Source organism: Solanum dulcamara, chromosome 5 (assembly GCF_947179165.1).
Source record: "Solanum dulcamara chromosome 5, daSolDulc1.2, whole genome shotgun sequence".
In the NCBI taxonomy this organism is placed as follows: Eukaryota; Viridiplantae; Streptophyta; class Magnoliopsida; order Solanales; family Solanaceae; genus Solanum; species Solanum dulcamara.
In genome coordinates, this window is record NC_077241.1 from 78252843 (window position 1) to 78397021 (window position 144179).

A 144179-nucleotide genomic window follows, 5' to 3' on the forward strand; every position below is an offset into this window, starting at 1 on the left:
TGTGATATCGGAGTAATAAGATATAGACGTTTTAAATCTGACAGGCCAAACTAAATAGTGAATTCGGCCCAACCCAATTCTAATTCGGGTCAGGCCCAATACCCACAAAATTAAATCTGATTTTTTGTAACTATTCCTTCATACAAAGATCAACATAATTCTGGAAATTTCCAAAGAGAGAGAGAAAGGGAGTTCTTGAGAAAAATCCCAAATCCGACCAAAATTAAGTCCCGAAATCCGAAGCTCATGAAGAGAAAATTGTTGTACGTCGTGTTGGCTTCAATTTGAGCTAGAAATCAACCAATAAGGAGAAGATTTTATGTGGTGCTGCAAATTCAAGGTAATATTAAAGTCTCCTTTTCATTGTTAACAAGTTTAGTTAGAGTTTTAACGGATTAGAACGGAGAAAATAGTGTTATAAACTAGTTTGGTGATTTGTTGAGATTTATGGGTTAAAGGGTTGTTTTAGGTAGATTAAATGGATGAAATTAGGTTAGTGATGATGTATAATAATGGTTGATATTGTTTTGATGTTGTTGATGAGTTGTTGTTCTTGAATTTGGAGGAAAAAGGTGTATGAAGATTTTGAATGTTCAAACCCGTTTTTGGAATTGAGTAGCTGGTAGTAATTCTGGAATATCTCATTGTGTAGACCTTCGAATTTAGATATTAAACATGTTTTGGAAAGCTAATACACGTACCTACAACTCTTATGTTTATGTCTTAGTCTATATCTGCTGTTATGATGTCGAAAACTGAGCATGAATCTTAAGACAAATTCTGTCCAGATTCTGGATTGAAAATTCCTTCATGTATAGCTGTTTGTATTTTGATGATATCTCTTTGTAGAAAATGAATTTTGAGTTGATTTCTTTTGCATTGGAAACTTAAGACATAGATCTAAATGTTTCATGAAGGTTATAAAGTCCAGTTTTGCCGTTTTCATTTTCAAAATTTAGATACAACGTGAGGTACTTGACTTTCCGAATTTACTGCTTTGGTAACATGAATAATAAATCTTATTTTGTGTCAATATTTTGGATTGTTGATGTTGGTTGATGATTATATGGCTGGTTTGAAAGTGGGAAAAGTGAGCGGTATAGGGGAGGTGCTGTCCAATTTTTTTTAGAAATAACCTACTAACGATAGACTACGTTTTATTTTTGTCCATAGCTTAATCATAGTGCTTAACGTTTTAATATAGGTTGAGACAATATTGGACAACATATACGTATAAACGCTAAAGGTATGTAAAGTTAACATTTTCTTCTTTTGGCATGATCCATATGAACGAACGAATGACGTATGCTTAAATTCCAAAGAAACTCGTATTCGTAGATATACTCGGATGGCTACCGTTCTTGATTTTCAAAATTTATATTGTTATGTCTTGACTCATGTGTATGATTCCAGCCATCCTAGTTGGTATAACTCATGTTGTGGTATAATTCATATTTTAGTATAATCCATAATTGGTGTGATTCATAATGACTATTGTCTTGGTTTTCAAATGATGGACTATTTTGCTTATTCTATTAAGTCTCCGATAATGATCAAATTTCGCAAGGTTGCTAATGATACCTTATTCGTGCATATTGTTATGGTATTATTCACCGAGTCCTACGATAGGCCGGGTATGTTATCATGTATGGATTCCACTACATTATTCACCGAGTCCCTTACTAGAGGGCCGGGTACGTGATATGATAATATGATATTATGATGATATGACGATATGATTATGGCACCGAGTCCCATAATGGGCCGGGTACGGTATCAGTGTACACTACTCTATTCACCGAGTCCCTTGCTAGAGGGCCGGGTATGGTATATATATACATATGACGATATATTGATATAATTGTGACACCGAGTCTCATAACGGGCCAGGTACGATATATGATGATGATATGCATGTCTTCATTTTATAAGACATAGGTACAGTGATTTATTGATTATAATACTTGACTCCTGAATCTTTATTTCAGATGTGATCTCCTTTACGGTATTTTATGCTTTATATACTCAGTACATAGTTCGTACTGACCCCCTTTTGTTCGGGGGGCTGCATTTCATGCCTGCAGGTACAAATACTCATTTTGGAGAGCCGCCAACTTAGGATTCTACTCAACGGGTTTGAAGTGCTCCATTGTCTCGGAGCCCAAACTTTGGGTACTAATCCTTATAATGTATATATTTGTGTATTTAGGGGTACGACGGGGCCTTGTCCCGTCATATGCTATTGTTAATTCTCTTAGAGGTCTGTAGACATATGAGTGGGTTGTATATAGATGTTGTCCGATGTACTAGTATGACTTATGTTTTTGGACGTTTACATTCAGAATGGAAGCCTTGTCGGCTTACATATTATGTTATCTTATTTTTGACAATTAAGACTCCCCAAGAAATAGGTGATTTTAGTATATATATAAGTAACAGTTTGAGACAACGTGCTACCCATATAAATTCTATATCGTGTTTAATTGTCGATTGACAAAAGATAATATGTGTGTATACGAGTGTCCAATTCGGACACTAGTCACGGCCTACGGGGCTAGGTCGTGACATCAGGGATCACAAACATGCATCAAAATAATGCCACATAATTCATGCAATCAGAAATATAATCTATGCAATCAGAAACACAATTTATCTAGTCAAGGACTCAACTCATGCAATCAACGACATTTATCATTTCAGAGCCTCTAAAAAGAGGAGCTGGTACCTCTACTTTCTATTCATTATATAGCAGGCTCGAGAATAGTAGTTTGACTACTTTCAGACTCTTAATGTTCAGGAGTGACTACAAGTCACGAGTTACAATCAGAGCTCATAAATGGAATTACCTCTAACCCATATCATATATCATTTCACTTAAAAGTTAAGTCGTCCTAAAGGAAAGAAGAAATAGGCCTTATATGTACTAGTTTCCATCACATAGAAGACTTAAAGGCAATGACTCAGCTATTACAGGAATTCTAATATCAAGAAGTAAACAAGAGTCTCGACTCATATTCAGGCATTTACGAATGGATTAAATCCCAAATATCGTATACATATCATTCATAACTTATATCTAAGACATGCCAAAAGAAAAGAAGAATAGTTCTACATATCTATTCCAAAAACACGCCAAAGGAAAGCTTCACATACCTTGTATGGACTTCTCTTAATCACGTCCACATCGTTGTCCTCGAAACCTATTTAACATGGAAGTAATGTAAGTATTAACAACCTTGGACTTTTCAGCAACTTAGACTACCCACGAGTATTCATAACATTCATCCCTTCGCTCGCCTTCTCGGCTAGTTCCTTAACTAGTTAGGATGTTAACGAAAATCGGGCAGCACCTCCCCTATAATGTGCCCTATCCGAATTCCCAACCATGTCCTTAGCACCTGCAGCCAACCAACAATGCAACCACCAACCCATACATATACATATTACGACCAAAATTACACAATATAAACCCCTGACAATTAACTCGAAACTAAGATACCAAAACTAGAGTCTTTAATCTTTCTTTCGCGAATTCTTTAATTGCAAAGCGTAGGGTCATGTAGCTGCAACACCTCATTTAGATAACTTTTAGACCCTGCAACACGCCACAACACAACCAGAAGCAGCCCCTACGCGTACAACACCTTATTTCGACAACAACTTAACTATAGCGATTCCAAATTCGTTTATTCCGAACGCTGAGCTTTTCAAACCTTTTCCCCAAATTACAGCAGCTCCTAAGGTGTGTAATACACCCTAATTTAACCTCATAAAATTCAAATTAGAGGGGAAGAACTTACCTTTCCCGAAATTGACTAAAACTTGCCGAAATCGCGCCTCGGAATTTTATTTACGTGCTGAATCGTTGTGGCAGCTTGCTGTCTGAATTTTGCTGCACAAAATCCTAATTTTATACTACTAATACTTTCATATCATCGTAGTATACGCTAATTAATTAATTTATGGAACGAAAACGGGACTTACCTATTTTTCTCCCCAAGCCGTCGCAATTTTCTCTTCTTAGCTTTAGGGTTTTTTTGTTCACGTTGCTGCTGGAAATGTTGATGAACAAGCTGAAGTTTGAGATACATATCACATATATGGGTGGTCCCAAGGGGTGACACGTGTCAGCCCCTGAGGATGACACGTGTCAAGCCATGATTGGCCACTGTGTCATGCTGCCAATTAGGGGCTGCCACGTGGCAGCGGGGGTCCACCTCTCCCAAGCAGCTGCATCACCTACTTGACCCTAAGTAGGTGCATCACCTGCTTGCTTGAGATGCTTCCACGTGTCGCTCCTCCATTGGCTTCCACGCGTCGTCTTTTTCCCTTCCTCGCGGGTTCGTAATCTCGTCTTACTTTAAGAGCTCATGTAATCCGAACTACGTAAGCTTGGTATATCCTTAAGAAACTTAAGTGTATAAGACTCTTAACTTAGTGTCTTACGTAGGTAAATCGAGTCCTACGACTCATTTCTTAGCCTCCAACTCTTTCTTGATTCTTATGACTCTATCTCCAACCTTCCTTCTCGTGAGGTATCACAATCTTCTTTCCTTAGAGTTGTTTGATAGTGTCGTAGCTTATCCGACTCACATGATAGTGTCTAAGGAACTCAAGAAGACGTTCCGAGCTCAAGAGTGCGGGGTGTAACAAATATTGGGAGATCTAAAGTCTCCAAATTCAAGATCTCCTTCACAAATCCATAGATTGATTTCTCAACTTCAAGCTACAAGGTTCCAAAATCAACACTTTTATCCAATAACTCCTAAGATTTAGGTATGTAAGGCTAACACAATGTTAGATTGAGTTTGTCCACGCGCCCCTTCATCTTTATTGATTCAAGTTTAGTTGAGCTGAGTTGGAGTTTTCGAGTTCCTTGAATTGAATTCTTGAGTTATCTATTGTCTTTTGGGTTCCTTGTACATATTTAAAATACGTATTGATGTTGTTCATGTGTTGAGTATTTGATTTGGATGCATGCTCATGTTTTCATTCACATGAATCCTAATTGAAGATTATATTTGATTTTGAGCATTAATTGTACAAGAGTTTGAGTTTTCACATAAGTTGATTTTTTCATTATTTTGAACATGGATATCTTGAGCATAAATGATGGTTTTGAGACAAAATTTTAATGAGTTGTGATTGATTTTCAAAAATATATTTCAGAAAGAACTTGATGATTTGAGCATGAGTCGAGCCCGAGTTGAATTGAAAGAGTCTTTAAGAATTTTAACCGTTTTGATTGTGATTTCGCTATGCATTATTTTGAGTTGAAATTGCATGTTTTAAAGAGATATAAAAGAATTGAATATTTAATATCAATGAGTGGATTTGATTGAGTTGATTTGAAAGAGCATAATGATTGAGATGAGATTGAGTTTCGATGGGAGTCCAATGAGATTAGTCAAATGTTTTGATTGAACCGATTTGTTTAAGTTGCATGAGCATTTTGAGTTTTGGGAGTAGATCAAGCACCGAATTGAGCGAGAGTAAAATTCAATAACTACATAGCCAGCGTAGGAGAGTATTGGACTGTTAAAGTCGGATGTTTTCCTATTTCATTGTCCTAAAAAGATAGGACTTGATTGATTGATACATCTAGATTGGTAGATTTGTCCTTTACCTTGGCAAGTATTGGACGAACGTGGCAATGACGTCGGTTCGTTATACATCACGTACTTATAGGTGGTGGGATTGTTGTCGATTAAGAGAGACTCCCAGATTGTGCATGAAAGTATATGACATATTTTGAACAAGTTGTATATTACTGAGTCCTTCTTAAAGCATTGTTATATTTTATAATTGCATATCATACTTTCATTCTATCTTGAGTAACTTTGATGTATTGTTATTTCATTCTGCCATATTACATACTCGTACATTCCACGTACTGACGTTCATTTGGGCCTGCATCGTTTTATAATGCATGGACAGGTGTTAGAGATCATCAATAAGCGCTTCGTTGAAGATCTATTTTTTTCCTAATAGTGGTGAGACCTCCTTGCCTTCGGAGGGATCATATTCATTCTTTCCATTGCTTATGAGTAATTTTTTTTAGGTGACCATTAACTTGTCATTGACACCATTTAGGTAGTAGAGATAGAGGCTTCATAGACTAGATAGTGATGAATTTATTTTGATATCTTTAACTCTTGAGTAGTTTTCTTTCAAACTATGTTTTTGATTTGAATGATGGAGATTGATGATCGAGTTAGCCACTAAGATTTGTTTTTCTCTTAAACTAAGTCTTTCGCTGAATCAATGAATGTGTGATCAGGCCAAGTGGTTCGCTTGGGAGCCAGCAATGGCTTCTGACTGCCGCCCACGCCTAGGGTACCCTATCGGAGCGTGACATCAAGATTCCTACTTTAAAAAAACGAATTCAAAATTCAGAGTAACTTATGATTTGGCCGCACTATATTATGCACATAGACAAACTCATATGATTTTATTTAGTTCATTTACATGTATATACATAAGACTGAGTAAAAAGAACCCGCGATAAAAGGCAAATAAGTCAGCATTACCACTGTTTCATTGATATGTGATATGAATTCTAAGGTTCTTTTCACCGACTTATAATTTTTCTACACACAAGCTCAAGTCAAATATGTGACACTTGAAAAAAGGGTGAGTGAGGTAGAAATTGTTCAAAAATTAAGGACTATTTATGTTTTCATTGTCAAGTTTTGCGGTGCCATGCTGTAAAATAATTAGCTGTTGAAATTAAAATTAAAATAAGGGGCGTTCAATCTTGTTTATATCAATTTTGATGTGCTCTATTACTCTTTCCATATCAATTAAAGTGTTTTTTTTTAAAACAATGGTTCTATCCATATCTAGAAACTATTCAATTTCCAACTTTTCACAAAAATTATTATATTTGGCTTTGAACTTCTCCCTCCCCCCTCCTTACAGAGAACCAATTATCCTCCATATTTGAAATATTAGGGCACTTTAATTTTAGTTACATCCCTAATAATCGTCGATATTTAACGTGGCAGAAGGGTCTTACATTAGAAATTACCTTACAAATTGAGAATTATTTTATTTTGAAAAAAGAAAAGAAAAGAAAAGCATTTTCCTTTAATAGCTCAAAAAATCCCACTTTTTAGATTATTCATCTTATCCTACAAGAAAGTATAGTTATCTCTTTCCTGAAAATTCTGTAGGGTATATAGTAGTCACCTCTTTAATATATAAAAATTCTAGTCATGGCAAACTCACGGCAAGTTGTTTGATTTATATGACTAAACTAATATCACCACATGAGTATGTGGTGGGATAAATATATAAAATTAAGAGGCAAAGTCAGGATTTAAAATTTATAAATTTTAAAATTTAAATTTATTGATTTTAAACTGATGACAATGTGAACATATCAAATTAATTTCTTATAAATTTTAAAATTTTAAATTTATTGATTTTAAACTGATGACAATTTGAACATATCAAATTAATTTCTTAAAATAAATGTAAAATTTATATCAAATTTACTAAGTTTGAACAAATTCGAAACTCTATATTTGCCTTCGGTAGAATTTCTTTATCCTTAATCAATTGAGGCTTTAAATTCGAATTCTGAAATTAAAAAAAATCTGATAGAGAGTATCCCTTTTTAATAGGCATTAGGTAGCGTGAATAAAAATTATTCAAAACCCATACGAGTATTAAACATTGTGAGAAACTAAAAAGATAAAAATAATTTAAAACGCAAGTTGTGCGTAAAATATTGAATATGTACTACCGACTGATGTGAAGTTTTCTCATAAGGAAGAAAAAACACGGTTTCTTTTCATCTAGTTGCTTTGATAATTCAGCCCTCAACTCCATAAAAATGAGCTTTCAAATCTTTTCAATTTTTATTCTTTTTACCCCCACTATCCTCCATAGTCCACCCCACCCTACAAACCTAAATACATATATATTATATATAGCGATAGAGCTGTTAGCCCGTTCAAGTTCGATTAAATCTAATAAATTTTATTTATTAAATATGTACAAAAATTAAATTTTAAACTCAATTATATTACTTAAAATCATTATTATAAGATTCAGAATTCATTAAGTTGAAATCTTACCTTTGACTATGATTATATACATATACAAAAATAATTCACCTATTTATGTGATGAAATTATAGGATTACTAATAGGTGTATGTAGAAAATACTGAATAATTTAGGCATGGTACCCCCCCATAAATATTGGTCCATTTTATTAAAAAAGAAAAAAAAATTGTAGGGGTGGAAGATTCATTTTTAATTTGTTTTTATTCAAAGTTCCCTCTAGTTCACGCAATATAGTTTTGCTAAATAATTATTTTTATACATAATTCAAGTTGCTCGCGTGCTACTATTTTCTTTGTTTTATTTCGTCCTCATGGGTCATGCTTACGTTGATAATAATAGAGTCATGTATAAATATCTAAGGGTATGTTTTGGTATACATTTTTCAATTTTTTATGTTTGATTATATAAAATTTAATTTTTGAAAATATTTATTTTAAGAAAACTTTTTTTTTAAAATGAGAAAAAAACTTTCGTAGTGGGACAAGTTTCACAGGTAATATTTCATATTGTTTGTGTCCACAACACACCTCATCTTCACCCTCACCCAATAGCCCCATCCCCACCATCCACACCCTTACACCTCCACCCTCATCCCACCTTCCATAATATTTATCTATATTATACATAAATATTTTAAAAATAATATTTTAATATTTTTTATTTACATACCAAATACAAAAATAATAATAAGAAACTCACTTATTTTGAGGAAAATATTTTCTCTCCACGGACACAACGTACCCTAAATGTGGACTTTTGGGAACCAATTCCATTTTATGTTTCAATATTATATTTAATTCTTCTCAGAATATAATTTAACAAGTAGACTGACTATAATAATTGGAAAAAAGAACCTTATTTGATGCATGTTAGGTTAGTTGTCTTTTTCTTATTAACTAAAAAAATCAAATACTTAAGGTTGCGAATCCCCCCCCCCCCCCAACATGAAATGACATGCAAGAACATTAATCTAAATTAATTATCATGATTCATGAGAAAAAGATTTTTGAATGACAGACGAACCATAAATCAGTTTAGTACAAGTATATATGGGACATATTTCTTTATTATTGTCCTTTTAGGATAGCTTTTAAAAAAAGACGCTCACTCATTATTATTTTTTTCACCTGATGCTTGAAGTTTGTATTAATGTTGGACTAAATTTTCATTCATACTCACACTTATACATGCATGAAATTTTAATTCATATTAACACATGTACATGCATGAATAAATAAATCTATGAGAATAGATAAAATTTTAATTTTTTTAAATTGGAATATTGTATATCATTGATTATATATTAGAATGAGTTTGCTTCTCAAACCATATTAAAAAAATGAATTCTTGGAATTAGATAATTAACTCCAACTCAAAAACTAGATCATAATATAAAAATTATCCATGATCATGATATAATAAGGAGACAACAAAGACTCAAACATTATTGTTTCTAACTTCCACCTGACTCATAAGTGGAAAGTTTCCACTGCCCTTGGCTCTGGGGGTGGGTCTTTCCTTTCTCAATTATGACGTACTCTAAATTTGCCAAATGGGGCTATAAAACCAGAATTAAAAACGCCAAAAAAAAAACAAGTTGGCTAATTCTTTAAATACTTAAATTTTATTTGATATGTAATGTAAGTATAAACTAATCATATATTATGTCATTAGCTGTATATACAACCCTTAATTTAATGAAAAGCCAAACTAAATTATACTTCTTCTTTTAAAAAAAAATTGCTGACAAAATCAATTTTAGTACGTAGGATATTTGATCACTTTAGTCAACAAATGAGAACTTATAAGCCAAAAATTAAGACAAACGCGTGTATTTTTTACAGTAATTAGCTTCCGCTGTCGTTACCGTTTGACTTTATAATAAAGTCAACTTGATAAATCCATCATAAAATAAATAAATAAAATATCTTGTGTGTAAATAGGAAAAAAAACTGCTCATTTTAATAATATTTTCAGTCCTTAAATAGCCCTCAAACTTCGTATTTTTAGCTATCAAAAAGTCAGCGCCATTATTACTATTACAATTTTTTTCCCTCTCTTCTTTTTGGTTTTAGCTTATGATGATAATGGATTGGGGTCTTCAAGCTGTTGTTATTGGATCATCAACTTCATGTAGTGATCATCATTTCCATGGAGCAAATAATAATATTGATTTTTCTCCTAATTTGGGATTTCAAGAAAGTGATCAATATTTATCTTTTTCTCATGAGATGAAAAAAGAGTTTTTTAGTGATGAATTAGAAGAACTTTACAAGCCATTTTATCATGTTGGTGGACAAAATATGTTGATGGGATCTTCAATTTCACTAATTCCCAAAGAAATTGAAGAAGAGAAGAGAGAAGAAGAGCAGAGACATGAACAACAAGTGGTGGCTGCTCCTTGTACATATGTACCCAAGTACAAAAAAAGGTGAGGAAAATTAATGGTGTGTACATGTTCCTTAATTTTTTCTTATAACTGTTATATTTGAGTCAGTTTGCATGTAACATGATCAAGTAACTCTGACAAATGGAAAAAAATTATCTGCCACGATATTTTTGGCTTGATCTTGCTAATATTTGGACTTAAAATCCTATGATTTTCATCTTACTTTATGTGATTTTGGTTAAATATATGTGTGATGTTTGACATGGAGTCTTTTTTGATTTTTTTTTACAGGAAAAATGAACAAAAGAGAGTGGTGCTTCAATTAAAAGCAGATGATCTTTCTTCTGATAAATGGGCTTGGAGAAAATATGGTCAAAAACCCATTAAAGGCTCTCCTTATCCAAGGTATAATACTAGTTATTTTTCTCTCCAAATATCTTTTATTGAAATAGATATTAAGAAAATAGTCTTAACTCACTTAAAAATTAATTCAAAAGGTGAATATTTAATCTAAATCATATAATTTAAGATGATCAATTTTTTCTCCCACAATTGATATGAGAATTCAATACCTCCTCGCATGCTCACCATCTCGATTGTAGACAATATAATATTGGAGCTCATCAATATAGGGTAAATAAAAAATTGAAAAGAGTCTAACTTAGGTACAGTATAGAAAATAAATTTCGGATCTAATTATTTAACCCCAAAAATTAGCTTAAGAGTAAAATTATTCATGATCATATAAAATGACCAATATGAATAGTCATGATTTATACACATTTGATTTCTTTAGTTTTCTAATGTGGAATTTATAAAGTAGCAAGATTATTCATGATCATATAAAGAGACCAATATGGATAGTCATGATTTACACACATTTGATTTCTTTAGTTTTCTGATGTGGAATTTATAAAGTAGCACCACATTGACACAACAAATAAACACATATCACATGAGGTAAAATCAATTTTGACATTTCAATCATTGTGTTTTCTGATCAGCATTTTACCATGTTTAATTAATGTGACAAACAATAGTTTTTGTGTTTTTATTGTTATAGTGGGTAAAATTCACTTATTTTCAATGTGACAAAAGTGATTTTTATAAGTTTAGCATAAAATTACAATAATAACAATAACAACATAGTTAGTGTAATTCCATACGTAGAGTTTGGAGAGAATATAATATATTACACTGATCTTACTTTTACCTTGTAAATGTAGAGAAACTGTTCAATTCTAATAGATCCTAAGCTCAAATAACGCATTTCAAAGTCAAACTCTCATTTTTTTCTTCTTTTTAATAACAGGAGCTATTATAGGTGCAGCAGCTCAAAGGGATGTTTAGCAAGAAAACAAGTAGAACAAAGTTGTACTGAAAATGGAATATTTATTGTGACATACACAGCTGAACATAATCATAGTCAGCCAACACGTAGAAATTCTCTAGCTGGTACTGTCAAAAGCAAATTTCCAAATTCAAAAAACTCTATTAATAGTCCTAAAAAAATTGTGAAAGAAGAAAAAAATTCAAGTCCACATGGTTCAACATCAAATGCAGTGGACGCATACATTCTATCAGACGAATTTCCAGAAATAGAAATAAATCAAGAGAACGATGAAGGGATCAGAAATATGTTTGAAGGAAGTGATGAGAATGAATGTGTTTCAATTCAAGAAATGTTTGATGGAGATTTCTTTGCTGGTCTTGAAGATATTCATGATGGATTTAATAACTATTCTACATTTCCCTTTTCTTGTTGATCATGTAATATATGTATTGGAATCTTCTCTCTCTCTCTCTCTCTTTTTTTTTTTTTTTTTTTTTTGTAGAGAATCCATTAGGAAAAAACTAGATAAGAGATTAATTAGCAATATATATGGACTTTTTTTTTTCATTATTCCTAAATTTCTCTTTTGCCAAGAAGTGTCCACCCAAGATCCAAAATACAGTATTTTCTTTTGCTATATATTTAATTTTAATTTGTAAATATATAGTATGTGGGGAAATCTTCTCTATACAAGTTCTAGGACTATAATTTTGGATAGAACCTTGATAGGTAGAGATGTAAGCACATCAAGTTGTGAAGTGGTCTTGTACTAATTAAATAAAAATAACTACTTATATTTTACATAACAAAAAAAATACCTTTTGGTTCATCTAATGAACTTCATCATATGTGTCGTTGTTTCCTTATTAGTTTGTTAAATAGGAATAACTCCTTTATTTGTTTTCAAACAATTTAATTAAAATACCTTTGGTTGATCTAATGAACTTCATCATATGTGTCATTGTTTCTTATTAGTTTGTTAAAAAGGAATAACTCCTTTAATTTATTTGTTTTCAAACAATTTAATTTAAATTTTGCATTTTATCTTTAATGACATATTTCTATCACCATAAAATTGGATGTTTCAATTTTATCAGAGTGCTTGCATATAGGCAATTTGAGGCACCTTGTTCGAGTGTTTTGATGATTCTATTGAATTTGGAATATCATTTCGAAGCCAATAGTATATTTAGTTTGTGTTCGGAAGGTTTTTTATGAGTTTCAAATATTCATGTGCATGTACTTTTAGTTATGCATTCTTTTATTTTCAATGCAAAATTGCTTTGCTTAGAGGGCCGAAAAGTTAGACCAAACACTGCAAATATATATTAGGATTCAAATACAAATAAGTAACTAAAAGGGATAATTACAACCCAATATGTTTTCGGGTGAACTAGTTTACAAAATATATATAAAGTGTATATGTTATATATATTTCTATCATATTAATAAACTAGTTGGCTGAACGATATATATCTGTAACTTTTCCTAACTAAAACCTTCTCCAACGTAACTCAAATGTAGGTGAACAGTTCTCACCTTCACATATATTAGTAAAATAAAGAGAGAAAATGATGAAATTCGGTTAGAGTGGAATCTTGGTGACAAGTATCAGTACAAGAAGAACTTTATATGAGTTTTAAAAAAAAATTAAAACAAAATTCCCAGTAGCAATCACCAGAAGAATTAGCCTCATGTAGGTTACGAGTAGTTGGCAGGATTAATATGGTCTGAGAATGTCACACTCCAAACCCATGAGATGTATTGTCCATTTTGCCCCAAAGACTTTAGATATTTATCTTTTTGATTATGTTATTATTGAGATTAAATACACATTTATAATATGAATTTGTCTTATTCCTTATAAAATTTAAGCTTTCTCCCATTCCAATATGAAATATTCGGTTAAAATGTCATTTGCGCCTAGAAGTAGAGTTAGCATATTAATAACTATTTCGATCAGATTTAATAGCTATGATTCAAATTTTATATTATATTTAAAAATTTATTAAATATGTTATAAGTTGCTTCGTCTCTACATACATCTTTTTTTTCTGAAGTTTGTCAGGCCAAAAACCTGTCAATCCTTCTCGAATTTAGAAATTACATCAACTCTTTCAATTAATTAGGTGTTGTCACACACACATATATATATATAAATTATCAAGTACGCGTGGATGTTGAACACTATGCACGTACCTGTTATTTTCATTGTTCACGTCTTTTACTACTACTAACATAGTTTCGGTCAACATTTTGGGCCACAACTCTTATGGAGTAACTTTCTAGTACCCGCTTATTTTTTGTTTGGTTATTAATTATTAGATAAATTATATAAGAATTAGTAATAAGTATGGTCAGGAATAAGTTATTTCTGACAGAAAGTGGAATAATAGTAGCGAAATAAAATAATAAAAATGATAAAAATATTCATCCTTTTTTCTACTAAATAAGGTAGAGAGTATTTTTGTAAGAAAATAACTTCTTCTTAGAAATTATGTGATACATGTTATTTTAATATTATAAACGAAACAATCAATAAATAAAATTCTAGGATAATGAATCTCAAAATACCTACTCTCATCATAACTCAACTTATATCCAAACCAAACAGGCTCTTATTCCCTCTCTTTCTTTTTTTACTTGGCCCCACTTGGCATTCATCTTGAAGAAACTATATATTAGGAGTTATTCAATTAAATTATCTTTATTGATTATTTTTGAAATTTTAAGTTTGATTATTAGTACTTTATGTAGCTTTTTAATAATATGAGTAATATTGGGAAAAAAATCTCTTGATTTATTAAAATGGATAAGTAAAAAGAAAAATATAATTATTACATAAGGAACAAGTAAAAAAGAAAGGAGAAAGTAGTATTTCTTGTAAAGGAAAAACAGTAAAACATAGTTTGAGACATTTCTGATATTCAATATGGGGAAACTTACATAGATATTAGCATAAGAAAATATTTATCATTTATAGCAAGAATATTTTTTTTCACTTGACATTTATAATAGTTTATAATACAATTTTAATATATATTATTGAAAATAATTTATAAAACACATATAATACATGTTTTATCATATATATGTACAGATATTTATTTATAATTGCAGCTAGCATTCAATTCTTTACTGTGAAATGTTCTTCGTGCTAATTTAGTTATCACCTAAAAGTGGTTTGTTAAATTGTGAATTTATTTCCTCATAGTGTTCTCCTTCTTTGTTTTGATCAATCAAAGCGGCCACGGATCCTATAAAAGCTGCATTCATGTAAGTCGTGGGTTCAGAATGAGAGTAATCTGATCTCGAATCAACGAATTGGTCCCCAGAATTGGGCCCACCGACAATCGCACCGACATGTATATTTGGATTTGGATTGTTAGAATTGTACCATGAGCTATAGCCATCGTTGCAGCCCACCCTGGCTGGATAGTTATAAATTGAAGGGATTGATGAGGCTCTATGGTGGAGTTGTGTTGGGTATTTGTTGCCAAATCCCACCATATATGACATTTTAAGTGGATTGTCTCCAAGTATGTAGTCTATCTGAAAAAAAATTAATGAGTTTAAGTTTTATTTGCTGATAATATAAAAAAATATTGACATAATTAGATAATTTAAAAGGTAAGTTTTAATATCAAAAGTATTAATTGGTAACATAGAAAATGATTATGAACTTGTTATAACATGTTAAAGAAAATCAAATGAAAACATTTGTTATGTTAATTATTGGTGTATACAACTTAAATCCAAAACTAAAGACCTAAGTTTTTGACACTTTCTTAAGAGCTTGTACATGTGAATAATACATGGAACATTATTTTTGACATTTTGGGAGATCATTTTTTTTAATTATTTAAAAAATATACTTATTCTAGAGAGTTGAGATGTATAACCATGCTTTTAGGAAAAACATAAGTATTTTTAATAGTAAAAATTATTTTTCGAAGCTAAAAAAATAAATTACGCCTGTCCATAAGAACTTTTTGAAAGCTTGGATAAGCACAAATTGTTGATTTACTATTGACAAAAAGGATTTTCAAATTGAATCGCCAAACAGAATTGTTATTTCTTTAAAATATTTTTTTCGAAAAGTAATTTTCAAAATAAATCGATTCTAAAAGATCGGCCAAACATGCTATTAAATGGACCAAGGCTAGACTCTAATGGATGTACAGAGCAATTTTAATAGTACTATTAATAATTGGAGAAAATTATACAATAAATGTGCACTTGACCTGTGATTTTGCAAAGGCTTTAATCTTGGAGGTGGAAAAATTAACAGATCCACATGTAACTCCCCCTATTCCAGTTGCCTCAAGGACTTTAGAGTACATAAAAAGTACCATGGTGGCACCAGTCACATATTGCAAATTGCTACTATCTCTAACATACAAAAGTCCACCTGCAAATTATAACTATAGTTGAAGAAAGTATAGACTATATAAACAAAATAATTCAAATATCAAGTTTCTTTGAGAAGCAGAGTAATGATTCTAAAATTTGAAAAATTACCTGGGGTTGTCTTAATTTGTATAGAGCTACTTCCAGGCATTAATGCACAAATAAATGAATCAGCATCTTTCTTGAACTTTTCCAGATTGCTCTTTCCATTAAGGAACTCCTGATCATAAAAATGTTACTAGTAATTTGTACTAAATTTATCAATTAGTTAACAGGTTAGTTATCAATAATGTTTATCATAAAGATTTGTTGTATTCGCTAACTTGATTATATAAATATATTTTATACTGTCAAATGTATAGGACTTAAACCTTTTAATTGTATCACCACAGAATACTCTTAAAACTCTGCACGGTTTTCCCTAAAAGGCTTAAAAAATCCTACATCTTATATGTAACTTCCCAATATTTTCACCAACTAATGTAAGACTTTGTTCGCACACCCAACAATCTCCATCGCGAACTAAGTTCTACATGGCCCATCACCACGACCCACATTCTAAAACAAAAATAACTTTTACCGCTAACAAATATCCACATTAACAAAGAGAGCTAAAGTCTTTACCAGCATTAGTTAATTGTCATTGGATCCAATGTCTTTATAGGCTTTACAGACATTAAAATAGTGCTAATTGACTCTAAAAAATATATTTAGCTGCAATTAAGTTATTGCTATTAATTAATTACCGCTAAAGATCATTTTTAACGTATTGACATGTCAATTTCCAAGATTCACTTGTTAGACTATATCAACCCAAAGATACTTTTAACAATGTATGATATTATCCGTTTTGAGTCAATTTCACACGATTTCCCCAAAAGACCTCATCTTTTAAAAAATCCTACACCTTATAGATAGAACTTTATTCGCACACTCATTACTACTGGATATAATGTTGAATTCATATAAAGGATTGACCTTAGCTAGTAAAGTTTGGGCTCCAGCAAACTTGTTATCCCAACCGAATTCAGAGACATCTTGACTCCAGACTTGGTGATTTGAAGCATAACTTAAATAATCGTTTCCTCCACCTGCCTTGTATAGCCAAGCAGCAGCCCACAATAATTCATCCTATAAAAAAAATATATTTAAAAACACTAATTAAGTTATGATTTAAAAATAAATAAATAATAACAATAAGAATATGACAAGTTATTGAGTTATTGCCTAATTATTGAAATTATTTACTACCTTATAACCTGAGAAAGAGCAGTAGAATGGACAAGAAGCCTGGAAAGATCCTCTATACTGGTCCGCAAACGCAAATAACTAAGTGCTCAGGAAAAAGGAATCGTGAATCGGTTAATAGTCTGTTTGATCAAACTTTTAAAATTTACGAATTTTTTTTTTTGTCTAGAAGTTGTATGCTTACTGATTTTGCTCTTCTTAACAACTTGGTAGAATAGTTGGAATCAATATTTTTGAAAACAATAGATGCAGCAGCAAAAGCAGCTGCCACATCAGCTGCCACCTCAGATCCTGGAGAATTTGATGTGATTTTATATAGTGTTCGAGGAGTATCCATGTCTTCAGGTCTCTCCCAACACTGGTGATCTGTATTTCCATCTCCAACCTGTCCACATAATGTATTTGTTAATATTACATAACTTGTGTCAGGGTTAATTAATTCGAATTCGCATAAAAAAGTTCTATTTTAAAAGGTAAAACGATTTCTATTAAAGATGACTTCATTCTCAGAATTAGTGCACGCCAACATGTTAAAAATTAGCTTTTGAACTTGTCTTTAGGCCATGGGTGTGAGGAGTCGATATATCAATTGATTAAGCCCATACTTAAGGGCTTAGATAAACACTTATATAATAACCGGTCATTAATTGATAAAATTAAGGAGATTTTGGTTAGATATTTTACATTTGAAAGCTGATATTAATTAATAGACATTGAAGAAAGGGTAGCATTTGACTTCTTGCTCATGATTCCTAGTTAAGAATGGAGGAGTACTGGTTAATACTCTACCACATATTAATCTTTGGTGGTTATAGTTTTAGATATAATAAAGATATAATTCTTGCAAACTTAAAATAAATAAAAATATGGTTCTCATTCTAATACTTAGTTTAAACTTTTAGATAATATAGTACACATATTTAATTCAATATATCTATCATAGAAGAACCTTGTCTTATTTCAAGCGATTTCTTTATCCCCCACACTGTCATAAGTTCCTAAAGCCTTTAGCGACATTTATATAGTCTTGATTATAAATACTCTTTTATTATTGTTGCTAAATATGTCGCTAAATTCTTTTTTTGTCATTGTGACAATACAAGAATGGATTTATTTTGTTTTAAACATGTTTAGCCTAAGAAAAAGAGTCAAACATGGTCCATACCTAAAAATATAATTTAAATTTTTAGATAAGACGATATTCACCTGAGTATAAAGAGTGGTACTTGAAGTATGGGCTCGAATTAAGAAATTTGTGCCCCAACGAATTGCCCGTTGGAGGTGGACAAGTTGGTTTGTTGAAGAGATTTGTGTTTGGTATTCAACAGCAGCCCAACTCAACAAGGTTAAAGAAAAAGCCATGGGCCATCCAAATTTCACATTATCACCAGCATCATAGTAGCCTCCAATCAAGTTCACCTAATATATGAATTTTAACACTTGGTATATACATCAGAACAAAATGCACATAATATAACCCTATTACTTGCAAAATTAATACTCTATTAATAAAATGAAGTTACCGACGTAGTTTGAAAAACATGTAATACTTTAATCATAAATATGTCATTCTTTTTGAGACAGATACATACCTGATCAATTTTGCCATCGACGAGTGCAGAATCTCCTCTCCATTTGACTCTTTGAGAAACTGGGAGTCTCCCAGAACGTTGTCCTTCAAAGAATAAAATTGCTTTGCCAAGTGAATCTTTGTAATCCTGAGCAATAATAGGACCAGCCAAAATGCACAAGAAGAATATAACAACCCAAGTATTCTTTGAACAAGCCATTATTATTACATAACATATGGCTTACGCCTATTTAATATTATGTCTATCTTAGAAAGTTTGATATAATGTTTTGGTGGTATTTATAGGACATTTTTTGACAGTTACAAGGAAGCGTAAAATCTGGGAAACGCCCATTATGTAATGTTTGGGATAAGTTAGAAAACTATGCTACGTGAGATATATTATATAGTGGCGTAGCAATATGTAGGGCAGGGTGGCCAGTTGAACACCCTTCGTATATTGTATATATAGAAAATTATATGAAGTATGTCAAAATTCATGTTACATTTTCATATGTATACATTAAATTTTGAAAGCTCTTAACAAATTTCCTGGCTTCGCCGAGAATGATTCGTGTGCGTTAAGGGACTGGTATACAACAACAACCCAGTGAAATCCCACAACATGGGGTCTGGGGAGGGTAGAATGTACGCAGACCTTACTCCTACCAAGGTAGGACGGCTGTTTCCTGGAGACCCTCGGCTCAGTAAAAGCATAAATGCATAAAAAAAATGTTAGATAAGAATAGGAAATTAAAAGCTTTATGAGAAAAACAACAAACAAATAACGAATAGATAACAAATAAATACAAATAAATAAATACAAATAACAAATAACGATTAAGGGACTGATATATAACTTAAAATTAATTTACATTAAATATTCATGAGTTCAGTTGTTATACACATTAAAAAAAATTACACTGTTTTAATAAGTGGAATTAATAATATGAAAAGAAAATGAGGCTTATAACATGTTACGATCAACAAGTTATAATAGGCACAACTCAATGCCAAATAAACATGTTAGACAAGTCATATTTTAAATTAATAAAGAATTAACTTAAATAACTGACAATCGATCAAATAAAAAGTAGTTGATGGTTGTATAATATATGTATAATCAGTATATAATATATACTATGCATATATTGATTAAACAAAGTAAACAATGAATATCTAGCCAATGGTTTTGTAAAGATCCCAGATTAAATTGTATTGTCTTAATTTATATAATACATTTTTCTTTTTAGTCCGTCTCAAAAAGAATGACATATTTTCTTATTTGAAATTTTTGTAATGACACTATCAACATTCTACTCATATGAGATCCACTTATTTGGCAAAATGTACATAAATGTGTACTATTTTTAAAGGTAGTTAGTGGAACATTATAAAGTCTTTTCATATTTTTTAATTTGCATGTTCAGTCAAACCGTATCACTTAAATTGAGACGAATGAAGTATTTTTTATAAAATACAAAGGTCCTGAGGGAATGTAATTTCCATTTTCTGCCTTATTAAGTAACTTTCTTACAACGTCACTCGTGAGGAAGTTGAAAGGAAAATCATTACTTTGGAAGTTACAAAGTTTGAAAAATTTGGCAATGTAAGAATATAATGAGATTTTTCTTCTTCTTCTTCTTCTTTTTTTTGTGGATTGGCTAAAGATTCACGATTCATTTATGTATAAAAATTCAATATAGATTACGCAAGAGCTATATAAGGGGATATGCTGAACCCATTCCTTAGCGTCACAATTCTCACCGTTACAAATTCAAATCTCATACGTGTAAAAATTAAAAATGTTAAAAAACATATAACATCAAATCTCCCAAAACTTCACTTTCTTTTGTATAAAACATTAAATTATTCGCATGAACTTAAAGTAGCGAAACTCTATCCACTGCGACAATAATTGTATGTCAATTTCGCCCATCATTATTTTTTCTAAAATTACTATCGGATTTATAGGCTGAATGCCCTTTCATCTAATTGTAGAATTCTCAGCAACTATGGAGAGAATCAAGGTTTTGTATTGATGATAATAAATGAGTACAAGTCTTCTTTATATAGGAGTGAGTTGTAGAGTCCTAAGCTAACTAAACTTAGAGTTATACTACAATACAAATACAATGAAATTAATTACAAATTAACCACTATACATTCAGCAGCAGCCTAGTCATAATCTGACTCTAACTTATCCAACAATGATTCCTATATAACTTAACTCTTTTAGTAGGTCTTTGAAAGTCGTTAGGACTCCTATAAGTTGGACCATGTCGTTCCACCTGTTCCTTAGATGTATCTTCAACACTTCCCCTCAAGCTAGTGAGTGGTGGAACAGTTACTCCTAGCTTGCTTCGAAAACCATCAAAAACTTGCTTTGTCAATGCTTTGTATAAATGTCAGCTAGTTGATCCTTAGACCTCACAAACTGAGTAAGAAGTTGACCCCTGAACACTTTTTCTTGAAAAAAGTGATAGTCCATCTCAACATGTTTGGTTCTTGCATGCATAACTGGATTGTCTGTCATGTACAAGGCACTCACGTTATCACAGCATAGTGTAGGAACAGACTTGAGATACACCCCAAATCATGAAGTAAATATGTGATCCATGTCATCTCTGCTGCAGTGGAGGCTAGTGTTCTATACTCATCTTCAACACTTGATCTTTCTACTGTAGTCTATTTCTTGGAAGTTCAAGAAATACAATTTGTACCTAGGTAGATGCTATAGCCTGTAGTTGATCTCCTAGTAGTGGTGCAACCTCCCCAATCAGCATCTGAATATCCTTACAACCTACAAAGTGATTGTGAAATAATTCTAGGTCCAAAGTGTAAAGTGCCTTTGATGTATCTTATAATCCTTTTGACTCCTTGAAGATGTTCACTATTGGGACTTTGCATAAACTGACTTTCTAGATTCACTGCATAAGTGATATCAGGCCGTGTGAGTGTCAAATATCGAAGACTTTGTACTATCATTGTGTATAAAGAGGCATTTACAAAACTTCCCACAACTTCATGTAAACCATATTTTTGAGCCAAAAGAGTAGCAACAGCCTTTGCCAAAGTCATATCAGGCTTATCCAGTAACTCAGCAACATACTTACTCTGACTCAAGTGAATTTCTCCTGCAAAATACTTGACCTCTACTCCTAGAAAGAAGTATAAAGGATCAAGATCTTTCATAGCAAATTAATTTCCAAGTTGTAGAACCAACTCTGAGACATATAATGGATTACTTCATGTTATAATAATGCCATCTACATATAACAAGAGGAAAATGATACCTTTGGGAGTTTGTAAAGTAAATAAGGTAGGATTTGTCTTATTACAAAGGAACCCACGATGTAATAGATGCATGTTAAACCTGTTAAACCAGGCTCTTGGTTCTTGTTTAAGATCATACAGTTCCTTCTTCAATAAACAAACATGTTGAGGATACCTCGAATCAATAAAATCAGGAGGTTGACTCATGTATACCTCCTCTTGCAAGAAACCATGTAGAAATGCATTTTTGACATTAAACTGCCTAATCCTCCACTTAGAGCTAACAACAATGAATAGAACCACCCTAATAATTGTCTCCTTAACCACATGGCTAAATGTTTCTTCAAAATCTATCCCTTCAAGTTGTGAAAAACCTCTGACAATAAACCTGGTTTTGTATTTGTCTACAGTTTCATTTGCCTTTAACTTAGTCTTAACACCTATTTAGAACCAACTAAGTTTATACCAGTAGATTTGGACACTAATATCTATGTCTTGTTATGCAAAACACTAATTTCCTCTTACATAGTTGCACGCCAATATAGGGACTTGAGTGCTTCTTTAGTAGTCTTTGGTTCCCTCAAAATATCTTCTTTGTTGTTAGCAACAAGTGATAGATGATGTTTCTTTTCCTTGTTTCTGGTGATCATATGACGCCCTTGTGGTGCAAATAGTGCAGGAGGTGTAGTCATATTCCACTTTGAAAGATCAACTTCTAGATGTATGCCTGGTCCAGGTGGACTGGTCACAAGTACAGGTTCATAAAATGGTGAACCAACACTTTCAACCTGTTCCATACTATCATCATCTAATCCTGCATTACCATCATCAAATTCGGAATCTGAGAAGTTAGTAGCACTAGCAGCAGCATCAGATATAAATGCTACAATGTGATCAGTAACACCATCATCAGCAGTATGTGAATCAGAATCAATATTGTCAACTTATTCCATACCATCATCATTAAAAGTTATAGATGTTATAATGTGAACAGCAGCCTGTGTAGTTAGATCAACCTGTACTTCTCCTGAAGTAGGAGCAGTTGGTGCCTATACTTTAGAAAAAAATTCAACAAAAGTAGCTAAATGAGGTGAGACATCAATGTTAGTCTGGGATTGTTTTGGAGACACAAAGGGTTATGTGTTCTCATCAAAAATGACATATTTGGAAACATACATCCTCCTTGTTGAAGGATGATAACATTTATAACCTTTGTGCAGACTATTGTATCTTATAAACACATACGGATAAGTCTTTGGACTAAACTTGTTACTGCCCTTGATATGTGGAAAACACCTACAACCAAACACTTTTAAGTTGTTATAATCAAGTTGCTCACCATGTACTTGACAAATAGAGTCACCATATTTAAGACTGAGGAAGGTAGTTTATTGATGAGGAACACTGCAATGAGAAAAGCCTCAACCCATAGAAACAAAAGAAGATTAGCATGGAGTAAAATAGTCAAATCAGTCTCAATGATATGCCTATATTTTTTTTCCTGAAATTCCATTTTATTCAGGTGTGTTGGTACATGAATATGTCTGACAATACCACAATTTTCTAAATATTTAATGAAATCTTCTTTGAGGAATTCACCACCTCCATCACACTGGAATATCTTAATCTCTTTAGAAAACTATTTTCCACCAGTTTTTGAAATTTTACAAACACTTCAAAAAATTCAAACAGAATACCTGAATTATTTGTCATATGAATAGTGGCTCTTAAGTCCACATACAAGGTATCATCAATGGCAGATGTATTCTGCAAATTGATACTAGCCAATGCTTGTGGTAGTTCATCAACGGATTGGTACAAGTAGCCTCACCTGTAAAAACATTTAAGAGCAGTATGGTTATTCCTACCACAAATTTGACAAGACTCAACGTTATTCCTTTCCTTGTTCGAAGAATCTATTCCATTCTGGTGGTTTTGAGAACATGTTCCTTGTCTAGCAGGCTTGAAGCCTCTTTCTCTATAGTAGTTTCCTCTTCCCCTGCCCATTTGGGCAGAGAATGCCATGTTATGATTCTGTGATGGCACTTCTTCTTCATCCCCCCTCATATCAAAATCCTGAGAGCATTAATAAATTGATTAAGAGTGGGATATAGTGTCTTACCTAGTATAACAGTCCTGAAGGTCTTGCACTTAAGACCTAAACTTCTAGCAAAGTTAATTATTTTTCTATCTTCATCCACAGGTTTATGAATGGCTGCAAGACCATCACATATACCCTTGAATTCCTTAAGGTATTCATCAATCTTTTTAGTTCCTAGCTTAATACTTTGCAGTTTTTATTGGAGCTGAAACTCCTTATCTTTTGCTGTTTGAAGATATGCTTCTTCTAAGCATTTCCATATCTCCTTGGCAGTTGAGCAGCCCATAATCAGGTATATGTTTTCTTCTATCAAGGTGCCTGAGATCCAACTCCTTAGCAGCACATCTTTCTCATCCAGTCGTCAATGCTATCACTATCTTCTGCATCATTCTCAACAGCTACAGCTTTCTCAGCAGTCTTTCCAATGGAACAGGTGCTCTGAGTTGGTTCAGTTGCTATGATGATATAGATTAGTCTCATCACCTGAATTAACTACATCATTTGTGTCCTCCATATAAGATAATTTGTTGGCTTAAGTTTAATGGAACAGGGTGCAATGAGGTGATTAAGGGAGGAGGTGGATAGTGTATTGGTGGATAGAGCCATTGTAATTTGGACGTGAGATTTTGATTTTGATTCAATACTTTAAATAGCGGAAGAGCTATAATGCTATAATACCATGAAGAATTCTCAGCAACTATTGAGAGAATCAAGGTTTTGTATTGATGATAATAAATAAGTACAAGTCTCCTTTATATAGGAGTGAGTTGTAGAATCCTAAGCTAAATAAACTTAGAGTTATACTACAACACAAATGCAATGAAATTAATTACAAATTAACCACCACATGTTCATAGCAGCAACATAGTCATAATCTGACTCTAACTTATCCAACAAGACTCCTATCAGTTGGGCCATGTCATTTAACTTGTTCCTTAGATATATTTTCAACACTAATGGACTAGTCAAAGGTTGGACTCTCTTATTCAATATATAACAATTGATAAGAACGCATGTCAATCAATGTTTGAGATCAGTGACGGAGCCAAAAATTTAAATAATTGAGAGTTCAAAAAAAATTCTTATACCAAAGAAATTCAACAACGTATATATATATGCTTTGTCTATTGGACAATTTTAGCAAAGCATGCCCGTACGTATAATCTCTTTATATTTGAGTGAAAGGTGAGAAAACTTAAGTATGAAAATCAAATAATTATAGTTAAGATGTGTTTTGATAAATAATTAGTGATAGTTATAAAAAAAACTCGCACATAATAGTACTTCATGTATTAAACTCAAAAAACAAGAATAATTTAAATATGTTTTTGATCTATTAACTCTCTTTTTTTCCTTTTCAAAATAAGATTTAGTCTTTACTAGTCCAACAATATTACCTACCTGATAATAGAGGATCCCATTTGGAGAGGCAAAGTGAAATGATGAAATTATTAAGGGTGAAAGCATGGAACATTACCAAGGAAAAGATAAAAAGATGTAAGATAAATCGAATAATATAATATTATTGTAGAACTATAATATACATATTTCGCCTTAAAACCAAAATAATTATGTTTATAACCATATCTAAACTAAATTATGTGTGGCTTCCTGAACCAAAGCACATGAAAATTTATTTTGATTAAAAGCAAACATAATAGGACTCGAATCCATAATTTCAAGCACGTGAAAATTCTGTTTTTGATAACCGCAGGAGGAAGAACACTATAAGTCGAACAAATTAAATTTCCGTGTAACTTCCGTTGTTTGTTTGATTCATCTTCCTTTGGCTTTTTGGTGAATTATCCACTTGCCAATATTATATTCCAATTACTGCATCCAAATAAGATTTGTTTTATGTGGAAAATAATAATATGAGAATATTATGCAGTGAATAATACAAGGACAATTATGCATATAATTAATTGCTTATAACTTTTAGACTTTCTTTTGCTTAGTCTTATACATGATTTCATGTATTGCCAATTTATGTATTCTTATTTCACAATCTAACAAGAATAAAACAATACACTTTTGATCACTCACAACTTATGTGAATATTATTGACACACTATAGTGTCTATGCAACAAAAGGATGAATCGATCGCTTGATGATGATGGTGAGATAGATAGGATTTTATTATTTTTTAATAATCAGATGCCTCGAGTTTGATTCTTGCATATATATATATAAAAAAAATTTGATATAAGTGCTTTCACCTTTAATGGTTCTTATGCGGTGCTATTTTGAATTAGTCAGATCCCCAATACAAATATTGAATACCAATGAAAAACCAAATTTTAAAAAAATGTATCTCTTTTAAGTGGATAATCATTGCAAGATAGCATTTTATCTATCAAATCTCTTTGGAACACGCCCTTTTGTTTTGTATGGACGTAGAGGAACCCTTTATATTATGACTCTCTTGGTCAACTTTATTACATCAATAGAAAGCTTTTGTCTTTTTCTTTTTCTTTTTGTTGAAAATTATTATACATATGTATATGTAAAAGAAATGATCATTTTAATAATCTATTGATTTTTAAAAAGCAGTACAATTGACTAGGTAAAGTCTGGCAGAAATAGTGAAGGGTAACACTAATTAGGCGAAGGTAGTTTGCATGCCTTGACTATAGTAAGGATATTGGGATTTTTTTTATTTTTTTTCATTTTAATCCCTCAATAATAAGTCATGCTCTTCTTGGTCCAAAAGAATTTTTTTAGTGAGCACATAAAACCATCAAGTTGGTTCATCTAACTGTTGGAGTGCCACTTAGTTTGTAGGATGCATGGAAACATGGACTCGTTTTGGAAAATCCTCCCTTCATATATCATTAACTAACTTTTGAGATTGAGTTAGGTCAAAATTCATTTTATCGATAATATCATAGTCGGGGCTCATACCAATTCATTGTTTACGATGTTGGGTCTCTCATCTTATACTATCCACACTCCAAATATCCAGTCTTGGGCGTGCAGGGCTAATTGTTGGAGCTGTCCGGCCACATCGTTTTGTGGACTTGGATTCTTTACATAGTCTTGGGTAATTCTTTCATCATGAGCTAGTTTTGGGGTTGAGTTAGACCCAAAATCTATTACTATAGTGTCAGAGCTCATAATTATAATTCTAATTACAATATTTCACCAAGTTAATTAACAATATAATTCCACATATAACTTCTTGTGATAGGAAAAGTTGAATGTTTTTTCTTGTTACAAGAAATAGTCTTAGTGATTTTTATTATACTTAGATAAAGTTGAATGATTTTTTCGTTACAAAAAATCTTTAGTAGATTTAATGCAATAAAATGAAAGTACTTGAGTTTACTATATAGTATGAAACTAACTCTTGTATTAACCATCCAAATTAAACTACAATGAGATACAATTTGGACATACAAGTTTTAAACATTCCACAACGTTTTCATTCACCTCTTAAGTTTCCTGCCTAAACCATGCATTTACGCTTTATACTTAAACAAGTTAAAACACACCACAATAATAATAATGATAATAATTTGTTATAATTACACGACGTGTTATGGTGGTAATAACATGTTTTTGGGGCACGTACGTCTACCATTTCTAATAAGGCAGTTGAACAGATTTTATTAGGTAAAATGTAGTTGGCTTTTATCAAAGGGTACAAGCCAATTAATTTCTCACTGTATTCTCCTTACCCTAAAAAAAATAAAAATACCCCATCTATCACAACATATATATAAAACTGTCCAACAGCTATCACCTAACTTCATCTATAAATTTCAAACATAATTTATTTGTAACATTCTTGCAAAACTTGATCGACCCCATCATTTTCTTTTAATTTATCTCATCGAATGCATTATAACTCAACATTATTGTCGATGGACGCCGGCGAGGAGCTGCCACCACCACCACTGCCACCTCCGCCTCTTCCGCCACCACCGATGTTACTATCCAACGACCTATCTCCGACCAACTTCTTCATGCAACAACCTAATGATCAATTGCCAATGCAAAATAATTGTAATTCTAGTCAAGTTGGATTTATTTGTGATAATATTGATTGGGCTGGGCTTTTATCATCGGGCCCTTCGATTAATAACAATAATGAGTCGATTGCAACAACGTCAAATGTGTCGATAAATCCTAGGAATAGGAATATGAATATGATGGAAGGTGGTGAACAACATCAACAACAATTACAAATACAAGAACATAATTTATGTAGAAGAGAGAAAGGGAAGAAGAGGAAATATGTACCACCTAGGATTGCATTTCATACAAGGAGCACTGAGGATATTCTTGATGATGGATTTAAGTGGAGAAAATATGGTCAAAAAGCTGTCAAAAATAGCACACATCCAAGGTAAGTATATATTATATACCCATATTGATTGAGTTCATTTTTTTCGAAGAAACACAATAAATATCATGGTACCATATTTTTGCCTTCTTTTGTATTTTATTTGTGTGTGTATATAGATATAGAACTATCAATGTATAAATACTGAGTTAATTGCTCAAATGATCACTTAAAATTAATGTAGTTATTATTTCAGAAAGTCATTTATCTGTTGAGGAAAATTAAAATCAAGAAAAAATATGACTTTATGAGATAATAACTATAAATTGAGTGACCATCTGATAAGTTAATTAAAATCATTATAAATAGTTGAATTATGATAAAACATCTGAATATTGAAGAGTGAAGAAATGATACAATTGATTTATATAGCCAAACTGAACTAGCTAGTTTGGAAATTGAAGTGTAACGTTAATAATTAAGTGGTATTAACTTATATCATGATGAATAATTACATCTTAAATAGGGTGAAAATATCAAAGACATGCATAAAAGGTGAAAAAGAAAAAAAATTAGATGAAATAGTAAAGTAAAGAACTTATAAGTCTCTTTTTCTTATATGTGAAATATTTTCTTGCAAAGTTGCTTGTACATTATATTTCAAGTCTTTGTGCACAAGGGTATTTGGAGCTTCTTCTTTTTTTTTTTGGCCCAGCTAAAAAGAACAAAATGATTTATATACTATTTTTCTCACTTCTTACTTAGCTATTTATCCTCGAAATCTAAATATAATTGGCCAAATAATAATAGCCTGTTTTTTATTATTGGTGTAAAAATATATATACACAATTAAATTATTTATGTATTAGATAATATCAATAAATATCTTGATGAGCGCATCAATTAATTGGTATCTGATAAAAATTGTAACATGCTATCATAAGTGAAAATTCACAATGATATAAAAACGCCTTTAATTTGTACATGCATATAACTTAAGTAAATTAGGTCATAGTTTAAACATTTTAGGAATATTGATAATTTAGAACATGTTAGCTTATATATGAGGTAATCAATTTAAATTTGATGTCATCTCTAATTTATTTATTCTGCTATGCATGCATGTTTTTTTTACTTGTTGACGTGAAATACTTTGCACGTACACTAAAACTTGTAGTAGTAGTAAATATAACTCGTTATTCCTATGATGCAACATTCTTCCATCTTTCAAACATCTAAGATCAAATTGATCAACACTTCTACATCCTTTCATCTTGCATTGATCGTAGTTCTAGAATTAAATTTGATTCATGAGAATATACTACAACAACATACCCAATGTAATCTGAATCCCATAAATGGACTCTGAAGAGGGTGGTGTATGTACGCAATCTTATCCCCATGTGAAAAGTAGAGAGGTTCTTAATTTCTGATAAACTGTCGATCGGCTCAAGTAAAACATATTAAAATCAATAATAAATTTTTTTAAAAAAAATATAATGATGAAGAAACCATATAAAAAATAATGGAGAAAAAAACAATAGTAACAACGAATAACAATAACCGAAGCAGGTAAAACAACATGCAATAATAAAATCAAAAAATAAAATAATAGAAAAGTACTAATAATTATATTGTCATTTCCTCGTAGTTTACTATATGCATAACAATTTCTCTCTGTGGCTGTGTGCGCGCGTTGTTTATTTTGATGAGTATTAAAGTTTAGGTTGTTCACCTTCTCATGAGAATGAGCATATAATATAAATTGTCACAACTTTGGCCAATTGTTAATATTGATCATGTGTCATATTTACTAACTTAAAAGCTTAAGATATAATTAATTCTCATACTTTGAATTCAATAGCATTCCCAATATTTTATTTTAGTAAAAAATTTCTCTGCTCTTTTCTTTTTTCTACATTTTATTTTTTGCGTAACAGGAGTTACTATCGATGTACACATCATACATGCAATGTGAAAAAACAAATCCAAAGGCTTTCAAAGGATACAAGCATTGTGGTGACAACTTATGAAGGCATTCACAATCACCCTTGTGAGAAGCTAATGGAGACGTTGAGTCCAATTCTAAAGCAACTTCAATTTCTCTCTAGGTTCTAAATAAATATGTATTACTCCTATTAATTATACTAAATGTGATATAATCTAAATGTCTCAAACTGAAAAAGTAACGTAACATATATATGTTGGTGTCTATATGAACCAACATATAAAATTCTGTATAGAAATGTAAATTAAGATATCATACAGTCGAGAAGAAGCTAGCGATCGTTTCCAATGTTACCACGTTATGTATTTATATGAACCAACAAAGTTCATTCTTCAAAAAAATCATGTGAATTTTCATGTGTTTAATTCGACTATTTGTTCCTTTTTATCGAAATTCTAATTTATTTATTTATTTCGATGACTTAGGGAATTGTAGTTTGTCCTTTTTAAAATTGTTTGTATCATTGGAATTCTACCTCGGAACATTGACATCATCATTTCATTAACCTTTTTTATTAACCTCAACTAATTCCACAAGCACTTGTTAGTTGTTACCTTCCACAACAGTTAATGAATCGGTTAATCTGTCCACCAAGGTGAGGACAAATGAGAAGAAATCACCTAAAAAAAATCAGTTACTCTTTCTCGTGCATACATTAAAACTCTGTCATGCATCTTAAAACTATGAAGCAACAGAATGGAAAATGTTTTTTTGTTCACAAATTTGATACCTATTCAAGCAACTGTTCTAGCAGAAATCATAAATAAACAAAGGGCACAAATGAGATTGCATATGTTAAGAACAATAATCCTCAGATAATTGAACTAGGTCTCCAAATTGTAGATCTCGTTTTATTTCGTGTAGATATGTGCTCCAAAATTGTCACCGTTATTTGCGTTATTCGTTATTTGTTTTCTCATATCGCTTTGAACTTTTTAACCTTATCTGACCTCTTTTTATGCTTTTTTTAGCCGAGGGTCTCTCGGAAACAACCGTCCTACCTTGGTAGGAGTTAGGTCTGCGTACACTTTATCCTCCCCAGATCTGACATTGTGGGATTTCACTGGGTTATTGTTGTTGTACGTGCTCGAAGAAAGCTCATCAAGCACCAATGAAGATCAAATCAATCGAAATATACAAAAACTATGACTTCGGTGCTATTGATTTACATTTGTACGAACTGTACTAATAATCCGGTAAGTAATTCCACCACATCTTCGAAATCAGTTACTTGTACAAGACATGAACCATCCCCAAGAACCAAAACAGAAGACGAAAGTGGACGAAGCACGGACAAAATTGTCTCTGATGAAAAATCAACATGCATATCATTAGAGGTTCTAATTACCACCTCTACTGACCAAATGTACTCTGTTTATGCACACATCTGACTGTTCTGGCTGCGTTGTACAGAATTTCCTCTCTGCGTAAATGCAGTTCAAAAAGTTTGAAATTATTGTAGAGATGGTGAAACATCAACTCGAGAACTAGGCATATGAGTGGCTCAAGTTAACAACCAATGATAACCACAGTAAAGATGAATTACTTCTCCCATTGAAAGCCAAAACTACCATAGGAAACTGAAGACTTGGAACTTTACCTACTCAAGGAGTTGACTTTTAGTATAGCGCAGGGCTCTCATAGCTGGAAATTGCCCAAATCACGGCCATGGTGTGTGAGTTTTATTTTTCTGTGACCAACCCATTCTATTCTATAAGAAAGATCAATATTATGAAGCAGCTGTTTAAATCTGTCCATTTCATTCGACACATTGGTGTTCTCCTGCATGGAAGATTATCAAGAAATAAGGCAGGATAATGGATTAGCAAATATATTTTTGAATTTGACAAATTGCATGAGTCATCATTGGAGTCGTAAGAATCCATATGTTACAAGCATCACAACACTTATTCAATATTAGAATTGTTAAAAGAATTGCATCAGGGCTGCATACCTGTGAATTAGCATCTCCATCTTTAGAGAATACACTTTCCATTATGCTTGACCTATTAGCATTAGGCGAGAATCCCTCCCAAGGTGGGACAAAAATCAGTTTCATGCACTGAACAGGAACTAGGTTCTTGTTAAGTTTCTCCCACCACACAGATCCCACGGAGTACGACCACCATCTTATCATCAACCCAGTCTCAGAAAAAGCAACTAGCCCCTACAAGTAAAACAACATTATATGAAACTTTGTATAGACAGTGCACACAATATCTCAAAGAAGGCGGTAAAGCATCATTGTGCCCAATCAAGTGGATAACAAACCCATGCATGCAACAAAACCTGCACAATAACATTGGGATTTTTCCATTGACGAACTTAAAGAGGAAGATCATGTGAAACAGTTCATCCTGCATGGTACCTCTCCATCCGGTGAAAAGCTGAGAGCTGATATTACAGTAGTCACATTCATTGCTGAAGCTCCGCCAAGCAAACTGGGAAATCCTGGAGGTCCACTTGCATCTAAGACTTTTATTTTTGTGATGCTGCATTAGAGTTTAAAGCAGAATCAAATTACAAGCATTTAGATGAATAACAGGTCTCACATTACCAAGGTTCTCTCAATCATATTAATCAGGTCCCCAAACATGGATCCTGACACTCAGAAGTGGACAAGGAAAGGACTTTACTCCAGTTCATGTTAAAACCTATATATTTTTTTGAACAGAGAAATCTCCAATGGTCAGTGCCGCCACAGTTCAAAACTCAGTGGATAATGGGCCCGCCGCACCCTATCCTTCCCATTTAAATGCCAGGTTTTTTGTCTGCATCAAAGTTTAAACCCGTGGCGTGCCCTAACCCACGCCTCACATGCTTTGTTAGAGAGAAACCCAAGTAAAATCTTTGAATTGGGATTGAACATAGCAAGCCCTTTAAGGTCTTAACAAGAAAATAGCCATAAAGTATTATCTATAAAAGGACATCGATTAATCACAAAGTTAGAGCTACTTATCTCAAAAAAGGGCGGTCCACAAAGCTATCGTTCATGAGAAAAGAACCTCTATCAAACTAAATACTATGCTTAATATTGACAACCAAGGAGTATTCGAAAGGAAAAAAGAAATATAAATAATGTAGTTAATACCACAAACTGGTACTTAATGAGGTTTTGTGTTTCGGCATGTTTGATACTAAATATTACTAGAACAAAGAGGGAAGAAGCTCCTCATATGGCTAACAGAATATTCGGTAGTACTGTTCACTAACCTTTGCATATCATACACCCGAATGCTTGCACTGTTAATCTCTCCAATAGCATCTCCAATAGCTAATCGTGTCACTGGATCACTTAGTGCCACCATAGGGAATATGCGTGCAATTTCCTTCAATGCCGCCATTGAACTTTGCAAGCAAGTTTTTCGCATGGCTAAGTTTCCAGGATCTATTGTTTGTAAAATGAAAGTAACCACCTGCAGATCTATCTAGGTGTTAGACATGCTAAATTTGAGAAATGCTTCAGATCTAGAAGCACATTTGTCTTGTTATTACATTTCACTAATCAACAGAAGAGGGAGAAAAATCGTTATAACATATGTCTGCAACCCCTTTTCTGTTTACTACTTCCAATGTGCACATAGCTAAGTGCCTAAGTCTTCAAGAGTCTCTATTAACAAGTTCTAACAGCTGAGTAAACTTGAATTTTATGACTCACCACTTGGAAAATGGGTAGGGGGGAGGAGCAGCTTAAAAAAAGATCTATAATTAACTTTGAGTTTTAATTGAGTAAACCTTTTCCCTGTGGACATCCAAAACAGGACACAGAATGGAACTGAAAAAGAACAGAACTCTTTGCCAAACAAGTTCAGAAAACTCAGTGATCTTGATATCGAAAGTTGTTATAGCAAAGTAGGAAGACATATAACTCAGAAGGGGAAAATGACGAAGTTGAATGCAGTAGCCACTGATACAGGAACTCAAGGGCTTCTCTTTTCCCCATACCGTATGATTCAGAGGGATGTGGGTTATATGTCACTTCTGAAGTGAAAAATCATCTAACCTGGTATAACCAATATTAAGGGCTAAATCAATGAGGAAGTGTTATTTGCAGTATTTTGTAGTTCCGGCAGGGTTAAACCTAGAAATTGGACACATACTACAGTGTGACATCATCTTCTGTGTAGCCAGGTAGTTTTCATTAGGTCTACAGCTAGATATGTGTATACCCTCTTTCCCCATAACTTAGTGGCATGTCCCTATGGCAGTAACCTAGGGAACGAATGCCTCAATTTCATGTTGTATTAGTGTCAAGCATATGCCTATGTTTATATTATTTATCCACATTTGGATACTTATTCATTTGAGACAGTTTTGTGCCTCCACCAGACACCAACGTGACACCAGTTCCTGATTTCGGCCTTTCTTTGGGGAAGAGCAGGGGCCAAAGCAGAATCTTCAAAAGATTAATGGAAACTTTTCATAAGGAATGAAACCTACTAGAAGACACGATAACTGATCACTATGCTCAATCAAGTCCTTAATCGAAAGAGAGAATAGGAAACTTCTCAGCTTGTCCAGTTTTGGTTCTACAAATTCAAAGATGGTCATGTAATCTAGAAAGTTTGTGTAGGAGGAAGATTGTTCCTCCCGGTTAACACAATCAGCAACACCATAACTTCACCAAGTTACTCAATTGTCGCTTAAAGTAGAAAACTAAGAAGGGGCGACAACGTGAAACAGAGATGGTTGCAAGACAACTATTGATTGTGAAGCAACAACTGAGTATGCAAACAACAGTCATCCTTTTACTAGTTACTAATCTCTTTTGGCACATAATGCAGATAAACAAGTAATTATGATTTATGTGTCCTATTCATGCTGCGTTTGCTAATTTTAAGATTTTCCCCTCCTCATTTTTTACCTTGTGTTCAGCATGAGCTAGTGCCTATGTTAGTGTTTCACGTTGGAGGCTGAGGAATGGTGGTCAACAAGACAGTCTGCAATATAATGTCAACTTTTTTCAGTTTCTTATCAGCTATGGGGCATCAGGTTCTAACAGACACTTTAAAAGCTAGAAACACCAATTATTGTATTTCTCCAATATCCAATAACTGTTGGGGCTTATCAAGTATCATAAGCTAATTATGAAATCCCGTGTGTATCATTTGGAGACAAGGGGTACAGTAGAAAAGCAGATATATAACGTAAAACTGCAACAAAAGCACCACACTATAAGATAGTACAGCAGTATCAAGTAACATCAAGTTAGTACTTCATCTCAAAATCCACTCAATTTAACAAATAAAGAAGTGTATCTTAACAAACCTTATCAAGATACTGAACTAAGTTTCTTGGAGAACCACGTGCAACCCTAACTATAGTCATGAGGGATACTACATGAACAGGCGAATCAGAGGCAGTTGACCAGATCTGGTGTTCTATGACATTCAGAAAGCCCAATACATCGGCCATTGCTAAACTTGGGAGAAGAATTCCAACCAAAGTATCACGAATCCTAACAGATGTATATGGATTCTTGGTAGGGGTATTAGCGGATGCACCAGTGACACACTCAATTTGGAAGAATATGTCCCCAATCAGGCGGGGTATTTCAGAACCAATGCATGCCTTCCATGTGCTTTCCATGCCTTCAGCCAGAATTTCTGCGGCAGTGGAACTGTATTTCTCATTCATCGCCATAACCAACTTCACCAATGGATTAACAGCCAAGCCAAAAAGACTTGGTTTCACAAGGCTGGGATACCAAACAGCCAATGCAGCAGCAACAATGACATGAGATGTCATTGCATCTTGGCTCATGCCCCCAACACAAGAAATCCAATCTTGCATTTCAAATGATTCTAGCCATGATCTTATTTCAGATTCTTCATCCTCAGAGTTCCCTTCAGTAACAATTTGTCTGTCATCCCTCAAGCAGTTGGTGGGTTCTTCCGCTGGGACTGAATCATAGTTCCCACTTGGTGATACTTCATTCTCATTATCTCTTGGATTATCCCGGCGTAGTGGAGGTGGAATGGCTCGTGAAGCAGCACAATGAAATAAGGAACGTGCTGCCATCTTAACATGCTCAGCCTCATCTTGCCAAAAGCTCACCAAAAGCTTCAAAACAGAGATTTCAAACCATTAAGAAATATTTTACCGAAATCATTTCTTTAAACAACATCCCAAAGAACCAATGCTCCAACTGTTGCAACAAGTAGAGACAAGAACACCGCCAGTAAGCTTTACCTTATAAAAAAAGAGAGAGAAAAGAACGCCATCCCTGTGGAATTAGTTTTGGTTAAAATGTACTTGAAGTTCCCAAACTAGTAACCAAGGCACAAAAGCAATCACCTCACCCAGTCATGTAATCTAGGCAAGAAACCTTTATTTTCTTTTTCCTATTGTGTTTTTTGTGGGGGCTAACTGGAATAGTTTCGGAGGGTTTAGCACTAGTATGCAATATCACATCCAAGTCATAAAACCGACTCACAGCACTGATTTACTGATGTGTGATATCATAGCATATGTAGGAGTACTTACATTGCTGAAGGAGGAGTTGCTTACAACCAAAAATATATTTTGTATCAGTCCTCAGACTAGAATTAAGAACCTTGCAATTACAAAACCAAAGCAGAGACAAGCTTTCCTATATTTTTGCTTTCTATTACTGGGGAAAATTCAAAGGAACTTGAATCTTAACTCAGGCAGATCTTTAGATGGATTTCATTGACACTGTGATGATGGGTTGCTCACAGAATGAACAATAATCGAAATCGAATACAGAAATGAGCGGTCCAGAAGAAAGCATTATAAAAAAGGAGTCTGAAGGTGTCTCTCTTCCTTCTCATGGAAGGGGACCAGCTATCTGAATTACTGATTAGATAACGGCAAAGTAGTTATGCAAAAACAAGACTGTAACATCAAGGTAATTATTTGTGTTCCTTCACATGGTCCTCAAGAAGGAAAAAAGAATCTTGATTATATTTTGATTGTAAAAAAGAATTTGATTATGAGCCCGTTTGGATGGGCTTAAAAAAAGTAACTTTTATGTATGAAGTGCTTTTAGAACTTTGAAGTGCTGAAAGTTATTTTTATAAATAAGCAGTTGAGTGTTTGGATAAAAGTGCTTAAATGAGGAAAATGATGTGAATTTTAGTGTTAAAAGAATAAAAAGGGTAGTTTGGGGATTTAGTTAAAATATAAGGGATATAAAAGTAATTTCTATGGTCAAAGAAAATGACTTTAAGCACTTAGAAAAAAAAAGTTAGGAATCCTAACTTTTCATTTTTGACTGACTTTAAGAACTTTATGGCTTAAAGTTAGCATTAGGCAAACACGTCCAAAAGCTAAAAAGGGGCTTTAAGTTGATTTTGACCAACTTAAAGCCCATCCAAACGGGCTCTATATCCACATCCAAAAAAGAGTTCAGCAGGAATTTTAACCCTCCATCCCTACCCCCAAAAAAGGAAAGAAAGAGCTATTCAGATGATTTGTTACCTGAAGCAGGGGAGGCTTTATATCAGAAACTTTCTCGGCAAAGCTCCGCATGTAAAATGCTGACAAAGAACTGGAAAAGACAAATATCACTACGACAGTAGTGTTATAAGAGTTCGGTGGCACGAGGCTTCTACAATGAAATGCCAGATGATACTACATCTATGTAATGCAGAAAAAGACAGTGGGTCGAGTTTGACACGACATTTCTCTAAAAGATGTTGTTCAAACCCTACTGGACACAAGAAAAAGTAAGAAAAGCTGCAGATGTGAGTGTCTTTTACATTTTCATGATTGAAGTCATGACATATAGAATCCAGAAAGAATTCCACAACAATCTCATACCTGCTGGCTGCCTGAAAGGAATGTGACAAGCTAATCATATGTTGGGAAAGGGACACCATCGTTAGAGATCTCATTGCACAGTACTCTGATGATGATTTCCAAAGCTGTATGTCAATTTTAATTCCTTAGAGGCAAAGAAGTGAGGAAAAGTGTTTTTTTCTTTCATATGGGATAGGGGAAAGTGAAATTGGTGTCAATCTAAATCTAGCAAAACACTCAAAGTACCTCCAGAGTTGAAGTGTCATCAGGAAATGTCAAAGTCAACGACCCCCGATCCCCCAAGAGACCAGAAGCTACGAGAAGATTCTGTGGTCTTTTTAGCTTCATTTCAGTCACTAGCAATTTATCAAGTTCAGCATCCACATTCCACATGTGCAAAATAGACAAGCTGAACTGAAGCAGGCATTTTTCAAGCAAGAACATCCATTCAGAATCTCTTGCAGCTTCAATGGAGGTACCACCAGATTTATCATTGATGCTTTGATCACTGGAACTAGGGATGCCAGTTTCCTGACCCTTGAAATTAGTCCTCTTATTGGGAGACTCAACCCTTATTTCTTTCACTTGATTTTTGTTCGGATCAGAACTATCTGTTTTATAGGACTCATCTCCTTGACAAAGAGACATCAAAGAGGTGAGATCAAAAGATAGAGCAGCAACTCCAGGAAAAGGACAAGAACCTTTAACAGGCTGTTTTCTGATTTGAGGCAATGCAGATCGATTAGATCCTGTAGTACTTCCAGACACGCTTGTACTAACAGGTATATTTGATGAAGAAATTCCCTTTCCCACAGTTTGTGACTGAGGTGGTGGAGACTTGGTTTCATCAGTAGCAGGAAAAAGCAATGAGGAAGCCGAAGTATTTCCACTTATCATACTGCCACTAGGGAGATCTCTGTCAATTCCTGTGCAGAAATGATCAAACATTGAGACAGCAGCAGCTCCACGAAGCACCCGCTCACGAGCACCTGATTTTACGTCCCAAATGTACAAAACATCTGCATCAGTTGTTCCTGTTTGGTTTGGGCACAGACATGCTATGTAGCCTCTTCTACTATCCCACACAACTTTTGCAGGATAAAATGGGTGTCCAGGGAACATTCGCTCTACACGCATGGTATCCAGTGAAGAAAGGACAACAGATGAGTCTTCCCCAACAGAGAGGAAGCAATTACTCCACGGGCGTTCTGTTTGAGATGGTGGAAGAATTATTTGGCGAACTGGAGCAACATGTTGGTGCATTACAACCATGGGACTGCTGGAGTCAAGATCCCACACACGAATAGTACAGTCCATACTTCCAGAGATTAGAACATAATTGTTGCTACCTCCTTGGCATCTAATCAGCACTCGTTGTGCAGCCAAACACAGTACAGCTCCTGTATGCCCCAAGAGATAATGTTGAGTGGCATGTGCTTTTGACACGGGATATGAATTTTGACCAAGAAAATCTAATTCTTCAAAGAACATATCAAATCGAACAACTTTTATATCACCGTTATATAACCCATATACAATAGCCAATGGCACATACTCTTCAGAAATAACCATTGAAGAAGACACTAGTTCTTTTCTTTCATAAGTTCCATTTTTGTGGATATTTAAAACCCTTTCATCAATAGCTTTGAAAAAAGTAGCAGCATCCTGCGAGGAAGTTAATTTGTCCTTCCCACCTGCGGTGTCTATTTTAACAACCTGCCTAGGAATCTCATTTTCAGGGGCATTCTGGTTAGGAGTCCAATCATCAAATATTCTACCTTCACCAGAAAGTCTGCATTCTTGACAATTTATCTCGTTTTTGTCACGCAGCTTAGGCAGTACCCAACATGTCAGACGAGGTTTCCAAATCAATAATTCATTGATAGGAAAAGAAATTGATTCAACACGGAAAAGACAGTTGCTCACTTGCACGAAAGAGATAGATATGCTCATGATAGACTCCTGAGAAATGACTGGGATAGCAGCAAAAGGTTCATATATGAAGATATTACTTGAGTAACATATCCTGTACACTATGGCAGCTCCTTTACCATTCCATACAACAAATTTTTCAATGAATGTGGCTTCTGAATCTTCAGAATCAAGCAGATTGTTATCATCTCCAACAAACATGCCACCAATGGCGTGTGACTTCCCTTCAATAGAGAGCAGATCATCTGAGAAAGATATCTCTCCCACGGAACTTCCATCCTCTAATAGACTAAATATGCAGCATGTACCATATACAAAAGCTAAAACCGGCCCACGATTTGCAAAGGCCACCAGAAGTCCCCTGTCCTTTGACCCATTTACCCAATCCATTTTGCCTGCATCAGACAAGTTAGTCTTGGCTGTCATGTTTTGTGTGCTTGAATCACACTCCTTTAATATTGGTATACATTGTGATTTACCAAAAGAATCAACCATCATCACTGACTCGGTCAACACATCCCCAAAGGATGAAATTACAGCCACAGATTTCAAAGGCCCAATTGATAAGCTCCCATGAAAAACTGTTTGGACGATAGCAAGTGTATACGTATCAACAATAACAACTGTGCACTTTACTGGTTTTGCATGTTGTGAGTCTTTATCTGCAAATGTTTCACCCTTCTCAGCAGTGCTAGGTGAGTGATGATCGGATAAATGAACATGATCAAAGGAACAACAAGCTATACATACATATCTGCGATTTTCAGGAAATGGTCGAATTAAGTATGGCGTCCCCACCCAGGGAGGCATTTTCCTTCTACGTCTGCATTGTCCACTGGCTCTGCTCCAAATGCACAACACACCATCAGTGCATGCACTTAATAATGCACCACAGTTAGATGAGTTAGAAGTTGATACCACATTATTTGAATCATCTAATTTCTCATCTCCCAAAACTGTAGTAGGAACACATATTCCAAGATCTGCTATCGGAGCAACATGACCACAAAGCATGGCAACAGGTGTGATTTCCTGAGCCAGGAAAAAAGGAGAGCTCATAAACTTAAACCTTAACAAATACCACAACTAAGAAAAGATCCAACGTTACTTTACCATGCCTTTTTCAAAAAAGAAAAAGGATCCAATTTCACACAAATTATCATAATGATTTACTCCATCCATCCAAACTTGCTCATCTCTTTTCACTTATGAGCTCACCTAGACATAGATTGCTTCATCTTTTTAATAATTAAGTTATCATTAGTTGCAAGAAACATACTATATCCTACAATGTCCAAAAAGAATGGTGTAAAATCAAAAGTTATCTTGGTTTATCTCAAGGACACAAACTACAAAAACCATCTTGAGATAGAAGTATACTCTTTTCACTTATGAGCTAAATCAGACCCCGACTAATCCATTTTGTTATAAAATAAATAGAAGTATTGGAAAAGTACTATAAGTTGCAACACTCAGAAAAAATATGTTAAAATCAGAAAGCTAAGTCGGACCTAGATTAATTCATTTTGTAATAAAACATATGAGGATAACAGTATAGGCTATGGATTTGACCTAACCCAGTAGCTTTGGCTCAAGACTTGTATATATGTTAAGAAATCTAGTAAACATGTATAACTATTAAATTTCGGAACTAAGTAATTAAATTTTTCAATGGTCTCAGTGGCATCCCAAACAATAAAGTTCAAATCCTGGATCTGCCTATGACAAATCAAATACTGTAAGTTGCATTGTTCAGAAAGAATATGCTAAAATATCAATTAAAGATCTCTTCTTTTAACTTACGGAAGCAAAATGACACGGCTATATTGAGATATAAGTGATAACTAACACCAATTGTAGCGTAGAGGAGATCACAATTAGCTAATCAACAAATTACTGCTTCGCCATTGAACAGAAATGTGATATCACTCAGTAAAGCGCAAAGAGATCGCGATTAGCTAAGAACATGTACGACGTCGTAACTGAACTGAAACCGTTTAAACAATGCTAGATTTCAGCCATTTAAAGGAGAAGAAAGTGATTTACCGAGGAGGAGAGATTCCACCAGATGATGGAGCCATCGGAACCGCCGGTATAGAGAGTCAGAGGATTGTTGAGTGCGGCGACGGCGGTGACTTTGTGAGCCGGCGGTGAACCTGACCATATACAGGCTATGGATTTACACTTCATCGACTATACGAGACGGATCAAGCCTATAATTTCCAATTAAACTGGAGAAAACTTGGGATTATTTTGGGTTTTAAAGGTGAAGTTTGCATAAAATATTATTGTCGTTTGTGAGTGCAATTGTTTAAATTGGAAACCATATGGTGGCATTCAGAATTACGTGTGGGTGTTTTTGTTCTAAAATTTCTCTCAAATGTTTGACACATTAATTTTAGTTGCATCAAATGGATCAATAAATGGAATGAAAAAAATATTATTGGTTATTGTTATTGAGTTAATGGAGATTTAATGATTTTATAAAAAAAATATTGAAATGTTGATTTAATATTGATTTTTAATATTAGGTTATTGATAACCCATCTAATTTACTATCAAACATTTATAACTATCACGGTCCATTATTATTGAAACAACAATTAATCACTATCACTATTCACAATCAACCATCACTAAATTATAAATGGTGACCATCAATAGGCACCAATAACTATGTTAAGATTGATTGTATCATTAACTGTTGTTAAAAAAGAAAGTCAATGTTTATTGTTTACTATTCTTTCCGTTATGTTAAGATCGATTGTATCATAAGTGTTGTTACAGTTTTTTCTCAATTCCCCATCTTCATGTGAAAAATAACCAAGTTAGGCAACTCTCTTATTGAATCAATTTTAAATGACGTTAAAAACATTTCATTTTTTTCAGTTCTTTATCTCTTTATGATTGCCTCAATCCTAGATCCTCCTATGACGTTTACTTCCATTCCAGAGTTATTGCTCAAGGGGATTCAACACAGAGGCATCAAAAGGATCTTGATGTTGTTATGGGGAAAGATAGTGCAGTTTTGATCCTTGATGACACTGAAGCAGTAAACAAGTTACCAACATCTTAGAAACATTACATCCATGTCATTTGATGGATTGTATTATTCTTGCTTGCATGTTTGCTCACACTTTTGGTCTGCAACATTTGAGGAGTGCATGTTTTTATACTCTGCCCTCCCTACACCACACCCGTGGTATATTCCCGGGTATGTTGTTATTGTTGCAGTGCTTCTTTTTTTCTTGTCCGAGTATTCGGGTTATTCCTTGTCCAGTTTCAATGGTTAATGTTCTCCGTACCATAAATATAACTCAAACAACAATTGCACCTCAATCCAAAGCAAGTTATGGTTCGCTATATAAATCTTCACGCTCACATCCTCGAGTATAACTGTTTGACAAAATGGCAGGTGCTCAAAACAGTTCGTAAGGAAGTCTTGGCGGATTGTAAGATAGTATTTAGCCGGGTTTTTCCTAGTAACTTCCATGCCGAAAAACATCGTCGGTGGAAAATGGTGGAACAATTAGGAGCAAAATGTTCCAAAGAGCATGACTTGTCTGCAGACAAGTTGTCTCTGGTTGCTGGAACAGAAAAATCGCTCTGGGCAGTGAAAGAGAGCAAATTCCTGGTCAATCCAGGTTGGATTGAAGCTACCAACTATCGATGGCGAACACCACTTGAAGAAGACTTCCCCGTAGTATGTAGTGTTAGTAAACTGTATTGTAAATATTAAAACAGTAACAATAACTACTGAAAGTAATAAAAGACAAAATCTGGATTGAAACTGAAAATAATAACAGTATCTGAAAAAATTAATGTCAGAACAAAAATCGAGCCCTCTGAATATACTGTGTCCTTAAGAAAATTATTCTCCTCAATGTACCTGAGATTTTGGAGTCTTTCCTCCCAGGATAGAACGATTTACTCACCAAAATAGAGGTACTGCAAATTCTGGTGTCTGCGAACCACTGGAAGGCATTATATCACACGAGTTTTTAAGAAGTGCAGAAAAGAAGAAAAAGAAGATTTCTATCAGAATTTTCGTATGGAGCATTCTGAGGATTAACAGATATATATAGCCTGTTTGCATCTTTTAAGAAAAAGCACCTGTTGGGAAAAGGTTTGTCCGTTGAGAAAAGGTTTGCAACTTTTCGGACAAGGTTGCAACCTTTCAAAAAATCTGTTGGAAAAACGGAGGAAAATATTTTTAAATTAATCCGGGAAAAAAACGGGGTCGGGACACGGGTCAAGATTTTTCACTTAATTAATTAAATAAATACATAATATTAATTAATTAAAAATTTAAAGGAAATTTGGTCCAAAAAGATTATCAATCAATTGACCAAATCCGTAGCAGTAGCCGAGCGACGACGACGACGGCGCGAGGGGAGACCCTCTTCTTGACCTTTAGCAACATGAAGGAGTTCTTCTACTTTTAAGTAGGAGACTTTTTCTTTCCACCACCTATGAGGGACTAATGCTTATTTCATAAAGCAAGAGAGAACAAATCATTTTTCACTCCACTTCTGATTCAACCTATCAATTAAACCCAACATGTAGTTATCAACTTTTTGAACATAATCATAGGTAGGAGCTTATATATGGGCAGTCTAAATGAAAATTTGAAATATGTAGAACAAGTCTTAACATTTTACAGCCAGAAACTTACATATTACTACTATCTTACAGTCCTAAAACTGCTAACTACCCAAAAGCTTCTTGCAATTTACAAACTTTCAAACTGTAAGCTAGGTAAAGTACAATTATGTTTAATTGCCATCCTCACTTACAAATACTCAGATCATCCAAAGTGCTGAATTCACCTAAAAGAGATCCAAAGTTGTCGATGATTGGTAAGCCCAATTTTAGTGAAAATTTGACTGCCCTATTACCTGGAAGTTGCACCCATTCCCCCATCCGTAAATCTTCATTATCCTCTTGACCTTCTTGCTTCTCCCTGGCACTAGAATCAGTTGGCATCTCTCTTTGCAGCTCGACCTCCTTTGAGATCTGAAGATCAAATCTCTTAGACTGATAAGCACGGAAAGCTTCTTCAGCAGTGCCTATTTCGTGAGAATCAATCCTTTGCTCAGTTCCGCCATTTGATGAATTCGAGATTGGAACATCAATTTCTGATCCACCAGCTGATTTGAGTTCACAATTTACATTGTCATGCCCTGACTTGACCTTGACTAATTTCTCTGATTTCTCATCTTGCGTAGAATGAGTTTGTTCATTACCACATTGTCGCTTTGCATCGACTAGTCTCTGAAACTCTAGCTTCTTAGACTGATAAGCCCGGGAAGCCTCTTCAGCAGTGCCAAAAGTCCCCAACCAAACTCTTTTCTTACTGATGGGGTTTCTAATCTCAGATGTATATTTACCTGAACTCTTTCTCTTGTGAACCCTAAAGAAATGTGTTATTTTCTGAGAATCGATTATTTTAGTTCTTCTACTCACTTGAGCAGTGTTTAAGGATTGATCATGATTAGCCACAGACAAGGATGCCACAAGAGGAGATTCAGACTGCTGAACTTGATCACAATTTTTCCTTGGTTTATTCTCCTTATTACTCTGCTGTCCTAATTTCTTAAGCTCAGACTTCTTGGACAAATAAGCTTGTGAAGCCTCTTCAACAGTGTCAAAAGTTCCCAACCATACTGTCTTATGCTTAATTCGATCTTTAATCACAGCACCATACCTTCCATTCTTTTGCCTTCGGATTCCAATTAAGCTTATCTTGGCTTTAGGATCACAACTTGTAGTAGTATTACACTCATCACATGATTCTGTGCCATAGACATTATCCATTAGACGTGTGGTTCCTTTAGAAGACTCGAGTTCTTTCCCTGACATCTTGTTCTTGTGAACCCCAACAATATGTGTTGCTGCTTTGTGAGAATCGATTCTTTTATTTCTTCTACCAACACTAGCAGCATTAAAGGTTTGGTCATTAGCCACAGACAAGGATGCCACAACAGGTGCTTCAGGCTGCTGAATTTGATCACAGTTCTCCTTATTACCCTGCTGGTTTAATTTCTCAATATCAAGCTCAGACTTCTTGGAGAAATAAGCTTGTGAAGCCTGTTCAACAGTGTCAAAAGTGCCCAACCATACTTGATTATGCCTAGTTGTGTCTCTAATCACAGCACCATACCTCCCGTTCTTTTGCCTTCGGATTCCAGGCAAGCTTCTGTTGGCTTTAGGATTGCCGACATTAGTAGTATTACACTCATTAGAAGATTCTGTGCCATGAATATTAGCCATTAGACATGAGGTTTCTTTAGAAGACTCGGGTTCTTTCTCTGACGTCTTGCTCTTATGAACCCCAACGATATGTGTTGTTCTGTGAAAATCGATTCTTTCATTTCTCATACCCACACTAGCAGTATCTAAGGTTTGAACATCAGCCACAGACAAGGATGCCAGTACAACAGGTGATTCAGGCTGCTGAATTTGATCACAATTCTTCTTTGGTGTATTCTCCTCATTACGCTGCTGGTTTAATTTTGCATTCTCAAGCTCAGACTTCTTGGAAAAATAAGCTTGTGAAGCCTCTTCAACAGTGTCAAAAGTGCCCAACCATACTTGCTTATGCCTAGTGGTATCTGTAATCACAGCACCATACCTCCCATTCTTTTGCCTTCGCACACCAAGCAAGCTTATCTTGGCTTTAGGATTGCTTGCACTAGCATTACATTCATCAGATGATTCTGTGCCATGTACATTAGCCATTAGACATATGGTTTCTTTAGAAGATTCGGGTTCTTTCCCTGACCAGTTGTTCCTGTGAACCTCAATGATATGTGTTGTTGTTTCGTGAGAATTGATTCTACTCACACTAGCAGTATCCAAGGTTTGATCATTTCCCACAGACAAGGATGTCACAATAGATGATTCAAGCAGCTGAATTTGATGAAGATTCTCCTTTGGTTCATTGTCCTTATTACCCTGCTGGCTTAATTTCTCAAACTCAGACTTCTTGGACAAATAAGCTTGTGAAGCCTCTTCAACAGTGTTAAAAGTTCCCAACCATACTTGCTTATGCCTAATTTTGTCTGTAATCACAGCACCATACCTCCCATTCTTTTGCCTTCGCACGCCAATTAAGCTTATCTTGGCTTTATTACATTCATCAGATGATTCTGTGCCACCATGGACATTAGATTTTAAACATGATGTTTCTTTAGAATAAGATTCTATACAAACTAAGGGTTCTTTTCCTCGGAATTTGTGCATGTTAGAGTTCAAGCCTTTAGATTCATCAGTACCCAAAAATGCCTCTTTCTTCTCCATGTTTTGCCATTCATTTACAAATAAGGGTCTTTTCTCATGAAATGTACTTAAGGGCATTTTACCATCAGTTTCTTCTTTGCTTCTTTCAGTAGCAACACTTGTACTTTGTGCTTTGTGCTTTGTGCTTTGTGTGTTATAAAGGAATAGTAAACTTTACCTTGTCAATAAAAATCTCTGGCTGCTCAATTTGGGTTATCTTCTGTTTCTTGCTGCTGATTTCATCTTCTTCTTTTTCATCTGCAAGTAGTCCTCTTTGATCAGTTTCCATGTGGATTATGTTAAAAACACAACAATTTACATTGAAGTGATGGATTTCTGGATGAGATGAAAGAGGGAAAGTTTTTTTTTTCCTTTTTGGAATTCTTGATTGAGCTTATTTGTGACGGTATTTTACCACGGAGTTCTTCCTAGCTTCATCTCTACAGTGCCAACTTACTCACAAAAATAGTTATTTTATTTTACTTGTCCATTTTAATTAATCAAGAGAGTTTAATTGTTTTCTCATATACTATTTTTAGTATTAAATAGTAACTACATAAAATAATACTCCCCTTGTTCCACTTTATATTACCTTTTTTCTTTTTTAGTCAGTCTCAAAAAAATCTCATTTGTATAATTAATATTAATTTAACTTTAAATGTTCATATTATTCTTAATGAAGTGATTTATAGTCACATAAATATTTATGACTTATTTAAAAATACAAGTTTTAAAATTTTATTTTTCTTTATTAAATTTTGTGTCCAATCAAATTATATCATATAAATTAAAACGAAATAAATAATAGTCAAATTTAGAATTTTAAAATATTATAACGTAATAAAATACATCTTTAATTAAATTATATCAGACAACAAGCGCCAAATAATACAAAAAAGGGAGTACCACAGTAAATTTTCCACTTGACACCCTTGTTATATTCTCTTATTTTAGTCAAAAAGGACTCTTCTTTCGATATTGTTATCTCATTATTTAAAGTGCAAATGAGATTGTAGTAGTAATACTTGTCTTTAAAGTGCCTTTGTGATGCTAAGGGCATGTTTGGACATATGAACCTTTCAGAGCATGGTTTAAAGATCATTTTATGAGGAAAATGAAAATTTTATAATAAAATGAAATGTTAAACCACCATGTAAAATCTCATAAGTAATTCGTAAACGTTAGACGACAATTCAATATTCTATTTATAAAATTGAATAATATATGAGCAACTATTTAATTCGAGTGGAATGTTATTTAAAAGAGTAACTTTTGAGAACGATATTTATATAATTTTAAAAATTTGAACGAAAATGTCTTGTTGTCTTATTGTCTTATGGAGCCTAAAAGAAGGTAAACTCTTCTGCCCGGAGGACCAAACCTGGCTGCTGGGACAAGCTTGGTATACCACTTCTATTATTTTCTGTATAAGGTAAAGTTGCGAGACATATTCAAGAAGCAAATGAAGATGATTTAAATTGAAAATAACTCAAACTAGTAGAGTATAAATTTGTCTTAAAAATATGAAAAGGGTAGAAAAACATGCAAAGGGGGATTTATGTCACCTCACCACAATAAGGAATAATAGAAATAGAAAATGCTTCATCAGGGAAAAAATAAAATAAAAGCAAGATAGGATAATAAGATCCCCACAAATACGATTGTGTAACACTAAATCTACGAGATCCTATAACTTATATATAGCTTCCCGATAATTTCAGTTATCAATATAGGACTTTATTTGCACACTCAACAACAGACTTTCAAGTCAGTACACGTTACTCCCTTCATTCCATATTAAGTAAATTTTGAGAAATTTTTCATTGTTCAAAATAATTGAATTGTTCAAAGTTCAAGATAAACGTTTGAAATATTTTTCATATTTGTCCTTTCATTTATTGAAGTTTTATATTTTTTAGAAAATAAATTATACTACTTGCAAAGTTATATTTAATAGTGAAAAGTATGGTTCAAATTATGCTCTTAAATATTTTTCTTAATATGTGTGCATTGCGTCGTAAATTCAATTAATATGTAATGGAGGGAGTATCATTTTTCAAACATTCTATAGTTGAAAGGAAATAGATATTAACTACTATCTACTGATCAATCCTAAAACTTGAAAATACCAAAAATCTTACTGCAATTTTCAAAGATTCATCAAGCTAGGGAAATCGCACCATTGTTGTCTTTAGTTTAATTAATACTAAGATCATCCAAACTGCTGAATTCACCTAAAAGATATCCATAGTTATCGATGATCGGTAAGCCCAGTTTCAGTGAAAACATGACTGCCCTATCATCACCTGGAAGTTGCACCCATTCCCCCATCCATAAATCTTCATCATCCTCTTGACCTTCTTGTTTCTCCCCTGTACTAGAATTTGTTGGCATGTCGCTTTGCATCTTGACCTCTTTTGAGCTCTGAGAATCAAATTTCGTAGTAAAATAAGCATGGAAAGCTTTTTCAGCAACACCTATTTCGGGAGAATTAATCCGTTGGTCAGTTCCTCCTCTAGATGAATTTGAGATTGGAACAATGATTTCTGATCCACCAGCTGATTTGAGTTAACAATTTACATTTTCATGTTCATGCTAGACATTGACTAATTTCTCTGATTTCCCGTCTTGCTTAGAATGAGTTTGCTTATTAGTACATTGCTGCTGCTTCGCCTTGACTAGTTTCTGAAACTCGAGCTTCTTAGATTGATAAGCCCGTGAAGCCTCTTCAGCAGTGGCTAAAGTTCCCAACCAAATTCTTTTCTTACTGATGGGATTTCTAATTTCAGATGCATATTTCCCTGATATCTTTCTCTTGTGAGCCCCAACGATATGTGTTGTTTTGTGAGAATCCTTTCTTTTCTTTCTTCTACTACCCAGATTAGCAGTACCTAAGGTTTGATCACTAGCCACAGACAAGGATGTCGCGACAGGTGGTGATTCAGACTGCTGAATTTGATCACAGTTCTTCTTTGGTTTATTCTCCTTTTTCCCTGCTGGCTTAATTTCTCAAACTCGGACTTCTTGGAGAAATACACTCGTGAAGCCTCTTCAACAGTGTCAAAAGTGCCCAACCAGACTCTCTTATGCCTAATTCGGTCTGTAATCCTAGCAGCATACCTCCCGCTTTTTCGCCTTCTGATTCCAGTTAAGCTTATCTTGACTTTAGGATCGCACCGCGTAGTAATATTACACTCATCAGATGACTCAGCGCCATGGACATTAGTCAGTAAGCATGAGGTTGCTTTAGAAGAACCGGGTTCTTTCCCTTGAGAATAGATTCTTTTATTTCTTCGACCCATACTAACAGTATTTAAGGTTTCCACAACAGGTGATTCAGGCCGAGTTTGATCAAAATTCTTCATTGGATTATTGTCCTTGTTTTCCTGTTCGCTTAATTTCTCAAAGTCAGAATTCTTGGAGAAATATGCTTGTGAAGCCTCTTCAACAGTGTCAAAAGTGCCCAACCAGACTCTCTTATGCCTAATTCGGTCTGCAATCCTAGCAGCATACCTCCCGCTCTTTCGCCTTCTGATTCCAATTAAGTTTCTCTTGACTTTAGGATCACAACCCGTTGTAGTATTACCCTTATCAGATGATGTTTCTTTAGAAGAACCAGGTTCTTTCCCTTGAGAATCAATTCTTTTTTTCTTTGACCCATACTAGTAGTATTTTAGGGTGATTCGTGCTGAATTTGATCAGACTTCTTCTTTGGTTTATTCTCCTTGTTTCCTAATTCGCTTAATTTCTCAAACTCAGACTTTTTGGAGAAATACGCTCGTGAAGCCTCTCCAACAGTGTCAAAAGTGCCCAACCATACTCTCTTATGCCTAATTCGGTCTGTAATCCTAGCAGCATACCTCCCTCTCTTTCGCCTTCTGATTCCTATTAAGTTACTCTCGACTTTAGGATCGCAACATGTAGTGGTATTACAGTCATTAGATGATTCTTCGCCATAAACATTAGCTATTAAACCCGAGTTAAACACTCTGGATCCCTCTTCAACAGTGCCTATTTCGTGAGAATCAATCCCTTGCTCAGCTCCGCCATTTGATGAATTTGAGGTTGGAGCATCAATTTCTGAGCCACCAGCTGATTCGAGTTCACAATATACATTTTCATGTCCTGACTTCTCATCTTGCGTAGTACATTGCCGCTTTGCATGGACTAGTTTCTGAAACTCGAGCTTCTTAGATTGATAAGCCCGTGAAGCCTCTTCAGCAGTTCCTAAAGCTCCCAACCAAATTATTTTCTTACTGATGGGATTTCTAATTTCAGATGCATATTTCCCTGAATCCTTTCTCTTTCAAACCCCAATGACATGTGTTGTTTTGTGAGAATCACAATTTTTCTTTGATCTATACTCCTTATTTCTTCCCTGGCTTAATTTCTCATTCTCAAACTCAATTTTCTTGGAGAAATAAGCTTGGGAAGTCTCTTCGGCAATGTCAAAAGTTCCCAACCAGACTCTCTTATGCCTAATTCGATCTGAAATCCTAGCAGCATACCTCCCGCTCTTTCGCCTTCGGATTCCAATTAAGCTTAGCTTGGCTTTAGGATTGCTTCTTGTACTACAATATTCGGGTTCTTTCCGTTGCTTAAGCTTTTCACCATTGCCTTTTTTGCTTCTTTCAGCAGCAACAACACTTGTACTATTATTCGGATATGAGCTCTCTGCCGTATGCAAACTCGTAATAGCTTTACTTCTACTCTCCATGTGTCGAAAATGTGTAGTGGACTTTACCTTGTCAACAAAAAATTCGGTTATCTTGCAGCTGTCTTCTTCTTCTGTAAGTAGTCCTCGTTGATCAATTTTCATGGCGATTATTAAATTAAAATGACAATTACAATGGCCGGCTATGGCATTGAATAGAGATGAAAAGGGGAATTAGGAGTTGTTGAATGTCAGAATGAGCAGAGAGTACTATGGCGCAATCGATCTCCACAGTGCACACACAGAACTATTGTAAATTCCACTTGAAGGCTGACGCGTGTTACTTGCGTATTCGTTTCCATGTAATAACAAAGTCTGCCGCGATTCAGATTTAGTCAGAGCTCTAATGAAAAATTCGGACATCTATGAGAAACCAAAAAAATAAAAATAAAAATAAAAAAAATGTCACTTCGTTAGAAAGGAAAAATGGTCAAAATTATTTATCCAGTATGGAAAAATGCTACATTTGCTACAACTACTGCTTTCTATGCTGAGTTGCAAGCTCCAAACTCAAGGAATTGCATTAGCTCTGGAGCATAATTAACAACCCCTGGAAATCAATATTGATGCTCATGAAATAGTTATGCTATTACCACCACTTCTAACATACGAAACTCTTCTGTTTAGGATGACCGTAGGTGCCTCCTTTGGAGGCTGAGTAATCCAGAAAAAACAGTTCAAAAGAACAGAGAAAAGCTACACATTTACTAATATGCAGACCAACAATTGTAAGAAGGCTTACATATTACTACTGTCTAGTATCTACAAAATCCTAAAACTTGAAAGTACCAGAAATCTTCTTGCAATTTTCAAACATTCAATAAGCTAGGGAAATCACCGAATTGTAGTCTTTAGTTTTAACTAATACTAAGATCATCCAAACTGCTGAATTCGCCTAAAAGAGATCCATAGTTATCGATGATTGGTAAGCCCAGTTTCAGTGAAAACATGACTGCCCTATCATCACCTGGAAGTTGCACCCATTCCCCCATCCATAAATATTTGTCATCCTCTTGACCATCTTGCTTCTCCCCTGCACTAGAATCAGTTGCCATATTGCTTTGCAGCTCGACCTTCTTTGAGCTCTGAAGATCGAATTTCTTAGACTGATAAGCATGGAAAGCTTCTTCAGCCGTGCCTATTTTGTCAGAATCAATACTTTGAACAGCTCCTCCGTTAAATGAATTTGAGAATGAAACATCAATTTCTGGTGATTTACCAGAAGATTTGAGTTCACAATTTACATTTTCATGTCCTTGCTTGACATGGACTAATTTCTCTGATTTCCTTTGCTTATTAGTACATTGTTGGTGCTTCGCTTCGACTAATTTCTGAAACTCAAGCTTCTTAGATTGATAAGCGTGGGAAGCCTCTTCAGCAGTGACAAAAGTCCCCAACCAAATTTTCCTTTTAGTGATGGGATTTATAATTTCAGACGTATATCTCCCTGTTGTCTTGCTCTTGTGAACCCCAATAAGACGTGTTGTTGTTTTGTGAGAATCAATTCTTTTAGCTCTTCCACTTTCACTAGCAGTAGTATCTAAGGATGCCACAATAGACAATGATTCACGCTGCTGAATTTGATCACAATTCTTCTTCAGTTTATTGTCCTTATTTCCCTGCTGTCTTAGTTTCTCAAACTCAGACTTCTTGGACAAATAAGCATGTGAAGCCTCCTCAACAGTGTCAAAAGTGCCCAAGCTTACTTCCTTATGCTTAATTGGGTCTGTAATCACAGCTGCATATCTCCCGCTCTTTCGCCTTCTGATTCCAGTTAAGCTTCCCCTGGCTTTAGGATCATAGCTTGTAGTAATATTACACTTATCAGATGATTCAGCGCTATGAACATTAACCATTAAACTTGAGGTTGCTTTACAAGATCCAGGTTCTTCCCCTTGAGAATCGATTCTTTTAGCTCTTCCACTTTCACTAGCAGTAGCATCTAAGGATGCCACAACAGACGATGATTCAGGCTGCTGAATTTGATCACAATTCTTCTTCGATTTATTCTCCTTATTTCCCTGATGTCTTAATTTCTCAAACTCAGACTTCTTGGACAAGTAAGCATGTGAAGCCTCCTCAACAGTGTCAAAAGTGCCCAAGCTTACTTCCTTATGCTTAATTGGGTCTGTAATCACAGCTGCATATCTCCCACTCTTTCGCTTTCTGACTCCAATTAAGCTTATCTTGACTTTAGGATCGCAATAAGTAGTAGTATTACACTCATCAGATGATTTTGTGCCACAGACATTAGCCATTAAACCCGAGTTAAACGCTCTGGATCCCTCTTTAGCAATACGGAAAGCTTCTTCAACAGTGCCTATTTCGTGAGAATCAATCCTTTGCTCAGTTCCTCCATTACATGAATTTGAGATTGGAACATCAATTTCTGATCCACCAGCTGATTCAGTCTGAAATATTTCACAATTTACATTTTCATTTCCTTGCTTGACATTGACTAATTCCTCTGATTTCACAGAATTATATATAAGTGTCAGTTTGCGGATTCTTTTACTCTTCTTCTTTCCCTCCTGCCTTAATCTCCCATTCTCAAACTCAGATTTCTTAGAGAAATACGCTTGTGAAGCCTCTTCAACAGTGTCAAAAGTGCCTAACCATACTTTCTTATGCCTAATTCGATCTGTAATCACAGCTGCATATCTCCCGTTCTTTTGTCTTCGGATTCCAATTAAGCTTATCTTCGCTTTAGGATTGCAGCTTGTACTAGTATTACACTCATCAGCTTCGATTTTTTTGCTTTGCTTAACATTGACTACTAATTTCTTAGAGTTAAATTCCTCCTTAATGTCCATGTAATTGTGTTGAAAAAGGAGTAAATAGGCTTTTTACCTTATCAGAAAAACAATCTCAGGAACTCCGTTCACCGGCCGGTCAACTGATGACGATGATCCGTTCAGGGAGCAATATCCGGGTCGGACTCTACCACTTGGGAAATTGAGGTATGTTGGAATTCGTAACGAACGAGAGTACTTTCTGACTGATCTCACTTACTACTCGCCTCGATAGTGCAGGCAACGTACTATCCCTCTTTCACGTACTACTCCCTCGTCCGCTCATGTTTATGTGACATTTTATAAATTTTGAGATTTAAAGAAGTATTTTTAATTGTTAATTTTTTATATATTTTTAAAATATTTTTAATTATTAATTATTGTGATTTATAATATTTTTTATGTAGTTTATAAATATAAAAATTTCTATTTAAAAATTTTGAAGATTTCATGCATAAATTCTCGATCAAACTTAAATTGTTTGACACTAGAAAAATGAAAAGATTCACATAAATTGAGACAGAGGAAATAATATTTTTCATTTTTTTCTAGATTTAAACTATGTAATTTTAGATTAATATTTAAGTTTTTTAAAAAGATTTTTTTTGATCAAGTGTTTTTAAAAAGATAATACTGATACGGGACTAACTACAATATAAAAATTTCTATTTAAAAATTTTAAAGATTTCATGCATAAATTCTCGATCAAACTTAAACTGTTTGACACTAGAAAAATGAAAAAATTCACATAAATTGAGACAGAGGAAATAATATTTTTCATTTTTTTCTAGATTTAAACTATGTAATTTTAGATTAATATTTAAGTTTTTTAAAAAGTTTTTTTTGATCAAGTGTTTTTTAAAAAGATAATACTGATACGGGACTAACTACAATTCATAATTCATAATATCTCTTGTATGGTGTTTGGATACTCAAATTTAAAATATAAAATTACTTCAAATATTAATCAAACTGATCCTAAAAAATATCACATAAATTGAATCGAAAAAATTGATATTTTGGATCTCCATTCACGCTTCGTGACAAGCAACTTGATGCATTGCTCAGCATTACTCTACTTCTCAATAAATATTTACTCGGATGCTTACATTAAATCAATTTTAACTTAACATAAGTAATTTAATGAATTGGAGTAAGGATATACATTACACAAAATATGTGCAAAATATAGTCTTATAGTCTTTCGATATTATTGTCTCATATCTATTTTATTGTAGTTGATTGGGCACTATAAATGACCTAAAAAACCAATTCTCTCTGCCTTATATGCATTTGTTTATTTGAAACATGCAAGGGTGTAAATTACTGATCATTGGATTATAATACTTGTTTAGATATTATCATAATGTGTTTTTAGATATTAGTATGATCTGGAATCGTTGACGACATTGGGGATGTAGCTCAGATGGAGCGCTCGCTTAGCTAGCATGCAAGAGGTACGGGAATCGATACCCTGCATCTCTATTGATCTTATGTTTTTGCTTTTTTACAGATATTTTTTTAGGAAAAATTTCATAAATAGCTTAGATGAAAATTTTCATAAATAGCTTAGATGTGAAATTTAATAGACCTTCCTTAGTTAGAGTTTGTCTATATTACAAATTACAACTACATTTTAATAGCTAATTGATTATTTTTTGTATAATACGTTTTTTTTATGCATTATACAAATTGACAGTTTGATGTATTTAAACTTATTAAATGATTTTCTGAATTTAAAAAAGGAAACGTCCCCTAATTGATGATTATTAAGATTGATTAGAATTTTTTAACAAAACTGACTTCTTCTTCTTCCATAAACGCATATTCTTCATTCAGCTATAGAAATTTCTCCAGAATTAATAATCAAAAAACAAATATAAATTGTGCAGACCAATAATATAAGTTATATTAAAAAATCTTATACAAATAATGTATATAATACCAAATAAAATGATGTATACAAAATAACAATTAAAATTATTTATATATATACAAATAATAAAAAAAATAAAAAGATAGAAATGCCCTGTTATCTCCACCTCCATATTCCTCACTTATGGCATCATCATCTTCACCATATATTTGAGAGTCATTTTTTTGGAAGATGATTCTTTTACTTTCTTTTTTTTTTGTTGGAAACCAATTGCTCAGATTCCAAATCCTTTTTTTTCTTCGAAACTTTTAATTTGATTTTTGAACGATATCTTCAATAATTTTGGGGTCATGGCGAAACTTACACCTAATCCACTTTTAAACATGGCTTTAGCTTTAGCAATAAGCCTTGCAATCACCCCGAACTCTTGAGTTAGACCCAAAGAAAATAATGGATGCTGAACGGAATTTGGTACATGCAAATGTATACCTTTAGTAATCCTCACTGAAGGAAATTGTTCATCCCATGTTTTGGGATGAAAAACACAGATTTTATTGATATATTGAAAAATTGTAAGTGGTAAAATATGAGAGAACGGAAAGAAATCGAAAAAAATATAGAAAATCCAAAAATAAAAAGGATTGAGATTTACCTGTAATGGATTCTACAATATTAGGAGGGATGCACGAAAAATCAAAATTTGAATCTTGATATAGTTGAGTGTTTTACGGGAAGACAAAGGGTTTAATGACTAGAATAGAGGGTTTGAGTGGAGAGAGAAAGTGATATGATTTGTATAAAAAATAATTGAAAGAATAAGTGACATTTAGTTTGATACAAAATCAGACGTGGACCTCTTAATAGCCAAAATCTATAACTGTAACCCATATTTGTAATTACTTTAAAGAGTAGTTAAATAGCATAATTAACCCTTATAAATTAGCTTAGTTGTGTAATTTTTCCTATTTTTTACTGGGACAAGATGAAATTGGATGGGGAGGACCAACATATGAAGCCCAAAAAGGATAATGAGGACCAACATTTTTCTTTCTTCGTGTACTAATTTTCCATCCAATTATTGTCTACTAGTCTTGGCTTTTGTTTAATCAGAAAGGAGAAGGAGGGGAAGTAAGTTTTAACATACTGTGATGCATACTTCTTACTGGGATAAAATTTGGTGAAATGGTACATTTATAGTTTAAGGTCATCACTTTATTTTACCGGATCAATGGGAGGCCTATCCATATAAATAGTTTGGGAAGATGAGATATGCGCAAAATATACTTTTACTTTAGGTAAGGTTTCAGGTTCTTTTCGATAAGACCCTCAATTTACAACAACAACAACAACCCAGTGAAATCCCACATTGTGGGGTCTGGGGAGGGTAGAGTGTACGCAGACCTGACTCCTACCAATGTAGGACGGCTGTTTCCGAAAGACCCTCGGCTCAATAAAAACATAAAAACATATAAAAACATAAAAACATAGAAAAAGGTCAGACATGATTATTAGAGTAAATAAGTAAATAAGTAAATAAGTAGATGACGAAAATGGTCCAAACAATAGTATAATCAAAGCACAAAAAAAAAACAGTAGATATTATTATTAGATAATAACATAAATACCATAAATAACATACATCAGAGTACAAGGAATCATAGTGCATTAATACGCTTACGAATAAGGGTGAATAAAACCATTATGTACTAGCCTTCTACCCTAATGTGTGTCCTCCACACCCTCCTATCTAGGGTCATGTCCTCGGTAAGTCGTAAATGCGCCATGTCCTGTCTGATCACCTCTCCCCAATATTTCTTCGGCCTACCCCTACCTCTTCTGAAACCATCCATGGCCAACCTCTCACATCTCCGCACTGGTGCATCTGGGACTCTCCTCTTCACATGTCCAAACCATCTCAGTCGCGTTTCCCGCATCTTGTCTTCCACCGCGGCCACTCCTACCTTTTCTCGAATAGCCTCATTTCTAATCCTGTCACTCCTGGTATGCCCACACATCCATCTCAACATTCTCATCTCGGCAACCTTCATCTTTTGCACGTGTGAGACCTTAACTGGCCAACACTCCGCCCCATATAACATAGCTGGTCTAACGACCACTTTGTAGAACTTGCCCTTAAGTTGTGGTGGCACCTTCTTGTCACATAACACCCCGGAGGCGAGCCTCCATTTCATCCATCCTGCCCCAATACGGTGTGTGACATCCTCGTCGATCTCTCCGTTGTCTTGCATAATAGAACCAAGGTACTTAAAACTACTTCTCTTTTGGATGGCTTGGTCCCCGAGCCTAACTTCCGCGCCAACCTCTTGAGGTGTCTCACTGAACTTGCACTCTAGGTACTCTGTCTTGGTCCTACTCAGCTTAAACCCCTTAGACTCCAAGGTGCGTCTCCAATCTTCCAGCTTAGCGTTAACTCCGCTACAAGTCTCATCGATGAGGACTATGTCGTCCGCAAAAAGCATACACCATGGCACCTCACCTTGAATTTGTCACGTCAATCCATCCATCACCAAGGCAAATAGGAACGGGCTAAGAGCTGATCCTTGATGCAACCCCATCATAACTGGGAAGTGTTCTGAGTCCCCTCCTACTGTCCTTACCCTGGTTTTGGCACCCTCGTACATGTCCTTGATCACCCTTATGTACGCTACAGGTACACCTTTAGCCTCCAAACATCTCCATAGTATCTCTCGTGGGACTTTATCGTAAGCCTTTTCCAAGTCGATGAATACCATATGCAAGTCTCTCTTCCTCTCCCTATATTGCTCCATTAGTCTCCTCATAAGGTGGATGGCTTCTGTAGTTGAGCGTCCCGGCATAAATCCGAATTGGTTTTCTGAAATAGACACGCCTCTCCTCACCCTCATCTCTACCACTCTTTCCCACACTTTCATAGTATGGCTTAGAAGCTTAATACCTCTATAGTTGTCACAGCTCTGGCTATCCCCTTTGTTTTTGTAAAGCGGGATCATGATGCTCGATCTCCATTCTACGGGCATCGTTGCCGTCGTAAAGATGACATTAAATAACCTAGTCAGCCATTCCAAACCTACCGGGCCCGCACTCTTCCAAAATTCTCCAGGGATCTCGTCAGGTCCGGTCGCTCTTCCCCGGCGCATCCTACGAACAGCATCCTTAACCTCCTCGACCGTAATACTCCTACAACCCCCAAAATCGTGACTACTTCCTGTATGTTCCAAATCTCCCAACACAATTTCTCTGTCCCCTTTGTCATTCAAAAGTTTATGGAAGTATGACTGCCATCTTTGTTTGATAAGGGTCTCCTCTACCAATACTTTTCCGTCTTCGTCTTTAATGCACTTCACTTGATCCACATCGCGTGCCCTTCTCTCCCGGGCCCTGGCTAGCCTGAATAATTTTCTGTCCCCACCTTTCTCTTCCAGTTCAGCATAAAGACGTTCAAAAGCTGCCATTTTTGCTGTTGCAACCGCCGACTTCGCCTCCTTCCTCGCTATCTTATACAGTTCTCCATTCGTCCACTTCTCCACCTCATCCTTGCTCTCCATTAGCTTAGCATATGCCACCTTCTTTGCTTCCACTTTCCCTTGCACTTCTCCATTCCACCACCAGTCCCCTCGATGCCGACTACGACTACCTGTCGAGACTCCTAGCACTTCCCTTGCTACAGCCCTAATATAACTAGCTGTCCTAACCCACATATCGTTCGCATCCCCACTACTATCCCAGGCCCCCATATCCTTCAATTTCTCTCCCATCTCAAAGGCACTAACCGTTGTCAAACTCCCCCATCTGATCCTAGGTCGTTCTTCCCCGACCCTCCTCGTCCTCGTCATCTTTATCCCTAAATCCATCACTAAGAGCTTATGTCGGGTTGTAAGGTTGTCGATCGGGATGACCTTACAGTCTTTGCACAAACCTTTATCATCCTTCCTAAGGAGTAAAAAATCTATCTGAGTTTTAGCCACTGAACTACGGAAGGTTACCAAGTGGTCCTCCTTCTTTGGGAAACTCGAGTTGGCTATCACCAAGCCGAAAGCTCTTGCGAAATCCAACAGTGCGGTTCCTCCTCCATTTCTGTCCCCGAAGCCAAAGCCCCCATGCACATCATCATACCCTACCGAAATAGATCCGATATGCCCATTGAAATCTCCTCCCACGACAAGCTTCTCAGTAGGTGGTATGCCTCCCACTAACTCGTCCAACTCCTCCCAAAAGCGCCTCTTATCCTCCTCGCATAAGCCTGCTTGCGGCGCATAAGCACTAATAACGTTCAACGTGATCCCTTCAACGACCATTTTAATCGACATCATCCTATCATTGACTCTCCTAACCTCCACCACCTGATCCCTTAAATCACTGTCTATTAAAATGCCTACCCCATTTCTGTACTTCGATTTACCAGAAAACCAAAGCTTATACCCGTCTATCTCCTTAGCTTTAGAGCCGACCCATTTTGTCTCCTGGACACAAGCTATATTAATCTTCCTCTTCTTTAGAATCTTAACCAGTTCTATAGATTTACCCGTTAACGTCCCAATGTTCCAAGAACCTATTCTCAGTCTACACGCTCCTTTAACCCACTTACCTTTCCTTACCCTCGTCCCCGTCAATGAGCCAGAACATGACCCTAGTCTACCATCACTAACCAAATCCACGAAAATGCGTATGAACTAATAAATTATTCGGGGGTTTAAAATCGGCAAAATGTAACTACAAGTATATGAACAAAGGATAGAATATAAAGATATAAAAACCGGAGGTACCAACTCCGGTAGAAATGAACCTGGTTGCCGCCGGAAAATACTGCTCACGTCGGGGTACTGTTCACGTCGGCGTACTTAGTTGTGTTGCAGTTGTTTTTCGTCACCGGAAATACAGATCTGTACACCTGAAAAAAAAAAAAAAAAAAAAAAAAAAAAAAAAAAAAAAAAACTTTGCCGGAAAAACTAGAGCTTCGCCGGAAAAACTGGAACTTTGCCGGAAAAACTTGAGATGTAATTGAAAGGAAAAAAAAATAGAAACGATATGCCTTAACTAAGACGCAAATTTCCTAACAATGCAATCGAATAATGCAATCGAATAGTGAAGATAACAGATCTAGTTAACCCAAAAACAAAAAAGAAAGACAGATCTGTTGTTAAAAGAAGGAGGGGAGCTGCGACAGTGTGGTGCAGATCTAAACCTTTATCTGGATGAACTGTGTTTCAACAAATGGAATCCAAAACTTTCGCAAAAAAAGAAAGAAAAACCCAGCTAGATATCTATCAGACAACAAATTAGAAAAAGTTCAAAAATTCAAAAATAGTTGCAGATCTATGTATGACCTGACCCTCAATTTGAAAAACATATTTTCAAAACAGGTTTAAGAAATACAAGAGTGAAAAGTTAAGCAGAAAAATAACAAAGGAAGAGTAAGAATTGACAACAAAAAATAGTAGACATAGACAAAATAATCAAAAATAATAAAATAGAGGAATACGATAATATTAACACAATAGTAGTGAAACTGATGAGGAAAATCAGATAAAGTGTTCTACTCACCCACAAAATAAAAAAGAAAAAACAACGTTCGAACTATCCACAAATCTTGCTAGTTGGAATTAAAATCGTCATTTGGTAGCTAGTGAAGAGGTAACTTATCTATGTATTAATTTATGTATAAGTTATACATGCAGTCGATATCTAGTAAGTTAGTCATGTATAAAACTCACCTAAGTAATCCATTTATAAGTTATGAAGAAAGTTGATGTATTATATTATACGAGGTAGAAGATAGAATAACTAATACATGCATAGTTAATACCTGCATAATTTAATCTGACTGCCAAACGAGTTGCATTGATTGAATATATTCTGCCGTAGTCTGAAACTCAAAAGGGGATGTAGCTCAGATGGTAGAGCGCTCGCTTAGCATGCGAGAGGTACGGGGATCGATACCCCGCATCTCCACTTTTTCCTGCCAACTTTTTTACTTCTATTGGGCCCAAGTGAAAATTGGTCCAATTGACACAGTACATAGCAGAAGCCCATCGAACTAAGCCTGGACCAACAGAAACCAAAAAAAGATACTAATTTAAACCTAATGTGTAATCAATAAATAATAGTAATAAAAAAAGGTAATTTGATTACAGAACTCAATTTCATATCCTTTTAGTAACAATTAAATCATTGTTTTGATAGATCTTTTTTACTACTACTTCTTCTTCTTCTTTTGGCTTGGAAGTGTGTCAATAACTCTTATAAATGGCGGAACTAAGATTTTCATTAAGAAATATCAAAATACACAAAAATAAACACACTAAAAAGCTAAAAAAAATCAACATACAATATATACGAAAAATAATTTTTTTCCTATTTTCCTTTAGTTACAAACTTGAAAGTTGTATCAATAGGCGGATCCATAATTTATATTGTTTTCCGAAACAAAGTTGTGGTGTCATTGTAAATGGATTTTGTAGATTCCCCTATGAGATTAACTGCAGCATTTACTTCTTCTACGACTCTCTGCTAATTAGTACTTAAATCACTCTACTAATTTGGATAAAGAATACGAAAAAAATAATTAATTGAAATCAGAATTTGACTAGTTAAATTTCCATATTTTATCTTTTTTAGATTTTTCAATTCAGACACCGTCCTTGAATTTATCTTTCTGAGCAAAAGGAGAACATATATACAATATGAAACTAGACAACTTTAATTTGATCTCTCTGTACACATTGAACTTTGGAAAATATATTCACACGTTAACGCTGGTTCACACATAAATTTTGAAGTTAAAATTTTGAAAAAATTGATTTTTTGAAATTGTAATTATTAAAATTTAAAATTATATTTAAACATGCATTTTAAACATATGAAAGAATATACTCCTAATAACATCTTAGTTTTTAATCAAAATATAGGACACCCAACACTCGTCTGTGTTTAAATGGGATTGCCCAAAATTATATAAATAGACATAATCATTTTCTCAATAAACGTGGGGCATTTAACACTGCATAACATTTATCGGAGCTAAATCCATTACTTGAGGGACCATCTTTAATTTGCTCGTTGGCAAAACGCCTTGACGCGTGCGTCTAGTTAATTTGTTTGGACATCTAAAACTTGAACTACTTTAACATGAAGATTCAACATTTGGTAAATGAAGAATATGGTGAAGTTTACTTTAATAAAATAATGAACTTTAGCTTGATCCTAATTCAATCATAAAAGATACCTCATATATCAGATGATCACGATATATTATCGAAAATCATATAATAAAGAGATCAACATCACATTTCCTTCAAATGTGAGTACATTAAATTAATTAACATATATTGAAACAACTTAGGAAAACATTTGGTCTAACAACAACACCATAGCCATGGCAAAACCAGAATCAAATCCTGGCATTACAACTAATACAAAAACTTCTAATCCAAAAGTAACACCACCAGTTACTGCTTGTTTCTTCCTAATTTCTGCCACAACATTTCTTGATTTTGCATCCAACACTTTACATGTTCTGTTTGCATATGACCCTTCAATAATATAAGAATATGTCTTGTCTGATGATGTTCCATGATAATAAACATGGGCAAGTACATTAATGTTACTTTGTAAAATCTTCATTGGTTTCTTTACACAAAATATAGGCTTCTTTCTTAATGATGTTGTCTTGTGATCATGATCTCCAAGTACTTCTCCTTCATATATGAACCAATTGTTGTCTACTATCCTTAGCTTCTGCTAAATCATCCAAAAAAAAAAGAGATGAAAATTAAAGACTCTTTATTCAATGACTTAGTCAGAATTTTTACTAGAAATTCAAAATATAAAAAAGTAAACACACTAGATAAAGTAATAACAATTGCTAAATAGTGCTTATCTATTTATTTTTTTTATCAAGCTCACAAATATTAGTACATGCTTTACAATTATTAGTAGTTATCTTTTAAGATGATTTAATAATTTAAATTTCTTAGCACTATGAAGTCATACCAAAAATAACTACAAATAAATATCTACTAAAAATAAGACTATAACTTAAAAAGTAAGAAAATAAGCAAGTTGATCATTATCATAGATTTTAGATCAGATTTTAAAAATTTCAAGTTCCGAATTCTAATTTCATTTTTCACTCAAGAAAACGTTAAAAAATTTCAAGTAAAATACATGTTCAAAAACTCAAATTTTTAAATTTTAACTTCAAAATCTATGACCAAACAGAAAGTAAGACTTATCAAGTCTGCAAAATACAGTAGTTGTTGTGTGCTAAGATAAAATTAGTCGACCTAATTAGTAGTTGTTGATATTTGTTACACTTGTTAAAAATAGTTCTTATCTTATGGTCAATATCTTGTAACGTCAGTCACGCATAAAGAAAATTTATGCAATTTGATTTTCGAAAAAATAAATGGACGGAGAGAGTATTAATTACCTTATGCCGACATATAGTGAGAATGGGTTTCCCAGAACCATCCATTAGAATTGTTTGGTCACGTCTACCAGAATAATTATCAACTCTGTACACTAAATTTCCATCCGACCCAATAACTGTAAATCCTTTACAGCTAAAAATGAGTGATTTTCTCCATACTGTTAAAGATATACACGATGATATTGATGACGATAATGATGATGCTGTTGCTAATTCCTTGCAGCTGCTATTATTGTTCTTGAAATCTTGTAATTGATGATCTTGATTATTCAAAGATCTGAAACTTATTGATTTTAAGAAGAGAAGCATTTTTTTTCCTTTCTCTAATTATCTCTCTAGATTTATATACTTTTTTTTGTGGGGAGAACTTTTTGGCTAACGTAAGATAGGAAGATCTTTGTAGGAGATGGGATATTTATAGATGCTAAGTTATTTTATTTTTCATTTTTTGGGTTGTAATTATTAATGTAGGTGTTTGTAAAGAGGGGAGCAAACAAATTAACATGTGGCTGTTGGACATTGGTCGAGGCAGTATATTTTTTTTTCTCGAACACAAATTCAAAAAGAAATTACGTCGTCCTTTCATTTACCTAACTCAATGTCCCATGCATTTGATGACTTTTAAAACCACTATAGTAGTTCTAATGGAACAGTGGATGGGTTATTTTCTGAGGTATTAAATTTGAATTTTGGATATAAATATTTTTTTTTTGATAAGAAGAGTGATTTATGCGGCGTGAATTCAAAATAATCAGATTTCAATACAGATATCGAACACCAAATTAAAAAAAAAAAAAGTTTTGAATTCTAATGGATAAGTTTTCTTATCGACTTAATCTTAATGTCTTACGTTAATATTTTTCTGTCTCAAAATATTAGTAATGTGTGTTTTTTATTTTACACACCTCTAAAAAACATTAATTAAGATGAATATTTAATTATTTTATCTTTATATTTTAACGCTTTATGAGTGAAATTGTAGTTTTCAACAAAAATTACTATTAAAGATAAAATAAAAAAATACAATTAATTTTATCAAATATAATTAATTTTATCGTGAAATAATACATATATTTTTAATAAAAATGACATATATTTGAAACGATGAAGTATAGATAATTATTTATGGTTAGTATAGATTTTTACTTATTAAATAAGGTAAATAACTTGTTATATTAGATTAAGTTAATTATTACTAAATGACATCTCTAAAAGATTTGCCACAATCAAAGACAGACCAAATATAGGAGATATGTTGGGAGATAATCTCTCGTCGCGGTATTATGTAATTTTTGTGTGGATATTTAACTTAAAATCCTTTTCTTATTAGCTAAAAGGTTGTTTATTACGAAAGAAAATATTTTTAATGAAAAAAAGTAATTCTTTTTTCCTTGCTTCTAATATTTGAAAAAAGTAACTTTTCTACTCATTTTTAGCGATGGGCTATGAAGGTGTATGGGAGAATATTTATGAAACTTATTAATTTTTTTTATTAAAGAATTCATTTTCTTAGTTTTTAATAAGAAAATGTTTGGTAAAAATTAGCATTATACCAAACACACATTATAGTCAAACTCTGATATGACTGTTGGAAAATGTGCCACGTGTTTGATTAAGTTAATTGAATTATGAGATTCCTTATTGTTTGTCCTCTTACTAATTGGCTTAATTTTTAAATAATCTTCTCTCTTTGTCTCCTAAATGAGAGTTAGGAACTTCGATTAACGTTATCTCTTGTTAATAAGAGACAAAATATAGAACCAGAAATTCTGGAATGTGAGTTATCAACTCTTAAGACATTGCCAGTACTGCCGCTCTTCCTTTTTTGACATTAATTTACATGACCTTTATGTGTTATAATTATTTTTACATTTTTCTCTTACAACTTGTTGCTACAATATCTTGTTCCAAATAAAATCTACCCTTTCGTTCAATATTAGTTATCATAATTTATTTTTTGAGAGTTAATCTAAATATCTTTTAGAATTAAATTAGATTTGATTAATTTAATATTTTAAAAATTATATATAAAAATATTATTCTATATATTGTAATTCTTTTCATATCACTATGATCATGAAAAAATATATTTTAAAATATTAATTAAAGTTCATATAGTTTGACTCTTAAAAAAATATGACAATTAAAATAGAAAACAAAGAATACTTAATTGCCATAAAAAAAATATTTAATAAAGCTTCCAAGGTAAAAAAATAAAAAAATAAAACTTGAAAACTTTTTAGTTTGAAATTATCAATCGGGTAATAAGATGTTTGTCATGAAAAGATGAAACATATAAGACCATAAAGTCTTTTAATTTTTCTAGAAGTTCACATAAAATGATCAATTTAGTCACTGTGTTGGAACTAGGAAGGACTCCATCCGAACCTTTTAATTTGTCACTTTATAAAAATAAAATAAAATAAAAATAGGTCCAAAATATTTGTCACTTTAAAAAATAAGAACACATTGATTTTTTTTTCAATTCTATTATTTTTTATTATTGGAGATACATTATTAAATAAATAAAAATATATTTTCTCTAATTATTTAATTTTTTTAATAAAATATCATATCTAAGCAGAGTTCCTAAGTTCGAGTTTCACCTCCATTCATTCTCAAAAAAAAAATCTATATGTTTAGCTCAGTAAACAAAATCAAGTTCACACATGAGAGATTGTGTTAAAAATATATATATTATATCTATTAAGCAATAAAATTGTGTTTCTTCTAATCACTTAAGCTTATAAATGTCATAATCACTACTCTAAATTCACTAGTACTCCAAAAAGACATAATCATTTGAGTAAGGGATTAATTATAAGAGTAATTTGATTAAATATTTTCGCTTATTTATTTTGCTGGCTACCCAGGAGATTGATCATTGATGACTATATGAAGCAAAATACGAGAAGAATTAGGACTCTAAAACTGTGTTTATTAATTGCATTTTTAATAAATTGAAGTCATGATTTTAATGCATGTGGCAGATAAGGTAGGGGGACCTTATTACACTATTTTCAGTACCAGTCACGTTATTATCCAAGAAAATATTTATGTGGGACAAAAGAATATTTATAAGTAGGTACTGCGAGTCTTTATAATAAAGTATGCAGCACGAGAAATACCTTTTTTCAATTATTTATATAACTAAGTGACAAAAACACGTAGTTAATTTCTTTTTTTCTTTCTTGAATTTTATACATGGAACTAATTAAACTGATCGAGTTTTAATATGATCATTTCTCTTTCCTGCATTTTCGATTTGATATGATTCCTTTGTTAATCAACACTCAAATCTTTGGAAAATTTTCTGGAAATAGATATTTTGTTTGCTTTTTTTGAGTGCAGAGATTTATATTATGTTACGTTAGAGATTTATATTATATTTTGTAGAAAAACTTATACAAGCAAATAGATAAAAACACACTTTTAACTTTTTGATTATATAATACCAATTTAGATTGTGGTAGAGTGGTAAGTACTCTTTCATTCTTAATTAGAAGTCTCGGGCTCGAATCCCCGACCTGAATACGGTTATACAATTATACTCCTTTTTTTATCCTTGATTTGGAGTTCGAAGGTCAAACTAACTAATGTTTGTTGTGACTTCAGACATAAATTTTTAAATTTTTTTTAAAGTAAAATTTACATATTTAGAAACTATATTAATAAAAATTAATATAACTCATAATACTTATCAATTCAAAATATTTAGAAAATATTAAAAAATATATGATTAAAGAAAATATTATTTAATTATTCACATAATAAGAAAAACAAACTGAAAAGTAAGAAGTATCTTTACATCCTTTTATCTAGATATGTAGATACGTTATACTGAACGTGAGACATTGTATAACTCAAAAATCCTCCTAATATTTGATCTTTATCTAAGAGTACTTCAGACAGAAATTAAAATGCACGATATAAAAAATACAACAGAAATTCAAGATTTTAGCTATGCACCATTATATTAAAGCAAATAATTTGTTTTGATGTGAAATTTTAAATTATACTATAAAAGATATTTCAAAGATATGGCTGTCCCCATATATATGAATTGTGATAGCCTCCTTCTAACTTTACGTAACAAAGTGCATGTCTTTTTTCTGTGGTTGCACTTTTATTCACGTCTCTTCTTTAATGCCAAGACAAAATTTAATGTCTAATATTTTCCTTCAGTTTTCTTACTGTAGAAAATTCAACAAAAGGTTCCTAATTATCTAGAATCTTAACAACAATCCATGTAATTTGTTTTACGATTTTGACAGAATTCAATAATTCTATTTGAATTATGTATGTAAATTGAGAAATCACTAAATATTTGCATATAATAATTAAGTTGCAACCCAATGGAGCGACCCACCCGCCCATTCTCTCACCTCTTGAATGGAGTCTTATATGGCGTAAATTTAAAATAGTTAGACTCCAATGCTAATATTAAATATTTAGTGAAAAAAATAATCTCCAGAACTCATAAATATTATATTTTGAAATCCACCAGAAAAGTTACTATTTTCTGTAAAAAGAGGAAGATAATAAAATTAAAGAAGAGTTTAAGTATATACACTATCGATAAAGAAAATTTTTGCATCATCAAATCATTTTTACTTATTGTGATAGATAACCTGTCTTATTTTTCAAGATTACATATATTTCTTTCGTTCAATTCTACTTGTCACATTTAGACTTGACAGACCCATTAAAAAAACAATGACGATTGATCTGACTATTTTGCCATACTAACCCTATTTATAGATGTTTTGCTTTACGTCTTAGAAAATAATTTGGAGAATAATTAATTAATGCTAAAGGGTAAAATTCATGTAAAAAATAATTATTATGTTAAAATTGACAAGTAAAAGTGAAAATCTATTTTTAGAATTGTAAACAAGTAAAAATTAACAGAGAGATAGAGGCGTATCTATTAAATTTTATATATAAATATATATTCTTATAATTTAAACTCATAAAAGAAACACATCGATCCCCTTGCATATATGTCACAAAAACTTTCCAATAGGAAATTAAAATATGTGCAAATATTAAATGAAAAAAAACTAGTAACTTTATTTTTATAGATCCCTATCACATATATATGATATTGATGGCAATATTGGCCGGTTCTCTTGTTGCTTTATAGGTAGCAACATCAACCAAGATTTGCCCTCTCCATAGGGTGATGTATGGTTTGTGAGTATTATTTTATGTGTTCTAACTTCTATGTATAATTACTCTGCATATCCTTTGAAACAATTAGACAAGAAAATTAATAAGTGTCAATCAAATTAGATTAGTGAAAAATCAAAGTCTAATTAGATTGTTCGTACAACTATACACTGTTTTATTTTTCTTACTTTGACTCATGCGAAAGAAAATACTACTTGTTTGTTCACTACTTCTTCTTTTTCCATTTTTTATTTCTTTTTGGTGTGATTCATTTAATATAGTCTTCAATATAAGTGTCAAATGAGTGAATCGTCTCTAGAGTACTTAAGTAAAATCAGGGCACTAACGAGGATTAGTATCTTTAATTAGAAATTTTGGATTCAAGTCTTTCTAGATATGGATTTGCTTTACTTTTCAAATGGAACTTTCGATGCAAATTCAAATTTAATCAGATCTTAATATAAATATCAAACATCGAATGAAAAAAAAAGAAAAGGAAAATCAAGATCTTAATATAAATATCAAACATCGAATGAAAAAAAAAAGAAAAGGAAAATCAAGGCGATCACCCAACCCGTCTGCTAAGGTCACTATGAATTGGTCAGAACTACTAGTAAAAACAATTTCTAATTAATTATAATGGTATAATTAAAACAACTTCTTTCACTAATTTTTACCTTATCTTTAGCTAGAAAATTGAGTAACTAGCTAGCTAACGCTATAATATAGTATTAGTAATTAGGTTTTAACCAGGAAATGACGCATGATGTCCTTCAAAATGTTTGGTCGTAAAAGTTTGTCACAGCTTAACAAAATATTTTTAAAAATAACTTTAACTTGAAAAAAAAATTGGAAAATTTGGGAAGGACTTTTGTTGTCCATTAAGATATAAGTTTTAGTTTTTGCCTATAAAATAGAACTTGTAGTCAATTGACAAGTTCATTATCTTAAAATATATTGCATTATAGATAAAATTAATTTATGTCCATAACTTATGCCCCGTGGATAAGGAAACCTTGGCTTGAGAATTTTCTGAAATATAGGCTATTAAACAGTGTGTTGTGAGTCAACCTATTGCTTAGTATTGCAGCCTAAATTTGTTGACTGCAGGTGGATTTGGCTCTCCATTGAAAATAATATCATAATTGACTCATCAACCCTTCAAACTTTTGATGAATTGGACATGGCTGTATAATTAACTTATAGACTATAATTGACACCTCTAGGCTCAAGTATTCTCCAATGAAAATAATAACCATTTCATTCACGTTTCTTTGCCTCTAACATCAATCATTTTTATTTGGAACGGTCTTTAATTACTAAAAAAAAAACTAAAATTAGTTATAAATTTCATTGCTAATTTGCTCGTCGCTAACACACACATATATATATATATATATATATATATATATATATATATTCATCACTAAATAACATCATCAACGAATTTTATTATCTCACTAAAATATTTGTCTGTCACTAGCAAGAGTTGATAAAGTGTTCGTAAAGCGTAAATTGTCAGTTTCATGGTCATAAAATAATGTAAAGACTATTTCTAAGATAAGAAAGGAATTAAGTAAAAGGAATAATATTTTATAGAACAAAATCTCTTATAACTAATAAAGTACAAATTGTCTCGATCCCTTGATTCATATACATCACCTAAAGTATCAATATTCATGTTGCTTTATAGGTGGCAATACCAACCAAGATTTGCTTATGTTCATGTGTTCTATTACAGTAATTTGCCCTACATCCTTGGAAATAGTTGGTGAAGATTGAAGAAAATGTAACAATTACATAATGAGATTGGTAAAAAAGAAAAAAGTCCAAGGATACATGACTAGTTTTTTTATTTTTTGTTCTTATTCAATATCCATCTTGAAATTCTGACTAATTCAGATTGTACCACATAAGGTCATGAATTAAAAGGAAAAGGGCATTTTGTAAGTATTTTTTAACTTGAGGTTTTTGATTAAAAATGGAGAAATTATATCACGTGCCACCCTTGGTCATAAAATTTTGGCAAGAGAGAACACCAGGTGGGCAATATTATTATTATTATTTGGAACCCCAAAAACCCTGCAGTCATTTTCCTTTGAGTATGCACCGGATAAATCTACTCCGGTGCAATAGCTCACGAACCATACAGACAGTAGTGGAATTAGAATTTTGATTAAAGAGTATCAAAATATAAAGAAGTTAAATGTCGTAGAAGTCAATGAGTGTTAATATAATATATATATATATATACATAAAAAAAATTGTTATGTAGCTACACAGTGTAATTTTGCGATAAAGAAGTCGACACCCCTCAAGTGTATGTGGCTCCGCCACTACACACAAATCACAGAAAATGTAAACCACACAAGACAAACTCGATGCAACGAGCTATGAATGAGAAATTAAACTACTGATGAAGAAAATCGATTCCAAATCTCCCATATAAAAAATCACTCACTCACTCAACCAACTCAACCAACCCTCGTGGGTTGGGTAATATTATTCGTTAGAAGTATTTTCAAGAATTGACTTAATACTATTGCATGGTCAATAGACAAGAAAAAAATTGATGACAAATTAACAGTAAACCAATCTACATCTTACACAATACAACCTACGATTGATTGTTAGACTAAAGACACTTACTTTTCCATTATTTAATTTAAAATATAATTTAAAGTAATATACGCATTAGCATTAGTTATTAGTATAATTTTACAAAAAAGGTATTACGTGGCAACTTTGAGACTTATTACACTTAAAATAAATATGTTATTTAGAAAGAATCTGTTGGAAAAGAAATCTTTTTCAACAATTGAGAAGATTCATATCAAAGATATTTCCAATCAAACTATAAGATATAATCGTTGGTGTTTACATTGTCATATCACTCAAAAAATATTTATAAAGCAAATCTCCTTAATTACAAAATTTATAATTTTTGTAAATAAAATGATATAATTACCTTCTACAACAAATAAATGTGATTTGAAAATAGTATAAAAGATCTTTACACTAATGACTCAAATTCACTCAATAATTAGTCAAATTAATAAATTAGTTTTAAACTTTTGTTACTCTATTAAAAGCCTTGGCTTTTGTCCAATTAACGACATGCATCAATTATACAATGACACGTATAGACCTTTTAAATTTCTTACCAAACTTTATATATCAATGCCTTTTTCTCATCTGTCACATACAAAGATTATGTTAATCCCCTTCCTTAATTAGGAAAAAAGACAACCTAAAAGTATAATATAGTATTTTTCCTGTTTGGCTTTATTTATGAGACCAAGATCGAATTGTCAGCCACGTGGTTCAATTTGTGTGATGCTGATTTGGACATTTGATTATATGTGAGGTTTTAATATGGTCAAAATTAAAGTCATTGATAATTATGTCAGATGAACCGACCTATTAATTTGAACGTGTGATGTATCAAGATTTTCAACAATTACAACTTATATTCTTTGTCGTTTTGCTTTTCCGTAACGTTGACGTTAATATCTTTATTTGGGTTCTTAATTACTGTGTTATTTTCTTAACACAAGATGTAAAATTATGCAAAAAAAAAGGGGGGGGTGGGGAGGAGAAGAAAAACGTGGCACTTTAATATCTTGTTTAACCTTTTTATTAATAATATTGGTATAAATTATACGAAAATTTTTATTATTTTAGATGAAATAGAAGATTGAAAATAATTTCGTCCCTAAAAATAACAATTTACAATGGGGACTAGACTAAGATCTCTGCAAGAAAAATAAATTTAGAGGAAGAGATAAGTCCTCAGATATCTATGCAATAAAAATTGTCTATTAAAAATATCGTTTTGATATATGGAAGTGGAATTTTAAGATATTTTTTTAAGTTCAAAAGGAAAGGGAATTGAACTTTAAGAATTGAATTAATCAAATTCCTATTGTATCAACTTGAGCGGAAAGAGCACCTTAAACTACATTTTTGAAATTCAATTTTGTCAATACTATAAATTCAGTTTAAAATGTTTGAAGTTATCTTTGGCATGCAATGTAAAATTTCAATAAAAAAATATGTGAAGTTTGACTTTTTCAAATCCCCGATTTTAATTAAAAAAATGTTTAAAGTTGGCATTGGCAATTGACAAGTCAGTCCAAACTTGAGGCAAATTATTTGATGTTCGGCTTTCATAAGGACACACTTCAGACAAATATATTCAAAATCATATGCGAATTTTAACTTTAGTCGTGTACATCTAAAGTTATTTTAAAAGTAGGTAATATGACCCTAGTTAAGTTAAGGTGTATCACTGAAATTTCGGTCATAATTTGGAGGGTGCTTATGCATTAGCCCATTAGAGTAATTAAAAACTTTGAAGTGTATATTAATATGTCCAAAATTTTGAAAAGTCTTCCCTTTCTTTTTAAATTTTAAAATGTAAATTTTTTTCCTTCATTATCTTTTTAATCTTCATTTCTTTTTCCTTATTTCTCTTTTCAGATTTCTCTCTTCCTCTATCTTCTTCTTCTTTATGGTCTTTGTTGTCATCGTCATTGCACCAATGTTCATCATTTTTTATTGCGCTCTTCATCTTTTTCTCTTTTTGGTCCTTATTTTTACATCATGTTGCAACCTATACTATAGGTTGCTTGTTGCAATAGGTTAGCAATATGTTGCAACAAGTTAACAATCTATTGCAACAAATGTCCTATTTGTTGGACATCTGTCGCAGATAGGACATATGTTGCAACAAATGGCTAACATGTTACAACAACTCCTGCAGTTGTGAGGTGAATGAGAGAATGACTATGACGGTAAAGAAGGTGTTGATGTTGGTGGTAACAACGACGATGGAGGTAGTGGTTGTTGTGGCGGCGACAAAAAGAGAAGGGATGGCGGCGACAAAAGGATAGGGTGGGAAAATAGAGGGGGGAGGGAGAGGAGGGGGATGAGAAAGATAGGATTTTTGTATAAATAAAAAAACTTGAAGATTTTAAAATTAGTATCATTACCGGGCACTAATCTTAAAATTATCACATCTATTCAATAATTAAAAGTTGAGTCACCTTTTTACCCTGAATTAAAATTTTCTAGAGAGAATATACATCAAATACTTATCAAACCCAAATATGATAAATTGAAATGCTATTATTTCTGGTTAAGAGTAAAAATTCATCACCGCCGACACCAACCACCACTCCATCACATCGGTTCAGAGATTCTTCCAGCATGCTCTTACTCTCGTAATTCATCGGAAATCTATTTTATCTACAATTTCACTTCTTCAGTTCTCACAGTAAATCCTCGAATCCTTATGATCACTACCGCCGTCACAACTATTGGCACAATCGGTATATTCACTTTTCTGAACTCGTTGTTACCGTCAAAGCCGCAATTTGTTATTCCGCACAGATTTTCTTCTGTCGTTTGTTCTCCACTCGCGACTCTCGAATTGGTGACATCAGTGACTTAGTGGTTACTCAATATGACAACCCGGAGTTTTTTATCTGTGAAAATATTAGGGCAAGTGCTGAGGAGTCGATTCTTCCAGTATGTGTCACGGCCCAATTTAGGATCATGGTTGGCGTTAAGGGGAGAATCCCCATAGTAAGCCTTAAACCAAAGTCTATAGAAAAGCGAAAGAGTTTCCTTTGTATTTAGGCCTATTCTATATTTTTTCTTGTCTAAAAAATTCACAACACAACCAATAACATCTCTAAATCAACGAAACATATCCATCAACAGTCTAATCTCCATGCAATAATATCAATTTATCTACAATTATGAAAGGAAGTTTGAAACTAGTCACACGATTACAATACAAAAGAGTACCCATGACTCTAATAAAGAAAATGACAAATGGAGCGACTCTAAGAGTTTTTAAAGAAAAACCATAACAACTAAATAAGCTTGATGCCCGCGGGAACAAGTGTGGGGCTCACCATGGATTTTCAATTCGTTAACTCTAATTAATGAAATCCTCGCCAACGTCACCTGTGCTCTTTGTAAAAACATTTAACGGAGAGTGAAATGTTAGCTCAATGAGTAATAACACTTAAATCACAACCGTTTTAATGATGGACAAGTCAGAAAATATGCTAGTATGATAATCAAAATCATGAAATAAATGCCCATTTTGAACACTATAATAATATTCATTCTTATTTGTATCATATAAGTAAAATTAATATATGCATATATATATATATATATATATATATATAAAGGAGGATCATAGACAAGGTGATGTGGCACCTCTTTATGACCTTCATTCATATTTATTTTTTTCTCCTTTTTTTGGCTTTTTACTTTCATTTCTTTCAATTATTTTATTTTATAAAATCATCTCCTTAAATCTTAATATATAAATTCTACTCTTAATTAATATTTGTAATGTCCATAACTTCTAACCTTTCATATTCATAACCCTCAAATAATTTAATATACAAATTGATGACTCCTTAAAATCACACTTATAAAAAACTATTTTGAGACTTATATGATGATTATTTTAGTTTCATTTCTCCTTATGCTTCATCTTTTATCTTTTTGGTTGGTCATTTTTTTTGTCTTCTTTGATTTGATTTAGCAGGAAAGAGATCTATAATGAAGATTGTTAGACATTCTTGCATAGTTCAATTTTATGAGGTAAAATAATTTGATATGTCTAATATAATTATCTTTTTTTCTCTATTGCAATTAAACATTTAGTATTATTATTTTTGAATTCGTACGTATCATGAATTTTTTAAAAGAAAATGATTTGATTTTTTCTCTTTGCTTCTTTTTGTAGCTTCTAGAGTTATTTTTTCCTATTTCTACTTCTCTTTGTAGTTTCTAATGATTTTGATTATTTTTGCTCCTTGTTTCTCTTTGTAGTTTTTGGACAATTGAATTATATTATGTTGATAACAGGGTCCTTATTTCCTTTTTAACTCATAATTAGACATTTTTTAAAGTTTTTATTTGATTAGATAACTTTATTTTTATATTTTTTTATTGTTGTTATAAGGTTAACTTATTATGTTTACAGACCAAGATTTTTTTTGAAAATAAAGGTAGAAAAGAAAGTCAACATATGCATGTATGCTGCTTGAGAATACATTTACTCAACTGGATCCCACCATCCCACCAAAGTGGGATGGTCCCGTTTTAGCGACGCAGTCAGAGTGAGAATGTGGCCGCCAGAGCGAAAGGACATTGGTCAGAAATTACGTCGCGATTTTCTTATTTTTCTCATTTCTTCCAAAGAGAGGTTAAAGGCGAGGGTTATTGCAAAAACCCTCCAAAGGGCTGCTCTTGACTTGAGAAGAGGAGGGGAGGGGATCTCAGCTTTTGGAAGGCTTCAACCCGTGGAATCCAATCTGGTTTTGCCCGTAGAACGTTGGAAATCAATGATTTCAGAAGCATTATCTCTCCACGGTTGATTGGCGGCCAGGTATGCTAGGCTTCTCTTTTCTGAGTAGTAAATCTATACCTATTGTGTAGTATATGAGGAATTTTAATGAGAAATCATATAATTAAGTTGTGGGTCATGGGTCACGGGCAGAAATTCGGTTGGGTTAGGTTTAATTTGAATGTGATCTGGGTAAAAAGGTGTTGTAAGGATTGGGAAAGTGTAATTGTGGTGATATTATTGCGTACAGACGGTTATCTTATAACAGACTTAGTATTGTATCTAGAGATATATAAACAAGTAGATTTTTGAAGATAAACCCTAAGGGTTTAGTAGTGCGGGTGTTGGGTTGTTTCCAGAATTGTCTTAAGGATGTAATTGTGCTACTTATTATATGCTTAAATGTGTACTGATAAGGGAAACAAGTTAGTTTTTATATAAATGATTACTTGCTCGCTTGCCTTGTGATGGACCTGTTCTATTGATATAATGTGATCTATAGTTGGTATTTTATGATTGGTTTTCATAACTGGATAGGGTGCCATGTTTTGACACATATATGGATCGGGTGTTACATTTCGATACATATTTGGATCAGATGTCATGTTCTGATACATTCTTAGATCGGGTATCACGTTCCGACCCAAATGTGACTGGATTGGGTCCCCTAAGAGGGCCAAGTATGTGTATGTATGTATGGTTCCATGAGAGGACCTGGTGATATCTTTAATTCAATGGAATATAAGGTTAGTGGCAAGTGCGCCATGGATTAGGAACCTATAAATGAACTCTTGAGTCGAAGTGTGTTAGTTATAAAGAATTGTGAGCCTGAACAAACTTATTGGTGGGTCAGAGGACGGGCTTTATTAGGTCTTGATGTGACATATGTGTTATAAACATATTCTATATATATAGGCTTAGAAGTGGAGGCTCTTGTTGACAGGAAGTTTTGTTATTGATATTTCCATGGTTAACTGTGGTAGTTGTAATGGTTACCTAAAACTGGTGGAGTGAGAAAGTGTGGTTGTGGGAGGGTCGTGCCTTAGATTGTAAGACAGTTGAACTAAGACCAGTGATGGTTGGGGGAATTCATTGAGTGATTAAGGTTGTTAGGCGGAGACTATTAGATGAATGATCGGAAGCGAGGTGGGCCTATAAACCACACGGCTTAAGTTGTAACTAGAGAGGGTAATGGAACTCTGAAGTGCAGAGTGGTGAATACCTCAAGGGTAAGAGTAAGAAGTGTAATTATTGGGTTGAAATGGATAAAGTGATAAAGTTTAATTATTATGATGTATCTTATTTTTTTTTGTTCATATATTATGCGATGAGTAGCAAATTGAACGATGATTCTTACCAGTACGAGTTGTTTGTACTGATATTACTCTTACTATGCCACTTGGCATAGTCTGGTTGAAGAGTCAATTATGTCTCTTAGATGAAGACGAAGACGATCCTCTAGCAGCTTCCATTTTTCTTCTTTATGGTGGAAGCTGGGTCATTGTTCCTTTATTTTATTACTACTCTCAAAAGCTTTTGTACCTGTTTAGTCTAGTATCCAAAGGGGGTTTAATGTTTTTTTTTTGTGTAAGTGTATTACTGCAGATTTTATAAACATCGGGTTAATTACTCAAGTTTTGACTTAAATTCCGTAATGCCTTGTTATTAAGGGTCAAATGTTCTCCTACTTAGGTCATAAAATGGGTATCCGCACAGCCTGATGGGTTGAATTATGACACTAATTGTGGTGTAAAAGTAACCCTAACAAAAAGAATCCTAAATGTGGAAACAATTAAATGACCTAAGTGGTTAAGTCCAATTTATTCGTACTCTAGTTAACAATCTAATTTTTTTCTACAAAAGACTTCTAATTTCATAGAAAGTAAGTATTCTAATAGAATTCTTACTAATTTGATAACAAAATATTTTATCTAATAACTTCATAATCTAAGTCTACAAAGGAAACACGGAATGCATTTTTTAAAAATATTAGAAAATTTATGAATATTATTTTTATATATAAAGAAAATGGTGAAGAAATGATTTTGTCAAAAGTAAAGTGTTTTAATGAAGTGCAAAAAGTTCAAACAACATTTTTAAGGACCTTCATAATTTTAATATAGTATTGATATAGATAGTAGGTTGGTTTTTTCTTTTAGAAAATATTGATTACTTTTTAATATTTTTTCCGTCTCATATTAATGTCATAGTAGCTTAAAAAAATTATCACTTTAGTAACTCAAGACTAAAGTTGATAATTATTTTCTTTTTAGTATTGTGTGATCCTTAAAAAAGACATCTAATAAATAAAAATAATTTAATAAATTAAACCTTGTATTTATTATTTTTCTTAATGGATATGAAAAAAATTAAAACAACACTTAAAGTCGGACGACGAGAGTAGAAAAGTCAAAAATATTTCAATGAGATAATTTTTTTTATTTTCCAATTGCATATATTGCTTGTAAAAGTTCCTATAATAATTGTCTTAGGGAATTTTTTTTTTTAAAATTACAATTGATAAAATCTTACTTGAAATCAACAACATCTCAAAAGAAATTGAATGAAATTAATAGATACTATTTATTTAAAAGGAACTATTAGGAGAAATAAATAATTATAACTAAAATAATTATTTATATAACTTAACCGAAAACGAAATTCTAATTACACTACCAATTTGGAGTGACCCAGTTCCAGAGTTCCAAATCTGAAAAAATTGAAATCCCTAGAATGTACGGTAACTATAAGCTCCCGAAACACTGTGATAACAACCGGAGTAAAAATTCACCGCCGCCGAGACCAACCGCCACTCTATCATGTCGGTTCAGAGATTCTTCCAGCACCGCCGTTACTCTCGTAATTCGCCGGAAATCTACTTTCTCTACAATTTCACTTCTTCAGATTCTCACAGTAAACCCTCCAACCCTTCCGATCACTATCGCCGTCACAACTATGGGCATAACCGGTATGTTCACTTTTTGAACTCGGTGTTACCATCAAAGCCACAATTTGGTATTCCGCACAGTGTTTCCTTCTGCCGTTCCTTCTCCACTCGCGACTCGCGAATTGGTGACATCAGTGACTCGGTGGTTACTCAGTATGACAACACGGCGTTGTTGATCAGCGAAAATATTAGTGCAAGTGTTGAGGAGTCGATTCTTCCATTACATGCCTTCACTTCGTTGTTGGATGGTTATCATGACCTCACTGGCTTCCCATGGTAATATACTCCATTCGTTCCAATTTTTTTGTTAAGCACCTCTAGTTATGTTTATATGATTTTCAGAAATTCTGAGCTTTTTGCTGGTATTTTAAAAATTCATGGTTTCATTGTAAAATTGAAATGTAGATCTAAAAAATGGCTTTGATAATTGATTCAGTAAGGTGAAAAGAGCCATGGTACATAACTTGAAATGCATATACAAAACTTAAGCAAACAATGCAGAAAATTCTATTTTGTGAATTGTAATATATGGTGGAAAATAACTGCTCTGTCCTTACCTCGCAAAAAAAATTGAGTCTTTCACTAATAGGAACTCAACAATTACAAGGGCTATTAATTACTCAGGGAAGGCAGATCTAGCTGCAAACAACGGGCGATGACGCTACTTGGAAGTGGTTCATAAAAATAAATGGACCCAAACGGAAATGGAGGTAAACATGATGCTGAGTTGTTGAAGGCTCAAGCCCACCTTGCTGATAAGGACCTCGGACCTCCTTGGAAGGTGTCTAGTTGGGAAGTTCTATAGTGAAGAGGATGCTCCTACTAGAAATGATGTCAGAAGATGTGTGCAACAGTCCTGGAAAGGGGCACAAGGAGTCGAGATCTATGATATGGACGGTTTTATGTTTCTCTTTGAGTTTCAGTCCAGAAAGGCAACCGATCATGTTATATGGCAGAGGGGAGGAGGCAAGGTTGTCGTCTAAAGCTCCAATGGTGGGTCATCAACTATAGGATCCTATCCAAGCTATCACGGGTTAGAGTGATTTTGGATTCGAGTTCTAGGGTTACCTCTTCATCTGTGGTCTAGCTCGATGATGAAGAAAATAGCTGAGAGATGCGGAGGATGGATTGAAACAGAGGAGGAGATCGATTTGAGTAATCATTTGCAGTGGGGAAGATTATGAGTCAAGGGTCCAGCGGAAAAGATCCCGACAACCATGGTTGTCACCGACGAAGACATCATCTTCATACTACCCGTCTAGGTTGAAGCTCCGGCAACATACTGGAAAATGGAAGTAGGGGAGGGTAATACAGTAGAAGAGAGAGAAAGGGGAGAATATCGAGGGAAAGTACATATCTTGAGGTTGAGAGATCTTCGACTGGGTGAGGTTATGATTTTTGACCTCATGGAATAAGCATTTATAACAATAGGCTCATCATTATTCCTTAAGGAGCCCAACAGACATCTGCAATGAAATTCCACCCTACTTCTAAGAGAAATTGTTTCAATTTGAAACTGGTTAGGATCTGATAAATCATCATTCACCTGTTTAATTTCGTCTTTTGGCCATTACCTGGAAATAGCTCCCTGTTCTTTGATCTTGCTTGGGTTTGGCCTCTGTTTGTTTCTTCCCTTCTGCTACAAATTCTTTGATTTTATTGCAAAGTCCCCCCATCCAACATTTTTGCTAATCCCTGGGATGACAATTATAGCTGCTGCCTTTCATTTCCACTACTATGTAAAATTCTGGAAATGCAATGCGATAAAGCTAGCTCTGATAATTTCAGCTTCTGCATAAATTACCTTTCCCTTTTGTTGCCAGTTCCATGCATTTGCATAGGCCTAGAATATTAAGCCTATCAAGTGTAACTCTATTCATTTGATTTCTTAGTCTTTTTACCACTGTCATACCAGCTGTTATTTAACTCTAGGTCTTCAAAGGATTTGTTTCCTGAAGAGAATAAGCAAACTCCACCGATGATGTCTTTATTATCATATAACATCCACATTTCTTGTCGCCGTAAAGTAGGCTTAAGTTAATGAATGAGTTAGTGGTCGTTTGGCTTGAAGACAAGTTATGATGAGATTAGTTATGTTGGTATTAGTTATGTTGGTATTAGTTATGTTGGGATTAGTTATGTTGCGATTAGTTATCCGGGTATTATTTCTTATTGACCGTTCGGTTTGTTGTATTAAAACTAATGTGCATTGCATAATTTTTAAGGAAAATTTATTAGTTTACAAAAATACCCTCCACCTTATTTAGCTTTTTTATATTAGTGATGTATAAAAAGGGTTTGGGGGGGTTTCTTTGCTATTTTAACTATTTATCCTAGGATAAGCTATCCCAGGATTATTATTCCACCCAAAGGTAGGGATAACTTATCTTAGTACTAATTATAAATCGTGGGATAAGTTGGATTAAGGTTACTAAAATTTTATCTCAGGGTTATCTCCCCTTATCCTTCATACCAAACATGTCCTTAAAGTTTAAGAATGACTTAGAGAGTACGAGGGTAAAGCATCAAATAAGAGAAAGAGAGATGACAAACAAGAACGGAATGGAGAATAGATGAAAATAAGGGAGAACTAGTAGAAATAGTTGCATGTCATTGCTAACTCGTGACAATGGATTCCAATAGCTGCCTGCATATGTCGTACTATCCTCAATCTAGCCAAATGTGGTAGTGTCTACCTTTGGGTTGGAGGAACAGGCTCATTCAAAATCCAAATGTTAGATATTTCAGAGACCATGCATATTTTCCGTGTGAATTTTATGCCTTAGGTTTTGCATTTGTGCTGAATGCCGTGTCTGTAATTCAGTGTGAACTTTGTGCTTTAGGATATGCCAGGTGTGTACTTTCTACAAAAGGTTCTATGTCATTAGCAGTGATCATCACGTTTTTGCTATTTTTGTGTTAAAAAAGAATGGTGAAGCTGCTCAATTATGTATTACACTGATACCAATTAAAAAAAAAACATTCTGTAGGTCACTGTTTTAGAATCACTCCTTCACTTTTCACTAAATTACCCACAAGGATCGTCCAGTTTTTCAACCACGGAGGAACATTTTTATTGACAAAATTCCTTCCAAAAGCCTATAGAACAGTCCGTAATGTCTTAATTTAGTATTTTCTTTTTCTAAGTTTTATCCAATGCTAGTATACGGGCACTTGGTTTTGAAATCATATACTGTACATACTTGGTTTGCAGGTGGATCATTATAGCTTCTTCAACAGTGGCTTTGAGGCTTACATTATTCCCGTTTATAATATTGCAACTCCACAAGTTGAAGAGAATTGGAGAGTTATTTCCTAAATGTGAGGCTTTGTTTTCAGCACCATTAATTTCCCTTTATCTTATGCTAATTTTGGAACTCAAAAAGTAGGATGGAGTGAGAGGGGAATGAGTGGGTAGTGCTCTTTTCCCTTTGGTTGGAATTTCAGAACAAAGATATTTAAAGCCTGTTGCCCATACAAACTATTTCATTGTCTCAACTTCAATTTGAGATGTTAATTGACCATAAATGTGTGTTTTACAATTTGGTCCATTATTTTAACTTCAACTTGAAATAGATAATTTGAAGTCAAAAAACTGGTTTGTGGAGTATCTCAAGTGAAACAATGGTTTTTACTCTCTAAACTTCAACAATGTGGGCACGCCAGGTTCGAATCCCAGCTACAATACTTGGTATGTCCCATCTGCTTCAGCTTTGATGGGCATAAATTGGGAAACCTATGCTTGTGATCCAGCCAAGTTGCCCTGTAGATCAGTTGAGGAGGTGCTCGCAAGCTAGCCCACAAACTACTGATTAAAAAAGACAAGAAAAAAAGAACTAGGATAACTTTGCGGATGCTGCTATTTTATTTGTTCTGTAAAGAATCTATCTCATAATGACATGTCCACCCTAAAAAATATAGATGAAAAAGAAAGAGTGAAAAGGCTAGTCTCAATGAGTTGTCTGAGACAGCTGACATAGTATTTTACCTCTTAATAGATGTATGCACGCCAGAAGCTATTACTTTTTAACTGATCTTTTTATGCATTTTTAAGTGCCTCCTCCATTGCCTCCGCCTCTGTCAGGAACGAGTCTTAGGGGCCAACTTAAAATCTTTTTCAAGGAGAAACGAGCGGCAGGCTGTCCTTCATTTTTTTGGTACTTCGCCTCTCTGACAGTTCAGGTGATAATCCTATATAATTTATTATATCAAGTTTATTTGCCATAGAAGACTTTCCATAAATAGTAGATAAATGACTATTTTTCATTATACATTGTAGAACACTGAGGAAATTGCTACTTTTATTTGGGAACCATGTGTAGCAAAACAAAGATTTGAAAGTCATCATGTTTTAGACTTCATTATTTGCCTATTTAGTATGAGCAGGAGTTAAGACTACAATAAGTTATATTTCTTTTTCCTCGTCTGTTTGCTTTATTCTTAGTCTTTGATGAACACTTCACCTGAAAAAGTAGATGCATTGATGTTATTTTTACTGTCACATTCAGTCGAAGCTTTTGAAATCTCTGCATGAAATTTGGTACTTTATTGATGAAAGTAGTATGTTGTAGAGTAATTTTGTCATCTTGGTCATGATCTTTATGCATTTTAGGTGCCCTGCTTTCTTCTTTGGATTACGACTTTTAGAAGAATGTCACTGCATCATCATGAAGGCTTTGATTGTGTAAGAGCACCCTTTTTTCATTTATGCAATTCCTGTGCAGGGTTGGTTTTCTTTTTGGTATTATAAGTCTTTTCTTTCTCCCTTAATTGCTTAGTTCGGTTTTTTATCATCATATTTTACAAGGCTCAATTGATACACCTAGTGAAAAGCTGACTGTATAAGCATTGTTGATGGATATAACATGCGATCCGACAACATAGTGGTGAAACTAATATGGTAATTCTCAAGTAAGTAAGGCACATAATATATGCAACACAAATAGTAAATATTTCGATTGCCTTGTTTTTTCCTCTTCTTGTTGCTTCATCCCTTTGTCGTGTCTCCTCCTGCAAACAAAGAGCACATTTTACACGCATCCACTGAGGTTTTCCGTTATTTTAGAGATAAACCAAATGTTTTTTAAATTCAAAAAGCCTCTCTTAATCATATCATGAACCATATTTTTATCGTTTGAACAGCCCTCTTTGTCCCTCATGACCATTTAATCAATCAACTATGCCCTAACCCAAACTATTAGTTTGGTTATATTCTCCATATTCATTTCAGTTTATTCAAACAATTTATTAGGAGATTTGTGACAGTTGGATTATTATTACATTAGTTGTCAACCAACTACTACCATCCTCTTTTTATCTGAATTTGATTTGAGTTATACTTTGCAACGAGAATTCTTTTAAAGTCACTCGAGATAGCTTTTTCTGATGAAGTAAACTATATTGATGATAGGGGAAACCCTAATACAAGCTCTTCCACAAAAAAACATGATTATTTGCTAAGAGCATCCAGTATTGGAATATCATTTATGGTCTAGAAGTGCACATAAAACAGAAATGTTCCACTAATCTGGACAAAGTGATCTCAGCTCCACATAACCGCCAATAGGATTATGTTTCATGCTCACGTTCACACTTCCGCATTACCTTCCAACTCACATTTAGTACACTAATTTTCAGCAGTTCTTCAAAATATTGTACAAGGCACTTCCGATTTGTGTGTATTCCTTCCCTTTAGTAGGTATTTCTTTTGGACCAACTAGCTTTTTTCAGCTGTCTCACATTGAGTTTCATACTGTATATTCCTTGTGAGATGCATCCAATGCCAATGGTAGTCTCCCAGATAAACAATAGGAAGCAAATAACTTTACAATTTAAGACCTGGCCTACTACCCGATGTTTTCAACCACAAAGTTAATTTCACATTTTTTCATATTATCCTTAACTGACACCGTTTGAAACCATAGTAACGTGCACTTGAAGTTATAGGTCTGATCCTTCTCGGTGTTTTATACACAAGCGTATCATTAAGTACAACTAATCCTCCTCGATGTTCCATAATACAAGTGTATCGTCAGAATACTTTCACCAAAACTGTCAGATGTTAAGGTCATGTAATGCTTCTTTTATAGCATTGATCACTAAAGGGAAAGGCACTATAAGACACTAAAGGGTCGTTTAGTAGATGGATAAGAAATAAGTTATCCATGTATTAATTTTCGTATAATTTATACGACGTTTGGTAGGTAGGTAGAAAATAAATTATTCATGTATAAAATAAATACGACGTGTGGTTGACATTTTAGAAACTCGCATAACTAATACATGCATAAGTTATGTGGGAATCTATGTATCATTTTATGCAGGATAAAAAGTGGAATAACTAATACATGTATGCACCTAAGGGTCTGGCTTAGTAGTCAATGAAATCGTTGAGAGTCATGAGATGTCAGGTTCAAATACTAGCAGAGCAAAAACACTAGGTGATTCTTCCCATCTGTCTTAGTCTTGGTGGGCAGAGTACCTGGTACCTGTTGCTGGTAGGAGGTAGCATGTATTCCATGGAAAGTAAGTACAAAATAAACAGTTGCTTGCCCCATAAATAGTGTCATAAGACAAGGGAACTAACAAAGTCCTAAAATTGATCAGTGCCAATTACAATAACCAACTTAGTCCAGCAAAAAAGGTTGTGTAAACAATAAGCTTTGAGAGAGTGGTTTGGAAATGAGGTTCCATCAAAGCATCTCCTGTTTTTATCATCCATATACTCTTAAAGATGACTGCAGGGACCATCAACCAAATTTTTATGATGGTTTTATCAACTCTCCAGAAGCTCCAACTCATATGTGCATCTTTCATATTTTGTGGCATGACCCACTTCAAACCAAAAATACAATAGAACATACTCCATTGATCAGTGGCAACTGGACAGTGTAAAAACAGGTGGTTGACAGTTTCTCTATTGTTCAAACAAAGATAGCATCTGCTGGCTAGCTGAAATCTTCTCTTGTTGAAGTTATCCTGAGTTATACAAGCTTCATTAAGGACAATCCAATAGAAGCAAATTTTCTCTATTGTTCAAACAAAGATAACATCTTTTGGCTAGCTGAAATCTTCTTTTGTTGAGGTTATCCTGAGTTAAACAGGCTTCATTAAGGACAATCCAATTGAAGCAAATGACTTTGGTAGGAAGCTTGGTCTTCCAAATCAGCTTCTAGGGTCAGTTGGCCATAACCAGGTTCTGTGCACTACTCTGTTTGTAGCATTCCTTTATTGTGAAAATGCCCTTATTTCCCCAGCAAATGGTGTCTGATGTGCTCTCAACAATACTGGCTTTTTCTAGCTTTGCTAGCAATTTCAGCAAACTGTCCAACTCCCAATCTTATACAGTCTTCTCAGGAGAATATCCCAGACGTTATCACTTCTGTTTTGAGCGAAAGAGGATTCCTTGTTCAAGGCAACCTGGACTAAAGCTAGGTATTCTCCATAAGTGATGTGCTATTGAGCCACCTGTCTTTCCATAAATTGATTTAGTCCCATTGCCAAGTTTGGAATGAGTATTCAGAAAGAACACATTGCTAAGCCTACAAATGAGCTTCCACGGACCAACTCCATAAGGTGCATCTGAGCATTTGGTGCTCCAACAATTCTTCTCCCCATGCTTGGCCTTTACCACTTCTTTCCATAGACTTGCTTTTCCATTGCTCTATCTCCACCACCATTTCATTAGAAGCCTTTTGTTATGTGTAGCTAGATCTCTGATGCCAAGTCCTCCATTTCGATTAGGCCTTGTGACCTTGTCCTTTTTAATCAAATGGAATTTGTGAGGGCCGCTGTTGCTTTCCACCCATTGAAAGATACTGAAGTTGCCAGTAGGCTGACCTCTTTTCAGTTCTTCCAAATTTATTATTCCAAACAACGCAATCATTGAATTTTGCATCCAATGGAAGTGTAAATATATGGCATTTGGGCGTAACCCAACCTCGAAAGCTAGCTCATGAGGGGAGGTTTGTACAAGTCCAGATATCCCATCCATCTATCGATATAAGACTTCTTAACAATCCCCCGCACGTCCAAACCTCAACTGGAGCGTGAACACTTATAAATGGGGCCCAACATCGGTGAACAATAAATTGGGATGAGTCTGACTTTGATACCATGTAAAGATATGGCACTTGGGTTTGAGTTAGGCCCAAGTTTCATATTTTTACATGGTATCAGAGTCAGGCCTATCCCAATTTGTTGTGCACCGATGTTGGGCCCCCATTTATAAGTGTTCACATTCCAGTTGAGGTCTAGAGGATCTGTAACGGAGCATGGTGTGAAAGAATTTGAAGAGGTAAGATAGTAAAGGGATTCATGTCCTATTCCAATCATCTGTCTCATACTGCAGTCCTACATAAGGAAAAAACATCAAAAAATGTTATGCCACAGTGTAGGGCATACGTCAAACGACTAACAGATGCTAGTTTAAAAGGAGAACTAGGGACATAAAGAACATAGTCTAGAGTGACAGAAGATGGGGTTTGGCTTGTCTAACCCCTTTTGGTTTTATTTGGATTTCATTGGCTAAAGTAATAACAGGGGGAGATTGTGAATGAACAATATTGGACAGAAGTGATTTGTTACCAGAAATATGTTCAGAAGCGCCTGAGTCCATGACCTATGATCTAGGAGTACTAGACAGTAAAACACAAGAAAAAAAATTACCACCAACAGAAACATCAGGCTGAGCAACCGTGGCTACTTGTGGAGACGTCTGCTTGCTCGATACTGAAGGAACTCATCATATTTTGTCCGCTCAATATGAGCATTATTCGATAATTGATTAGGCTGAGCAACTCAGGCGACTTGTGGAGACGTCTGTTTACTCGCGATTCTGAAGAAACTCATTATGTTCTTTTAGAATAATAGGATCATAGCTAGGTGGTGGACCATGCAAAATATAACATATGTCACGAGTTTGTCCAAACTTATGGCAATAACTACATTTGGATCGAGGTTTCCCAAAATGACCTCTTGCTCGTTGATTCTCTATAGACTGATATGTTCGTTTTTCTATAGTTTGAGATGTGAGAATAGAGGATTCTAACGGTGGATGATGAAAAGACTTTATGACTCGGAAGCGCGGTAAGACGAAGTTGACGAGAAAATAACTCATCATTTGTAGGAACCGTAGCTAAAATCTGATCACGTACCGAATCATGGTCAGTAGGAAGTCCAGCAAGTGTAAGAACTAGAAATAGCGTCTGTCTGTGCTCTTGTTGTTTTTCCACATTCGTAGTGACGGGCATTAACGTTTCAAATTCCTCCACGACTGCTTGTACTTGTCCCAAGTAGGTAGACATATTGGATTCTTGTTTCTTTAAGTTGGTTATTCGAGATATCACATCATAGAAACGAGATATGTCATTAGTGTATAAAGCACGAGCCTTTGCCCAAATTGAATTACATGTCTAGAATGGGCGAAAAAAGGGGATCAACTTGGAATCAATAGAGCGCCACAAGAGACTATATAATTGAGTATCAACCTTCTCCCATTGAGCTTTGGCTGTTGCATCTTCCGCGGTAGACTTTGCCTTTTCATCTACCACACTAGCTTTGTTCGTTAAGTGATCTTGGACACCTTGGCCTTTGCACCACAACTCAATCGAGAAGCCCAAGCTAGGTAATTTGGACTTCCCATTAATGGTTCGGAAGTGAAGTGATCATAGCACTCGAACTTCCAATTCTCATATTTTTATGCCAAAAGTGTCAACCCCAAAAGACATCTTGTGAAATCAGAATTTCTCACAAAAAATTGGAAATAGGTTGTCGGAATCTGGAAAACAAAGGTCCAGTCGCCGGAAATACGATCTGGTTGCTGAAAACTGCTCGGAATCAACAAATAACTATATGGTCAGCCTCGGAATGGTGAGCCGACCTCATTGGCGAAAAAATTGCCAAAAACTGTCCTGAAACCGTGGCGTGGTGGCGCAGATCTGGGATTTCTGGTGGCGCGTGAAGCACCAGAATTCAGACGAGCTCACTGGGGTTTGCTTGCCTGTGTGTTTCTCACCTCGTGGTAGTGCTGGTTTTCGCACAAAACGTACAAAACAAAAGGGGATGTAAACCAGTCTTGACAGTCACAGGGGGGGGGGGACTGTAAACCTGCAACCCAGAATTCTTGAAAGCTCCTCAATGGTGGCCACAAGATTGACTAGGAATTATGCTTTTCAGAGCATTGACATGTAGACCTGAAAGGGCTTCATATAGGAGGGGAGTTAGGCTCAAGTACCTAACTTGTGAGACTTCAGCCTCACAGAAGATAAGGATATCATCAGCATGTAATAAGTGAGATATGATGACAGGGTCCTTGTATTTGTGCCAACCCTGACACCCTAGATCTCTTTTCATTGCTCTTTCCAGCATTTTGCTTTGACCCTCCTTGGCTAGGATGAACAAAAACGGGGGGAGTTGATCTCCCTGTCTAATCCCATATGAGGAGTGAAAAACCCCACTGCCTCTCTATTGACTAGCACAGAGTATCTGACAGTTGTGACACTTGTGATGCAGAACTTGATCCATCTAACCCATTTGATCCCAGACTCTCCTGATTTCAATCTCCAGCCAAGAGCCTCATTGGCTACTAGGATGTCTAGACCTAATAAATGCTTACACCAAGATCTCAAGTGTTGATTTGGTCTTGACTCCTAACTTTGGACCTAGTAAATCCGATACCTGTCTGAGGGAAGTCAACTAGTTGGTGATAGTAATAAAATTTAAGATCCTTCCCTTGCCTCAGAATATGTCTTATGTCCCACACTTTCCTCAGGGAACCTTGTCTTATTGAAATTCCTTTTATAACCCATGTTACTTCCTATCCCAAGACTAGTCTATCATTGTCCCAACTCTCTATTTTGGACTCTCACTTTCTAGCCCATGAAATCCCACAAAACTCCACTCAGTTATACCATGAATTCTCCAGATCTGCCTCTAGCAGAAATCATTTCTTTTCAAATCCACCTCCCTCTCTACAAGCTCCTAACTGCTGTCTTCACTTTTTCTTCTATGAATAGTAGTTGATAGAGAAGTTCAAATTTTTTGTTAAGGACTTTAATAGCCAAGTATATAGTTTTTTCTTACCAAATTGCTTGGACTTCAATAGAAAAAGTCTATAGTTTTTACTTACCAAATTGCTTCAGTTACTCCCTCCGTCCCAGTTTATGTGGCACCATTTGACTTGGCACAAAGTTTTAAAAATGGAAGACCTTTGAAACTCGTGGTTTAAAACAAACCTTAGATATTTGTGTGACTATAAATCATTTAATTAAAAGTAAAAGGGGAATTTTAATCTGAATTGTTTCTAATTATAGAAATGTGACATTCTTTTTGGGACAAGAGTAAAAAGGAAAAACTACATAAATTGGGACAAAGGGAGTAGTAGTTTAATTCCTGTATCTATATGATAAATTTTAAAGCTTTGAAACTCTTTTGAGTTTAAATATTCTGTCCACTTGATGATACTTATTTCCATTTCATTTCACTGTAGGGGGGCACTCTTTGGTTCCAGAACCTGACTGAGTTCCCTGGTGGTGTTCTAGGGCCAGTCTTTCCTTTACTGATTGCTGGATTGCATTATATCAACGTACAGGTATCTTGCTTTTATCAACCTGAGATTAACTGCCTTTCTGTTTTGTTGTTGTCTTTCTTGTGGTAACTGGTAAGTGGTAACAGAGTTTCATTATGGGATTAAGAGGCTTGTGCCTTGTTCTTGGCCTTGGTATTAGAAACATTTCATATATAATTTCTTTTTCCTTTTCTGTTTTGAGGGTGCGCTGTTATCCAATATTACTTATGTTTAGGTATTTGATCGTCAACATGATCAATTTCTTGCTGGTTAACCATCACTTTATGTTCAGACATGTTATCTTGGTGCCCACCCTGCAATGGTTGGTGGGTCTTGGATACTGTTTAATGTTTGGGACAGGCCTGAAGCAAGTAGGAAAAGGGAAAGAATGTTTCATTTCTTTAGGTATTGAGATATCTGCATACCGGCATCGATTTTGTTTCTTAATATGTTTTTTCTCCAAAGCTTGTATATGGTTGATATTTCTTGCATACCGGCATCAATTTTGTTTCTTAATATGTTTTTTCTCCAAAGCTAGTATATGGTTGATATTTCTTCCTTGCCCCTTCATAGTTTTGGGCTTTTTGATTTACTGTTGCAAGGAATAATAATCTATTCTTGCATGTTTTTTAACACTTGAAACCCTTCTCCCAAACAATGATGCCGCAAAACATTGAGTTTTGTAATCTCAGACTCCATCTCAGACTCCCTCTGGGTGCTCAAAACTCCTGAGAACCGAAGATTTAACTGACAGGTGGATCTTCCTGCCATCTGTATCAGTTAACTTATAAGATCTTTTCCGTAAAATTTGGCCTTCCCAAATGTGGTGTAGAATGTTAGAAAAGGGAAGATTTCATCTTGGTTTGGATGATTAATGAGCAAAGACTTAAACTGTCTGGAGGTCTTGAGTTCAGCAGTTAGCCAGATGGGTTAGGAAGTAAAGAATACTTGTGGAATTGCCTCACCTTATTATATTGTGCTTTCTGCTGCTGCTTCTTTTTTTTTCTTTTCTAAATAGTCTCTTGCCCTGTCTCTCCATTTTCCCCAGAAAGCATCTTCAAAAAAGGGGGTCCTGGAAGTTTCACCCACAAAAAGGTACCACCGAAAGAAAAAGAAGGTGACCCAATTTAGGCATCACTGGTACCCTTTGAATTTTGTGCGTGAGTGCAGGGAGGGTGTAAATTCTATCTTTGTGGTGTTGGGTTTAGGTCTGATGCTGAAACCTGCACAGTGTACAGTCCTATACACAACAACAACAACAACTACAACCCAGTGAAATTCCACAACGTGGGGTCTGAGGAGGGTAAAGTGTACGCAGACCTTACTCCTATCAAGGTAGGACGACTGTTTTCGAAATACCCTCAGCTCAATAAAAGCATAAAAAGAGGTCAGATAAGGCTAAGAAATTCAAAGAGATATGTGAAAGCAAATAACGAAAGCGACACAGATAAAATAGAATAATCAAAGTACAGACAGTAATAGATAATAACAGAAATCAGAGCACAAGAAATTGTAAGGCGCTTACTAATAAAGAAGAATAACGAGACTATGTACTAACCTTCTACCTTAATGTGGGTCTTCCACACCCTCGTATCTAAGGTCATGTTCTTGGTAAGCTATAACTGCGCTATGTCACGTCTAATCATCTCTCCCCAATATTTCTTCGGCCTACCCCTACCTCTTCTGAAACCATCTATGGCCAACCTCTCACACCTCCGCACTGGGGCATTTGTGTCTCTCCACTTCACATGCCCAAACCATCTCAGTCGCATTTTTCACATCTTGTCTTCCACCGAGGCCACTCCCACCTTGTCCCGAATAGCCTCATTTCTAATTCTGTCGCTCGTGGTGTGCCCACACATTCATCTCAATATTCTCATCTCAGCAACTTTCATCTTTTGAACGTGAGAGATTTTAACTGGCCAACACTCCGCCCCATACAACATAGCCAGTCTAACGACCACTTTGTAGAACTTGTCCTTAAGTTGTGGTGGCACCTTTTTGTCACATAGCTCTCCGGAAGCGAGCTTCCATTTCATTCACCTTGCCCCCTAATACGATGTGTGACATCATCGTCAATCTCTCCGCTGCCTTGTATGATAGACCCAAAATACTTGAAACTACTTTTCTTTTAGATGGCCTGAGCACCAAGCCTAACTTCCACGCCAACCTCCTGAGGTGTCTCACTGAAATTGCACTCTAAGTACTCTGTCTTGGTCCTACTCAGCTTAAACCCTTTAGACTCCAAGGTACGTCTTCAATCCTCCAACTTAGCAGTAACTCCGCTACGAGTCTCATCGATCAGGACTATGTCGTCCGCGAAAAGCATACACCATGGCACCTCACCTTGAATTTGTCGCGTCAATCCATCCATCACCAAGGCAAATAAAAACGGACTAAGAGCTGATCCTTGATGCAACCCCATCACAACTGGGAATTGCTATGAGTCCCCTCCTACTGTCCTTACGCTGGTTTTGGCTCCCTCATACATGTCCTTGATCACCCTAATGTACGCCCCAGGTACACTGGTCACGTTGTAAACCACTGTTCACGTCGGAATTACTGTACACACTAGTTTAGTAATTCTTCAGGTTCTTGGTCAGCTTAAGAAAGGTTTTAGTTTCAGTACTGTCTTCAGGATTACTTTTAGATTTTTACTCTAAAATGACTAGTTGGAGCAGTTAAAATAAGATCAGGAAGTGGCAGTTGTGTTTTCTTAATGTTTGCTTTGGATGGTCTTATTTTAGGTCTATTTAATTAACTTTGAGTGCCCGACAAGATATTTAGCTGAAGTGCTGAACTAGCTTTTGCAATTGTTGTTGAAAAAGGTGGATTCTTGAACCAATTGTAAAGGCTGTGTGGTAGAGACTAAAGAGTATTCTTATATTTTTCTTGAAATTCAATTTGTTTTTCCTTCTAATTTTCATTTGGCAGAATACTTCTTTGGCTCCGCAATGAATTTGTTACATTTTTTCAAATAAAATAAAATAATAACAACAATTATGTTTCGGTTCCAAACAAGTTGGGTTTGAATATTTCAATCATCAATGACCATGTTCCTAATTAAACTTTTAGTAAATAAAATGTATTCCTAGATCTTTCATTTCCATCTGCAAATCCCAAATCATGCCCTCCAATTCAGTCAGATTTTTTCACGGACAGGGAAGACTAAAGAATGTTCTAACACTAGGTGATTTCTTCCCATTTGCCTAATTCTTGGTCGACATAGTTACCCGGTGTTCCGTCTAAAAAGAAAGAGAAAATAGTCTAAAACCCCCCTAATCTATACCCGAAATTCCAACTACACACTCCAATTACATGGGGGTCCTATCACCCCCCTAAACTATTTATAATCGTAATGGAGTGTGATAGGACACCCGTGTAATTGGAGTGTGTAATTGGGATTTCGGGTATAGATTAGGGGGGTTTTAGACTATTTTCTCAAAAAGAAAATAGTGACCCGGTATCAGTGTTGGTGGGAGGTAGCAAGTACTGTGTGGAATAGTCGAGGTATGTGCAAGTTGCTTGGACACCATCACTACTCGTAATAAAAAATATAAAAAAATAAGAATGAAAAACAACAAGGAGTTAAATTTCTTTTTTTTCAATAAACATCTAGGGGTTACATTTAAAAGAATTTTTTTCCTAAAATTCCCCCTACCCTTATGCACCAAACTACTTTTACAAACTTTTGTCTTGTAAATGTGAAGGCAATATAGAGGGGGGGGGGGCACAAGTTTCCAGAAACACTTTCTGGAAATTGATTATTTTGAGAATGCCACACAGTGTATTTGAATATATAGTGAGCTTGGTTTAGTTTCTTGTGCAAGTGATATTCAAGGTATTTTTTCTCCATGCTTTTTGATAGAGATGATCTCTCTCTTTCTATTACTTCAGGTATCCTTTCCGAAATCTTCAGTTGGAAAAATGACTGGATTCGTGGGATCAATAGCCAAGGTTAGTAATCTGTCAGAAATTTATGTGATATATCCTCATACATTGATCTAGAAGTAATTTTCGTCAGTTTGCTGCGTAACAAAGGGACTGAACCAATCTCTATTCAAACTCCATTTGTAGAGCTACATCTTTAACTTATCAATTATCTTATTGAGAAAATATAAAAGATTCTACCCTCCTTTCCAAAAAGAATGCTAGTTTCGCAGTACTAGTATGAAATCATAGAATTTGTGAAGTGCATTCAGATATCAATTTCTCAATCCTTTGAAATATATTTTAAGTATTTAGAGGTATAAAATTATTTTTTGATAATGTTAATGTATTATTCATCCGCTTAAAGGTATTGCTGGCCACTCTAGAACAGAAAGTAAAAGGCCTATATATATCACAAGGCTTCCAAAAAATCTGGTATGAGTCGGCCTCCTCTATACAAAATTCTTGACACCCAAAATACAACAAGCAAGCCCAGTATTATCCCACCATGTGGGTTCTGGGGAGGGTAGAGTGTACGCAGACCTAACCCCACCTAGAAAGGGAGGGCGACTGTTTCCGAAAGACCATCGGCTTAAGAGAGTAGAACAAGAGAGGAAAAACAAGGAAACAAGACAAAGGTCAGATAGAACTAAGCACATCGAAAACAATATAAAAATATGAATAATAAGAGCGAGAAAGTTAGGGTAGGACAAACCGGAAAGAGAGGAGCATTAACTACTATAGATAAATAGGATACCAAAGTATACCAGACCAACAAATGTAAGCAGTAATCAAATGCAAATGCAGAAATCAAATGTTAATAAACAAATGAGCAAAACTACGACTACTATGGTGAAAAGATAAGCCACCTAGCCTACTATCTTAATCTGAGTCCTTCACAGCCTTCTATTTAAGGTCATGTCCTCAGTGAGCTGTAACTGTGCCATATCATATCTAATCACCTCTTCCCAATACTTTTTTGGCCTCCCTTTGCCCCTTTGCCCCTCCTGAAACCGTCCATAGCCAACCTCTCGCACCTCCCGTACTGGAGCATCTGTGTCTCTCCTCTTCACATGCCCAAACCATCTCAGTCTCGCTTCCCGCATTTTGTCCTCCACCGATGCCACTCCCACCTTGTCTCGGATATCTTCATTCCGAATTCTATCCATCCTAGTATGCCCACACATCCATCGCAGCAGCATTCACATTTCCACGACTTTCATCTTCTGAACATAAAGTTTCTTGATTGGCCAACACTCCGCCCTGTACAATAAAGTCTGTCTAACCACCACTTTGTAGAACTTGCCTTTGAGTTTTGGTGGCACTTTCTTGTCACACAACACTCAAAATACAAGTTCAAAATACAATATATCTTAACTTTTGGGATTGAATTGCTCTTAACTTCAAAGCATCTGCTATTCCTTTACCTCCAAATGGTCCACCAAATACACAAACTGGAATATCTCTCCACCATTTCTTCTGCTTTAGAGATTATATAAAATAATTATAAATTACATTTCTGATAAGTGTAATTGTGAAGAGGTGACACCAAACAATTGATATTTCACTTTATCATATTTTTTTTTCAATTTCTTTGTCCATATATTTGTTATCCATGTTTATAATTATTAGTCTTGGACTACACATACACATCTCTACTTTTTCTCCATTTGTGTCTTTTTGCATTAAAGCCCACTCTTTATTTATGCTTGCCCCCAACAGACCTTAGAGCTTTTTTGCGCCTTTTGCCTTTGATAACACTGATTTGGAGTTTGAGTTTCCACGTTATTATCCTTGCGTTCTTTAATCAGTTCGCACCATTTTATAGACCCGATTTAGTCACTTCATTTTCCATCTTTACTGCAAGGTTTTCATTGATATTTGAAGTAATTTTTAAGTATCCAACATTCCCCTGAAGACAAATTTAAAAATAGTGTGAAAGAGAAAAGAAAGAAGAAATATAGGGAAAACGACTTAATAAGCACTATGGCCACAAGCAAATTGGTACTGAAAGTTGCAAAATAAAAATAAATATCAATAGTTTCTAGATAATTAACAAAAAAATATTAAATTGTTTGTGATCATTACCTAGAAGCTACATTTTTTTATCGAGATAATGATTACAAACAATTTAATATTTTTTTTTGTGAATTATTAAGGCTTCAATATGATTGATGATAAATTTTGAAGATTAAAGCAATTTTTGCAAAAGCAAAGAGAAACTTGAGGCTTGAAGTGAGAGATGAGAAGCAAAGGGTACAATTCTTTTAAGTAAACTGCACAAATACCATTATCTACATAGAAGTAGAGTAATGATAACATAAAAATCGCAATAAACATTATATTTTAAAATGTATACTATACACTAATGGGACATTAGAGGAGATGACTCAACATACAACAACAACATCAATATACCCTTCTACAATTTGAATAGAAGAAAATGACCATGAAAAGATCTTATATGTTTTACTCTTAGATCTCTTGCATACAAAAGTAAAGGTCTCTTGGGATATTTGACATATAAAAAACCCCAATTTTTTTTAATTGGCCACAAAATCAATTTAGCTTGACATGTTAATCCCAAGAACTCATATTAAATATCTCATGATGTAATTTCAGCAATTCCTTAAAAAATTAACTTCAATCGAACATTTGAATTTCAAATTTTAATTAATTGGCCATATTTATCACTACAACCTTGAGTTTATGTATACAACAACAACAACAACCCATTTTTTGAAATTAGTAACTTTGTATATACTCTATAAAAGGGCAGCCCGGTGCACTAAAGCTCCCGCTATGCGCGGGGTCCGGGGAAGGGCCTGACCACAAGGATCTATAGTACATGGGTTGTACTGAAACCATATTTACAAATGTACTCCAAAATCCTACTATCCTATGTCTTAATTGAGTCTAAAACATCAATATAGAGATAGTATCATTTGAGTATAACTAATTACACCAAAAACATAGTCTCAAAAGACAATTCAACTTGATCTTCAGCATACTGTTTCCTATATTCTCCAAACGTCTAGAGTTTCTTTCCTTCCATATTGTCCGCCAAATGCTTGCAGGGACAATTTTCCATCTACTTATGTTTTTAGCCTGCATAGCTGCTTTCTCCCAGCTCTGAAGTGCATTTGTAATCTTTATGCACATCAGGGGCAACACACTATGTCGGTTATGATGGAAGGTGTTCAAACAGATGCTTTACTGGTGTTTATGAGCCCCACACTATATGGGAAAGGGATGATTTCTTGAATGTATTAGACGGTGTAAGGAGTTCTTGGAATGAAAGTTGGGTTATCGAAGGAGATTTTAATCTGTAGAGTTGAAAGTGAAAGATTCAATTGTGTGAGAAGATCGAGGGTCATGAAATGATTCTGACTTTATTCAAGACACGGGCTTAGTTGATTACTATTGCAAGGGGTCTTCTATACCTGGACCGGGGTGGGGTGGGGGACCTCACTACAAGCCTCTGGAATTGATATATGTTTTTTATTCTCGCTATCACTATGTACATTGGATGTGCATGCAAACTAGCAGTGGCAGAACTAACCACTTGCAGTTGGGTTTGTTGACCATGCATGTTCAATTGAGACCATATGTATACATAAATAGTCCTTGTCACACTCCAAATTTGGGGAGGCGCAACCACCACTCGGTGCCTTAGTTGAGTTTGTTGACCATGCATGTCTGATTAGGACCATATGTATAAATAAATAGTCCTTTTGTCACACTCCAAATCTAGGGACGTGCGACCGACACCTGATGCCTTATGTGACTGAGCAAACCGATTGAATTCAAATTAAATGACATATACAAGCCAACAAGGCCATGCCAAATCGAGAGAAACACAATGGAAAAACTCAAAATATCACAGAAGTACAATACAAGGCCGTTCAGGCCACAATCTGAAAACCACAACTAACATGACCAACAAGGCCACAACTGACTACAAGACCCATCGACAAACGTCTACAAGCCACTAAAATGAAAAATCGCTAACACATAGGCGAGATAAGGCCCCGACATACCTGTCAGCTACACAAAGCAAAAGAAGTCTCCAAATTCAACATCTCTGGGAAGAACAGAGCATACTAACTATCAAATTAAATTCGATCGCACGTAGAGAGGACTCCTGTCTACCTAATGACCTGCAGGCATGAAAACAGCGCCCCCAAGCAATGGGGCGTCAATACAAAATAGTTTACAGAGTATGTAAGGCTACAGAGAACTGAAACAACATAGCTTAATCGAAACAACGAACAACATGCCGTCGACAACTCGTAATCAAACCTACCTGCTTCTGACTCATCTTACTCACCACAATACCAACAAATACACTAAGTCTCGGAAATCATGTACACAATTGACAACAATAGTTCAAAGCTACACTATACAACAATATGAAATGCAATGCATAACCCTGAAGGCCAATCAATGCATGTGGTGAAGGCAAAGCACTGCTATCCACAACCCGTAGGCGAAAGTAGTATATAAATATGCATGTGGTATAGGCGAAACACCCCGATCCATAACCCAAAGACGAAATCAGTAAATTTGCACCTGCATATGTATGTAAGCAAACAATAAGAAAATCCTGCCACAACGACAATTTCAGCTAACCCAGCCGTTCATAATGGAAGTATGTTAATCACTATGGGGGCGGATAAAAACTACCATGATATCTACAAGTAAGCAAATCGTTGTGTGGGACGACAAGACCACCATGATATCTAAAATAGCAAGAAATGCATGAGTATGAGAAATAGCAACACCACGAGTAATGTAATATACGTATAAATATACTTCCCTTGATCCACAACCAACCACCAAATCGATGCCCCGCAACATCGATTCTTAACGAGAAGTAACCCAACCAAAACATTTATGAGTGCACCACAATTGTACTAGACTTGACAATCACCAGAATTCGATAATCACAATAATGTATACACCACCTCCTACTCTCCAACTTGACACGAAATCGATATCACCAGATGTGAGGTTGACAAAGAGTAACACCGACACCAATTTAGAGACATTTAACAATCGACTCTTCAAAACATGATAATACCCGAAAATCACAAAACTCGAGGAGGCGTGCCAAATAAAAAGGAATAGCCTTCACATACCTTGAATTCGAGATCAGATAACTTGATGTAGATAATCGATTTTTTTTCCATGATCAAATATAGCGTTAAACTATTCTCCTACTAAGTTCTTGTTTCAACAAATATGTAAATATGTTGGCGGTAATTTGAAGATACAATTAAACGATGATATGCATCAACTATGAATTGCCTTTATAAGGAAAAAAATTAATGAAACAAAGTGGAGTTTACTTCAAAAAAATGAAACAAAGTGGAGTTCACATATGTTTATATATTCCATGTGAAGTAACTTGCAGCCAACAAAATGGAGTTGAACTAATTGTTTGATAATTGATTTGGGATAAGTTAGAAAGAATTTGACGCCACCACATTAATTAAAGGTTTATTGTCCATTTCCTCCACTTCCACGAGTGGAGGTGGCAACACCCAAAAAATATTTTTATATCATTCCGTATACATTCGTGTATTGTTTAGTTCATAGTAAAATACATATAACTTTGTTGCGTATATTATAAATAATGGAAAATCATTTTGAACAAATGCTACCTGATGTAATAATAATTTATCTACTTAGCTAGATTTAATATCTTTGTTAAAATATGAATAAATTATAAAAATCTTACAAAATAAATACACACAAATATATCATATGACTAAAGAACTTTTTATAACTATTTAAGACATTTTTAGGTAGCAAATTTTAAAATATATTTTTTATCAAATTTTAGTTTAAATGGGATGTCCCCGAATGTGTGGGATGTTATCGAAAAACTCTCAAATTTAGGCTCCTAAACCTTCGACATAGAACGAAGGACAACTTTAAAGACACGGGGTGTACATCTTTAAAACCACTTACTCTAATTTCTAGAATCCCCTCTAGAAACTAGTGATCATTAGTATGTTATCAATAGTTTTCTGTTTTCCTGATGATAACTTTGAGATGCAAGTCTTGACACTTTTGCTTTTTTTTTTTGTTACAGTACTACAAGAAGTACTTGGAAGTCCTGACCTTACCCATTTTATTTTTTACATTCAATATGCCCCAGGTAATCAACCATTTGATTCCAAAAAAATATGTGCTATAGGATTTGTCCATTTTCAGTAAAATTTGAACTTGGCATCCCATGTTTCCTTTATTATTTTGAGCTTTGTGGTCCAATTTTAAGTTAACTTGAAGAAGGAAACTGTTTCTTGATATTTGAACTGTTTATGTTGGTTTCCCTGGAAACCTTTTGTTTTTTTCCTGTTAATTTATTGGTCTCAACGATAGCTGGAATCATTGTTTTCTTGAAAGTTGTTAATGAGGCACACATTTGACTTTTGTGTCCATTCTTTATGACCCCTTCTTATCTTAAAATTGTTTTCTCCATTTAAGGAAAAAAGGGTTTATGGTATTGTAAATAAACTGGTTTTTCTTCTTTGAATCTGAGTATCTCAGTACCTGGGCAACTCATCATGTTAGAGCTATGGATTGGAATAGCAGGGGTGTTCTTGTTTTTCTAGGTGGTTTGCATCATGTCTAGCTTGGATATGTCTACTTAAGCTTTCTGGACAGTCACTGTAGGAGATTTTTGTCATTGTAATTTGCAGCTCTATGGGCCTATCTCTTGCTTTTATAAAGTTAACAGACTCAAACCATATTATAACTGGATGGATTGCAAGTAGTATTTCATGATTTAATGTTTTTGCTTGATAGGGTTAGTTTCTCTTGCAAACTGTTCTCTTTTTTATAGCCTCAGAGATGAATTGTACTAGGTATAAGAGATGCAATTAATATAATTGATATAGTGATGAACAAGTGGCACATCTAATGGTTGTTTGAAATTGGTGAAAGCTGAGGCTTTGGAAGTTAATGAGTTGCCAAGTGAAATATGACCTGACGAGAATACCCCAAATAGTACAATATGAAATTTGACAGAAGGGGAAGCCCCTATGGATTTTGAAGTTGATGATGGGTGGAGCAACTTGATTTAGTTGTCTGTGAGGCTTATGTGAAAGAATGGTAGCAGTGGTGGATTGATCACATACAAATATATGTTAATATTGATGGCTCACTAACTTTTTCTTTAATTTTCTTAAAATTTTCGGTGTTGGGTTGGAGAGAGGATTGCAAAATAAAATAAATTGCATTGTCTTTCTGACTCATTCGCTTGCCCTTCTATCTTGATATACCTGGCAAAGGATTGTGTGCATGACATGAAGTTTTTGTTCATGTTTCTATTTTTCAGGGGAGTTTAGTCTATTGGCTTACCAATAGTTCGATAACTGTTGTTCAGGTATCTCTTCTGAAGTATTCTTCCTAAGACTCCTCATCCCAACTTTATTTCTTACTTGACTGGGTGTGCAGATAAATGCTAAAGTAATCTGTTATTGTTGGAAGCTGTTGAAACCTCTCATGTTATGCATTAGATGCCAAGAGGTCTTATTGCAAAAAATGCATTTTCAAATTTGCATGATTTACGGAGAGTGTCTGGAGCTTTTTCCTCCTCCTAACCTGAAAAAAAAGAGCATGATAGATGAACTACTAGATAATGAAGATGGAAATTTTCTTCAAACTTCCCTTGGAAAATGTCTATGGTCTCCTATTTTTCTCACTTTCGCTCCCTCTAGACAGTCTGTCTAGCAGATCGTGCATAGCTGGCGTTCTCTTTTGTAGAATTTTCCTTGTCCAATAGCGGTCATTGAAAAATGTTGCTTATTAAGGTTGCACTTTGCATGTCTTCATGAATCAATGGGTGTGGTGAATATTGGAAATATTAATTTCTTAGAACTCATTACGTTTTTATATACAGCAACTATCTCTAAACCATCCAGATGTTCGCAAGAAACTGGGGCTACCTCAGAAGGATCCTCAATTAGAAGCTGTACATCAGAAAGAGTTGGGCAATTCTGGAGAAATCAAAATAGATCCATCAAAAAATCAGAGCAAAATATCTGTACAGAACCTATCACCTCATGAATTGGTTAATGTTAGTAACTATTTCAGTTTCCTGATATTGAGACTTGAAATGTTGAATTTTTCTTGCTGCTTTCTAAATCTTTGTTTGAAACCTCATCAGCTCTCAATCAAACTCTTAGCAGGAGGACGTAAAGATGAAGCTATGTCCTTTCTACGGTAGTTCTCTCCGTCAATAAAAGCAATCCTCACCACCTCATTTCTTTTCTTTCTTCTCTGTAGCATCCACTTTTTAATATATGTGTTACAGACTTGCTATTGCGAAGGATCACGAGAATGTTCGAGCTTTGCTTATTACCGGCCAGACACTGTTGCAAGATGGTTCCTTACCAGAAGCTACTGAATACTTGGAACGTACTATTGCTAAGGTTTGAGTCTGAAGTCCCACATTTCAGTTTGAGTTTACTGATCTTCTTGATGAAGAATATCAATTTGCTTTTGTGGATTAAGAATTTCCGGAACGTTGTTATTTTCAGTTCATGGGAAGGGTGACTGAATTTGGGAAAGTCAAAATCGATTTGTCTATATTTGGGACTGTTTAAAGTTTATGTAGTATGCAGTTTACTCTGCAGAAAACTTCATTTTTCTAAGTGAACTTAACTTCGCTGCTATAATCCAGCAGATTTGATTTGTTACTGATCAAGGTCTATATCTGCAAGTTCAGCTTTTACTAAAGGAGAATCAAATGGATATTGAGGATGTAGATCTGCTGATTCTATCATCTCAATGGGCAGGTGTTGCCTGTATACAGCAGGTAATGATATTTTGAGAACTTGTCGTGATGATTGACATAAAAATACAACTACTATGCCTCGATCCCGAGCAAATTGGTATCGACTATGTGAATTCTCACTAACCACTCCATTCAAGTTCATCTCAGACACCATATTTACTTGACATAAATCAGTAAGAATTCTAGTCTCAGATATTGAGTACCTTGCATCATTTACATGATTCCATGTAACATGGCAGACTGACGGCAATAGAGAAACCATGTATGTAGGGGATTTATTTTGGTTACACTTTTAGAGGGTTGGACTATCGAAACTCTATTGTGGTATAATGTTAAATGGATTTTCAGACGAGAAGGTTTCTATACGAAATTTCCCTCTTCCTTTTCCTCTGGGGCTGTAGTTGCTAGAAGTTTCATCTTAGTTCTCTTTTTTATTCAAATGTTTTTCATGTACTCCCTCTGTTTCAATTTGCTTGTCCTCAATCACTCATCTTCCACTTTTTATGTACTCCCTCTGTTTCAATTTACTTGTCCTACTTTCCTTTTTAGTCCGTTTCAGAAAGTAACTCTTTAATTTCTACTTTCCACATGACATGTTTAAGACCACAAGAATAAAAGACATTTTAGTTTATTTGACATACTTTCTTAAACTCCTTGCCTAGGCAAAATATGACAAACAAATTGAAATGAGGGAGTATGCTTTCTTCTTATAGACCCCACATGCCCCTAAAGGCCTGCTGATTGCTGTTCTTCTATATAATGATAGTGAAGATTCAACCTGACCTCCCCCATGCCTAGCTGCTCTTCCCCCCTCTCCTCTCCATGTTCTAGACAAACTGACTACTCTTCCTCCCTTTATTTCTGCCTTGCCATTTATTGAAGGAAATCCTAGCCATTGCATGTTTTCTCTCTTTACTCTTTTTCCACTATTCCAAATTACCTATAACCTCAGTATAATAAGTATGGTGGATTGTTTCGGTTATTATGATCGGAAAAGGGCCCAAAATGCCCTTGAACTATTGAAAAAGGTACAAAAATGCCCCTCATCCATCTATTGAGCCTAAAATGCACTTGACATCCACCTTTAGGTCCAAAATTGACTTTTCCTTGGGCATTTTAGGCCCAATAGATGGATGAGGGGCATTTTTGTACCATTTGCAATAGTTCGAGGGTATTTTAGGCCCCTTTCTCTATTATGATTAATGATCAAACTACATCAGTGATTATTATCCCTGAAAACAAGCCTAACGAGGGTGGTTCGGACTTGTATGCCGCATGGCAAGCCTCATAAACAGGGGGTCTTTAATGCAAGTTACTAGCCCAGTCTTAGGGTATTTAAAACACCAATCCTTGAAGGGAGAAGGAGGTTACAAGGAAGTCCACAAGAATGGGTGGACACGCCAAGAACCTACTATAGTTCTGGAACAGAAGATATTAATGGTTTTCCCTCATTTTGATGATAAGGGTCTACAGTAGAGATGTTTAATAGTGAGTTTTCCCGATTGTGATGAGATTGCCATAAGAAATGATGTGAGAAGGTGGCCTCAACTTGCATTGAAAGGTGTCTTCTACTTACAGGTGTTTGATATGAATAAGTGGAATTGTATTATAAACTTTTATTTTGGTGTAAGGAAGCAGATGTAGAGGAAGCTGGTCAGTTGTTTTTTTAGGGTCTCTGTAATTAGTTTGTCTTAGACTACAATTTGTTCATAAGTTTTTGGAGGTCTCCAGCATTAAGAATTCTGAAGAATACTGGTTCTCAAAATCTTTTTTTAGCTAAACCTCACTCCCTTGCTTTCCTCATCCCACTTGTTGGACTCAAATTGAGATTGAACCAAACAAATTATATGAAGGAGGGTTGGTTTTCAGCTGATTTCTCAGAGCCTGGAGTTTGTGTGGATGGTGGACTAAGCTGAAAGGATGCTGACACCTCCGGAATATTGGTCAATGTAGTCTTCAATTCTTTTTATTTGTTTTTTTTATTCTTGAAATCTTCATATTAAGGAAATATGATGACTGTCTAAGTTGCTCTCTCAGTTGGACCCAACTTGTATTTTTCTTGTGGTGACATATTTTTTGGGCTTGGTCAGTGGCAGATATCTCAAGGCCTCTCTATATACTGGAAGTTGTTTTCAGTCGTATGGTGATATTGCATCTCTCTTTTTCTTTTATAGGGCAGGATGGGAGAAGGAGTTGTACACCTGGAACGAATCGCCACGTTGAAAGAGCCAGATGACCCAAAGAGCAAGGCCCATTACTATGATGGATTAGTTCTACTGTCAAGGTAAAGATACATGGTTTATATTCTCAAAGCAACTTCTCGTGTTTATTCCAATTCTACAATTGATTAAACTGGTACATCATATGATTATTTACCAGTACGTTGATTAATGTTGGCCGCAAGAATGATGCAATTAATTATCTACAAATGGCTACTGCTTATGATGAGTGTTACAGAGAATTTCTGCAACAATGTGAGAATGAAGAGGATGATATCACTAGCGACCTTGTCACTAGTAGGAGAGGAGATTACTAACTTCACTAAACTCAATTCTTTTTTTTTCCTGAGATATCATTTGTCTTTTAGGTTTTCTGGTTTTTTTTTTCCGATTTTTCAAATAAAGTATTCATACCAACATATAATTAACTTGTGCTTCAAATATTTCTTTAGTCCAACGAAAATACAGCTATCTAAGTTGTTCCTTAAAAAAACAACACAAAATATGAGACGAATGATGATACTAAAATATTCAAACAAATAATAATAATAAAATTGCAAGTTAATATATCATAATGAACATGATCATACTTTAAAAGTGCTAAATCATGTTTAAATAAGCCTAATAAGTATCAATTGCATGACTAAACATTAAAGAAAAAATAAAATTAGATTATATATTTTAATTGTCTAAACCAATGTAAACTAAACAATAAATATTCAACATTATTGTCATTCTTTAGTGTTGGATTTGTTTTGATAGCATTAATATTGATTTGATTTTGATTTGAATTTTAATTGAGTTACTATGTTAAACGATAAAAACTATTTTAAAGTATAAGAAATATAAAAAAATTATGTCAAAGTAAATATTTTTATGTATAAAATTAATTTTAAAAATTATATATATATATATATATATATATATATATATATATATATATATATATATATAATGTTGGGTTGGTTTGGTCTTAGTTTAAATTAAATCAACCAAGAGTCAGGTTTTTTTTATTAATATCAAATTAAGTCAAATCAAATCAGTAGGATTTTTTTTCTGGTTTGACACATTTTTGGTTCGGTTTTAGATCGCCCCAGCAGAGGTATATAATTGTTGAAAATGATGTACTAGAAAACCAGGCACCATCAATTTGACTTTTTTCAATTTCATCTAAACATGGTTGAACTTATTCTTTGATAAATGATCACTATGAGTCAGACTCAATAGAATTTAATCAATCCTATTTTCTGTCGTTAAGGTGGAGAACGGTGGAAGTACAAATTTTATCTTGTGATAGATACTTTTGAGATTGAAATCAAAATTTCAAAACTAAATAACTAATTTTGTAAGAAATAAAACGTGACCAAATATTCCTAAGATAACACAAAGACAATCAATTATTCAGAACACAAAAAGAAGCTTAATGAAGGAATTTTGGCAAGTTTCAGATTTTCGACAAACGAAATTGGTAAATTGGCTTGAATTGTTGGGCCCATGCGCGATCTGAATTTAATCGCGGCTTCACGGGCTTTGATCACCTGGTGAAAAACTGAAAACAAAAAGTCTTGTCTCTGTTATCTACTTGTTTCTCTCTAACATACTACTTTACAATGCCTTCTTATTTTCTTATTGATTAGCAGACTTGCTCTAGGGTTTAATTTTCTGTACATTTCTATCAAAATTCATTATCTTTTAAGCTATTGCGTCTGTGCTTTGAGACAAGACACACAATAGCGACAATGTAATATGAGAAAAATGAGCTCAGAAGACCTTTTAAATCTTCAATTACATAAAAATAACAAGTGGGGTTCACTCAATTTTTTTCCCTGTTTATTTAAACAATAATTAAGTTAAGAGGGGTACAAATTATCATCATATCATATAGAGTGGCAATTACCACTATTTTTTATGTCCCTACAATCTATATCGACATTGGATCTAATGACAATTAACTAATACTGGTAAAGACTTTAACACTCTAGGTTAATGTGTATATTTATTGTCGTTAAAAATTATTTTTGTTATAGCGTTAATGATTCATCCAGATTTTCTCATTAAGCACATTTGTTTTGTTTCCTCGTAAAACCTCTTAATGGGCCTAAATGAATTAGACATGTACAGACTCTTAACATCTCAAACTCATTAAAATAAGGAAAATTATGCGGATAAGTAAATATATACTAGTTAATTAGCTAATATAGCTATAGTTTAAAATAATTACAGCTCGCAACAAGCATAGCTCTCTATTTACGTCTCTCTTCTTCTCTCTCGACTCTCTCCTCCTTTATACATATACAAATACAAATTATACAAATCATATACAATATGCATTAGTATATATGGCCTCTTTTGTACATATACAATTCGCCTCTTTCGACTCTCTCCTCCCTCTCCCAATCTCGCTTGCCAAATTATCAAATACAAATTATACATATACATATACAATATGTATTTAATTTGTATATCTGGCCTCTTTTATACATATACAATTCGCCTCTCTCCACTCTCTGTCCTCTCTCGCTAGCCTCTCTCCTCCCTCTCTAGATCTCGCTCGCCTCTCTCTTCCTCTCTCCCAATCTCGCTTGCCATATATATAAATACATATGTATACCAATTACCATTATATAATTTTTTTGACAAATATACATATATAATTCGACCCCACGTTGTGGGATTTCATTGGGTTGTTGTTGTATACATATATAATTCGACAGATATACATATACAATTCGCCTCTCTCCACTCTCTTCCCTCTCTCACTCGCCTCTCTCAATCTCGCTCGCCTCTCTCATTCCTCTAAAATGTAGCTACGAATCGTAATTAGCAAACTATAGATATGAAGCATAATTAAGGTATTTTGGAGTTGCTATATGTGAAAATTACCCTTAAAATAATCTGCTTTATTTCTAAAACTTTTCCAGCCTTTACGCTTCTCTTCTTGGGAAAATTTTCACGTGGCTCACTTTTCTTTGTCAACCTAAAACCATTTTTTTCTCTCTTCAATTGATAAATTTTCATAATCTTTATAAGTATTTTATCTAATATTTATATATTTACAATATTTTTTGGAGTATATATTGATATTTACCAAAAACTCTTATTGCTGCAAATATAAATTTTCTTGAAGCTGTCAACTTTTATTTTTGAAATCCTACGTATCTTTATCCACAATATTTTTTGAAAGGTCTGCGTACACGATGTGGGATTTCACTGGATTGTTGTTGTACGTATCTTTATCCACTTCATAATCTATTTTGTACCAGAAAAATCAACTTTTGATTATTCATGTGCAATAAAAGTAGAAATTTCTATTTTTGTATCATTAATTCAGTGTGAGTGTAATAATTCTCCATGCTATGATGGGATTTGACTCCTCTCCGTTTCTTCCCGTGCATGTTTGAATGATTGACATTTGTCCATTTTAAATTTTTAAAGGCTCCAATTAAATATAATTGAGTTAAACAAATATTCTAATTGTAAATTACTGTAATTTTTTTTTGTTCAAATCTTAGAATTGAGGCGCAAAATATATTGAGTATTTGGTCTCACTTACTGTGCACTTTAAATGCTTTTTCTTTCTCATGAATATCTCATGAAGAGTTGATATTAAACAATTGATAATTTACTTTATTGTAGTCTATTTTTCAGTTTCTTTATACACATATTTATTGTTCATACTTATTATTATTAATCTTAAATTAAACATATAGTTGTGCCTCTCCCAATTTGAAGTAAATTAAGTTAAGTTAAGATGTATCACTAAAATTTCGATAATAATTTCAGGAATACTTATGTATTATCTCATTATTTTTAGTGGCAAATCAATACATGCATAAATAAACCACAAATCAAAGATACACCATCAGTTGTCTGCCATTTTTAATTATATGGCAAAAGCACCGCCCACATGTTGAAAGCCTATGGCTCATATATTTTCTCAATTTTTAGTTCACACAAAATCTCTAAAATAATTATTTGGCTAAGAAAATAAAGGGGCATGTGTAAATAGCTAAATTAATCAAAATATTACGAGACACTAGTTTGTGGAGTTGGTCTTAATCTCATCAAGAATTTAATATTCAATAAGATTTATTTTTTTGACAATTTTTAAGGAAGAAATTAACTTTATAATTAGCAAGTGCTTTTTCTTTACAATCTAAAATGACGTACCTTATTTTCTTCTTACCTTTCATTGTTAATAGTATTATACTGCTTTATGTAGTGGCATGTAATCCTTTTTTTCTACTTTTTTTGCTATTTGATTTGTGTGTCCATCAATTATAGGTCGAGGCAGAATTTTGAAATTTATAAATTCTGAACTTTCCATCAAATTCTTATAATTAATAAATTTTTTAATATAAATATAAGGTCAAAAAAATTATTTAATTCTTCCGAACACATACTTAATATCGTAGTTTTGCACTTGTTGTATTCGCTTTATCGAGATTCAAAGGTGGAGGAAATGTAAAATTAACGAGTTCAATTGAATTTTGAACAAAAAATAAAGGTTCTACTTATCAATATAAATTTTGAATCCGTCTCTGAGCCGATTCATAATCCTGAGATGATCCAATTAATTAATCCTTGACATGTACTCTATCTTCACTAGTTGGTTATTTTTTGTCAAGAATCCTTCTGGTTAGGTAACTTTTCTCTTTCAGTCGTTGGCAACAAATTCATAGCATTTATTCATTAAATGTCAAATATATAGAAAAAAAATAGATCTATATACGTATTATTAGAAAGACTTAAAACTTATAAGCAAGTCAATAGTATTTATATATGTACTTATATGAGATGATTTGATAAATCGAAACAGTGCGTCAATTTCCTTCCATCAATTTTTATTCGATTTTACATTACGTTGATCGTTTTTTGCCCTCAATTATCGACCTGTTTTTAGGTAGTGATATACCTTATAATTAAGTTATAGGGTACTTTAGTTTCGTATTATCATATAATCAAATGAAAAGTTGATTTTTTTTAATTAGGAAGTTAAATATATTATCACATGTATTGCGTATGGACACAACTTTGAATTAAAATAATGTGCATTTTTTAATTATTTGTTTTTTTTTTTTATAATAACGTGGAGTTTCAAAGGTGGCTAAAAGGGCGGTAGCAAAAAAGATGCTCATTGCTAATTTCTTCGTCTCTATTGAAGCCATTGCTTTCATAACATATGGAAAATTACTTAGCTGTATAAACTAAAAATAACCTTTGTTTTTTAATATTAATATATCTTGTTCAAATATTGCCAGCCATAATAAGATTTTCAAAATTTCTTACCCTTAAAAAGTGTGATTCCGTGGCCAATAAAATAGGTTGATTGAGAATTATTAGGATTAGATTCATGTATATTTTAATTGAAATAGAAAATATTAGACATTTTTTAATCATTTATTCAAGTTCTAATGAATAAATTATTCATTATTTATGTTATTTGGAGAAAACTGACTATATAATTAATAGAGATGCAAAAAAAGCTAGATGGAAAAAAAGATTTTGAAGTCGCCTCCATATCATTAGCCATAGAAAATAAATTTGTTGACTCAAAGTTTTGAATTTACGTTTTTTTTACACGTGGCCTAACCAAATTCACAATCTTAAAATGTTCACATGGATGAAATTATATATATTCCATGTTGTAATAATATGATGAGATAGGTTACTTGTATTGACTTGACTTTTGAAGGCGTTTAAAAAGGAGATTCATGTCATTGTTCTATTATATATTATAATTAATAAAGTGGGGAGGCAAGCCAACAAATCCACATTCATCATTTCTCATGGAAACTCTATTAGTAATTCAATGTAACTATTTAAATAGCTGCTTATCATATAGAAAATACGTTACAATTATTTCTACTTTATTTGTATAAATATCATAATTTTACGATGAAGTAGATTCAATTAAATTTTCCTTGAACCATATAGCTCTGCTCTTGGTCAAACCAACCTCCTGCCTTTGGTGACGATTATAACATATAACGAACAGATTTAACTTAACTCAATTTTTTTCGAGACAAAGTGTGTGTAGATAATCATCAAAGTTTTAAAAAGCAATAAATTTTGAACCCATAATTTATATAAGTTGGATGTATTAAATTTAAATTTTAAATTCCATTCATCTAAATGTATGCTAGGACCAAATTTTGATATTCAAAGATTAATTCCATCAAAGTCTTTTACTCTTCTTTTTTTGTTTGTTTTTCAGGACACCGCATTAGAGTTTTGATTAAATTCGGACTGCACACTGCAGAGCCTATTCGAGGGTGGCGCTTCCAATATGATTTTCTCTATACCCAAAGCTAAAACCTGAGACCTTTGATTAAGGGTGAAACAGTCCCACTACGACATCACAACCCATATTGATATCAAAGTCTTTTACTTACTCCTATCCTAATATGGAAAGTTAGGAAGCATGAGGTAACCCAGTTGGGTTTCTTTCAGACTTTTTGATTTTTTTTCGAAAGTCTATACCTACTAAATAACTTCATCAACCTGCAACTTATATAGAATCCTTTTAATTTGTTAGGAAAAGTTTGTTACTCCTAGTTGAATCTTGTGGGTTTCTTCATGACATTCATTTCTAGGTAAGCTTCATGGAGTCTAACTAGCTAATTAGGTTTTTCTTTGTTTCAAATACACCAATAGTGTAAAACTTGTTATCAAATTTTATTTAGAAATTCGAATTATGACTGATTTTAATTCTGCACGTGAACACATAATTAATTACATATTTATATTTTACACTCTTGATTCGAATTTTGTATAAATTTGTACATGGTGTTAAGCGATTGTTACATAAATAAGTTAACCACATATAATATGTCAATTTCTTAATTTTTAAGCATTAGCCTCAATAAACACTAAAACCTCGGGACTGATGTGTATCAATAATTAAAGAAGCCGACATATTTTCTGTGGTTAACTTAACTAATAGATGCTTGAGAATGCACCCAAAAGCTTTTTTAAAAATTAAACCGAAAGTGTCTAATAAAAATATTTTATTATGTATTCAAATGCTCAATTGAAACAACCCATAGTTCGAATGTCTAAAATGAAACTTAGTGACAATTTAAGGGCGTGTCGACTTATTAATTTATTTTTTTTTACACATTTTTCAAAAAATTAACACTTACCAACCAATACTTGGTAAGTATTGGTAATTACTTCAAGCTGTGATTGGTGTATATAACTATTAAGTGTCATTCTTTTCTTTGTTGGATCAACTTCCTTAGCTTCACGTTGAAAATTAGACGAAAAATTAAGGGATATTATCAATTATAGCTTCTTTCCATTCTCTCCTTTTAATTAATTATTTGTGTGTTTAAAAGGCGGGTTTGAAGTACAATACGGATTTGAAATTTTAGTTATTCTTGGTTACTGGGTTTTAAATTTATAATTTGTAAATATTAAATATATTTTAAAGATAAACACATGGTTTACACCAAAGCTTTTACTGAATTTGTAGTCAAAACTCGATCTACCTCCGTCCTTGATGTTACTTAATATTTGACGGTACTATGTTTTAAAAATAATCCAAATGTAACATATATTTCCTATATAAAATGGACTAAAAACACATATTTTAATTTTTGATTAACAGATGACTTCTTATTAATCAAAACTGAACGTTACATAATCAAAAAGAAGCTGAATTTCTACCTCTTACAGTTAACTAATTAATGCCTACATATAGTCAACTACATATCACAATCTACAGAATATCAAAGAATCTAAGGATATGAATTTAAACTTCTTAATGTACTCTGTCAGTGCGCAATGTTCCTGCCCTTGATGTGTATCTGGAGTGCCATATCTTTACAAGTCATATTCATGTCACCTCTTCCATGTTGAAACCTCCTTTGATTTCTGTCTTTCCATATCCCATAGATCACCATAGCAAACATGCAACAAGTGATTTCTGCATTTTCATGTTTCCTCTTTGCTAGCTTGCACATTGTCTCCAACTCCTGCTGCCATGTCCCAACAGGTCTACAGTGTCCCAGCAATGTAAGTATTCTAGTCCACAGTTGATTATTGCAGTCACAATTAAAGAACAAATGCCCAAATGACTCCACCTCCTTTGCACGTAGAACACAGTACATTGACACTTGGATACCAAATTTGTGAAGTCTCTCCACAGTAGCAAGTCTATTTTGTACAGCCAGCCACAAGTTGAATCTATGTCTTGGTTGCACTTGCTTGTGTAGTGTGATTGCTTTCCATGGAACTTTAGGGAGGATAGTCTGTAAGGTAGTATAAGCTTTCTTAATCTAGAATCTCCCCTCTTTGGTAAGTGTATCTAAGGTTTGCTGAAGAGTGCCTTGGCTGAAACTCTGATTCAGTAAACTCTACCAGACTATCAATGATCTTCTTGACTACCCACGCTGCATTTTTAGGTGAATTCATCACCTATACATTTGAGTTCTTAACATAATAATAGTGAATCCATCTTATCAACAGGGTGGCACACCCTTTCCCAAGCTACTAGAGCTTTTCTAGATATTTCACCAGTTCCAGTTCACAAGAATGATCTACATACAGCCTTCACAAGCTTTATGATCTTCTTTGGCAATACAAAAACTTGAGCTCAGTAACTTTGCATGTCAAACACTACAAATTTTATAAGTTGTAATCTACCAGCATAGGGTAACATTCTCTCTGACCAACACCTAACTCCTAAGTATATTCAGATACTTAGGAGTGCCATTATCTACCAAAATCAGAATTTAGGAATAACTGAAGGACTAAAAATGTTATTATCGCTTTAATCTAAATTTCTTAGGTGATAAATATATGATTTTTAGTTTAAAATATCACCTTGATGGCTCATTCCGACTAAAATGAGGAACAACGTGAGTTTTTTTCCCACTCAGTATTTGGTGTACGCTTTGAGTGCATCAAAAATCCCATTATTGAAGCTAAAATGCTCTCTATTAAAAGGTGATTTGATAGTTGAAGCTTGAATTCGAAGTTCTATAATTAAAAATAAAAAAATACTTATCACTCCATCATAACGTTCGACAATAAACAACGTGAATCGTTAATTCAATTACTTACCATACATATAAGCTAGAGTCGTCTTACTTTAATATTTTTAATTTCACATAGAAAAAGTTGCGGCAAATTTGGTAAACTATCAAATGTTAGTTTCATACGTGGAAATGATAATTGGTTTAACGTGAAATACAAGTTATGAAAAAGATTTGTTCCAATTCACGTGGGGTAAAAGTGATTATTCCTTTGAAATTTATTTCCCTTCACTCAATTTTCCAGATAATCCCCAAAAAGACCAAAAAATTTATGGTCCCCAAACATCATAAATTTATACATCAGAAACTCTCAAGTGTACAAAATGTCGGGAGAGGAAGCACTACAAATAAAGTTTGATGTGATAATAAATAATGAAAATAAATTAGATACGAGAATTTTATATAGAAACCCCTCAAACAGATAGAGGGAAAAAAATCACGGGGTAGAAGGATCTTAGTATGATAATATGGGAGTACACTGCTCTCAAATACAAGAAGAAAACAACAATTAAAACTTCTCTCTTGTAAAAGGAACAACTCATTAAAGAGGACACTCAAGACTACAATATTTATCTTGATGTATAACTCTCATGTGTTCTTATTTTTTGGGGTTGTATTTTGTGAGATAATCTAAATGAGGATAAGAGGCGCGTAGAATTCGCGTATTGCACTCCCTTTTTGACTACGCATTTTTGACTATCTTGCACAAAAGCCACAGGAAAAAAAGCAAGAAACACAAAAGCCACAGGAAAAAAAGCAAGAAACAAGGAGTGTTTCGTAGGAAGAAAAGGTTTTTCTGAAAAATGCTTTTTTAAAAAATATTTTTTAAAAAATAATTATTTTTTTCTAGGGTAAGCAAAAAATATTATCCTAAAAGGATGTGTATAATATAGACAAATACTATCGGAGGTGGCCATGTGGAGCGGGGAGGTAGAGTATGGGGTGGTTGGGTGAGGGTGAAGATGAACATAGTGAAATTTATTTTTCTACTTTCATTAAGAAACTAGTTTTCCTCATTTTTAAGGAATTTGTTTTTCTAAAAAAATTATTTTCCAAAATATTTGATGAATTCAATGTGAGAAAATTAAAGGCAGCATTTTCAGGAATTTGTTTTTTTTTAAAAAAAATATTATTTTCCAAAATACTTGACGAATTCAATATGAGAAAATTAAAAAATATTTTCCAACACCGAACACACCCAAAAGAACAAAGTAAAAATGTATTTTTTTCATGGGAACATAAGTAATTTTTTCTTTCATTTAAAATCCCTATGTTATAAACCTTTAATTAAAAAAATAATACTGTCAAAACACTATTGATTCTTATATTTATATATTTTGCATATTACATTGTATGATTTGCATGCATATGTTATTAATGAAAAGGAGAAATAGTAATGAGTTTTAAGTTAGAATGGATTCTTTCACCTAATAGATTAGCTTTTTTTGGATTTATCTCTCCTATTTTTGTCTATGACAATTGCCACTAGAATAAATCGATTAACGTTTGAAATTGCGATTCAAAATGATATATAACCTAAATTCAAGAAAGATATGAATCATAATCAGTCGTATAGATCCTTTTTTTAATATGGGCTCTCTTATTACATTTCACATTTTAAATATGCTTATTAATTAAATACTAAAAATGATCCACACATGATTATACAATATACGTTTGTTTGTGAAAAATATTTTCCTCCATGTGTGTGTATATATATTAGAAAATGCAAATGCTTTCTTCATCTAACATTTTTCTCAAAAAAATAATTCAACCATACGATTTATTTATTTATTGGAAACAAATTTCTAGAAATTAAACCAAAAATATATTCATATATACACCATCATAGATTTTAAGAACCGTGTGAAGACAATAGGAAGATTCCAAAATAGACAGAAAAGATGTGGCAAAAGCTAAGAGAATATTTTTAATTATATTATTTTCGTCTTGTCTTCATATTATTTTTGTATGGCAAAGGTGCAATAGAAGTGTAACTTTTGACACATTTATTCATATAGCCATATTGGAACTAATAAATGCGGTCAAGTTATAAGTATTCATTTATCATTAATCAGAGATTTTGAATTTGAGATTTATTGGATATAGATCTTAGCCGTTAATTATTATGGACATTTTACTCCAATATATATTTTTTCGATATGAATTTAAATATAATCATATCCAATACGAATACAAACACCAGGTAAAAGATAAAAAAAAATACACAATAAAAAAGTTGGAAAGAAAACATATATATAATGGATGAAAGGATAAAATCCCAAAAATAATTATTCGTCTTCTTCCTTTGTTCATTAGTAGGAAGAACATGTCCAAAACTTCACATATACTTCGAAATGGGAATCTTGAGAATATATATTTCTTTTGTATTAATTTTTTTTCACACTCTTTTCATAATATTTCAAAAGTTTGACTTATATTATACCACAAATATTATTAATTTATAAAACATTAATAACGACATAACAAATTTAATTTCCCTGCTAAGTGCTAATTTTAAAATAAACTTTCATGTACGTGTTTTTTATACTAAAATAACCTTTTAACTACTAATTTCATAGTTTTAACTTTTAATTACTATAGTTAGTATTTTGCATCAGTTAGACTAACCCTTAAATTATGTGTTCAGCCAGATATATATTTCATCGCTTTGAAAGAAACTATCTTATAACCAAAATAAATTTAAAAGAAATATTTATAATTTGAGCAAAAGAATTGAGAAGATACATATCAGTTTAATCCCACAAATGAAGCATAAAAAGAATATGATATACACATATCTTACTTCTAACTTTATGAGATAAAAATTGGTTATTTCCGATCCTCGACTCAAAAAAAGGTTTAATAAAATATAAAACTCGTCAATTTTACATTTTGTCAAACCACATTAAATTCTACCAAAACAAAGAGTGTATAAAAAAGAAATGTGAATGTATTTTATTGTCAATGAAATTTGTTGAGCTAAGATAAGTTAGTAATGGCCATTAATTATAATCACAAAAGAAATTGAAAATTTCAGGAGTTGGTGGAAAAATTGACACTCAAAAATGGAATTTTGAAACTTCCATAATGGCCCACAAAAAAATCGTGGGCTTTGTATTTACTGGGATTCTAGAAGCCCACCTACTCATAATCAAAACTTCCAAACCAAGTAGTTTTAAAATAGAAAGGTGTAAAAATTTATTCACGTTTAATAATTGCATCAAATTAGTAAATGTAAAATATTATGCTTAATATACATATTTATTATTTCGATATATTACGTGTTACAGATTTTTACTTTAATTTTTACTCTATAAAGGTTATTGTTATATCATATATTTAATATCGAGTGTGAATAAGTTTTTATTTAGCGAGCTAAATGATTTGTCTTTTCTGCTAGTCTTGTTCATTGATTTTATGACTGATTTTTTGTGCATGAAAAGACAGTCTCAGTGCATTTTTGTATGTTTTAGCAACTTATTGAAACCACACATTTTGCCTTTATTTAAGAACCTCAAATGTAATTGATCAGGTTATGGACTATGGTATTTCCAACTTAAATTATTAAAGATCACATATTTTTTATGTAGATAATTATATTTTCGATATACTTCCTGATTTATTTGGAGATCAATTGTGTGTCACGGTCACTCTTATCAATAGAGTATTTATGATCACCAAAGTCAATAGGTTTTCTTTTGTGTATATGTGTCTTCAAAACTACACGTAAAAGTAATAAAAAATAGGCATGTACACAGAAAAATGACATTCACCTAATTATCACTTCACCATGTTTATACTGATCTCGTCGAAATATATATTGATTCTATAACATTATTAGGTTAAAACAATTTAAAGATATTCTTACATGCTATATGATATGATATAGTTCGATTTTTTTTCAAAAGCATCACAACATTACTTATATCGCTAAAACCCTTTATATATAACTCCATCCCCCCCCCCCCCCCCCCACCTATCAACATAGAACTTTATTTGCTTTCTAAACAATTAAATTTTAGAAGATCAAATGCCTGTTATCAAATCTTATATCATACAAGGATAAAAATTCATATATATCTAAAACCCTTAACTAAATTATCGTGTACAAGCTAAAAAGAGAAAACTTATGACGCAGAAAAAATATTGTCTAATCCATGAACTTCTATACAATTTAGGCAATTGGAAAGGATTATTGGAAAAGAAGAGGATAACGTAAGCCAGTTGGCCAAAGATTGTGACCTTATAATATATAAAATAGTAAAATTCCAGAATCATGAAGACATGCATGCACATGAATTATTATTGGTTAATGTAAAGTTTAATTAGTTGAGTAGGCCAATATATGACACTATATGATTCAATTGTATTTTAGCTGGTCAAGGGAAAGTAGGATGATGATGTACAAGTTTATAACTTAACTAATTTCAAAAGTCTATACTATAATTTTTCTTACAAATATTTTTTATCTTGGTCAATGAACATCTTTTGAAACTATTTACATGGTAAAATACCAAAATCTTATACATATGAAATTGAAATATCATGAATTAACGATGAATAAACTGTCGCTAAATAACAAAGAATTATCATTTATTGTATTTAATGATAGATTAGCGAAGGATTATGAGAATAAATTTTGTTAGCTACATACAAACTATTTAGCGACAAATTGCAAAGCTAATATTCTAATATTTTTTTGGGTGTATATAACCCTCAAAAAATGCTTGTAGATCTAATTAATTCCACTTCACAAAGGAATCACTATTGCTATATATTTTTGTCTCTTTTACCATTATAACTTGCATACAAAAATGAAGCATTAAAATTTATTATGTTTATACACGTAATGATGTCTTTGTGTGCTTGTTCGAATTGACAATTAAAAATTTAGATAAAGAAGGAAGATTGTTATTAGTTAACACATAACATAGATTTAGTTAATTTTTTCATAAATTTTCATAATACAACAATATGAATACGAAAAAATAAAGTTCAAATAATCATCTCGAATTTGTTTGGAATTGAGTCATATATAATTGTGTAGGTTATATATCTACATTTATAGAGTATTTTATTACTCCAAGCACTAGTAAATGCCATTGTATAAAGTTAGAGTACCACTACAATAAAAAATAAGAAGTCAGTGATAAATAAATTCTATCGTTGAACAATAGTCAAGGTATTCATAAGTGGAGGTTAGTGTCTCAAATGACTTGGGGCTTCTTTTTTACTTTTTTATGTTTTCATTCGATGTCTGGTATATGCATTGACTCAGATATATATATTTGGATGTTGCAGGGCTCGTTTTGAGCATAATATTTTTAACATAATTTTTTTCATATTCAAAACTCAAATCTAAAACATATTGTAAAGAATAAAGGAGATCCCAATCATTCCAATATGATCCACATTGAGTGGTGTAAGGACTTTGCTAGTTCGTTAGGATTGAGGAAGAAACTCAACCTCATAAAACTTCACGCGTTTTTATGATTCTTTTACCCTAATTTCACAAGTGAAAGAGATTGACTGAAAGAAAATAAAGTAGAGAATGTCCCTAGTATTGTTATTCCACAGGTCCTCATTTATTTGGTACTTTTCTACCACTAAAAAAAATTAGATTTAAGGACGGACAAATTTTATAGCTAAACAATAAAATATATCGCTAATTTTACATTGTGACGAATTAGCGATAAATTTTTGTTAGCTACAAGAAAAATAACAATGAATTAGTGACAAAGTTCATAGCTAATTTCAATTTTGTTTAATAGTGTTCTCTTGCTGGATATTTTAATCAATTCTAGATTTAGGTTAATAAACTACAGTAGTTTATCTCTTTTGAATTAAATTAAAGTTGATTAGATATTCAATAAATATTTCTCCACTATGTTGCAGAGCAAAACAAATTAACTACCAACCCAAATAAAGGAAGATAATTGTAATAGGTTAACCACCAGTAAATAGATTACTCTAATTATGATAAATCCCCTAATATTATTCTTTTTCCCATTTTAACTATAGCTAAATTAGCTCAAAAAGATTATTCTAAAACAAATGCCACTTAATTAGGGATTCAAGACTAAAGTTAGTTATGGTTTACAACTATACCTTTAATATCAAAGTATTTAAGAGGCACCAATCAATCTATTTTACTTATTAAATAAGAATAATTTAGTAAATTATAATTTGTATTTATTATTTTCTTAATAAGCGAGAAATGAAATAAAATAAAAATAAAAATCACACTTTCGTTTCTACAAATTTAATGTATGTCCCTCTGTATATAGTACTTGTCTTATTAGTTATTGTGTTCTTTTTACTGTGACATTTTTAAAAAATAAATCTCAAAAATTAGGTCATCATATATTCTAACCTCTTCAATTTTTACTTGTATCATTATACTAAATATATTATTATTGTTGTAACATCTCCCCTCCTCGTCTCGCCTCAAATCTCTTTTCAAATTTATCTATTCCTTTATATATATTTTTTCCTTTACCTTCTACAACTCGTCTCATTCCACCCCTTTATGTTTAAATTTTGTTATAATTTACCGAATTAAGTGATCTTCATTCAATTTTCTTCATAATTCTTATAAATTCACCGCTAGTTAAAAGTAGTTGGATCTTAATCGTTAATTAAAGGAGAAAAAGAGCATAAAACGAAATGGTCATAACAACATTTATACATGTCCGTAGAAGCAAGAATAATTAAGATATTGTTTGTCTAAATATATATTATGTATATAATGTCTTCTTAATATGAACAGTATTTGGTTACGTTATATATAGCAATGTTTTAACATTTATAGCGTCAATATTTTCCCTTATACCAATTAATTTGGGAAATTATTGGAACACTGTCCTACCAGACGAAATTTTACCGGTTTTGAAATAGGATTCTACCAGACGAATTTAATTTATTTTTAAATTTTTTAAGTTACCGTTAATTTTTTGGGGGTTACTTTATCATAAATCCAAGCTCACACCTTGTTCTTGAAAGACATTTCGAATATTTCATGAAAACTTGGGTATTCACAAAGATATCAAGACTCAAATATTGTCTTTCTCAAAGCTTACTCGGCGATAAAATATATCACAAGGACGTTAATATCATCCTACGTTTAAGAAATACACTACTAACGATCCATAGATCACGGGAAAAAAATTCCGTTATTCGAGGGTTATTAGACATAGTGTATTTCTTGAATATGACATGATTCAGACCTTCTTGCGATGTTTTCATCGCTAGAAACGTCGGACATTGATTTTGAAAAAGACATTATTTGATGCCTTGATCTCTTTGTCAATATCTTATGAGTTTATAGGATCTCGAGATGTCCTTCTTTAAGGGAATATGTGTCCCTTTTTATTGGCATGACGTAAGATTTGGGGCAAGAGAAACTCTAGGACCTTAGAGTTTGAAAATGGTTTGAACTCATCTCGTAGAGTTCTATTTTAAATCCAGTAAGATTGATAAAATTTCAATGGATATCTCTTATCTTTAATTTTAATAGGTTTCTGGTGGCGCGATCGAATTATTAGGATTCAAATACGAACCATTAATTAAAAAACAAAAAAAAAGTAAAATTATTTTCCAACATGCATGAATGATCTGATGTTTGAATCATTATTCGATCTATTATATTATTTAATTGCAAGAAACATGACGTATATAGTTTCTTACCGATTAAGGGTCCAAGAAATTGGTTGGCAAGGCATTAGGTTTTCCTCTGTTTGAGGTAATTTCACTTAATTGTGCTTGTAGTTTCCATTTGGTTAGGATTTCTTTGAAAGCCTTCAGTCAAGTTCTACTAATAGTAGTAATATTAGTAGTGGACTTATAAGGACCATTATATTTCATATATAATGGTTGAATCAACTTAATTTTACTAAATACTTATTACTTTTCACCAATAATATATACAAGATAATTCAGTCCATGAAGACTACTTATAAGGACCATTTCAAAACAACAAATTTTCTATCATGTTTTATTTTATATTTATGTCTTATTAGTTCAATCTCCTCCCACTCTGTAACGGTGAAATTAAAATTATTGTAATTTTTTTATTACATAAATTATTAAATTCCAACTTGTAAGAGCAAGTTAGCAATTATTTTTTGAGGTTATTAATTTATGTTAATCGTAAAACTTATTTGTAATATTTTATATGTTGATAATATTTTATACGGGTCAACGTAACCCCAAGCTGCCGGAAACCCCAAATGCCTTTATTTATTACTTCCTCGAAAACACTATTTGACTTGTGCAAAGTTTAATAAAAATGAAAATTATTAAATTTCGTAGTCTAAAACACTCTTTCATCATTTATCTGGCTTTAAATTATTTCATAAATAAATTTTAAAGTTAAATTATTTTTAATTATAAAAAAACAATATTTTAAAGTGCTACATAAATTGAGACGGGAGTACTCAAAACCAAAACAAAAATAGGCAGCAAGTACAGTAGAAGTTGTAGATAGACGGATCTAATTATATTTAAACAGATTAAAAAGAATCATTAAATAATTGAATAAAGATTCAATTTGTTCAAATTTATTTACAAAAATGAAATTAGCCAAGGTGGGTTAAATATCCAAAGGACAACATTTAATCGCCCATTCTTTTTTATTTTTCTCTTTTTATATATAAATAAAAAGAAAAAGCAATATTGACACATTTCTTCTTAAAGTATTAGCTTAAATTCTTTCAAAATGTACATAATTACCGATCTCAAAATTCTGTTTCGTGTATATTGGATTGCTGTTGGGCCCATTGGGTTATTTCGATTTCAAGCGTTAGATGCGTCAGTAAACAATTGAATTGGAAAAGATCAAATGAGTTATGAAAAAAATAAAATGAATTGATTATGTCCCCTCTATATATCTGTCTTACAAAACTTTTGTCGATTTTAGCAATACTGTTTAGTTCATCAGGTTATGCATGTTTGGGGGAGTAAAAATAAAATGTTTTCTTAATTACAAATCGAAAGAATATTTTACTACTCCATCATAATTCTTAGTAAATTATATTGAATCTTGTTTATTGTTATTGTAATGTAATATGATGATTCCTATATAGCATCAATAATTTATATATTGTTGTGCATCTTTTTCTCCAACTTTTGCTACTCATCCGATAAGAGTTTCTATTACTATATATTATGACTGAATAACAGGAACCTTCGGATGTTTATTTTACAACTAACAACATCATACCACTTGAATTCCCGAGAAGTCTCGCTGCATTGAAAGCGGTAGACTAGTGCGTCTATCCAGTGAAGCACGAGCTCAAGATGGTAGAATGTACGAATTTTATCATAGAAAATAGATAGACTATTTTCGAAAGATCCTCAACTCAGCTATAGCAATTTTCAGGTACAAAGAATAAAATAGAGCGAGTTAATAATGAATAATAATGGATATCAAAAAGAAGAACTACAGTAACACAATAGCAAACACCAACCACCCTGAGTACGACAACACTATCCTAATACTCTAATACGTGTTCTCCACACCCTCCAATCTAAGATCATATCGTCAGTAATTTGAATCTGAGTCATATCATGTTGTATCACATCTCCTCAATATTTCTTCGGTCTACCTTTGCTTCTCTCCGTATCCTCTATAACCAACCTTTCACGTCTTTTCATTAGTGTATCCACACATCTACTCTTCACATGATCAAACAAAATATATCAGACGTTTCTTTTTTTTTGTCTCGGCATCATTATTCTTTGGATACTTATCGAATAAACTTGCTTTTGTACAATATTTTGCAATTTACATAAAACAAATATAAACTCTACTGAAAAGACGTTCGCAAGCACAAATGGATTACTAATTTTCCTTACGTGTACTACTAGCTAGTACTATTACTATTTAGTACTATAATATGAACATCTATTCATTCTATACGAGTCACCACAACAAGCAAACCCACGATACAAAGAAATTACTAATGCATGGTTAGTACTTTTTTGTAGTTTATTTATATATAAATTGAACCTATTCTATCAAAATGCAGAAAGGACCCTCACTTCCTCGCCATTTTTAAGAAAGCTCTGATAAACCAAGCCAAATCCATTTCTCTCTCTCTCTCTCTTTGTATATAAAAATAGCCAAAACTTTCGGTCAGTTCCGGTCCCCTCTTCTTCATATATCAGCAGGATTCTGCAGAAAACTCCGTTTTCAACATATATTAATTATTTATTCGGTTCAGTATTTTGATTGTGCTTTGATTTGGGTCAAATGAGGGGGTTACCTGGGCATGAACGCCGGTGGACATCGGATACGGTATCTTCCGGAAAGGATTTAAGTGGTGAGTCATCGCCTGGAACTGATTCCGGGAATAATTCTGGTTTTGCTTCCGAGGAGTTTGTTGAGGTCATACTTGATCTTCAGGATGATGATACGATTATTCTACGGAGCGTTGAACCGGCTACTGTGATCAACATTGATGCTCCTGATCCTACTGCCGGAGTAATATCGATTGATACTCCGGCGTCGGTGACATCGACTTCGGAAACTAGATCGCCGACGATGCGCCGGAGTACATCTAACAAATTCCGTCAGTTTTCTCAGGAATTGAAAGCTGAGGCAGTCGCGAAAGCGAAGCAGTTCTCACAAGAGCTGAAAGCGGAGCTAAGGAGATTCTCATGGAGCCATGGACATGCGTCTCGCGCTTTTTCGCCGACGTCGTTTTTTCAAAACGCCGTCGTTGGAACAGGCAGCGGTGTAGACTCGGCTTTAGCGGCTCGAGCATTACGTCGGCAGCGCGCTCAGCTGGACCGGACTCGTTCCAGCGCTCACAAGGCTCTTCGTGGACTCAAATTCATCAGCAATAACAAAACTAACGGATGGAATGAAGTTGAAAACAATTTCGCTAAGCTTGCTAAAGACGGCTATCTTTATCGCTCCGATTTCGCGCAATGCATCGGTCAGTACTCACGCCGGTGATCATTACAGTCTAATTATTGATTAATTACATTAATTTTGATTAATTATTTGGTTAAAGGTATGAAGGATTCGAAGGAATTTGCATTGGAATTGTTTGATGCTTTGAGCAGAAGAAGAAGATTGAAGGTTGATAAGATTAGCAAGGAAGAATTGTATGAGTATTGGTCTCAAATCACCGATCAGAGTTTCGATTCTCGGCTTCAGATCTTCTTCGACATGTACGCACCATTAACTTAATTAATTAGTAGTAAAATAATAATTAACTAACTTAAGTAAAATAAGAGAAAAAGTAGTTTTTAGTAAACAATCGTGAAAAGAGAGAGAGAAATTTAGATGCCGTTTGGATTGACTCAGGTTATTTTGGTTAATTTAATTTAATGTCATTTTATATTTAAAATAAGCCCAATAAATAGTTAGATTTATTTGGATAAAATTATTTTAAATAATTTATAAGTTAAAAAAATTTATAAATCAAAAAAATAAAATTAACGTGCACCTATTTTTTTTTTAAATTTATAAAATTAAAAATAAATCAATTCAAACCGATTATTACTATTAGCTTTCCACGTGGAACACACAACCATTACTGCATGACAACTGACAAAAAGATATTCGGAATATTTAAGTGGGACGTCATTATCTGTTAGAGTAATTACTTCAGCAAAGGGCTAATAGTACTTAGATTTTACAGCACGTAACAATCTTTTTGGTTTTCATTGTATGGTGCAGGGTGGACAAGAATGAAGATGGTCGAATTGGTGAAGAAGAAGTAAAAGAGGTAAATATATTAGCAGAGTATATTTTTTGCTATATTTCCTCCAAACAACCTCTTATTTTTTTAGTCAGTATCAAAAAATGTCACGTCAATATAATCGGAAATAATTTAAATTTATAATTATCCTTTATTCTTGACAAAATGATCTATAGCAACACAAATAATTCGAAAATACTGTTATAGACCATAAATTTTGAAAATCAAATAAATTAAAACGAAGTGAGTAATAGTTTTTCCTTCTAGTCCGTACCTATATTTAAGTTGGAATAACCATTCAACTTTAATTTACATATCTCATCTTAATAAAATGATTATAGTTTCGTAATTGTCTAACATTTATTTTAGATCATTAATTTTAGAAGTCTTCACTTTATTTCTTAAATCTTACACCTTCATATAAATTGAGAACGGTAGGAGTTATATTTTTAATGAGAAATTAATAGTAATATCTTAATTTTTATTTTTAAAACACACATTAAGCTAGATAAATTAGTTTTTTATTGCTTTTTTTGTCCCAAAAGAGTACTTTCTCCATTTTTTTTGGTTGTGATGATAGACGTTTGCACCACCGGTCAAAAAAAATTAATTAGGAGTGTTGTTTGATTAATATCATCTTCTATATATGTGTTTCTTAATTATTGTATAGATTAATTAATAATAAGGACAAAATTGGAAAAAAATAGTGTATTCTCTCTTAATTGTATAAATTGACAATCATTGAAACAAATATTTTTAATATACATAACAATTAAAAAAAAACAAAGGGAGTAATATACTATTGAGTTCAGCTTACGAGAATCAACTTACATAAATTTCAGTGTTAAATTTTTATTGGTTAAAGAAGTTATCAGAAAGAAGGAAATTAACAATAATTTCTTAGGAGAACAGTCTGTCAGGTTGTGGTTTTATTAAAATGTCTCGCTGACTTTGCCTTATATAAAAGCGTAATGACTTGCATAAATAATTCATTGTGCATATACAAACACATGCATTCTAAATTAAAAACGATACTACGAAGTGGTTAGGATTAAGCTTTATGACCCTTATTTTTTTCTATATTTTTTCTATAATGGGATAAAACAATATGTGTTCGGCGTGATGATTAGGTGGCCAGATAAGAAAATTATAAGAATCAACGACTCCAGAATAATTATAAATGTATTTTTGCTAATATAATTAATTGCATAATCTCTCTAGTCTTGCTGTCTGACGCTACCCATGTTCTAGAAAAAAAATTGTATGGCTCAAATAGTGGAACGTCAATGTATAAAGCTCTTTGTGCAAATAGTCCCAACATTTTTGTTTATCTTTTTACTTACTTAAAACATCGTTTTCATTGGAGTTGGTGGGGGGCGTTTTTGTCAAGCAAACATATATCATTTGTATCTTGTCAAAGCCTTTTCTAATTCAAGTACCTTTTGTTTTTTAAATTATTTATTCTCCCTTTTTCCCTTTTAACATGTCTTTTGGCCCAATTATGTTCCTGAATAATTAATGAAAAGACATGTAGGGGTGAACAAAGGTTTTATTTGCCTACTACAACCCCAATCTAATTTCTTACAAATTATTTTTTTAGTTAGTGATATAAATTTCCAACAATGTATATTACTATTTGACAATCTAATTCTTATTTTTTTGGAATACCAAGTCAATTCTCCTATAGTCCTATCTAATTAAATTTCAATTAGCATAGTTTGAGGTGATAAACTTTATTGGATTATTATTTTTGATTTCTTACTCGCACTGATTCGATTTCGTGCTGCATAAAACCAATTAAAGGGAGAAAGCATTATCTATTAAGACTTTTTTCATAAGCAAGACTGGAACAATGAATTCAAAATCTCTAATTAAAAATGGAGAGATTTTATCAATTCCATCACAATCATTAGTTCATTGGTGGCTTATTGGAATAAATCAACTTTGTTCTATTGTATATTACAAACATGAAATATTAACCTTATTATTTCATGTAGATCATCATGCTAAGTGCCTCTGCAAACAAATTATCAAGATTAAAAGAACAAGCAGAGGAGTATGCAGCTCTGATCATGGAAGAGTTAGATCCTGAAGGACTTGGCTACATTGAGGTAGGACCCTTCCCCCCCCCCCCCCCCCACCTTTTTTTTTATTGAGGCTGCAAAAGTAACACAAATTATTTTATTTTTGTTGCTTGCACGACATTTCGTCTTATCATGACTAACTCTTCCTTTAATTAAGTAAATTACTATCAGTTGATTGGTTATTGACTTATGCAAAATGGTTGCAACTAATTTATTGCATTAGACTTGCAAGAATTTTTAAAGTCCAAGTTTGTTAGACGACAAAGGAGTGACAATGAGAAACCGTGTCGTTCAACAAATACTTTTTCATATTAATACTATTCTCATTCTAATTTTCTAAATAAATTGCCAAATTGTAGTCGTTCAACAGTTTCTCTCTTAATCACTTTCCTATTATCTGCTTGGTCACCTAGTAAAAGGAAAAAAAAACAAGTGAAAGTGAAGGAAATATGAAAAGAATTAGGTAATTGAAGTGATAAGAGGTGTGATCTGTTCAAATATCAAAGAAAGACGCTACCTAATTTTGGTTGGTTGAGCTTACCGTATGTAGTTAAGATTGGTTTCAATATTCTAGGAAGTGAAAAATGCTGTCACATCCTTGGTCAGAAATTTAATATTTTTACCAGTTTTTACTATCCCTTCTTTTATTTATTATATGTATTACTACTCCTTTTTTTCTTTCGTCAGCTTTTTTTTAAAAAACAAATAATCTCTTTTTATATTTGATAACTCTGAAGTTTTAGCCTCCTACTTAATATGTTTAATAACATAATAATTAAAGAACAGTTTGGTATTTATATGTATCTTTAATTTAAGATTATTTGTGTTCAAATATTTTTTAAGATTATAGTATCTCTAGGAGATCAAATGTGTTCAAATATTCAAGAGCAAACATGTTAATTTAGTGGATTCTCTGCATAATAAGATTGATCATGGAATATAGTGGAATGAACAGTGAGAAATGCGTGCACTATTTTATATACTTTTTTTTATTTATCCACCCACCCCATCCCCATCCCCACCACCACTACATTGGCTTCTAAATTCAGCCATGTACCTGGAGTAAGACATAGTGCAAAAACTTTAGTTTATTGAAAATAGCACTTAAAAAGATAGCCTACTACCATTTTTCAGAACTTTGAAAATAATAAGTGAAGTATTAGTTCAAAATTGGCCAATTGGAATAAATAACTTAAATTGAAATAGGTGTAGTAGTTTTAATAATGCAGCTACTGTTTCTCTCTTTATTATATATTTTTCATTTTTTATAATTTAAATTGAAAGTAATTTTTCTACTAGTTTGATATTTACTCTAGAAAATTATCTAGAATGTACTTGAATTTTAAGTTTAAGAAGGTGCTTGCACTAGTTTTCTGGTTATCAGAGTCTATGGTTCCTCCATCATTAGAAGATGGAGAATATATGACTATTACCATTGTTGGCGGTCCTGACATACCATGTGGACCTTCTCCTTTGTGCATCAAATGCGCGTTTTGAGCACTCAAACACGTGTACAACAAACAGCTGTCTTTTGCCAACTCAATTTTAACAATAGTTGAGGTAATAAACAGTAAAATAATATAATAAAATGTTATTCGCTAAAAATAATAGCTTAGACGTGTTCTTTATTATTATTTTTATATTATAGAATAAAAAGCATTAAGTGATTGCTACTCATTTATTGACTATGTTAGGCTTTTTATAATGTTGATTGAGGCATATCGGATCTTCTAAAATCTTCCGAGAATAATGTGTTTTTAGAAAATCTGATATACATGCAATAACATTTTTAGTGAGTTAGTGCAATATATTTCATCGAAGTATTGGTGCGCGTATTGACTCGATACGTAAAAGCAGCAAAAGACAACAAATATTTGTAAGTGAAGTAGTCCAGGTGTGATCAATTGACCCGAACACCTCTTGTCATGCTACTACAAGTAAAAATTTCATAATTAGTTGAATAAATTATTTGAAAAATAAGACCAATAACTTTTAATGACTTAAATTCAGACCCTTTTATGGATGACTGGTCATTTTGTAACATTTATCCTTGATTTATTGAGCATGATGCCATGACATAATTAACTAACTTCTAATCATTGTTCTGTTTTATCATGATGATAATGTAGCTGTGGCAGCTGGAAACACTTCTCCTCCAAAAGGACACTTACCTCAACTACAGTCAGGCACTAAGCTACACGAGCCAAGCTTTGAGCCAAAACCTGCAAGGGTTGAGGAAGAGAAGCTCAATAAGAAGAATGAGCACAAAACTTGTTTATTCACTGCAAGAGAACTGGAAGAGAATTTGGGTTCTGGCCTTGTGGGTTTTGATAATGATTGGGCTTTTTCTTTGGAAGTTCTATCAGTACAAACAGAAAAGTGCATTCCATGTCATGGGTTATTGCCTTCTCACGGCTAAGGGTGCTGCCGAGACTCTCAAGTTCAACATGGCTCTAATATTGTTGCCAGTATGCAGGAACACCATTACATGCCTCAGGTCCACCAAATTAAGCTATTTTGTACCCTTTGATGACAATATCAACTTTCATAAGGTACGCCGCCCCTTCCATTTACCATAAATAGAGCTACTTTCATTCACTCTACATTACTCTTTATGTTGCAAAAGGTGGCGTTTATATTTGCTCTAATATTCTTACTCTGTGTGCAGACTGTCGCTGGAGCCATTGTTACTGGTATCATACTCCATGCTGGTAACCACCTTGTATGTGATTTCCCAAAGCTTATACATGCAAATGATAGAAATTATCAGAAATATTTGATGAATGATTTTGGCCCAAGTAAGCCTCAGTACATAGATCTTGTTAAAGGAATTGAGGGTGTGACCGGAATAATAATGGTAATCCTCATGGCCATTGCTTTCACTCTTGCAACGCGATGGTTTAGGCGGAGCCTCATTAAGTTTCCCAAACCTTTTGATAGACTCACTGGCTTCAATGCGTTCTGGTACTCACACCACCTTCTCGTCATTGTCTACATCATACTGATCATCCATGGCACATACCTCTACCTTGTGCATCATTGGTACTCCAAGACGGTATTTCTTCTGAGTTCTTGTGCTCTCCCTTTTTAATAATATTGATGTAATTTTATTGTTTTCATGCTATTAACATGTATTTGTTCTCAGACATGGATGTATCTAGCAGTTCCTGTACTTCTCTACGCAGGGGAAAGAACTCTTAGATTCTTCCGGTCAGGCTTATACACTGTCCGGCTTCTAAAAGTAAGCTTCTGAAATTGGTATTTCGTTTCACTTGCATTAGTGAAATTCAATTAAAATTCATAAATGAAAAAAAAGAATAAACAACAATAGCAACAACTACACCTTAAACCCAAGTTAGTTTGGATGATGCGGATTCATCATGAATTACTCCTACTAATATTACGCTGAATGTCATCCCACTACAACTCTACTCCTTTAATCTAGACTTGAAATCGGCCAGATATGCAGGCTTACACCTCACACAGGCAGAATTATAAATACAAAAAAAGTAAACTAGAAACGTTTAGTAGCTAAATTCAACATATGACAAGTCATAGTTAGTAGATTGATGCTTTGTAGCTAAATTTCACAAATTAACATTCCCCTTCATGCAAAGGCTGAAACAAACATTTTTTCTCTCTCATACTATTCTTTTATGTTGAAACTTTAACAATTTATTTCAGGTAGCAATATATCCTGGAAATGTCCTTACTCTGCAAATGTCTAAGCCTCCGCAATTTCGATACAAGAGTGGACAATATATGTTTGTCCAGTGTCCAGCTGTTTCTCCATTCGAGTGGTAAGTGACTCAAAGCAATTCATTACCCTACAGAAAAAAGTTTAAATTTTACTAGATTACATGACCACCGGAGTTTCTCATTTGCACCAATTCAGAGTTGTTAGTTTACCTTGTTCTCTCTCTTGAATAGTGAAACTAGCACTTTGATGAAAGTGTAGGATAGTGATAAAATATGTGAATTGTGTTCAGAAAGGGAGGAAGGGGAAGGGGGATGCAAATCTAAGTCATCTTCAATATTGTCTTAAAACATTTGATGAGACTCAGTATGCTTATCTGCTGAGATTCTACATGCTGAATATCCAGGCATCCATTTTCCATTACTTCAGCTCCTGGGGATGACTACTTGAGCATTCATATCCGGCAACTTGGTGACTGGACTCAAGAACTCAAGAGGTTGTTTTCTGAAGCTTGCGAGCAGCCAGAGGCTGGAAAGAGTGGCCTGCTCAGAGCTGACGAAAACACCAAAACAAGGTATAATTCTACAAGGACTTAAACTTAAATGGATATTAGTTTTCAGGTATATTTGAGTATGAAAAGATTTCGGGTAAGGGTATGAGTAAACTTGGACGTATTATTATTATTGATGCGAAAAGTTACTCCTAAATCTCAGTTTACCAAAGCTATTGATAGATGGTCCTTATGGAGCTCCAGCACAAGATTACCGAAAGTATGATGTCTTACTTCTTGTTGGTCTTGGCATTGGAGCAACGCCCTTTATAAGTATCCTGAAAGACTTGCTCAAAAACATCGTCAAAATGGAGGAGCAAGCAGTGAGTTTCTAAATCTTCATATGGTGTTTCATTTAACATAATTCTGCTCAAGTAGAGCAATCTTCATTTGTCATGTCACCGTGCATTTTCAGTCTTATTCTGCATTTTGTTGTCTTCTCAGGATGGTGTGATGAACAATAGGTCTAATCTTCATTTTTCTGTTATCAGGATTTAGTCTCGGATTTTAGTGGGAACTCAGAAATGAGCGCCGCAACAAGTGAACAACCAGCTCTCAACAAGATCTCTCCAAAAAAGAGAAAGAGTACTCTAAAAACCACAAATGCATATTTTTATTGGGTGACCCGGGAGCAAGGATCATTTGATTGGTTCAAAGGTGTTATGAATGAAGTGGCTGAACTTGATCAAAGGGTAATGCAAAATGTTCAGAATTCCAATTTATTTTCTGCCTATCTCAATATTTATGATATTCCCATGATATTCAGGGTGTCATCGAGATGCATAACTACTTGACGAGTGTTTATGAGGAAGGGGATGCACGCTCAGCTCTCATTACCATGGTCCAGGCGCTTAACCATGCTAAGAATGGGGTTGATATTGTATCAGGCACCAGTGTAAGCCGCTTCACATCTTGATGTTAGATTATTTTATTCAATTCAATCTTAATTCAGCTGTTGAATTCCTCGCTGATTACTCTTTATCAATAGGTGAGGACACATTTTGCCAGGCCGAATTGGAGGAAAGTATTTTCCAAGACCTTAACCAAGCATGCAAATGCAAGAATAGGTATGCTTCTCGTTTGGCCTGTTGGAAATTGAAAATTGTCATTGTTTTAAGGCAAGTTGATTCCAAGTTTGTTATTTTGGAGCAGGGGTTTTCTACTGTGGTGCACCCATATTAGCAAAAGAACTCAGCAAACTCTGCAAAGAGTTCAACCAAAAGGGCACGACAAAGTTCGAGTTTCACAAAGAACATTTTTAGAAGGCCCTGGATTACAATTCTTGCATCAATGGTACACACATCGATAAACCAGTATTTACCACATCTACCTTCGGTACCTGATTTGATGATTCTACTGAAGACATAACATTAATAAGGAATAAGTTAGAGACAAATCGTACATAATAGGAGGAAGAATATTTCAAGGGAAAATACATACTAATATGATATGTGTATAGGTTTTGTACATTCAGTCATCTGCTTTCACATACCAAACTTCAGAACTCCAAAAGGGAGACTCTGCTTTGGTCAGATGGCTTAGAATATGGGAGGGGGGGAAAAAGATGGCAAGTGAATGGTCACTATTCACATGAAGAATGAGAATATTGGGAAACAGCTAATCAGAAGTTGACCTGCTTGATAAAGAAACACTGAAAATGGCAAGCATGAAAGGACAGACACTCATGGCTTGGAAGGGGGCAAAAAAATACAATTTTGAAAGAAGAAGATAATATTAGTAGGACTAATGGGGGATCGGACTGATAGCTTTGTTGGTGAAACTTATAATGGGGCCAAGGGAATCCTTCCAGAAAAAGTCCATTTACTACTACTTTTTCTTCTTCTTTTGCTTTGTGAGTATTTTAATTTACTACTTATTAGATAAGAGGATAGAAATACGTGTATATGCAATTCTTATTAGTAAAGTTTATCAGTAGTTCTTCAATTTGGAGAGAGTATCATGTAAAAGAAACGAAGAGGAGAATCTGGTCTTTGATATTCATATTTTCCTAAGAATTTAAGTTACATACATCAACTATGAATCTTCTTTTACAAGATTAATTTATAGCAGGTTTAATGTTGTCACTTGTAGTCAATTCCAACTTGTACGTGATTGCGTTATAATTGTTATGTTAGTGAGTAGCAAGTTAGTTTTATTAAGTTAGCAATTACTCCATTGTTTATTATACAGTACAAGTGACATGGTTAAGAGTATATCTTTTACAGAGATAGTGCCAAATATTTAAAGGTAGTTAAAGATAATTACTTATAATAAATAGAATTAATAGCTCAAATGATGAAGCAAATAACTTCATACAACATGTTTAATTGCTTTGATTTGTGTAGTGTTTAGTAGAAGAGTACATTTGTCATAAAGAAATCTTTCAATCCACTTTGGATCCAGGCTTCTTAATATTAGTCTATGGGCTTCAGAATTCTATGATGCCCATTGCGATCTACAAGTTTTGTTGGGTATGGGCATTAGGTTGGCATCTTCTGTCATTATCTAGTGTTGGTATTGTTGGGCCTCTAATCCAAATGTTCACCTTCAGAATACTGTTGAAAATTTTTCATCAGTTGTCCTTTTACTTATGGACGGTCTAAAGTTCCCATTTGAACAAATTGAGAATCGTATGAGAAAATGTTGGGCCATAGTCGAAAATTTTGTAGGTTATTCAAATGTCAAGACGATAATTTAATATTTTGTATGAAAGATTGAGAAAAATATGAACAAGCATTATGGCTAATTGGCTAGAGTGTAATGTTATTTGGAAGGGTAATTTTTATGGTATATCCATTCACAACTTCTAAAAATAGGGACAATTTAAATGGTGGCTTCACAAAAAGATAACAACGACAATATTACCAAGGCTTTGTCTAGTCATTAGTGGTATCATTTGAGAGTTAACCACACAATAAGTCGTCTGTATTCAATTTTCACCCTCCCCCTATCCATTTCTTCTCCCCCAATCCCCCTATTTAATAGAAAATTATATCCAAGAAAAATAAACCTCGAGTGGGGTGGCACTATTTTGAATTAAATTCCAACTAGCAAGGAACCTAGGACCATAGGTTTAGCCGGGGGACGGAAAGGGTTCATGTAAAACACTTCTATGCTGAAAAATTACATTGTATATATAAAGATAATTTTTTTAAAATTGTATTTATAGTAATTGTTGAATCCTCTTTACTATTTCATTCATTTACTTTTTATATTTTGAAATCTCTTTGTGAAAAATCCTGGCTTCGCCACTGATTTAGTACTGCAATCATATGCCAAGGATAACGACCCTATCAACTTGAATGCCTCTCTAGCTAGTTAGCCCCCCTTAGTTTCTTTTGAACTATCAATACAACTAATGATTATATGAATATTTTATCGCAAAATTCATATTAAATAATCGAAAAATGGCCAAAACTATCCGTCAACTATTTAAAATAGAGCATATATATCCTTAAATTATATTCTGACTCAAAAATATCCTTCCCTTCATACTATTGTCTCACTTCAACCCCTCCATTAGGTGGAATGAAATGTGTCATCGCATTTGTATTAATTTACGCCAATAAAATCTCCACATAAGCATCCACCCACGCCACCCCACCCCATCAATTAAAAGATCCAAACCCAAGTATGAAAAAACCCAAATCCACCCGTTGTTTTCTTCTTAGTTAGATAAGGTCTCGAACAAGTTATTTAATCTTGCTGGAAATCTTCTTTCTCAATTATTTTATGGCGGTTTTTGTTAGGACCGAAATAATTAGGTGTCATGCGGAAGCTAGCAAAGCAAACCTTGAATGACCATGAGTAAGAAGATAACCGAGAAATATACCATAAGAGACACAAACATTTAACGTGGTTCGGTCAACTGACCTACGTCCACAAGAGGAGATGAGCAATCCACTATAAATATGAGTGTACAAATAATCGAGAGAAATTACCTCACACAATTCACTCGGAATAAAAAGAGGTTCACACAAGTGCTAACGTAACACTTGTGTCTCACCGTTTCCCCCCCTACACAAAACTCTCAAAGCCCCTAGGACTAGATTGTGAATGCTACTAAGTTAGAAGGAATAAGCCTCTATTTATAGAGTCATTAACCTTTTCCTATAAGAAAAAAGACTAGCCAAATATAAAGACATTGTATTTTTCTTTTAGAAAAAGGATAACCTAATTATACTAGGAAAGTCAGGGCAAACACCTAACAGTTTTCACAACTCATAGTAAACCACACATGAGATTCCCTAACAACAAACATCTCCACAAAAATAGGACATTTCCATCAGCAATAAGAACACAGATAAAAAATCAACGGTAGAATAAACTAGATTAGTATAAACTTCTATCCAAATTGAAAGTGGCAACAGAAAAGCAAGTATAACATGTACTTCATCTACAGCTACCTTTTAGAACTTTGAGTTATAACAGTACAAGGCTTCAACCAAGCAACACACATTCTGTAGTTAAATTTATTTAATAAACAACTTGGTTCGAAAGAAATGATTTAACTTAAGTGTAAGTTTGATTGTTTGCCCCAGCAATGTAATTATTGATTAAAGTATGCCACTTACCAGATTGCTTACTTATCTATTAAATTACAGTTTGTGGGAAAGCTTAGAAATGGAGAAAGGGACAAAAATTAGGGTGTTTTAATGGGTGGGATGGGTTTAGGTCTTTTAATTGACGGGGTGGGGTGGAGTGCTTATGTGGAGATCCTATGTGGCATAAATTAATACATATAGGATGCCACATTCATTCCGTCTAATGGAGAGGTAGAAGTGAGTCAATAGTACGACGGAAAGGGTATTTTTGAGCCAGAATATAATTTAAGGATATATGTGCTTTATTTCAAATAATTGAAGGATAGTTTTGGCCCTTTTTTCGTTAAATAATTGATGTAACGTGGACAAGTAAAGTGAACGGAAAAAATATATTATAAGGTAGTGTGACGAAGTGAACCGAAAATATTGTGCGGTAAACTGATGCTGTGAGGCGGAGATAGCTGCACTTTATATTATAAGGTAGTGTTGGAAAAACTAGCTCATTCATATCTTCCAGAGGTATTTCGTCAAATTCTAGAATCCAAATATAAAAATTGGATAATCTAATTTTATAAAGCTCCAAAATAACGGCCAAAATTAATTTAATCTTAGTTTGGGTCAAAGAGGACACTTTCAAACTATTTGTTTTGTCATCTTAAACAAAGCAACAATTATTCACTAATAGTAACTAGTTAAGTATATATGCTTCAAAATGAGTAATTAATAGATTCAGTATTTGTAATTGCAAAAAAAAAAAAAAAAAAAAAAAGGAGAGAGAGAGAAGAATATTTAACCTTATATTTTATCTATAATTAAGTGTGTTATCCAAGTTGAAAGCTCCTCGTAACTGAATTTAACATTTATGTTGGATTGTACATAGTAGACTATTGGAAGTTTTCTAAATTACAAATTATGATTAGCTGTCCATCCTACTTAGTATAAATTCGGTTATGAAAACGAAACATTAGTAGCTTTTAGGCGGGTGGATAACTGTGTGATAATACTTATGAGAAAATAGTGCATTCATGTAATATGTTATGGTCTCAAACTTTATTTAATATTTAAGTTATTTTTGGTAAAATAATAAATATACCCTTAAAAGGTTACGAAAATATTAGCAACAATTTAAAGTATCTTTGAAAAGAAAAAGGAGGGAAGATATATGCAATGAAAAGGAAATTAGGGATTTTATTTTGAGAAGGTACTTTTTTAAAAATTAAAAAGAAAAACCTCATGGTGCATGGTTGAATTTTTTTCAAAAGAAAGAGAAGTATTTTGAGAAATAAGAAAAATATTAAAGATCAAATAGTGATGCAAACTAAAAGCGTTACAAATATTGATTGTGGTGGGATGATGCGAGATCCTTGCACCTTTAATAGGTTTTGGTTTGATCCCCTAGGAATGAAAAAAATCTTATTGAGAGTATTCTCTCTAGAAATGAATTTTACAAAAATACAAATTTGAATTAATCGAATCCTAATGTAAGACCGAACATCAAATAAAAATTTAAAAGTTCAAACACCGTTTTAATTACTTTGCAAAAAGTGAATCCAAATTTGGATTGAATCCAACACAATATCGGACACGAGATGAAATTACAATATAGATGAAGTCTAGGAGGCTCTCTAGAAAGTCAATTTTATCCGATCAAACACGTCTAAGCCATAGAAAATTAAGAAAAGTTCAGATACAAAGACCAAATAACTTGTATATGTGGCTATTAACATTTTCCACGAAAACATCCTTATCTATGACATAATTTCACGAGACATTAGTTTAGACTAATTTTGTCTCGGTAGACGTAAGTTTTATAGGAATTAAGTTATGTGGCATAAGTTGTGTAGTATTTCTATGACCTAATTTCGCTAGGCATAAATTTAGCAAATTTTTGTCTTGCTCGATATAAGTCTTTAGGATTAAGTTATATTTTTTACGATATAGTTTGTGGATTATGAAATTGAATTTTTGCCTCTAGTGACAAAAGTTCTCTTGAAATTAAGTTATGCAGCATAAGTTGTGCTCTATTATGATAGAAAAGTATAAATTTATATCAAGCAAAAATTAGTTTTTTTTTTATTTTTGTATCAACGGTATCTTCAACCATTTATTTATTACTTAAAATATTGAATGACAAAAATAAAATACCATCACATTTTGATGACAAAAAATTAAAAACTACTTTAAAATAGGAGCATTAGTGTGAATGACCCATCAAACAATTGACCTAAAACGCGTCAAAATAAACTTGAAGCTAGAAAATCAGATCTCTAAATTGGAAACTATATGAATTTATCGTTTATGTAAATTAAATCTCAACTTTAACTTTGTTTTTTCAAACTTGCTCTAACTTGGTAGATTGTCGTGTTTGGTGCTTTATTTGTTTTGTATCGTGTTATTTAGATATCATATTTTTCATGTAATTTATTTCAAAAATTTGTCTATCGAAAATAATTTTTCTATCCAAAAGACGGAAATAAAATCTGTAAACACTCCATTCTTTTCGGTTTCGCTTGTGAAAATACACAAATATTGTTGTTGTTGTTATCATTATCTAAGCCTAACTAATAACCCGAGGAAAGATTGTTTTTTTAGTGAATAAACGACGACGACCCTAGTCCCTAACAACTAAAAAGAGTATATAAATTAATAAAAGGGAAATTTAAAGGTTAAAGTGGTTAATAGCCACAAAAAGTTCTCTATACCAAACAAAATTCGTATTGTTTTTCTATTAAAATCCTGGAAAGTTAATAAAGATATAGTATTACTTTAAGACACTTTTTAATGTGTGATTGCTACAATACAATAAAAATGATGTCATTGATTTATAAGAAGCAACATATATATATATATATATATATATATATATATATATATATATATATATATATATATATATATATATATATATATATAAGCTATGATATAGGTTTCCGTATTAATTTCCCAACATTTAATATCTCGCGGTCCCAATAGCAACACTTGAGGGTAGAAGTTAATGAAATTTTAACAGATTAAAATAAATTGAGTTAATAAATAGATAGATCATTAACTCGTCTTATGATTATTTTGGTAAAATGAGCTAGGTTAAGATGAACTAACTAATAAATCATATATCACCCCCCACTCCCACTCCCACTCCCACCCCCACCCCAAATTCTTGTTGTGTATTTTTTTAAATACCAAACAAAACTCGTAGTTTTTATTTATTTATTATGACTATATAAGACATTAAACAAAAAAATGAAGAAGTTTGAAGATGAAGTTTCAAATAAATGAGTTCGATCAAATTAGCTCAATTTTTAGATTTACTTATAATTAAGCAATTCAAAATGAGTTGAGTTAATTGGCAAATTCAAATTTAAATGACTTAGAGGATCGCGTTTTCATAGAATAATCTTATCGCTTCTAACTCTTGATGTCTCCTAAAATGAGTTGAATAGTCGATATGTTACAATTCCAACCGTAATGTCATGATTTTTCAATTTTAATAACTCTCACAAAATATTATTTACGCGTTTTTGTTTTTTGGTAAAAGAAATAGCCTCACTTCGATTCATTAAGAGAATAAAGAATAGGTCGTCCAATTAAGAAAGATATCAACCATTTGGATAATTTTCTCTTAAAGTTTTGAAAATTTCAATCAGAACAACTCTTGAAATATGGGTCAAATAAAAGGTTATTTGGTTGGTTCTTATGCTCCAATGAGGTGTTAATCTTTATAGTATTGTAGAATAATATTCTTTTAAACCTAGTATTTTTTATGCTCAATTAGAAATATAGAATAATAATATTCATGGAAGCTTCTCTCCTGAAAAGTCTGGTGTTTCATTTTTCTTTCGTTAAAATTTGCTTAATTTCGTCTATTTAATTATATTATGTAACGAATTTTAATAATTTAATTAATTAATTATTTAAATTTTTATTTTATTGCTAAGAATTCGATTCTTCATTTTATAACTCTCTTTCCCATTTTACTTTCTCCCCTACCCCCAATTTTATTTTATTTTTTAAGAAAAACATTATTGGCGGCCTCTAATTGATGCAATTGGAAGTAGCAAAATTAAATACATATAAATACAACCAACTACTCTTTGAAAACAAGAAGACACCCAACTTGACTTGGTTCAAGTCATCCACTAACTACTTTTTAACTGCCTTTCTATTTCATCATTCACATTCATATCATCCCTAAAAATATATTAAAAAAACTAATTCAAAATTTAGATTTGATTAATTCAATTTTTAAGTAGTTTTTTTCGAAGCATTTATAAAACATTAATCAAGTATAATAAATTACTACTCCAATATTAGTAAATCTAAATTTCAATTAATTCGTCAAATATAAACTGTTATTCTCAAAAATATTTTATCCATAATCACTTCTAATGAAAAACACTTTTAAAAAATATAGATTTTGAAATTTTAGCCTACTATTAGCTCCAAAAATACACATTGGAATTATAAATTTAAATTTATTATTTATTAAAATTTTAGTAATTATATATATATATATTTCGTATCGAAAAATATGAGGTTTGAACCCGTTGTCCAAAGGCAGGAAGTTGCCTATTCATCACCCATCTCTGGACTTTATTATATATGTCCATAACACATTAAACAAAACAAACAAACAAAAAAACACAATTTAAATATCTTGGTTTCTCTTTAGCCTATTTCCAACAAAATTCATGGCCGAAGATAGCCATATCATCCCTCTTGCACCACCAAGAGCATATCCCAAAAGCGATCAAGAGCTGAATCTCAGTAAATCGATCAATTTTTACAATAAGAAGAATCAAAATAGCGGCAAGTGCTTCGTGTACTTTCTATCTACTATCGTCTTACTAAGCATCGTCATGCTAATTTTCTCGATGATATTTTTTCGTTTCAAATCTCCGTCTTTCGAGCTAGACCTCATCAACATGCAAAATCTTCGATTTTCAAATTCTACTAATTCGTCTTCGTTCAACATGAACATGGGAGCTGAAATCATCGTAGACAATGATAACTTTGGTCGAATTAATTTTCAAGATAGTAGTATGA

General features: G+C 33.4%; 8 protein-coding genes, 1 long non-coding RNA gene and 1 other non-coding gene across 18 annotated transcripts in view; 6 read left to right on the forward strand and 4 right to left on the reverse strand.

The window, feature by feature from the left end:
* The window catches only part of LOC129890103 (uncharacterized), a 2807-nt gene extending 412 nt beyond the window's left edge, over positions 1–2395 (forward strand). Inside the window, exons 1-3 of the long non-coding RNA XR_008766984.1 lie at positions 1–340; positions 1205–1246; positions 2085–2395. The exon at positions 1–340 is cut by the window's left edge and continues 412 nt beyond it. This is a non-coding gene — a long non-coding RNA (uncharacterized LOC129890103). The remainder of the gene's footprint in view (positions 341–1204; positions 1247–2084) is intronic.
* A 7708-nt stretch (positions 2396–10103) lies between these two features.
* Positions 10104–12576, forward strand: LOC129888592 (probable WRKY transcription factor 29). The gene is made up of 3 exons (XM_055963544.1): positions 10104–10505; positions 10755–10868; positions 11776–12576. Exons 1-3 carry the CDS (start codon positions 10153–10155, stop codon positions 12227–12229), a joined length of 921 nt encoding a protein of 306 aa, XP_055819519.1. The 5' UTR covers positions 10104–10152; the 3' UTR covers positions 12230–12576.
* A 2238-nt stretch (positions 12577–14814) lies between these two features.
* LOC129890104 (endoglucanase 18-like) lies at positions 14815–19349 on the reverse strand. Its single transcript, XM_055965639.1, has 8 exons — positions 19047–19349; positions 18661–18873; positions 17639–17839; positions 17458–17535; positions 17185–17337; positions 16318–16426; positions 16041–16207; positions 14815–15348 (listed from the first exon to the last, which is right to left on the reverse strand). The coding sequence occupies exons 1-8, from the start codon at positions 19242–19244 to the stop codon at positions 14959–14961; spliced, it is 1509 nt and encodes a 502-aa protein (XP_055821614.1). The 5' UTR covers positions 19245–19349; the 3' UTR covers positions 14815–14958.
* Positions 19350–28169: 8820 nt separating this feature from the next.
* Positions 28170–31058, forward strand: LOC129888593 (probable WRKY transcription factor 12). The gene is made up of 2 exons (XM_055963545.1): positions 28170–28753; positions 30631–31058. The coding sequence occupies exons 1-2, from the start codon at positions 28242–28244 to the stop codon at positions 30806–30808; spliced, it is 690 nt and encodes a 229-aa protein (XP_055819520.1). The 5' UTR covers positions 28170–28241; the 3' UTR covers positions 30809–31058.
* A 741-nt stretch (positions 31059–31799) lies between these two features.
* Positions 31800–42751, reverse strand: LOC129890105 (uncharacterized). 5 transcript variants are annotated; one of them, XM_055965641.1, is made up of 10 exons: positions 42441–42751; positions 38709–41426; positions 38484–38587; positions 38142–38211; positions 35967–36761; positions 33912–34114; positions 33067–33190; positions 32653–32865; positions 32299–32480; positions 31800–32121 (listed from the first exon to the last, which is right to left on the reverse strand). In XM_055965641.1, the coding sequence occupies exons 1-9, from the start codon at positions 42582–42584 to the stop codon at positions 32337–32339; spliced, it is 4515 nt and encodes a 1504-aa protein (XP_055821616.1). In that variant the 5' UTR covers positions 42585–42751; the 3' UTR covers positions 31800–32121; positions 32299–32336. The 5 variants fall into 5 exon arrangements, with proteins under 5 accessions (XP_055821616.1, XP_055821615.1, XP_055821617.1 ...); XM_055965640.1 differs by having other exon boundaries at positions 31800–32480; XM_055965642.1 differs by having other exon boundaries at positions 31800–32480; positions 38709–41235; positions 42441–42553.
* Positions 42752–45002: 2251 nt separating this feature from the next.
* Positions 45003–48105, reverse strand: LOC129890106 (uncharacterized). The gene has a single exon (XM_055965645.1). It carries the CDS (start codon positions 47751–47753, stop codon positions 45183–45185), a length of 2571 nt encoding a protein of 856 aa, XP_055821620.1. The 5' UTR covers positions 47754–48105; the 3' UTR covers positions 45003–45182.
* Positions 48106–62933: 14828 nt separating this feature from the next.
* Positions 62934–63006, forward strand: TRNAA-AGC (transfer RNA alanine (anticodon AGC)). Its single transcript has one exon. It is a non-coding gene; the product is annotated as a tRNA-Ala (tRNA).
* A 1319-nt stretch (positions 63007–64325) lies between these two features.
* On the reverse strand, positions 64326–65855 carry LOC129888595 (protein LURP-one-related 17-like). Of its 2 annotated transcripts, none has more exons than XM_055963547.1 (2): positions 65486–65855; positions 64326–64791 (listed from the first exon to the last, which is right to left on the reverse strand). In XM_055963547.1, the coding sequence occupies exons 1-2, from the start codon at positions 65792–65794 to the stop codon at positions 64393–64395; spliced, it is 708 nt and encodes a 235-aa protein (XP_055819522.1). In that variant the 5' UTR covers positions 65795–65855; the 3' UTR covers positions 64326–64392. The 2 variants fall into 2 exon arrangements, with proteins under 2 accessions (XP_055819522.1, XP_055819521.1); XM_055963546.1 differs by having other exon boundaries at positions 64326–64794.
* A 14843-nt stretch (positions 65856–80698) lies between these two features.
* Positions 80699–107969, forward strand: LOC129890107 (ALBINO3-like protein 2, chloroplastic). 2 transcript variants are annotated; one of them, XM_055965646.1, is made up of 14 exons: positions 80699–81258; positions 84197–84303; positions 85037–85164; positions 85595–85666; positions 92471–92572; positions 96446–96505; positions 102579–102644; positions 103827–103874; positions 104391–104567; positions 104658–104713; positions 104805–104922; positions 105219–105308; positions 107462–107571; positions 107667–107969. In XM_055965646.1, the coding sequence occupies exons 1-14, from the start codon at positions 80855–80857 to the stop codon at positions 107821–107823; spliced, it is 1695 nt and encodes a 564-aa protein (XP_055821621.1). In that variant the 5' UTR covers positions 80699–80854; the 3' UTR covers positions 107824–107969. The 2 variants fall into 2 exon arrangements, with proteins under 2 accessions (XP_055821621.1, XP_055821622.1); XM_055965647.1 differs by having other exon boundaries at positions 107467–107571; positions 107667–107806.
* An 18496-nt stretch (positions 107970–126465) lies between these two features.
* On the forward strand, positions 126466–136633 carry LOC129890109 (respiratory burst oxidase homolog protein A). Of its 3 annotated transcripts, XM_055965648.1 has the most exons (14): positions 126471–127490; positions 127569–127728; positions 128240–128288; positions 130259–130372; positions 132475–132897; positions 133014–133400; positions 133491–133586; positions 134030–134145; positions 134449–134616; positions 134756–134915; positions 135084–135284; positions 135359–135487; positions 135581–135659; positions 135745–136633. In XM_055965648.1, exons 1-14 carry the CDS (start codon positions 126803–126805, stop codon positions 135852–135854), a joined length of 2880 nt encoding a protein of 959 aa, XP_055821623.1. In that variant the 5' UTR covers positions 126471–126802; the 3' UTR covers positions 135855–136633. The 3 variants fall into 3 exon arrangements, 2 of the variants coding, with proteins under 2 accessions (XP_055821624.1, XP_055821623.1); XR_008766985.1 differs by lacking the exons at positions 135359–135487; positions 135581–135659; positions 135745–136633 and having other exon boundaries at positions 126466–127490; positions 134776–134915; positions 135084–135225; XM_055965649.1 differs by lacking the exons at positions 135084–135284; positions 135359–135487; positions 135581–135659; positions 135745–136633 and having other exon boundaries at positions 126466–127490; positions 134766–134850.
* The last annotated feature ends 7546 nt before the right edge of the window (positions 136634–144179 follow it).

What these genes read in the sequence shown, in the direction of transcription:
- LOC129888592 (XM_055963544.1), top strand. Translation starts at nt 10,153, where the DNA reads ATGATGATAATGGATTGGGGTCTTCAAGCTGTTGTTATTGGATCATCA. An exon ending in GTACCCAAGTACAAAAAAAG is followed by an intron (nt 10,506 to 10,754) that starts GTGAGGAAAATT and finishes TTTTTTTTACAG; the next exon opens with GAAAAATGAACAAAAGAGAG. An exon ending in AAAGGCTCTCCTTATCCAAG is followed by an intron (nt 10,869 to 11,775) that starts GTATAATACTAG and finishes TTTTAATAACAG; the next exon opens with GAGCTATTATAGGTGCAGCA.
- LOC129890104 (XM_055965639.1), bottom strand. Translation starts at nt 19,244, where the DNA reads ATGGCTTGTTCAAAGAATACTTGGGTTGTTATATTCTTCTTGTGCATT. An exon ending in GTACCACTCTTTATACTCAG is followed by an intron (nt 17,840 to 18,660) that starts GTGAATATCGTC and finishes TTATGTGGACAG; the next exon opens with GTTGGAGATGGAAATACAGA. An exon ending in GCTCTTTCTCAGGTTATAAG is followed by an intron (nt 17,338 to 17,457) that starts GTAGTAAATAAT and finishes TTTTTTTTATAG; the next exon opens with GATGAATTATTGTGGGCTGC.
- LOC129888593 (XM_055963545.1), top strand. Translation starts at nt 28,242, where the DNA reads ATGCATTATAACTCAACATTATTGTCGATGGACGCCGGCGAGGAGCTG. An exon ending in AAAAATAGCACACATCCAAG is followed by an intron (nt 28,754 to 30,630) that starts GTAAGTATATAT and finishes TTTGCGTAACAG; the next exon opens with GAGTTACTATCGATGTACAC.
- LOC129890105 (XM_055965641.1), bottom strand. Translation starts at nt 42,584, where the DNA reads ATGAAGTGTAAATCCATAGCCTGTATATGGTCAGGTTCACCGCCGGCT. An exon ending in TCCTTTCAGGCAGCCAGCAG is followed by an intron (nt 38,212 to 38,483) that starts GTATGAGATTGT and finishes TGTCTTTTCCAG; the next exon opens with TTCTTTGTCAGCATTTTACA. An exon ending in GCTTTTCACCGGATGGAGAG is followed by an intron (nt 32,866 to 33,066) that starts GTACCATGCAGG and finishes TTTTACTTGTAG; the next exon opens with GGGCTAGTTGCTTTTTCTGA.
- LOC129890106 (XM_055965645.1), bottom strand. Translation starts at nt 47,753, where the DNA reads ATGCCCTTAAGTACATTTCATGAGAAAAGACCCTTATTTGTAAATGAA.
- LOC129888595 (XM_055963546.1), bottom strand. Translation starts at nt 65,794, where the DNA reads ATGCTTCTCTTCTTAAAATCAATAAGTTTCAGATCTTTGAATAATCAA. An exon ending in TCACTATATGTCGGCATAAG is followed by an intron (nt 64,795 to 65,485) that starts GTAATTAATACT and finishes TGGATGATTTAG; the next exon opens with CAGAAGCTAAGGATAGTAGA.
- LOC129890107 (XM_055965646.1), top strand. Translation starts at nt 80,855, where the DNA reads ATGTCGGTTCAGAGATTCTTCCAGCACCGCCGTTACTCTCGTAATTCG. An exon ending in TGCATTATATCAACGTACAG is followed by an intron (nt 92,573 to 96,445) that starts GTATCTTGCTTT and finishes CTATTACTTCAG; the next exon opens with GTATCCTTTCCGAAATCTTC. An exon ending in GTTCGATAACTGTTGTTCAG is followed by an intron (nt 103,875 to 104,390) that starts GTATCTCTTCTG and finishes TTTTATATACAG; the next exon opens with CAACTATCTCTAAACCATCC.
- LOC129890109 (XM_055965648.1), top strand. Translation starts at nt 126,803, where the DNA reads ATGAGGGGGTTACCTGGGCATGAACGCCGGTGGACATCGGATACGGTA. An exon ending in ACACTGTCCGGCTTCTAAAA is followed by an intron (nt 133,587 to 134,029) that starts GTAAGCTTCTGA and finishes AATTTATTTCAG; the next exon opens with GTAGCAATATATCCTGGAAA. An exon ending in GACGAAAACACCAAAACAAG is followed by an intron (nt 134,617 to 134,755) that starts GTATAATTCTAC and finishes CCTAAATCTCAG; the next exon opens with TTTACCAAAGCTATTGATAG.